Source organism: Protopterus annectens, chromosome 13.part0, assembly GCF_019279795.1.
Source record: "Protopterus annectens isolate FY-2018-M chromosome 13.part0, PAN1.0, whole genome shotgun sequence".
In the NCBI taxonomy this organism is placed as follows: Eukaryota; Metazoa; Chordata; order Ceratodontiformes; family Protopteridae; genus Protopterus; species Protopterus annectens.
Genome location: NC_056747.1, coordinates 173,787,950 through 173,932,128, shown reverse-complemented (window position 1 = coordinate 173,932,128; position 144,179 = coordinate 173,787,950).

Genomic DNA, 144,179 nt, shown 5'->3' with positions numbered 1-144,179 from the left:
TGCCCAGTATGCCCTGGCCTTTGCAAAGAGGCAACGCATAGCACATGCACTGACACAGTAGGGTCCCAGGGAATGACACCTCTCTCCGACTCGCACGTACAGTAAAAGGGATGCCAAACATTATACCACCTGTGCTCAACCATGTATAGGGAGTGTATTATGTGCATCCAACATAGGCAGCCCTCCAGCACCATCCGCAAGTCTGGCACACCCACAAGGTAAGTCAATCAACCTACCAATTGCCAAATGGAATAGAATGTGTTGTCAACTGTAGCTATGGTATGGATGTGAGCATGCAAGGGAATTGGGTAGCTGAATGTTATGGCAGCAGATAGTAGACACCCATATTGGCACCCTGACATGTGTAACATACTGGAGTCACCATAGTAGCCAGTACTACACAGGGAGACAGAAGCAACTGCAGGAAATGTGCTGTGCGAAATGCGTGTCCATATGACCCGCACATGCCAGTCAGGACAGTTCACATACCCAACAACAGTCGCAGCCAGCAGGACAGGTGGACACAAACCCAAACAGGGCCTGTGCCATGGCCCCAGAATGATGGCTAGGGTTAACCCCCCCCCCCAGGCCTACACAGACAGACCATAGCAGGGCAGGCAGTGGGATGCCAGTTCTGAAGGGTAGGATGTCAGACAGTAGTACGTAGGACAACCAAAGCCACAATCTGTAGTACACTGGTGTGCCTCTAGACAGCATGATAGTTAGCAAAACAGAATGAAATGGAGTACATGACTTACCAGTACAGACATAGCAAATGTGTACAAGTGTCACTTGTGCCCCCCCATCCTACATAGCAATGTAATGACAGTCAGGTGTGTCCCCCCATGTAGACATGTAGAAACAGTCAGGTGTGCCCCTACCCCCACTCCAGCATAGAAATGTAGTAACAGTCAGGTTTGCCCCCCCAATCCTGTGTAGAAATGTAGTAACATGCATGAGTAGGTATAATACGAGTGGAACAGAGATGCCCAAAGGTGCCAAAGGTAGCAGGATAGGTTGCAGCATGTGCACAATATGCAGGTCTGTGTGTGTTAGGATGGTGTGTGTTTCATATTGTGTGAGAGTGGTCAGTATGTATGCATGTCTAGATAAGACCTGGTGGCCATAGCCCAGTACTGCTGATGACAGGGACAAGCCCTCACAACTGCAGTGCCAAGGACAATCCCCATCAGTATACCACCTGCTAGCAGTAAGCCAATGTAAATGTATGGTGGTAATGTGTCACCATCTGAAAGACTGATATGGCATGGCTGTTGGGCTAGATATACAAGCAGTACACAGGGGAAAGTACCCAAGACGTACAGTATACATTGTACCACTGTGAAATAGAGATACCCTTGGAATTGTACATACAAGTATGCATCACAGCAACTGGTCCTGTAGTAGGGGATACCAGTGATGTCTGCCCGAACACCTGAAGATCACAAAGGAGGTAGGACTGATGTATTGGGAAACAGCTGGTGTACCTGCACATGCCAGCATACCTGGAATGCCCCATGCATATCTGTGTGTCAGATGCAAGTAGTGTCCATAGCACACATGCACCCAGCTCACGCAAACACCACCCACAGGTACCTCTCTGGCCATATCCCTGCTGTGGGGAATGGGTACAGTATGACCCCTCCTGTACATGGCAGTAGTGGAAGAATGCCGCATGCAGTGCAGGTGTCCCATGCAGGTGTGTCCCTAGCTGTAAATAGCACCCTGCCAGCATCCACACCACCTGATCAAGACTGATAGAAGGAATTTGCATGAACACCTATCACACCTACCCTGTCACCCTAGGGGAATATACTGTACAGTGGTCTGCGACTGTGTAGGCCTGACAGAATGCAACGGCCTGCCACATGTGGCCCGCAGCAAAACCTAATGTCCCACAGGCCTCTGCCAAAGGCCTGTCTCTCATACATACTGCCAATGCATGTGAAGTCATGGACATCCAAATAACAACATAACACACTCCACATAAGCCATATGCAAGGCCATGTGGACAAACCACAGTAACATGTCCACCATGTCCCACTGCATGAACTGTGGACCAACACTAACACACACCTGTGATGGGGTGATACCCTTAGGGAAAGTATCAGAGAATGTATGCCTAGTGTCTGGAAGAGGTTAGAATAACAGATAGGGGGGGGGGTGCATGGGCAGCATGGAATGTGCATGGTCTGACACCAAGCTGTGTGCCCACACTATCCCTGGCTGCAAACACATAAATGGGTGACTACAAACCTACACGTACACCACAATATAGTTAATGTCCTGACCCATGGCCGCTGCCTCTGGGCAACCTCTGCGAATCTGTACAGCTGTGAGGCATTGTCACAACAAGATAAGCACATACTGTCTTGTCAATGGGTGTACAAGTATGGGATCCCCCACCAGCACTCTACCAAGGTGCTAAACCGGATACACAGACCCAGTAGCAGGTGTCTGCAGCCCCCCCCCCTCCAGAATGGCATAACTTACCATGAATACATAGGTGTCTGCCCACAATACCGGACATAGCTGCAGTCACCCTTGTCTCCCAAGAGAGCACTGTGAGCAAGAATGTCCACCTGGCAGTACATGGAGACAGAAAACATCACTGTGTATAACAGTACACATGTCTGAATATCTCTGCTAACAGTGATACCATGCAGTTGAAGCAGCACAGACACAATCACCTACAGTACACACTATCCCCTGCACAGTTTGTCCCTATATTGCCAAATGATCGACGGATACCCAGCAGAAACACCTTGCTACCTGTAGGTGTACAACACAAAGGTCTGCACTGGTGTACAAACTCCCTAGTATTGATCCACACAGTCTATACAGAAGGGCATACTGGGCATGCTCACACACTTGGAGAAATGAAGGCAATGTCAGTCAACAACATACTGATAGGTCATACTGGGCATGCTCACACACGTAATCAAAAGAAGCCCATGTCTGCAAACAACAGTGGACCACACAAATTTGGCAGTCGCAGATGTTAGTGCAGGCACTCCTCAGTAAGCACCACTCATGCTTTGCACACACAGTGAATAGGAATACATGCATATATCCAAGGACAATACACTATAATAAGTCAAACGTACATGTACATAGATGTGTGGGAGAGAGCGACTGCGACAAGGAGCCAGCCATTATGAGGCTTGTCCCACCCAGCACACAGCCAAATGACTACAACCACATGATGCTCAGATGTCACTCACTGTAGACATTAGCAACCGGTATCTGTCAGCATTACAGACTATGTGGTGCAAGTGCTAGCTGTGCAACATGACTGTACAAGGAAGTAGTCATCTAGCAGCTGTCTACACGTACCTGTGGAGTATAACCCTGCATGCGCCTGCATGTGGTGTGTCAACCTCTAGATGAATGGTATGGCCCATGCACACACACTGCCCTCCCCATAGCCCTACTAGGACAAACCCGCTGAGGTCATCTACTTTGAAATACATCCTTGGGAAAAGTGTAGCCCAGTAATCTCCATAGTGTGTCCCGTAACTGCGTACTGCTGTAGTGTGATAAAGTAGCTAGGTAGGTGTTCTATCCCTAGACATGATGCGTGTGTGTGTGTCTGTGTGTGTCTGTGTCTGTGTGTGTGTGTGTGTGTGTGTGTGTGTGTGTGTGTGTGTGTGTGTGTGTGTGTGTGTGTGTGTGTGTGTGTGTGTGTGTGTGTGTGTGTCTGTCTGCGTAGAGAGCAATGCGTTTTATGGTAGCTGCACTGCTTAAACTCCCATACTCAACTTTGGCAAGGCTGCTGATGTCACCCACCTAGAAATACACCTCTGGGAAGGTTGTAGCCCAGTAATCTCCGTAGCGCATCCTGTAACTCCGCACTGCTGTAGAGTGATAAAGTAGCTAGGTAGGTGTTCTAAACCTAGATGTGGCAAGTGTGTGTGTGTATGTGTGTGTGTGTTAGCTGGTGTGCATGTTTGTCTGTCTCTGACTATGTAGAGAGCAATGCTTTTTAGTGTAATCACACAAATTACAATTCCTATACTTGACTTTGGCAAGGTTGCTGATGTCATCCACCTAGGAATACAGCTCTGGGAAGGTAGTAGCCCAGTAATCTCTGTAGTGCATCCTGTAACTGCATACTGCTGGAGTGTGATTTAGACCTATGGCAGGGTTCCATTCCCACCCATGGCAGTTTTGGATGTTTTGTGTGTGTCCATGTCTGTATATGGAGAAATGCATTATAGGCTAGTCACACGCAGTACAATTCACATAGCCCACTTTGGCAATCCAGCTGATGTTATTCTTTGTGAACTACAGCTTTGGGGAAGGAGTTCATAGGTTCATAGGTAGGTACTAGGCTATCGGCCCTAGGGCCCATACAAGCCTAGCCAAAAAATGTACGCCACCCAAGAAAATTGTTTTCCTGTGCCCCTGTCGAGCAGAGCCACAGAAGTCATCCCCGGGGTGAATTTCCCATTTCCCATCCAATCATGAAGACTTTCTTGAAGAGTGCTAATGAGGAGCTCTGTTTGACATAGATAGGTAGTCTGTTCCAGAGTATGGGAAGTCTCGGGGACAGGAAGCTATCCCTCCAGCATGTTCTGTTTATTGTGATGACAAGGTTAAGGTCCCTAGAGTGTGTAGCTCAGAGGGATTGGGATTTCTTTAAGTGAAGCATGTCCACCAGCTCTGGGTTTGACATAGCTTTGTATGTTAGGCAGAGATCGCCCCTGAGTAGGCGATATGCGATGGAGTAAAACTGTAGCTTTTTGAGACAGTCTGCATAGGGCATCTGTTTGAGGCCAGTAATCATCTTTGTGAGGTATTTCTGTGGTCTTCCCACTAGTTCCCTAGTAATCCCCGTGGTGCATCCTATAACAGCTCTATGCTGTAGTGTGGTATAGACCTCTGTCAGGGGTTCTATACCAACACATGTCTGTCGTGGATGTTTTGTGTGTGTCTCACTGTCTCTGTAGGGTACAATGCATTTTAGGGTAGTCACCAGCAGTACATTTCAAATGGCCTACCTTGGCAATCCTGCTGATGTCATTCATTGTGGAATACACCCTTGGGGAAGGAGTACTTCAGTAATGTGCATGGGGCTTACTATAACTGCATAGTGCTGAGGTGTAATAAACTAGTTAGGTAGGGGTTCTACTCCCAGACATGACAGGTATACATGTGTGTGTGTTCATATCTCTTATCCTGTGTAGAGGTGGTTGTGAGCATGTGATACCTGTGGCCAATGTGGGGTGGGTTTTGCATATGTCTTATATGGCGGCCCTCCTATATAGCACAATGTCCACAGTACAGGGATAACAGATGTGCAATAGCTGAGAGGCTGGGGTGCAAAGGCATACCCATACATGTGACATCAAGGCCAGGCAATCACATTTAGCAACCCCAGTATTACCCAGAGCACACTCACAACATGTCTCATACTCACACACATGCCTAGGCAACAGCCAATATGTGGGTATTACACTGCATATTGGCCACTGATAGTAACCATGGAGTGATAGCAGTGGGCTACATAGGGCATTTCCCCTGTCCATCTGTCCAATATGCACATACATGCTGACAGTGCACCTCCCCCATGTTCCTCAATGGATAACTGCGCCACCTGTGGTGCCAACATGTGCCCCACAATGGACATACCATGCCTGACAGCATGCCCTGTATGGACAGTTGCCACTGACACCAGGGAATGCTGTCAGCCTGCTATCAATGTAGGTGCAGGTAAACCTGGTGCCCATTACCTGTCCCCACCACAGGGGGCAAGACTGGCACATATGATGGTAATCTGTGTTCACAACATGGGCCAGACACCCCAGGTACAGTTCCACATGTCACTGTACATGCATGTGGGAGGTGTGCACATCCCAGACACTGTCCATGTCATGGGGTAAGGAACACATACATGGCAAGCGATGCACAGCATTGGCCACACACAATAGTCACCCAGGTGACTGGATGGGGGATACAATACCCACCTGTGTGGGCTAGAGCAGAAACTATAGCCCTGAGACACAATGAAGACCATTGTCATGTCGCCTGATGCCAAGGTATACCCATCGCCTACCCTTGTATAGCCTGCTGCCACAGTCGACCACCACACACCCATGCAGACATGCACCCATGCATGTCAGTACTAGCACCCTGTGTGTTTGTCTGTGTGTTGTATGGTGCGTATGTTCACAGCCACACTCACTATAACCCCCATGTGTATTTAGAAGCATCCTGTCAGATGTCAGACACCTCCTCATACCCTTTGCCCATACCGCCTCCGTATGACCCATGTGGTACCAGCACAGTAATCTGTTGTGGCAATCCCGCTACTGATGTGCTGCACCCCTGGCCCTGCCAAGTGTGTCGATGTGTGAGTGTCCCTGTGAGAGTGTGGCTGTGTTCATGCTGGCACCTGTTCATGCTGACAGGCACGTGTACATCACCTGCCATATAGCTACTGTATCCCTGTTGCTGATGTCATGTACCATCACAGATATGTTCTGAGGGCTCCACAACAGGTAACCCATGTGGCGCATCCAATAACTGCACCGAACTGTGAGTGCAGTACATAGTTGTCGGGGGTTTGATACCCTGTGCTGGTAGGTGTGTGACACAAACAAACAACCTCCCCTCCCTGACATGTCTTTGCCTCTGTCTGCCTATCCCACTCCCTTTCTGGTGGATGTGGAGACCTACACCAGCTTTGCTTAGGCAGCTGCATGTGTATTTTAAGTGATGCTCATGATCAGCTGATGGCCTCTGCACAAATCACAGCCCTCCCCTAGCTGATTGCATGTGGTACAGCTGTGGTAATAGTCCCATAACCAATTGCATGGAAACACACTCCGATATCTAGGTACATCATGTTGGTGTTGGCCCTTGTCATTCACTGTGAGCAGGAACTAGATCTGTTGGTTGGCAACCAGCATCTGCAATGGATTGGGAATTTACCTTCAACAACATACGCTGTGGAAACAGGGCAACACACAGGAGGGGGATGTGCCTGACCTGCCTAATTGTAGCTGTACTGCATGTGGCATACTGTTGGTCTAACAGTGTTTGTGTGGATATGTCCTTCCTACATGTCTCCATACCTGCCATGTCAGTTCCATGTTTATGTGGAATCCCCATCTGCAGGGACATCTGCAGACAGGGCAGTGTGCTGTGCCATTGGTTCCATGTGCTGCCTACGGAGTATCTATCTGTGGACTGCAGACAGTAGTGTGAGGAATGCAGTCTGTAGATGGTTAAAGCTGTGACAGTTACTGGTATCTTATCCCTCATAGGACATATGTTGCCACAAACCCTGCTACAACAGTAAATGTATGAGATTATCACAGCAACATGTAATTAGTTGCCCTGTGTATGTGCTGCCAGCCACAACTCTGCCAACCTGTGTACATATGCCATGCATGATGTGGTGCGTATGTGCTGTATGCCATAATTAGTGTCATCATATCCGCTAACATGCCAGTGAGATACCAGACCGCCCCACATATTATGTACAGTACGGGTTATATTTGATGACATAACCTGGACATTCTGTGGATGTTTGTACAGTCCTATGTGTGTATGGGCATCAGTGTTACAGACAGCAGGTAGCAATACCTTCTACAGGAGAACTGGCACACTCAGGGCAGCTACATATGTGTAGGAGGTTCAGGAACAACAGACAGAGTGTGAGTAGAGCTGTGTTATGCTTTGTATAGTACTGGTGTTACAGGGTGCGTGTGTCCATACTACTTTACCTTGGAATGCAGTCTGTCTGCATAGCTCTCAACTATGGGCCTATCCTCTTGGTGGCCAGAGGTGTGCCTAACATGTTGTCTGTCCACCCCATAGATCCTGTGTCTGATATCCCACTGGCAATGTGTGTGTGGAGTGCTATCAGTACATGACCTACATATCATGCTGTGGAGGGGTGTTTCATAGTGGGCTGTGAGTATATCACACTGCCATTGCTGCCATCAGTCCACATCTGTTGTATCCCCCACATATATGGTGGGGCTGGGGTCATATATGTGTGGGCGTCACCTACACAATACATGCGTGCTCTTATGCACTCCAGATGCCAGTGTATGTAACAGTGGTATATGGCCCTGTATTATTGAGTCTGGGGGGAGCACCATAAATAACCTTGACTGTTAAATATGTGGGGGTATCAGAGGTGAGCTGCCATAAGGTATCTGGATGTAAAGTGCTGCATACTTCACCTATATGTACTTCACACACATATATTCGGTTACTGCAAGTCTACTGCCACCCGCCAGATGGACTGTTCTGTTTGTCAATGTGCATGTGATGGTGTCAGTTATGCTTTGTTATGTCACAGTTACAACCCATGTGGTCACGTGATGTCCTTACCTCCCACTGCTGTTGTACAGAGTGTAGATGGCGGGTACTGAACTATACACCTGCATTACACACTGTTGATAGTTTGGTATTCTGTGGCCCAGTCAGTCCTCACTACTGTACAAATCTAAGGACTTGGCCTGGACAGCGACGATTGTGAATCTTTTCTGACTACTGCATTAGTGTAACTGTTTCACGGTTGCATTCCTCTGTTTATATGGATGTCATTGTCTGAATAGGTATATGACATGGCATGTAGAACTGTCATGATACACAATGAAAGGTATTCCATTTCTGCAAGCATGTGTGGAGTTTTCCCAATGACCTCTCTGTGGATATATGTTGCAGGCAACGGTCATCATTTGTATGGGTGGCCCATACAGTATCCAGTTGTTCAGGGGTTAGCTGTAGGCATAGTGCCTGTTCCATATTGTTTGCACTGACTACATATGTGTATCGTACTGTACATATATCTGCGTGTGTATGTATAGTCACATGTACATCCATATTATTTATTTATTTATTTATTGACATTTGTTAACCGGGTTTGTCTAACTGGGCTTGTAGCCCATTTTCAGTGGAGACCCGAGGAGAAAAGCTCCAGTAGTAGATTTTAAACAAGTACAATTTTAAACAATATTGATATTTTTAAACAATATATATATATATATATATATATATATATATATATATATATATATATATATATATATATATATATATATATATATATATATATATATATATATATATATATATATATATATATATATATATATATATATATATATATATATATATATATATATATATATCTTCTTCTTCTTTCGCTGCTCCTGTTAGGGTCGTCACAGCAGATCAACTGTTTCCATTTCTTCCTGTCCTCTGCATCTTGCTCTGTCACACCAACCACCTGTATGTCCTCTCTCACCACATCCATAAACCTTATCTTAAGCCTTCCTCTTTTCCTGTTACCTGGCAGCTTCATCCTTAGCATCTTTTTCCCAGTATACTCTGCATCCCTCCTCAGCACATGTCCAAACCAACATAATCTTGCCTCTCTGGCTTTGTCTCCAAACCTTCCAACCTGGGCTGACCCTCTAATATACTTATTCCTAATCCTGTCCACCCTCGTCACACCCAGTGCAAATCTTAACATCTTTAACTCTGCCACGTCCAGCTCTGACTTCTGCCTTTTTGTCAATGCCACTGTCTCCAACCCATATAACATAGCTGGTCTTACTACCCTTAGCACACCAAAGGTTCCTGGAAATTATAAACTCAAATGCTATGGAACAACTAGTCACCACTCCCACAAGAGGGGACAACATACTAGACCTGATCATTACCAACATGGGGACTCTATGCTCCACACCAGAAGCATATCCCTCATTGGTAAGATCAGACCATAAATTAATCTCACTGGATGTCCACCTCCCGACCCCAACCCCAGCCCAGAAAACCACAGTGAAAAACTTCTCAAAAGCGAACTTCTTACTTCTCAAAACTGAAGTGGAATCCTTCAAGGCTCCAGGGCCAGTGGAAACTGTGGCCCAAACTGCAGAATCCTATATAAACGCATTCTACGGACATCTCCAGGAATGCATGGATCATGCTATCCCAAACAAAATCAAGACCCAATCATCCAAAGGCAGGGGTCCAGTCTGGTGGACCCCTGCCATAAATAAACTGTACATCAGAAGGAGGACGCTACTACATGATAGAGCAAAATCCCTAATAGGGAAGGCATCTCTGATCAGTACTAGCAAAAAATTACGATCCCTCATAAAATCCTCCAAGGCCAGCTTCGAGAGAAAAATTGCACAGGACACCAAAGACAATCATAAGGCTTTTTCAGTTATGTTAGAAACCTGGGATGCAACTCCCAGACTTGTTCTGAGTTGATTCTAAACGACAAAAATACACTGAACCCACAGACATCGCCAATATCCTGGCAGACAGGTTCAGTGCAAACTTCTCCCCAAAAGAGCAAGTATCTATCCCAGCAGAGGGCTGCCTCCCAAACATCTCTGATGCTCAGGTGAAGGCTGCCCTCTCCAAAGCAAAAAACACTGCTTCCATGGGACCAGATGGCATCCCAGGTTGCGTCCTACATGAACTCCAAGAGGAACTAATCCCTCAAATAAAACAGCTATACAATCTCAGCCTCACTACAGGATATGTGCCCGCAGAATGGCATACAGCAACAGTGGTCCCACTCCACAAAGGTGGAGCCTCTACGGACCCTGGAAACTATTGCCCCATAAGCCTGACTAGCTTAGTCTGCAAGGCTATGGAAAGGATCATCATGGAGCTCATAAACAAAGACATTGGGGACCTACAGACACTAGATCCTACCCAGTTCGGCTTTGTCAAGGGCAGATCCTGCCTTTTGAACCTGGTTGACTTCTTCGAAACAGTCACCAAAGCCATAGATGAAGGGGAAGGTAGTCCACACAGCCTATCTGGACCTTGCAAAGGCATTTGACATAATAGCCCACTCGGGCATCATAGATAAGCTATCCAGCTTAAATATAAACCCCTATGTCACAAGATGGGTCGCAAACTGGCTCAAAGACAGAGCCCACAGAGTGAGAGTTGCTGGAGCTATGTCAGACTCGAAACCAGTCACAAGTGGCGTCCCACAGGGTTCTGTCCTGGGACCACTCTTGTTCGGTATATACTTTTCCGAGGTACAGGCAAACATGGGAGGACTATGGCTCACCAAGTTCGCAGACGACTGCAAACTGGGCCATAATCAACTCTCCAGCTGACACAAACATCCTTCAAAAGGTCTCACAGAGACAGATAACTGGTGCCAGCGCCATGGTCTAAAGCTAAATGCCAAAAATGTATAGTCATACCCTTTGGCAAAAACAATTTGCCCACAAATTACCACATAGGCAGAAACCCATTAAGTACAGAGAAAGTTATTAGGGACCTGGGGACCCAAGTTGATAGCAATCTCTCCTTTGAAAACCACATTGCCAAAGTGGTTAGAAAGACCTTCTACATAGCCCACCTCATCATGAAGGGTTTCACATCTAGATCAAGAGAGGTAATCGTGCCCCTTTATTCATCCCTCATCAGGCCCATCATAGAATACAATGCCCCTTTTGGGATGTACCTTACCCGACACCTGCAGCAATTAGAAATACCCCAAAAGTATCTCACCAAGAGGATCAAGGGTCTCAAACAGATGCCATATGCTGCTCGGTTAAAAAAACTCCAGCTCTACTCAGTTGCATACCGCCTACTTCGAGGCGATCTATGCCTGACATACAAAGCTATGTCAAATCCAGAATTAATGGACATGCTCCACCTCAGTAAATCTAAATCCCTTAGAGCCACACGCTCGTGGGACAGCACAGAAATAAATAGAACTTGCTGGAGGGACAGGTTCATAACCCAGAGGCTCCCTTCGCTCTGGAATAGAATTCCAGTTCATGTGAGGCAGAGCACCTCACTGAATCTCTTCAAGAAGAATCTCGATAGGTGGATGGGGGATCGTAGGTTTGTCCCAGGGATTACTCCTGTGTCACTATTAGACAGAGGCACAGTAAACTAAACCTTAAAGGGCACAGTATACTCAAATCAAGAGGTGGCGTAAGCCATACAGAATCGGGCTAGGCTTATAATTGCCTCAGGGCAGATAGCCTAGTATGAACCTACCCTCTTGTAGACCTTCCCTTTCACTCTTACTGGTACTCGTCTGTCACAAATCACTCCTGACATTCTTCTCCACCCACTCCATCCTGCCTGTACTCTCTTCTTCACCTCTCTTCCACACTCACCATTACTCTGAACTGTTGATCCCAAGTACTTAAACTCATTCACCTTTGCCACCTCTACTCCCTGCATCCTCACCATTCCTCTATCCTCCCTCTCATTCACACACATATATTCTGTCTTAGTCCTGCTGACCTTCATTCCTCTTCTCTCTAGAGCATATCTCCACCTCTCCAGGGTCTCCTCCACCTGTTCCCTACTCTCACTACGGTCTATATTACCAAAGCGAAAAACCCTATGCGCAAATACCAAAACACTGACCCCTATACCGCAAACTGCGAAAATCCCGAACGCACTAAACCTCGAAAAAAAAATATCAAACTGTCATAGTCGGCCAACCCCACCACCCGCTACATACTATCTACCCAAACAAAATAAATAAACCACATACATAGACTAACCAAACCCTACTTCTAACCTAAACTAAAGCACCAAAACCCTACCTCCAACACTACACTAAACCCCACAAACACAACTATCTATGCACTCTCCTTAACCCCTCCCTAACCCTAAGGTCCGTAACTACCGCACACTTCCCCTACACACATACACCCAAACAAAATAAATAAAACACATACATACATTTAAAAAACACCTACTTCTAACACTACACTAACTCTTACATACATTACCTATCTATGCACTTACCTTAACCCAAATCCTAACACTAAATTCCTATCTATCACACACTTAACTTACAGAGCTATACTGCAGATGCGTCAACCAAAACAAATCGACGTTTCGAACTTCGTGGTTTTGAACTTTCGCGATTTACATACTTCGGGCAATATGGGTCAATGTCTTTGTATTCGCCTAAAGGAATCGTCGCTCTCGTAATAGGAACCCTATATATATATATATATATATATATATATATATATATATATGTGTGTGTGTGTGTGTGTGTGTACACATATGTATGTATGTATCTATCTGCATATCTGTGTCTGTGTATCTGTAACCTGGGGATGTTGCCGGCTATCACAGTTTACATTACCTATGGGAGGCAGACTGTACTGCATGATATGTCAACAATACCAGCCTGACATCATACAGGTGGGATGTTGTACTCTTAACTTTCTGTGCCCATGTCATGTCAGGTCCTGGTTATGGGATCTGCAACACTTGGTAGTGTATTGTGGGGTGGATGTGTTTGGCCGTGGGGGAGGGGGATGCCTACTTGTACATTACGTATAGTGTGTGGGGCCTCTCAACCCCAGTAATGGTGCATGTGGACATATGTGTGTTTATTAATCTGCCATTGCTCTCTACAGATGTATGGCCATATGTACCGATATATATATATATCTGCTGTCATATATGTAACTTTGTCCATATATACCTACATACCTGTATATCTGCATACAAATATGTAACGTGCTCTGTATATGTAGACATATAGGTTGAAACACATATATGTGCTGATGTAGCCATCAGCATGTATATATGTCCATATATAGTAATATATATGTATATAGTGTTAGAAAGCTATATATATATATATATATATATATATATATATATATATATCTATATATATATATACATACACACATATATACACATATACATATACAGATATGTTGTAGCAGTGTAGATAGTAATATATTTACACACAGATGCATCTAGATGATGGTATACATTCTCTGTACAGTTGCATGACTGGACCGGTTAATATGTTTCAGATATTGCCCTGACTTTCTACAGCTGTAGTGGCTTACTGTTAGACCATTGTAGCTGTGTTGCGGAGGGTCCTGGTGTCATGAATTTCATGTGCTGGATATTGCTTTGCACAAGCATATCTGTTACGGCTATGGTGGGGGGAACATAGCAGTCATCACCAGGTTCCCCTCATTTGAGCCCCCACCCCTATCAACCATGCATAAGGTCAGTTATTTTGTGGTGGGGGTTCCGGTTGTTATTTCTATCTGGTGCTGCAATTCACACATCTATCCGTATATCTATATATCTAAATATATGTGGACATATGTATCCACCCACCTACATACTATTGATGTGATATGATGTGTGTGTGAGTCAGACATTTATATGTACCTGTGTATATGTCTACATTTACAAATCTATGACTGTCCATATCTCCATGCATGAGTGGCTCACAATATTGGCCTGCCCCACAGTCGTTTGGCCAATTGAGGTGGATGATGTCAGGCATGTGGTCAGTCAGGAATACCAATACATTACAGTTGCAGACATCATGTTGTTCAGATTATGTATATTACAACATATCACTGTTTAACTAGCAACGTTTTACATGTATATGAACAATATTTCACGTGTCCAGATATGTACCCCACTTTTGTCACACTGTGTCAACATTGTTTGCATTAAGAGGTTGAGTATTGTGATATTAGTACAATTCCCCTTATGCAGATTGACTGTGCTGCATGATATATCTGGGAATACATGGGATGTCTGTATATATCCGACATGGTGTAGTGTTAATTCACTATGATTGTGGTATGCAGGGTCCCGGGATCAGGCCGTGCAGTGGCTGTCAATTATGTTGCAGGGTTGAACAAGGGCGGTGATTAAGGCACTTGTAAGCAGTTGTGAGCGTGTTTGCGTGATGATATGCGTCACCAACTGCAGGTAACAGCCAGTTACACCAGGGTAGCCTTGACATTGCTTACTTTGTGTACGCAGTGCTCACCGTCATGCAAACACAGACCTCGGGTTACATATGCCTACAGATAGTTTGTGTCAGATTTGCTGAGCCTGGACATGTAAACTCGCATGCTAGTGCTGACATATGATTAAAACAGCTTATTGCTGCATAACCGAACTACTGCTGCATACATTATGATACTGACACCTCACATGTGCATTTCCTGCAGTACTCCTGTTCATATATATATATATATATATATATATATATATATATATATATATATATATATATGTATGTTATTTCATGGCCGCAGTACTCCAGTTCATATATATATGTTATTCCGTGGGTTATGCAACATACATATTACCCATAACATGGTTTTCCATCAGAGATGGCATGTCGCAGTGCCTTCCCTCCTTTCTCGCGGATATCCACAGGCCAGTCCCATTAGAATGGGTTCATCCAGCCACGGCACACCTCGGTCCATTATGTTGTACTCATCATTCTGCCCCCCCCCATTCCCCCTCCACATCAGTCATTCTTCCTACAGGTTCCAGCCTAATCTAACCTCACCACTACACATTGCCCACTATCCACTTCTTGGGACCCTTCGCGTATGTTGTCTCAACCCATGGATCTTCAGGCTTCCCACACATGTAGTCCGCATACATACGTCACCATCTGTGCTTACTTATTAGGCATGGTATGTTACCCCGAGGACTCTTTTTGGCAGACATTTGGGGTCATCCCGCCAGGGACAGTTGTGCATTTAAGAGTAGACTTCGCAGGGTGACACTGTTTCTCCCACTGGTAGTATCCTGCCAGTAGTCTGGGAGCCAGTGCTGTGCTACAATTAGCTGTGTGTATTATTAGATTTGCATGATAATCACCTTTTAGCATTGATTTCCCCCTCACCACTTGCTATATATGTGTCATGTATCCTCGACACATGTACAGACACTGTATGGGGTTCTGGGAACTTCTACACTTTATTACATTAACACTTCACATCTGGACTTACTGCTGTACTCCAGTTCACATATGTATGTTCTGTAGTTAGTTATGGCACATATGACTGCATACTGATGTCTTTTACAGATTCAGTTTGGTTATACTATGGTGAGGACATGTTTACTACTACCCCATTCTTCTGTACGTCTATCATGGCTTGGTGGATAGCTACTGGTATTATGGTGTATCTGGTCCTGGGTTTGTGACCTGCATGACTGTTTATTTTGTTTCCGGGCTGACAAAGGCCCGTTGGATACAGAGTGATTGAGGCACTCTAAAGCAGTCGTACGGCCGTATGCCCACTTACTAGTGTGTACATATGCCTACTATTGCCTATTTGTGCTTACACCTGCTTACTAGTGCCTTATTCCGTCTGACACAGATATGTCACATGTGCATTTCTTGTGGTACTCCAGTTCATATATATCAGCTATTTAGCGGGCTTTGCAACAAAAATATTGGTTATAATGTGCTTTGCCATGTAAAATAGACTGTGCTGCAATGGGACCTGAACCGGGAACACCTGTTCATTGGTTGGGTGCCCTACCCACTAAACTATTGCTGTTCTGCTTCATTTGCATATTTCTACCATATTGTACTACCCATGTTTCCTTCCCCCGAGCTCACCGTACACAGCATCCATCCAATCTCCAGTTGCTAACCCAGCCATACCACACTACATTTCCCTCCCTGCACATGTCGGTACTCTTCCGTTATACTGTCTTGACCTAAGCTTCTGCAGGGTCTTCATCCGTTTAGTCCACGTACGTTCAAGTCTTCCCTTGATCCTCCTCTGATACTGGTGGAAACATCTATGTGACCCACAAAGTTTGGTTCGACGCGCCAGGGACGGACCTGTTGTTGTGTCACGAGTAAACTTTGCTGGTCTACGCTGTTTCTCCCACAGGTAGCATCCTGCCAGGGGTTTGCACCATTTTTCATTCCTCTCTTCAGTATTATGCAACACTACTGTTCTCACAGTATGTGTCGACAGGCACTGTTTATTGATACATGTAGACTGCTCGGAATACCGTGATTGAGCAATGTGCACATGTTTGCTGGTACTAATCGACATACTTGCATACATTTCCTATACTGTTGAATTACTATGCTGGATGATATATTTGTGATAGCAGCTGAATGTGTATCTGCCATGCCTTAATGGTAACTCACTTAGACTATAGTGTGCAGGGTGGGGGGGTGGAACCTGGGAGTGCTGACTATTTTGTTATTGGGCATGATGAGAGCTGTTGGCTACAGAGTGCCTAAGGCACTGTAGAGGAAGTAGGCGGATATGCACTGGTGTGTGCGAGGCTCAGCCTTGCTGACCTCCGGTTACGGTGTCTTACACTGAGTTGGCCTCCACATTGTTTAACCAGTGTGGGCATTGCCTACCGCCACCCAAACAGGCATAACCCCGCTTGCTGCCACAGTAAACACCAGCTACACATTACAAGTAATACTGAGGAGTACACATTCACAGAGAGTAACAGACTTACCATAGCTACGTACCACATTCTTCATGCTTAGTTCACATTAACATGTCGGTATTATACATGCTTAGGTCAGGTTTACATGTCAGGTATGACTGTTGACAAAGGTCAGTTTAAGGTGAACTGAGATTCCTGTTTAACAGTTCTGGATAGGATACACACAGGTATTTGGGGTAGGTTTAGTTATTCCATACCTGGGTAGGTTACACACAGGTATTTGGGGTAGGTTTAGTTATTCCATACCTGGGTAGGTTACACTCAGGTATTTGGGGTAGGTTTAGTTATTCCGTACCTGGGTAGGTTACACACAGGTATTCGGGGCAGGTTTAGTTATTCCGTACCTGGGTAGGTTACACTCAGGTATTCGGGGTAGGTTTAGTTATTCCGTACCTGGGTAGGTTACACTCAGGTATTCGGGGTAGGTTTAGTTATTCCGTACCTGGGTAGGTTACACTCAGGTATTTGGGGTAGGTTTAGTTATTCCGTACCTGGGTAGGTTACACTCAGGTATTCGGGGTAGGTTTAGTTATTCCGTACCTGGGTAGGTTACACTCAGGTATTCGGGGTAGGTTTAGTTATTCCGTACCTGGGTAGGTTACACTCAGGTATTCGGGTAGGTTTAGTTATTCCGCACCTGGGTAGGTTACACTCAGGTATTCGGGTAGGTTTAGTTATTCCGCACCTGGGTAGGTTACACTCAGGTATTCGGGGTAGGTTTAGTTATTCCGTACCTGGGTAGGTTACACTCAGGTATTCGGGGTAGGTTTAGTTATTCCGTACCTGGGTAGGTTACACTCAGGTATTTGGGGTAGGTTTAGTTATTCAGTACCTCGGTAGGTTACACTCAGGTATTCGGGTTAGGTTAGTTATTCCGTACCTGGGTAGGTTACACTCAGGTATTCGGGTTAGTTATGCCTACCTGTGTGGTAGAGTAGAAGAGAATAGTGAAGGGGTAGGTAGGTAGGTAGAGGGGGGACATTGTAACTATATAGTATGCCATTGGAATGATAGGTGGGGGAGGAGTAGGTGTTCCTTCATGTGTTATTTACATGTGTCATGTGGGACAGCAGAGGTAATACATGTGGGTAGGGGGTTCCAGATTCTGCCAATATGTTTGGGGAAGTGGGTGTCACCTACTTGTGACTGTGAACATTAATAGTAATGAAACAGGGGTCGATAGGTAAGTGGTGTTAATGGGGCACATAGAGGGACAGATAGTAGGGGAAATGTCCAGGGATGTGCAGGAAGGCTGAAGGGAAGGTCCACAGCTGGCCATTTCTTCTACAGCAACAGCTGTGTATATACACTACATTTGGGGGTAGGTTTGGATGCTCACACCCCTGGGTGGGGGTGAGGACAACAATTATACCTTGTTATGCCAATTAGTTTAGCTTACATGCCTACAGTGGGGTGTTGTGACCATGTGTTCTTTGGTGTTATTTAGTGGGATTTGCAACAACACATCTGATTATACCGTACTTTGCCATATAAAATAGACTATCCTGCAATGGGACACGTATCGGGCGTGGCTGCTCATTAGGCAGTGGCTCTACCCAATGCACACTATTGCTTCCATCCCTGGGGTGGTCCGAACAGAGCCACTCCAGCCAGCACCTGCACACCTAGGCCCATAATTTCATACCCATAGTCCCCCCCCCCGCACTTCCTCTACAGCACTCATCCTTACTCTGGGTGCAGATCGGGTCTAAACATACCACTACACACTGCCCACTCTCTTCTATACGAGACCCATCTCGTACATTGTCTCGACGTATGGGTCATCGGGCTTTCCCACCCTTCTAGTCCGGATACATACATGCCCCGCCTTGAAACATCATTGCATGGGCGGCCTCCTATTACAAGACAATTTTTGGGTGCCCCGCAAGGGATGCTCCTGTCTTGTTCCAATATTAGATTTAGTGGGTCCACTGTGTTCCCGCCCTCTGGTTGTATCCTGCCTGTGGTTTGTTTACATTGTTTGAGTGTTTATTTACCCTCTCTGGCTGGGTGGGGTTAATGCTACATGTTACACTTTTGTTGTTTAGGCCCCTCACCCCCATTGGCACAGCCTGTGAACATATGTAATTCTTAACTGCTGTATCATATCATAGCTACACACACACATATATATATATATATATATATATATATATATATATGTGTGTATGCATGTATATATATATATATCTAACGATATGTGGATGTATGGGTGTATGGGTATATATACACATACACATACTTCTACATATTTAGCTACATATCCTGTAATGTTGACTGGTATTGCTAGATACTGTGTTTCGTGTGCATACCGGCCAACCTTGTGTGCCACGTATGCTTTGCGATACCAGCAACTAAATCCATTAGTGTACACAGAGTCACACATGAAATCTATTGTTAGTACCAGGAAAACATTCATCCCATGCAGGGCAACCCGAACATTGGGTATACAACTTTCGTTTACACCCAGAGTTACATAGGTACCCATGACTATGTTCATGGACTACAGCGTGTGCCACACCTAGGATTCTTGGGTCGGGACAGCATACGGGATGGGTCCCCGGGGGGGTGGAGGAGGGCAATGTGTGGTGATGTGGTAGCTATGGGCCGGTAACCAGGGTAGGGATGGTGACTGCGTGTGTGCAGCAGTTGGGGTGAAGCGGAACTGTGGGTAATGAATGTATGGGTCGGGGATGGCCTTGGTTGGATGGGCCTGTACTGCTTGGCCCGCCTAGTGGGTGTGGGAGAGGGGGGTGTGATGTCAACATGTGATACATAACAGAGGACTGATTTAAATCCCTATTTCAATGACACATGTACAATGAGCTTGGTAGTGTTTTGCAGAGCGGATGTGTTTGGCTGGGTGGGGGGGGTATGCCAATTCGTACGTGACATATATTGTTTGGGGCTTCTCAAGCCCATTAACGGTGCATGTGGACATGTATGTGTCTGTTAATCTACCATTGCTATCTACAGATGTCTGGCCATATATACCTCTGTGGGTATATATATTTGCTTTCATATTTCTAACTTTGTAAGTATATACCTATGGAGACATATATCTGCGTACATATATGTCACTTGCTGTGTATATGTGGACATATAGATGTTGACATATATATGTGTAGTTGTCTGCATTTGCATGTATATCTGTTCATATATTTGTATATATATGTATATATCTCTGGATATTTATATATATATATATATATATATATATATATATGTGTGTGTGACTATATCTATAGATATGTTGTATCCATTTAGATAGTAATATATTTGCACACACACACGTCCATCTAGCTGTAGGTATACATTCTCTGTTCTGTTGCATGACTGGGCTGGGGTTATGTTTCTGACAACATATGATTTATGCATATCTGGCATGGCTTAGTGGCAAATCATTTTGTGTATGGTGTGCATGGTCTTGGGTTCCGGCCTTGCAGAATCGGTTTGTTTTGTTGCTGGGCAGGACACCAGCTGTTGGATACGGTGTGCTTAAGGCACTTTAAAGTAGTTGTAAGCGGGTTTGCGTGGAGGTAAGCACTGCTAACTTCCGGTCACACTGTCTTACACCCAGTTTGCTTCTCCTTTGTTTAATCTGTGTCGGCAGTGCTTAACCCCATGCAGATGCACTTGCACACACTTACTAGTGCTTACATATGCTTACTACTGCTTATCTGTGCTTATGCCTGCTTACAGCTGCCTTATTCATTATGATGCTGACTCTTCACATGTGCATTTCCTGCAGTACTGCTGTTCATAAAAATGTATGTTATTTAGTGGGTTTTGCATTACAAATATTGCTTATACCGTGCTTTGCCATGTAAAATAGACTGTGCTGCACTGGGAATCGAACTGGGAATGCCTGCTCGTTAGGCGAACGCTCTGCCCACTACACTATTGCTGTGATGCTTCATTTGCATATATTGTCCTTGTTATCCTCTACAGCCTTTTAGGCTGCTTTCACCGTAGCTAAGCAATGGGCACACCTGCGTACCTATGCTTAGCTGTACTCGGAGCTTTAGGCACCACTACAGGGGTTTCGTCTTTTGATTTTTATGTCCTGTTGCTGTTGTACACATGAGGGACTGTTGGTGGGGATATGTGGACACCTATGAGTGGTATCGCTCATTTATTTCCACTGTCTGCTGTTCAGCATTACAGGAGCGTGTTTATTCAGAGAGCTCTGCTTTCAGACACGCCCCCTGCACTCGTACACACTCTGTGTAAGCCTGGGAGCTCGGGCGGCACGCCTTCATTACTATGCATGGCATGCTGATGTCCTGCTCCTAAGCGGCCGCTTCTGTGCAGGACTAGACTAGTCCTGCACGGAAGATTAGTAAATCTGGGAGGTTGTTTATTTTAACAGAGCCAGGACAAACTTCCTTCTTCACAACTCAAAAGAGATTGCATTCAGAGTATAAAATCACTTTTAGAATGAGGCCTTAAAAATTGTTTACTACTTTTGTTCACAAGGCACTATCATAGAGATTATGATGAAAACTTGGAGAATGAATTCTAGAAACCTTCAAATAAATATGTATGTGGTAAATTCAGAGAATTCAGCAGCCCCATCATTTAGTCAGATTTCATCCCTGGCAAACTGCAAAATATTCCCTTAGACTGCCTATTTAACATGATGCCTTTTCTGAGATCTAAGCCAACATGTTTCTTGCACACAAAAGCACTCTTAACAGGCATTTTGTATTAGCAATACAAATAATAGTCTGCATAGCAAAATGACCTTGGTCTTAGCAAACATTCATTTTAGGTGGAGTGGGTGTAGAAGTAGAGGTCTTCTGCCTTTAACATAAAAAGGTTATTCAGTGACCATGGTCGCCTGGGTTACTCCCTTCCTCTGGCTACTGCCTTGATTTAATAAACAGTGCTGTAATCAGATTTTACATAAGAACAATGTTTCGGTCAGTAGTGTATTAAGAATGGATGTGTTAAAAACTAATGAAATAACTCCTGTTCCTTGAACCTGTTTTGCCACTGCTTGGAATGCTGCAGTAATCCTGTTTATAATTAACTATCTTAAGAGAAACCTGTGTTTGGCAATTGTGGGAACACAGAACAGTTTATTTTCATTTATGGCCTTTCAGAACCTTACAGCATTGCCTAAGCTGTTGTTTTTAAATGTTCTTTCCTCCTACAACTGTTCATGTTTTGACAATTAGCAATTTATCACTGATGCCAGAATTTATTTGCCATTACAAAGGTGAATCTGATTACATAATCTGTAAATAAATAAATAAAATAATAAAATAATAATATTCATTTCAGTGGAATGATCTGTAGCTGCAAGGCTACAACATGTAAGAAAAACTGCTGAACCAATGACAAAGTTTGCTGTTCAGAGTTAGACATAGGCAATATTATCTTGCTGACCCTAAAGCCATTCAGCAGTTTTTAGTGACCTGTTTTCAGTGATGAAGGCCAGTACTGCCTTATCAAGAGCATGAGGTAATTCAAAGCCAGAAGGAGAGTAAGTGGTACTTGTGGCTACTCTAGTAACAGTGGCAGATGTACAACAGTAGTAATGCAAGCCTTACAAAACGTGCACTGCCACTACTAAGGTAGTTAACTGTGGGCTGGGGGGAGTAAAGGGATTAATAATCATGTTAACTATAGTAAAGGTAAGAATGGCTTTAGGAACAGTGACAAGTAGTGTTATAGCAGTAGGAGTACTACAGCTAATAATAATCATAGTAATACTAATAGAAATTAAAAAGAATGTCGGTCCATTTTCCTACCTCCTACTCAAATTGCAGTTCTTTAATAAGCAGGCTGTTACACTTTACTGTATACCTTAGTAGCATATTTTTGTCTGTGTCGTCATTTCTTAAATTTTGTCATGTTTTGTTTTTTGTTTCACATGCTGCTCTGGAAGGTTACAGTATCAACCAGTGTAGTAAGAGTAGCTGAAGAGAAGCCAAGAACTTAGAAGCAATAATAAATGCTGCAAAAGTAATACCAGTAGTACCCGCTCTACCCACACTGTTAATTGCTATAGATATGACAGTGTCACAGTCTGCAGTAATAGCAGAAGTAGTAACAGTACCCAACAGTACTCACAGTATCAATTATAAGATAGTGGTAGTAACAGTTGCATTAGAAGAAAATACTAATGTTTATTCTTGTATAACATAACCAAATGTACTATCCACGACACTGACAGTAATGTCGGGTATAATGGTAGTAGCAGATATAGTAATGGTTACTGCAGTAACATTAGCTGCAGCACCAGCCGTAACAGTAACAATGGTTGGTTTATGATTTCATATAAAGAAAACTGAAAAGAACAAGCACATACTTTGTTACAGGTCAGCCCACTGGCATACCTGTGCCGCTGGTAATCTGAGTTTGGGAAAATCCTTAATTGTTAGTAGTTTTGGAATGAGTGGGGGATAAGGAGGCGTCGGCCTGAGAGATAGACAAAGTGACTTTTAGGGGAAGATGAGCATGAAGTTGATTGCTGGTGTGTGGAAAGGAGGAAAGTTATTATCTGCCTTAGAGAAGGATAAGTGATTGTTAGCCTAGCAGAACAAATGGAGTGATTGCTGGCTTCAGTTCCTTTCCTAAACAGAGAGTGAAGGACATAGGATTCCATGTCCAACACCTGATATATACCACGACTTTGAACAAGGGAAAAGGTTATACTTACAAAAAGAAGGGCTTGTGAAAAAAAATGAAAAGAAAAAAGAGGGACTTCTAGGGGAAAAATAGGCGGGGCATGTTAACTCATAAGACCAATGTAAACTCCTGCAGGTGCCTGTAGGGAAGGCAGACAGTAACGCACATGGATGGTGATATTTGATTAAGCAGTCAGTTGCTTATCTTGTGAGAATCATTCCACATTCTAAAACTGTAGAAACCAACAACTACTCTTTTTTTTAGTAGGAGCACAGCATTGCTTTAAAATATACAATTATATAAAACTTGTGGTTGGTTTTCTGTGAAATGCTGTAAATTTGTAAAAGAAAATGGAAATTAGAATGTCTAGGACAAGTAATTGGTTTTCTGTAGTTAACTGTAGGCAGGAAACTGAGATAAAAACAGTAACCTTTTTTCTAGCAAAACACGTACTAGTACACATGCACACATACGCAACCAAGGTTCAGTGGGCTGATTTGTGTTACTTAAAGATCAGGTTCTAAGGGGTGAAAAACAAGTTGTCCTCAGAATTTAAATTTCATTACTCTAAACAGGACAGAGCAATAGAAAGTTGCACTGAATGCACTAGAGTGATGAAAATGTATTAATGCATTTTGCTGATTAAAAGTAGCTTTAAATCCTTTTACATTGCCTGTAATACTCCTGATCCCAGTTGTGCCTGATTTAACAAGGGACATCATTGGGGAATGTACTGATGTCATCCTGGGTGTGTGAATTTGTACTGAAAACAAGAAGACATACAGATGTGTGCAGACTTCAGGGGAATTTGATATAAAATTTAATGCAACATTTTGCTCATCTTGCTTTATTATTCATCGTTCATTCATCCCAGTCTGTTATCTGGTCTGATAAGCTTCCAGATGGCTGTGCATTTTTGTGGAGCAAATATAGATATAGTTAAGGAGAGAGAGTTTGTGCTATGAAATAAAGTAATGTGGCCTGAATATTCAGTGTAATGTATTGGAGGAGAAAGTTAAATTGCAATCTTGGGCCTCTCTGTAACTGGTCCTTAGTATGTTATTTTAATCAAAGATTGTTTATATTGTTTACCTTTATATCTGGTTTCTCATGTTCTTTTTCTTCCCACACCCAGAAAACTGTCATCATACGGTGCAGCTTTAGAGAGCTGACACAGACAGCAGCTAAAGGCGCATTCCTCATAATGGGCTCAGAAAAAAACACAATTTTTAATTGATTTCAAAATGAAAAGCAAGCAAAACCCATATTAACAGAAACTTGAGTGCTTGTTGAACCTGGGCACAACTTTCTATGGATCATACACAGGTACAGCGATCCTTTTTATTTGACCTTTAAAATACTAATTAACTCATGTAGCAAAATCAGTATTTTTTTTTTTACATTTAGGGCATGCAGTTGAGGTCTGCAGTTTGTATTTTGAGTTGCTGCCAAGGAAAGTGCCATAAATTTTTAAAGGAGAATCTCCTTAAATGTTGCTGTGTTGATGATGATATGTACCAGTGTTAGCATCAGTATAAGATGCAAAGTTAAACATCCACATGGGTAAAAAGGAAGACTTAAACATAAACTACATATATGCCCCAAACTGCAGCTTACAATCATAAAAAGGTGTTTTTTTTTTTACAGGGACAAGCGTCCCTAATACTTACACATGTAGGACTTCACTATCCACACCTCCTTACTTTATATATATATATATATATATATATATATATATATATATATATATATATCAACTCCATGGTCTCCCATCCTTATCAATGAAAGAGAAGATACCCTGTAAGTGTGAAAAACATGCTTGCCCAACTATGATCTTGCAGTAAAGCCAACATACAAAGAAAATATTCCAGGAAGTGCTGCGCAGTGAGATTCACTTGCCAAGTTTACTTTCGGGGAGTTATCATTTGGGGAAAGGAAGATCTCACCTTAGTGATGCCCATCCCAAAAACATCATTCCAGAGGCCAGATAGTGTGACCTTCTTTCTAACATACCAGCTTGCTCATACTGTTTCAGTCATCTTTGTTATGTTTTGGATATGCTTTGTTTCATGTGCTTTAAGCTTACTGCATAGTAAGTTTGTTTATTTATTTGTTTATTTATTTATTTTATGGCTTGCTTGTTAATATTATTTGCACTTCTTACATAGTGTTAAATACGGCCTCATAATTATTTTAGTCAAAAATTAGTTAGGCAGAAATAAAATGACAGTGTTTTCCTGAAAAGATGTCTGTTAAAATAATTTGCTTTATATTTTCTCTGTATAAAACCATACCATTGCTATATAGTTAGTTTCTCAATCTAAATTACTTACATTTTTCTGTAAAGAAATTTACTTAATTAATTTTAAAGCTTGTTATTGGTTGTTTATTTTAATTGATGTAAGGGTACTGCTGTGAGGTGACTATCTCTGCATATGCACTTTTTAACGAGACAGACTTTTCAGTCATACAATGCCAGCAGTTTTTACATTTTATTAGGCATATTTTCCAAGAGTGGCACAGTAACTGGTGATCTTCCCTGTGCTAGCCAGGGTCTTGCTGATGGCAATAACTTTCACAAGGCACGAAAGGCTTGTAGCACTGAAAGTATTACTAGCCACTCCTAGAAATTATTGCGTGCGTGTGTGAAGTGCACAGGGGCACAAAGAGGTACAGTCAAATTATTGTTACTGTGGATAAGCTAGCACTGTAAAAGACTGAGGTCAGACTAGAAACCATTGTTCATAACCCTTCTCTGCAGCTGTTAGTTTCAAACATTTTAGGATTGTTAGTGTATATATATTATCCCTAGGCATGTTGGCACATTTGCCATGCACCTTTAAGGCTAAATCTTGCTTATTTCTATTATGTTATATATTTTATTTTACTCGTTTCTTGCTGTTTTCCCTATTTACTGGGGGCAGTGGTGGACTGGAAGGCTTTAACCCCTGTCCTTTACATTACTGGGGACAGCAGTGCCATTTACTGTAATCTGGGCCATGACACTGTCATTTTCAAGGAGCTGGTAGACCCTCTCTTTGAGTGTTGCTAGAAATAAGCAGTGGCGGGGAACAGAGATAGCAGGATAAAAAGGAGACAGACAATCTGAGGTTCTGTGAGTGCTGGAACAGTTTATGGTTAAATAATTAACTGTGAAGTGATTGAGCACCTTTTTGCTCAGCATAAGAAATAAATGGTATACAACTAAAAGAATAAAAGTTGGGCATGTAGCAAACCCCCCAGGATGGAAGCAAAGACAGCTAAGCCTCCAGGACATACTTAGGATACACAACTGGCCTCAACAGTGTCAGAGTGCATCTGAGGGGCTCAGAGTCAAGCTGGTATACCCAGCATGGATGTAGAACACTGGGGGCTACGCCAGTGTAATGATATTACTTGGGGGGCATACTCCCAAACAAAGGAAGACCCTTCAAGATAGTGAGTTCTACATTCAAAAGAGAAATATTTTATAAACAAGAAATTAAACCTGATTATATTGTCTTCCTATTCATACTACAAGGAGTTGTATTTACAAGCGGTATTATGAACCAAAAAGTACTGTAATATGTAGCAACATATGTGGGCATAATCAGTGGAAGCATTTGTATATTTATAAATATTTGCTGAGTCATGATGTAAATAAAGCCTCTAATGTGATCCAAAATTATTCCTTATGTGTAAGCTAGTGTTGCCGGCCAGCTTTAGTTGCTACTGATGACTTGATCATCTCAATTCCAGTAAACCTGAAAGATCCCCCTGATGCTTAAACTTGTTTATATACTGAATTAGACTCTTTATGACATTTAATATCACTAAGATGCTCATTCATTCTTGCTTTAAACTGATGTTCATAATACATTTCTGTTTTAATCATAAAATAAGTAACATCTTGCCGTGATTCATGCTAAGGTTTAGGTAAGATTATTTAGCCTACAAAAGGTTTTATTAGTGGATGGACAGATATTTACTGTGTTAAGCAATGAAACTGGTTTTCATTAGGTAAACCATCTTGCCCTCATTCTATTGGAAATAAATTATTTAAACTTTTTGGAGTAACACCGATTTATTGCTAGTGTTGGAGATGCTGGCTTTGTACTTTTTTCTGTGTTTTTTGAGCAAGCCTAACTATTTTGGCAGATGGATAAAGCCTTGCAAGAAGCCAACCAGTTAGCATAAAGGTTTAAGACTATGAGCTGTTAATCAGCTGCTTTCTGTGGTTCAAGTTTTGATTCCTTTTGCCTTCAATTGCTCTACTATTTGACTAAGTTGCTTAACCTGGCAGTGGTCCCAGGATGTCTGAAAAAAAAGTCCATGTGGGTCAGTGCTGTATGCCACATTAACAAATTGTAAATTAATAAATAATGATCTTTCATTTATTTTTCATTGGTTCTTTTGCCGTCTTGTTTAGGACTTACTGCACAGAGCTGCACTGAACTCAATGCCATGGTAGTTGTAGTTCCATAGCTAATACTGCATGCAAGTAAATTCTGTTTCCTTCATACTACTGGATGTGTACCATCTACCAACTCCTTTGAAGTAATAAAGCACTTTTGGTGTGTCTAAGGTGACTTGCATTATCCTCATTTAGCTACGTTTACTAGCACAGTCCAGGTAGCAGCGCCACTGTTCTGTACGGCCTAGCGTTGAACACCTTATCCCCCCAGCTTGTCTTTACTTCCTGATAATCCATATCCCACAGCAACAGCACTGGCCATAATGAACAGACAATAGACTAACCTCACTGCTCTTTCCAACCTTACAGCACATGGAATCCTGCAAATGACCTCCTAATTATACCAAAGGACTTTGTGACAGATCATAGGATCATAGAAGGTTACTAGTCTAATGGTCCTGAGGCCTTTATAAGCCTAGCCAAGAGTTTATCCCCAAAAAAGAAACCTCAGTCAGCACCTGTCGCCCTTGTCAATGAGGGATACAGGTGGAACCCCTGGGACACATTTGTGGTTTCCCATCCACTCATCAAGGTTGTGCTTGAAGAGGGTAAGTGAGGTACTCTGATGTGTATGGGAAGTCTATTCCAGAGACTGGGCAACCTCTGGGAGACAAACCTGCCTCTCCAGCAGGTTTTGTTGATGTCACTTATTAGACTTGGGTCTTTTGAGTGGGTAATGTGCAAGGAGTTAGACTTATGGATATAGAGCATATCTAGTAGGGCAGGGTTCGAAATTGCCTTGTAGACTGCACACAGATCACCTCTGAGCAATCTGTACCATACGGAGTAGAGTGATAATGATTTGAGCCTGTCCAGATAGGACAGGTATTGGAGGCAATGGATTCTCTTTGTGAGGTATTTCTGTGGCCTTTCCAGTACTAGGCCTTTCTATCCCCCTTCAGTCTTTCTTTCTCATTCTGTATACTCCCCCTCTCTGTGCTTACTTATGAACTGCTCCCAATTAACAGCCTTCCCCTTCTCAACCAATCAATGTCTGCTGATCCCGACTCCCACTACTTCTTTCTCCCTCACAGATTCTATCCCCCCCACCATGGAGGCCTTTTTCCTTACCAAATAAACCTAGACGAACAAGATTCTGATTTTAAGTAGTACTTTCCAAATTGGTGATAGGGTGGAGTTTGAATACAAGATAGATCATGGAGTCAATACACAGAGGGAGGGAATAGAAGAAGAAATGTAAATGGTGATAGTCTTGCTAATGCAGTTTTGAAAGTGTTCTCAGGAGCTGTGCTCCCTGATGATGTTGTTTTTAAAATAATAGGAGGGTTATGCGGAGCAATCTGGTGAGGCTCAGTTCCTAGCTAATTATCTTTAAAGCTATGCATGTCAAGTTCTTAGAGCCTGGCAAAGGAATTCTTTTTTTATAGATGTTCCTAAGATATTCCCTTTGTTCTTGAGCTCTCTGTAGTGCAATAATGTCAGATGTTGTTTTTGTCCACCTGGAGTGGGACCATGTGTAATCAAAATCAGAAGAGGTTTGATTTCAGAGATGATCAAATGGGGAGGTTGAAGCTTGATGCATCTGCAGTAATGCACAGAGGTACAAGATGTTTCAGGATTATCAGTACCATCAAATCAAGTTAGCATAGTGAAGACCAGTCCACCTATGCAAAGATGGGCATTGCATATTGTGTGTATATGAACGAGTGGTTTAAATACGTAATTTTGTGCTTGGATAGGAAGACATAAGTGATTAATCAAAGTATCGTCCATCACAGTTAAGATTCCTATATGCAACACCAGGAGAAAGCTAGAATCCAAAGAGGAAAGGGATGATGATGAAATGGGGGAAATTCAAGAAATAAGGAGAGAGTGGGATTTTGGATGTAGATCCTTAAGGAGAATAAGAACAGCCATGCAGAATATTCATAATGAAGTCAGTGTTGAAGAGTGATAGGCCAATGAGTTCCCATATGACAAAGCAATGGATGGCCCTTCTATAGAATGCCTGCAGGAATTGGAAAACAGGGGATGTGCCCTTAGTTTGGAAGAAAAGGAGTTAAGAGAAGAATTGCTTGATTTAATAGACATAGACAGATATATCAAGATCAATGAGAGAAATAGACTGCAGAAAGGTTAATAAAACCCCAAAAGTCAGAAGTTTGTTAAAACAAATGAACAAAGTAATTAGGACTGTTCATAGAGATCCATGCAGTCTAACAGAAGTAAACAGAATATATTACTGTGCTGCTAAATTAATAACTGATAAAAGTTCTACCACAGGAACACATGGTAGTGAGGTAAAGGAATGGGAGAAATCAAATACCATCATGGAAATATCGAATAGAGAAAAGTATAAAGCAGTTAAGAGAAGAAGTGTCACTGTTAGAAGATATACTTGATACAAAGATATAGAAGAGGAAACAGGTCAACAAAAATACTAAGAAAAATAGATGTGACAAAAGCAGTGCTCAGTATTAGAACAGACCAGGGTCTATCATGCACTATTGCAAATAAACTAAAAATTTCAGCACAGGCAGAAAGACTTAGAAGATACAAAAATAAATATAAAGGAAAAGTGCAAAATAAGCAATTTATTGATGATCCAAAATGTTTTATAGAGAATAAGAAATAAGGTAAAAGGAATTGAAAGACCACCAAAAAAAAAAAAAGAAGAAATAGATACATTTTGGAGAAGTATCTATGAAGATCCTGTGGAACATAACAAAGATGCTAAATAGAAGAAGTTAAAGAAAGAATAAGAGGTTGAAAGGTACAGGATATGAAATTGGATGAAGTAACAGCCAGAGAGATGGAAACAAAGTAAGAAAAGCCTCTAAATGGAAAACCCCAGGCCCAGATGTAGTACCTAATTTTTGGCTGAAATTATTAACATCTTTGCACGAAGATTTAGCCATGAGTAAGAACTATTTATATGCGGACCCCAGACAGACATCAACCTGGTTAACAGGAAAAACATGCTACTTGAGTGAACCTGCAAGCTACCCTAAAAATTATAGACCAATAACTTGCCTTCCGACGACATATAAACTGTACATGGGAATTAATGCTGACAGAGTTTATAGACATTTAGAAGAAAACTCAATTATGGCAGTAGAACAAAAGGGCAATAAAATAAAGTCATATGGAGCAAATGATCATTTGTTGTTAAATAAAGCCATAGTGGAGAACTGTAAAAATGGGAAGAATCTAAGTATGGGATGGATTGACTACAAAAAAGCATTTGATAGTATCCCATACTCATGGATAAAAGAGTGCTTAAAAATGGATAAGATACACCCTACACTGATCAACTACATTACAGTGACCATGAAACAATGGCAGACCACTTTGCAATTAAGCCATGATAAAGGACAAGTTATTATCCCAGGGATAAAAATTCAAAAGGGGATATTCCAGTATGACTCTCTGTCACCGCTGCTATTCTGCCTTGCCCTTAACCAATTAAGCAGTCTACTTAACAGCTTAGGCCATGGTTATAATTTGGCTCCAATGATTTAAAACTGTATAGCTCATCAGATGAGGAACTGAAAGCACAACTGCAAGTTGTCAAAACTTTTTCTGATGATATAAGAATGTCATTTGGTCTTGATAAATGTGCAAAAGCAACCTTTAAAGCAGGAAAACTGCAAAGTCAGGAAAACATGAGTTTGGTACAAGAATGTGATATAAAAGAACTTGAGCAAGAGGGAGTGTAGAAATACTTGGGAATTGATGAATGATCAACAATAAAACACAAAAAAATGTGAATAAAACTTAATAAGGAATATTTCAGAAGACTTAAATTAATCCTGAAAACAGCACTGACATCTAGGAACAAAATTCAAGCTATAAACTAATTTGCTGTTCCTGTCCTAACTTACAGTTTTGGAGTGATTGACTGGCCCCAAAATGTGTTGGATAGATTAGATAGGAAAACAAGAAGGATGCTTCATGCTCACCAGATGATTTATAAAAATCAGTGCATACTAAGATTATATATTCCCCATTCTGAAGGAGGGTTGGGCCTCCTTGAAACTGATTATATGTATAGATCTGCAGTTGTGGGACTCCACACATATCTGCTGACCTCACAAGACCCAAACATAGTCAAAGTTTTGAAACATGAGGAGAATAAATCTAAGATGACTTCTCTGCTTAATATAGCAAAAGCATATCAGCGGCAAGCAGGAATGGAAATCAAACCAGAAGTGGATAAAAATCAGGCAGCAACTGAATGTGCCAAAAAAACAAAAGAAAGAATATAAGGTGAAGGACCAGATGAGAAGGCAAGAAATGTGGAAAAAGCACAAAATATAGTTGCAAGTATACAAAACTTCTGGAAGAACCTCATGTTGATAAGGAACAAATGCAGGAATGGTTAAGGAGAGGCGAATTCAAACCAAGAGACGAAAGGTTAATATTGGCAGCCCAAGATAGTGAGCTATGTATACGTTGGTTTACAAAGTCCATTGAACATGTGGGAGAAACAGACAAATGTAGGTTTTGTAAAACCGAATTGGAAACATTCACGCACCTTGTTGCAAGGTTGCAACAAACTAATGGCAGAAGGACTGTATATTGAGAGGTATAATAATGTGGCAAGATTGTTGCACTGGGGATTGTGGAAACATTATGGTACTGAAGTGGCTGAAAAACACTGGAAACATGAGCCACACAGCATCATAGAAAATGATGAAGTTTATATCACATGGGACCAGCCATTACCAACAGTCCAAAAGATAGATCCTAGAAAACCGGATGTAGTGGTTAAAGAAAAAAAAAGGAAAGGAAACAAGAGTAGCATTGATCATTGAAATCGCCACACCCAGTGACTACAGTGTCTTGCGTAGAGAGAGAGACAAAGTCATAAAATATCAGGATCTGCAGGCAGAAATGAGAGCAATGTGGAAGAAAGATACCCAGGCAGTTCCAATAGTAGTAGGAGCAATGGGACTTATAAAAAAGAATCTACAATCATATTTATATATGTTACCAGTCCATGTAACTCCATACGAATTGCAGGAGTCATTACTGGGCACATTGTGGGTGTTCCAAAGAGCACTTTTGGCTGACATCAACAATTGAAACAATACTAATTTCATGAACTTTAATCGCACTTTGACTTAGGAATGGGGTCCATTCCCGTCATGGTATTAGAAACCCAAAAAACTTGGAGAAATTAAAAAATATATATATTCATAAGGTTTATTATCATAAGTATTAAATGCAGTTGGCTGAAATGTGGTAATATTGACTTGGAAAACCAAAAACGGAGTGTACCGATTTGCAAAATGTTGAATCTGCATATTAATATGCAAATTCAATCTTACTTGACATTAATAGAATGCAGTCTACACTGCACCAGATGTAACTTGAGGATTTTGCAGGGGAGTAAGCCCTGCTGCGCCCTCCCATACCCCCTCAAAATATATATTCCAACTCTGAGATCACACTACAGTGTGGAAAAGGGTACATTTCTCAGTCCCCACTATACCGCAATCTCTAGTTCAATGACCAACCTCATGTTTGCGAATGCACTGAGCATTCGTAGAAATGGAACTCACTCAAGGGAAGGATCAGCAACACAGGTCGACCAAATGTCATTCAACAACCCATGGTTGTCGGAACTTCCCTTCACAATTTAAATGTAAACCTATTCATAAAGTAGAAGAAAGTATTCTAGGAAATAAGCCAACATGAGAATGAAGAAACGAGATTTTGCCAATAAGGATATCTGCAATTAGGGATATAGACAATAGGCAAGAGGGGGCTGGAAATTACTGGGAATTTACTAAAGAAAACTGGCAAAGAAGCCAAGTAATGGAAGCAATTAGCTAGAGAGGGAAAGGTAATAGAATTGGAAGAGGCCAAGAAGACATTTGGACTGCAAGCTAGAGACTGCCTTCCCTGTTCGGGATTGATATCAGAGTATAGGCAAAAACATAAGGATAGGGGAATCCTAATTGAAAGGCCTGGTCTGGTAGAGTATTGTTGAATCTAGAACAGAAGATGCTGTTAAAAAGGGATAATTAATAGGGCATATAAAATATTGCATGAAAATTATAGGGTTCGATCAGAGGAGGTTAGAAAAGATAGGGAGGAGAAATTGGATAAGCAGTTCACAAGGAAATAGGTGGATATATGTATGACTCCCAAATATGCAATAAAGTCTGGAAGATTTAGGACTTTTGCTTGGAAGTGTTTACTTAGGTATTTTTGTACCCTAAGCAGACTCCAAAAAATGTTTCCTCGTGTAGGTGCCAATTGTTGGAGATGTAATGGGGAAGAAAGAGGTAACTTGGCAGATATTTTGTGGGAGTGTAATGAGTTAGCAGCTTTTATAAAATTATCTATAGATTACTCTGTCAGAGGTATTGGGTGATCAAATGAACTAAGAAAATGATTTTTAGAGCTGGGATACAGGATCTGAATTGCCTAGGCCAGTGATTCTGAAACTGTGGTCCACAGACCCCTGGGGAGATCTGTAGGATAATTTCTAGGGGTCCACGGGTCATTGCACCCACCTGGATTTCACATCCCTGCATCCACTTCTGCAGCATCCCGATGACCAACCTTGCTGTAGTTAAAAAAATAAATAAATAAATAAAACAAATTTTCTACTACAGTCAGATATGCAAAGGTATGGCTCCAGAATAAACAGTTGTAAAAAATCAGTTGTAAAAAAATCAAAAGCAACAGCAAAATAAGTCCAAAAACTCAGAGGAACTTGATGTTAGCTCAGCTTTATTCACACAAGCGCTTTCACTAGTAGCTTCGTCAGGTGTATAAAACATGCTGATTAAGACACCTATTTATACAAATCAGTCAAATCATATGACAAAATTTAAAGTGAAAATCTTATAAAAAATACAGACAATATTACAAGTAAATAAACTTCTAAAAATCACATATATTAAAATCTAAAATTATATACTAAAAACTCACTTCTTTCTTAAAGGCCTTTTCTGAAGGATTGGTTTAATAGGAACATGGTCATTAAGACCATGTCCATAGTTGGCCCTCAACCTGACAATCCAATTAGCATCTAGTTCTTCTGTTCTATGCCTTATGTTGCCCCGTCTCACATTGTCATAAGTCCTAGCTAACACTGAAAACTTAAACACATGCTGTTCATCTGTGTCAGACACATGCTTAGCTAGTGCATTAACTAAATTCTTCTTCTTTATATTATACAGGTGCTCTCTAATTCTTTCTTTTAAAGCGCGGTCAGTTTTACCTACATTAATATTTATTACATAGGACACAAACCGCAATATATACCATATGCATTGTATTACAAGACGCACTGGTTGTAAACTGGAATAGTTCACCTGTATCTGGATGTTTAAAAACAGAATCTGTGGAGACATAGCAACAATAGTTGCAGTCTCCACATGGCTTAGTACTCCACCAGTAGTTACATGTTTCTGAAAAGTATTATAACATAACCTAGACTTAAGTGACTTTCTATTTTTAAATGAAAACTGGGGTTTTGAGCCTACCAATGTCTTTATACTATCATCTGTCATCAGAATACCCCAGTGTTTATTAATAACTTCAGTATACAAACTGACATCCCTGGTGTAATGCAGGAACATCCTGAGCTTATTATTGACAGGTCTTTTTGTTCTACTTGATTTTTCTGAAAAGTAAGGTTTAGCTATGGTTGATCTCATATGATACATTGCTATGGAATTCTTACCCACTAACTCTTGCTCATACCCCCTAGCAACCAATTCCGCTTCAGTTCTAGTTTTATAGTGTTGATAATCTTCATCCTTGGCATTAAGCCTAGATGCTCTAAAAAACTGGTTCTTGGCAACATTGCTAAAAACAAAATTTGGGTGCATACTCTGCCTGTTAAGTAGCTGATTGACATGACACTCTTTTTTATATAACTTACTACTTAAACAACCTTTATCATTCACACTAATATAGACATGTAAAAAATGTATGTCTACAGTGGAATAATTCAGTGTGAATTTTAAAAAATCAGATGAGATATTAATATATTCCACAAATCGCATTAATTGTTCTGTACCATTCCAAATCAAAAACAAATCATCTACAAATCTCTTATAAAAAGAAATGTAACAGTTGAAGGGACCATATAACAAATGTTGGTTCTCCCATACACTCATCACTGCATTCGCATAACTGTTGGAGCAAGAGCTCCCCATGGCAACACCATTCTTTTGCCAAACAAATTTTTGGTTATATACAAAGATGTTATTTTGTAACACTAAACTCAGCAAAGTTTGTATTAGATATACCTCATCATCTTTAAAATTGCCTAAATTGGACAATAAATCAATGACATATTCTATGCCTGCAGTATTAGGAATTACAGTAAAGAGAGAAACCACATCCAATGTGACAAGTAGTATGTTATCTAGTTTGGTGATATTCTTTGAAAACTCAAATAAATCATTCAAAAAATGCTCAGTGTCTCTCAATATTGTTTTAGATTTACAAACAGTAGGTCTCAAATACTTTTCCAAGTATATAGATAGGGGCTCCGTACACCAATTATTGCCTGCCACTATTGGTCTCATAGGTGGCTTATTACAATTCTTATGGACTTTCAGTAGTCCTTGTATGATAGGAATGGTAGGATTAGATGTATGAAAGTAAGTAGCCAGCTCATGACTTATCAATGAACTAGCTTCTTACCACTCAATAGATCTACAGACATTACAAATCATGGTATCAACCCGTTCAGATGTAATCATCTCATAAAAACTTCTATCAGATAACATGTCATACATTGCTTTATCATAATCTGCCTTATTCATTAAGACAATCTGGCCTCCTTTATCGGCAGGTCTAATGAATTTTCTACTACAGTTACGCAGCTCACCCTCAGTAAAAAAAAAAAAAAAGAAAAAGCAAAGAGACTTCTGTGTTTGCGGCTGAGCAGCTGCTTGCTTACCTGTGTTTTCTGCCTGTCAGGTGGAACTTAGAGGGAAATTTAAACAAACTGTTCTGTTCCCTCCATGTTTTAATTGAGTAAGACTAGAGACATTTACAGACTATAAGTTACAATGGTGGATTTAGGCTGGTCGCAGGGACACACACCTCTCCCTAGCATAGTAAAGCCAGTACTGCAGAGCTGCTCCTGAAGATCTTGTTCCAAAAATTCAGGAGCAAGAATAAAACAGTGTTCAAAGACCCTGAAGGTATTCTTTTTCTTAAGCAAGGCTTGAATAAAGCCCCGCCAAAGTGGTACAACTGTCCAGATTTTTGCCTCATATATTTGGTCTGTTTCTCATAAGATTGTGTTTTCCTGGCAAATCATTGAGGACTGAAGTCAGAAAATAATGGCAGACATTTGGGCTTTAGACTTCATATCCTAAGTTCAGAAAATTCATACTAATGCAAAACTGGTTCTGTCAACTTTCTAAGTTTGTAAGAGCAATGTTTAAAATGTGTCCCTATTTTAGGGCCTTTGTCCCCCATTATTTGTGGCTTTGCCCAGATTTCTTGCTCTAAGAGGTTGAGAGGTATGATGACAACTACAGAAATGGATGTGTCTAGTCTGTGTTTGAGCATACCTCTCAACTGTCCAGGTTTTTTGCAGAACGTCCAGTCTTTTTTATTTTTGTCTGTTCCTCATAAAAAGGATTAAAGTTGCTAAATAATGACAGACGTGAGTTTTGGATTTCATATCCTTAGAAAATGCATACTAACACAAATCATGTTATTCTAGCAATTTTCTAAGCTCATGAGAGCAATATTTATAATCTTTCCCTATTTATTTTGGCTTTGTCCAGATTTCTTGCACCAAGAGATAGAGGTGTATGTGTGTGAGAGAGAGTAAAATGCCCTAGTCAGGGTTAGGAGGTGGTTAGTATTTTGCTTAGGCTGAAAACCTATACCTTAGCTACAGGAGACAAGAGCCTGAATCCTCCCCCAACTACCAAGCTGCATTTTTCAAGGAACTGAGTTTTAGGTGCATTTTTCAAGGAATTTAGTTTTAAGTGCATTTTCAAGGCATTGTGGGCTTAAAGAGAAGAAAAGTCTACTGCTGCTAATGCTAAATCTGTTTACAATGTCAACTGTTTTGTTTAGCAAATGATATCACTACTGTGGTACAGAATTTTAAAGTAGTGTTAGTAACACAACAGGTAGCATACTTGTGTCTTGATGCAGAAGGCTATGGGTTCTGCTCTCAGAGCATGTAGATGGATTGTTGATGCTGTGTTGTATTTTAAGGAGATGGGGTGCTGCAGTCCTGAGCATGTCCTCATTTGGATGAGATGCCTAGTATCCATGAATCTGTTTTCAGTTTGCCATCCATTCCCTGGCCTATTGCAGTATTAACAGCTTACCATTTTTTTAATGTAACATAGATAATTTATTTTTCAAGGGCAACAGGCAATGAATTTGTAGATGAAACACTGAGTATATAGCTCAGCAAGCTCCTGCCTGGTGCCCTGCAGAGTTCTACAGCAGCAGAGAGACAAAAGACAGACTTTGGAGTGTTTAAGTATCATTTGTCTGCATTTTCTTGCTACCTTTAGCTAATTCCGCCTAAAACGTTGATTTTCTAGAGTTTCTGAGATTTAAAAAGCTTGTTTCAGCTATATATTGTACTTATTTTACTGCCTGCACTTTAACAAAGTTGTTTTTGTGTTTAAATTACATGTTTAACTGTTGTAGGCTACACACTCAAGTGTGATAGCCATTTCTGTGCATTTAAAGTGTTTTTTGATTGTATATGCTTTATTTTCTGAAAAAAAACAAAAAATACTTGTTTTCCCACCTTTCTAAGCTAGTTAAGTCCAGTTTTCAGGTTAGTGCTGAATTCAGGGCTGTGTTACAAGTTTCTGTGTTTGCCCATACCTTACTTGGATAGAAGGAAGTTTCTCTGTTCACTGTGAGAGAGGGAGCTTTGAGCAGCCTTTCTGTCCCTGGAGGAGTGGTTTCAGCCCAGAAATTAATAGTTTATTGGCCATTTTAGGCTAATTTCTATCTCTTTCATTTCCCTGCTATAAAACCCGCATTTGCAAGCTTTTGTGCTAGTATACAGCTCAGCAAGCTCCTGCCTGGTGCCCTGCAGAGTTCTACAGCAGCAGAGAGACAACAGAGAGACTTTGGAGTGATTAACTATCATTTTTCTGCATTTTCTTGCTGCCTTTAGCTAATTCCACCTAAAAAGCAGATTTCTCGCGTTTCTGGGATGTAAAAAGCTTGTTTCAGCTACATATTGTACTTATTTTACTGCCTGCACTTTAACAAAATAATTTTTGTGTTTAAATTATCTGTTTAACTGTTGTAGGCTACACACTCAAGTGTGATAGCCATTTCTGTGCATTTAAAGTGTTTTTTTTTTCATTGTATCTGCTTTATTTTCCGAAAAAAACAAAAAATATATACTTGTTTTCCTGCCTTTCTATGCTAGTTTAGTCCAGAATTCAGGGCTGTGTTACAAGTTTCTGTGTTTGCCCATACCTTACTTGGATAGAAGGAACTTTCTCTGTTCACTGTGAGAGAGGGAGCTTTGTGCAGCCTATCTGTCCCTGGAGGAGTGGTTTTAGCCCAGAAATTAGTAGTTAATTGGCCATTTTGGGCTAATTTATCTCTCTTTAATTTCCCTGCTATAAAACATGCATTTGCAAGGTTTTTGTGCTAGTATACAGCTCCTCAAGCTCCTGCCTGGTGCCCTGCAGAGTTCTATAGCAGCAGAGAGACAACAGAGAGACTTTGGAGTGATTAAGTATCATTTTTCTGCATTTTCTTGCTGCCTTTAGCTAATTCTGCCCAAATCGCCGATTTTCTAGTTTCTGTGATTTAAAAAGCTTGTTTCAGCTGCATATTGTAGTTATTTTACTACCTGCACTTTAACAAAGTCATTTTTGTGTTTAAATGACCTGTTTAACTGTTGTAGGCTACACACTCAAGTGTGATAGCCATTTCTGTGCATTTAGTGTTTTTTTATTGTATCTGCTTTATTTTCTGAAAAAAGAAAAATAAATACTTGGTTTCCCACCTTTCTAAGCTAGTTTAGTCCAGTTTTCAGGTTAGTGCTGAATTCAGGGCTGTGTTACAAGTTTCTGTGTTTGCCCATACCTTATTTGGATATAAAGAAGTTTCTCTGTTCACTGTGAGAGAGGGAGCTTTGAGCAACCTATCTGTCCCTGGAGGAGTGATTTCAGCCCAGAAATTAGTAGTTTTTCGGTTAATGTCTATCTCTTTCATTTCTCTGCTATAAAACCTGCATTTGCGCGGTTTTGCACGCCGGGCAGCGCTGGTTAGCTAGGGCATAACTATTCCCGGCTCCACAAAGTCTACTCTTCAGTTTTTCCCTTGGAACTAGACAAACTTTCAACTTAAGCACTCAAATCATTCACTTCTCATCCCGGCACTTGCCCAAAACTCATAGCAAGCACTAATAAACCTTAGCACTAGACCCCCCCTATACTGTAGAGTAGGATAAGGCTCTCTTTCGACCTTACCAGCCAATCTGTAAAACAGTTCACTGTACCTATCCAGGCATGTCCAAAGGGCAGTTTCAGGTGTACTCTCCAGTCCAACTGGTGAATCTGGGCATTTTGAGGCAATGTTACAATTGCCTCATGTACACAGACAACCCTCTCCTCCTTCCACCAAACACTAATACATGCGAGAGATGCAGTTATACAGCCAAACTGGAGGCTAAGCTCTCTCAACCCAAGACTGGACCAGGCAGCCAAGAGGAGAAGGGAATTACTTGCATCACACCACCAGTCTCACATAGACCTATGAAACCAGCACTGGCAAAAAACAGACATAATACACAAAAACATACTTGGAGGCTCTAAATAAAAATCTGCAAAAGCAACAGAGACCTATAAAGCAGACATCCAAGCAACCTCCACCCCCCCAACACAAACCATGAAGCACATACTTCACAAAACCAGTGTGCCACACAATCACAGCCCTTAAGGCAAAATAACATACCCAACACACTAGTAATAGGTGACTCTATAGTCAGGCACACTAATGTCCCACTCATTAGGCTGAACAAGGAGAAGGTTGCTGTTAGTTGCCTGTCGGGTGCCAGGATCCGCCACATAACCCAAGCACTCAGGTCACTCCAGAACAAGTACAAATATGACTCTGTCATTGTCCATGTTGGTGTGAATGACCTGAGCCGTACCTCCCTGGACTACATGAAAAGAGACATGGAGGAGCTCTCTGATCACGTAGCCCAGGCCGGTATAACCCTGACCCTGAGTATCATCCTGCCTTCACCAAGAATGATAGCATGGTATAGAGAAAAAATTATCAATTTCAACAATTGGCTAAGCTTCTGGTGTCATTCAAAAGAGATCCAGTGTCTGTCAGCCTGGGATGACATGCTCGACAAGCCACGCTGCTTTGCTAAGAGATGGCTTGCACCTGTCATCCTTAGGCTTTTGAATACTGGCCAAGGCTCTTGCCACCCCCATAGTGCCTTTTTTAGGCAAGGCTCAAAAGACAAAACCCACCACCGTAAATAGCACAAGCAACAAAAAACTGAGGGTAATGCTACTCAATGCCAGAAGTCTAAACCTCAAAATGCACGCACTCAAGGCACTCCTCAGTATGGAGAAAATCGATATATGTGCAGTAACAGAAACCTGGTTTAAGGCTTCAGCGAGCACCCCAGCACTACCAGGCTACAACTCATACCATACATTTCGGCCACAAAACCTGGACCGAAATACAAAAGGCGGGGGAGTATCCATATTCATCAAGGATACCCACACCTCCAGGTTAATGGCACAGGACAATGCTTGAGAGATCATCCACGTGCAACTAACAATGGGCAAAACTGCTATTCAAATTATAGCTTGCTACAGATCACCCACCATGTCCCAGGACCCCCACTCCGCATTCCTGGAACACTGGGAAACATAAAGGTCCTACCAAACACCCTGATATTGGGTGATTTCAATTACCCAAACATTAACTGGGAGAACTACTCAAGTACAAACTCTGTTGCTCAACATTTCCTAGAATTTATAAACTCAAACGCCCTGGATCAATTGGTCAACACCCCCAGCAGAGGTGACAACATATTGGACCTAGTCATCGCCAACATGGGCAACCAGTATTCCACACTGGAGGTCAACCCTTCGCTGGTTAGATCTGACCATAAACTAATCAGTCTGGATATCCACATTCCGCCACCACCCCCGGTCAAAGAAACCACTGTGAAAAACTTTTCAAAAGCAAACTTCACGTTATTTAAGACTGAGGTGGGAAGTTTCAAAGCCCCCATGCTAAAGGGTAACGCTGTCCAAGCTGCAAAATCCTTTACTAATGCACTCAAAGGGCACCTACAAGAATGCATAGATCTTGCTATCCCAAACAAAACCAAGACTCACTCCTCCAAGAAAAGGAAACCAGTCTGGTGGACCCCTGCCATAAACAAGCTATACAATAGAAGGAGGAAACTAGTACATAAAAGAGTAAAATCCCAAGAAGGGAAGACATCCATAATCAGTATCAGCAAGAAACTACATTCCCTCATAAAATCATCCGAGGCTAGCTCAAAAGAAAAATTGCCATGGACTCCAAAGATAACCACAAGACATTCTTTAGCTATGTCAAGAATCTAAGTGGCTATTCTCAGATCTGCTTGGAGTTAGTGCAGAATGGCACAAAATACACTGAACCGACTGATATAGCCAACATCCTGGCAGACAGGTTCAGTGAAAACTTCACCCCCCCACCCCCAGCAGGTCCCATAACTATACCAAAAGAATGTAGTTTCCCTGAAATCACAGACACTCAGTTTAAAACAGCACTCTCCAAAGCCAAAAACACAGCATCAATGGGACCGGACAGTGTCCCAGGCTGTGTCCTACACGAGCTCAAAGATGAACTAATCCCTCACCTAAACACACTGTTTAAACTCAGCCTCTCCACAAGCTATTTGCCCACTGAGTGGCGCACAGCAACGGTTATTCCGCTCCACAAAGGTGAAGCCACAACAGACCATGGGAACTATCACCCTATAAGCCTGACTAGCTTGGTCTGCAAAGCTATGGAGTGCATCATTATGGATCTCATTAACAGAGACATTGGAAACCTCCAAACACTGAACCCTACCCAGTTCGGCTTTGTTAAGGGCAGATCATGCCTCCTAAACCTGGTGGACTTCTTTGAGACAGTTACCAAGGCTGTAGACGAGGGAAAGGTGGTCCACACAGCCTACCTAGACCTCGCAAAGGCCTTCGACACCATTCCCCACTCAGGTATTATAGACAAGCTCACCAGCCTGAACATAAACCCCTTCGTCATGAGATGGGTTGCCAACTGGCTTACGGACAGAACCTACATGGTAAGAGTTGCAGGAACTAGGTCTAACTCTAAACTGGTTACAAGTGGCATTCCCCAGGGCTCAGTCCTAGGACCCCCTCCTGTTCGGCATATACTTCTCAGAGGTACAGGCAAGCACAGGAGGACTATGGCTGACCAAGTTTGCAGATGACTGCAAACTAGGGGCTATAATTGACTCTCCGGCTGACACAGACATTCTCCAAAAGGGTGTCACTGAGACAAATACCTGGTGTCAAAACCATGGCCTCAAGCTGAATGCCAAAAAGTAGATAGTAACCTCTCCTTTGATAATCACATTGCCAAAGTGATTAGAAAATCCTTCTATGTGGCCCACCTAATCACAAAAGGCTTTGCATCCAGATCGAAAGAGGTAATTGGGCCCCTCTACACATCACTCATCAGACCCACCATAGAGTACAATGCCCCATTTGGGATGTACCTTACAAGATATCTGCAACAACTGGAAAGAACACAGAAGTTACTCACCAAGAGGATCACTGGCCTCAAGCACATGACCTATGCAGCTTGACTAAAGAAACTCTACCTGTACTTGGTTGCATACCGCCTACTCAGAGATGATCTCTGCCTGACATACAAGGCCATGTCCAACCCAGAATTGATGAACATGCTCCACCTAAAGAAAACCATATCCCCTCTAGCCACACACTCCAGGGATCTAAACCTCACCACAACAATAAATAGGACGTGCTGAAGGGATAGATTCCTGTCCCAGAGACTTCCCATGCTCTGGAACAAGATTCCAATCTACATTAGGCAGAGCTCTTCGCTAACCCTCTTCAGGAGAAACCTTGATGAGTGGATGGGAAACAGAAAGCTTACCCCAGGGATCACTTCAAGGGATCTGCTGGACAGAGGCACAGGGAACTAATCTAAGGGAGGTGGCGAAAGCCAACACATTCCGGTTAGGCTTATAAATGCCTTCGGGCAGATAGCCTAGTACCTACCTATGAACCTAAATACAAAGTTATTTGCTTGCAGCAACCTTTTCATTAGTTACACATCTCTTTAATGTGGAATTATTCAGATGAGTTTTATGTCTGCAGAAATTGTGCATATTGACTTATATTGGTAGATTGTAATGACAGACGTTTGAGTGACTTTTTATGATTCAAGTGTTCTGAATTGGGCAGTTTTGTCATTATTGGTTCATATGTTTTGTTTCATTGCTTACTGGAAAAATGTTCCAAACTATAAATTTAAAATATGCTGTAACAAGTGGTGCTGTATTATACAACTAATATAATTTAACACAATCAGGAAGATGAAGCAAAGAGCTTTTGCATGGTCATAAAAATGTGTGCAAGGGACCTATGATTTGAAAATAGCCCAAAGGTGGGTGGTTGGTTAGTTAGATTAAACAAGTATTATCCACGGTGGTGGTGCTGTGGTAGCGTTGTCACCTCACAGTAAGATGCTGTCCAGTTCGATTCTCAGCTAGAGCATCTTCTGCATGGAGACATGCGTGAATGGGCGTACCTTTGTTGAAGGTTGTGCGTCACGGCTGGCAACTCGGCACATAAAAATCAACTGCCAATCATTAGCGGACCGGAGTTCCGCTGTGGCGACCCCAAACCGGGAAAAGCCGAAAGACACAACAACAACTAAGCTTAAACAAGTGATTTTAGGATTAGGTTCTGAGGAAGTATGTTAGCAATTTGATGTTTCTTACTTATTTTGTCCTGTTGAAATTTCCTTTTCATAATAGCCAGAAGTGTTGGTATAGCTTTTGCTACAGCCCAGGTGATTGGAGTTCAGTTATTCGCCCTGGTACCTGATTATGTGTTTTCAGCATAACTTAGCAATATTCACAGGAATATTTAAGAAAACCTATGACATTTTAATTATATTTGGAAGTGCTTTAATGCAGTACTCATTATAGAAATTAAAGTGCATGTTTAGCTCATCTGACAGTTTTAGAAGCTGGAGTCTGTTTGATTTGTAATCCTTTAAAACTAAAACTATTTTTTTAAATTCAAATGTTGCTTTATTTATATTAATTATTAATTAATATCAGTCTAAAAACACAATCCAAAATATAGCGGTCCACCAAAACATTTCCTTTATAAAAGGGTCCTCCAGCTTGCAAAGTTTTGGAATCACTTGCCTAGATATAGTAAGGCCTTGTTAAGTTTAATTCTGACAGTAACCAAAAAAGCAATTACTAGAAAATGGAAATCAAAGTCTAAACCAACTATGTCTGATGTATTGAATATTGTAACAGAGATAAAAGAAATGGAAATGGGATCCTGTGAAAAGGGAAGGAGCAAATTACATAAAAACAATATAACAATACATGTAGAATAATGTTTTGGAGGAGGAGTGAGGTTCAAGGGAAGGCAGGAATGAGCAATGTATGTAATGTTCAATTGATGATAGTTATACAAGGAGAAATAAATAAAAGAATCGGCCACAATGCCATATGGCCTTAATGTTGTTAGAACAGGAAACTTATACACAGTCCAATATACTTTTGTTATCTGCAAATATGTTTACACTGGTATGGTATTAATAACTTGTGTGAGTCCAAACAGATGGAGAGAAGTGAATGTATATGTCAGTGGATGTGTTCTAACTGGCATTAAATGTCATACACAGCTGGGGGTTGACATAATGGTTAAGGTGCTTACCTTATAGACACAAGATACAGGGTTTAATTCTCAAATGAGATACTGTAAATGGGTGGGCTTAAAATGACTTGCAGAGGCAGCTAACCTAGTACTGATCTATAAATGTACAATAGTTAGTTCTTTTTTAATATTATTATCAAACCAGGATAGTGTGTTCTACAAAGTATGGATGTGAGCATGTGGAAGTAGAAATATACTCCCCATGAAGAAGATCTTAAAATTATTGATTTTTATAGAGGGTAGAGCCAAGTCCTAATCTGGAGAAATTAGCCACACTGAGTGTAGTGAACATTCAAGTTAAGGTCTGTAGAAGCAACAGACATTTCTCTGCTCCTTTGTAGGTTTTGAAATGCTGATAATGGTGTAAGCAGAATTTCACTATACATTATATGTGATTAGAGCTAGATTTCTCTTACTCTTATCATGGAGGATTACAGATAGCTATGTGCATTTATTAGGCAGGCTAATTTGATGTGCTGTTTTTATGACCCGTGTAAGAGGTGTGGCAGGAGGTGTCTTGTCAAATGTGTCATTAAACTCACAGTCTCTAGTTGTCTACCCTTTATGTTAATTTCAGGACATATTTCCTTCCTTTTCTTCTTTCATTGGCTGTTGTCAGTAAACACATAATTATCATTTTGTGAATTCATTCCCCTCAAACTATTTAAATTTATTTGCCCTCTCACTATATTCCATAGAGCAAGAATACAGGATGCCTCCCAGTCCATCCATCTTGTTCTTTTAAAATGTGTGCTTCCCCTTAGACCAGTATTTATGAAACTTTTCTGATCATGACCCAGTTGGGCAAGACACACAACTCAGTGACCCACTAGCCCCTTCCATAACTCACATTTAAAGATAGGTCATACTTTACTACCACAGGTGAGCCTACAAATGCTGTGTCAAAGTGTAAAATTGTGGGCTTTACATTTGTTGTCAGCCATAAACTGATTCCAACTAAAAATTAAGTTGAATGAAAATATATATACTGTGAATAATACCAAGAAGTGACATAATTGTAAAATATATAATTATTTATTCATGGAATTAAGTGGCTACATATGAAAACATATATACTGCATGAATTAATGTGAAGAATGGCACTGCTTGCTTTCAGAAACCAGTAGAAATATTTAATAATGAATAATAAAATAAAATAGAGAACATGACAATACTGAATATCTAGTTACAATAAACAGCAGAGTTTCAATCACAGGATATTTAAAAATAACACAGTTGAATAGTTTCACACAGATGCAGAAAAACAATGCTTAACTAATCTCACTGTATTTCCCAACTGTCTGTTTTATTTTACATGTAATTCACCACCTTTTTTTCAAACGTTATCAGTTTTAGTAGAGACTAAGAGGGACAGAGCTAAAACTACAGTCAAAATCAGGGACATCCCAGAAAATCAGGGACAGTTGAGAGGTATGGTATGTAGAGCTGTCACTGACATCAGTGTAATGACCGTTCATGCGAAGACTGGATTTACCAATATATATATATATATATATATATATATATATATATATATATATATATATATATAAGCCTTCTAAGCAATAGTTAATAACATACGTTGACTACAACCAATCAGTCCAACAGATGACTCTGTCAAGCAGTATTATCATTCACATCTTGAGTATTTCACCCATCTGTCTCCTTTCTTTCCTTATTTCCATTCTTTCCCTCCATGGTGGTATTCCTGCTTCTAATGATGTCCCCACCTCCAAACATCATTGTGTCCTTCCCATACCAGAGCAATATTTCTGGGGTCATGTCTCATAGCAATGATTTTGATGTAAGTCTTATTTTAATAACAACTTTCTTGATTTTGTTGCACTTTTTAGAAGAGGACTCTGGGAGCTAAGAGGCGACCTGTGTAAGTTGTTTGTGTTTGAGGTCACATTTCAGTGTGAGATTGTTTGTAGCCACTTCTTCCAGGGGAGAGCAATCCTTAACTGCTGACAGCCCTTTTCTGTATCTGAAAATGAGTCCTGATGCTTATCAAATAACTCTAAAACCCTTATTTTTATTTTCAAGGCACTATTTTTTTTTTCTGGAGCAACATAGTAATACACAGAATAAAGAAAATACAGGAAAAAATACATCAGCCCCAATATTTCAACTAGGTTCCTTCAGGTGCTTATTTGCTATCTGCTCAAGCTCATCTGTTCATTGTATTATTTCTTTGTAGTCATTTGCTCAGTAAATGTTTTAGTGGTACATACAGGTTTGAATACTAATATATTTCAAATAGCCATTCCTTCTCACAGCTATAGTGACTTTGGAGTGAGAATAATAAAGTAAGTTAGTGTGACATATAGGGTAACTATGCAAGACTATATTTAAAGTGCAGCACACTGCTTCAGAATACATCTCCCAACTTACAATAAAATATAGTCTTACTTGAATGTAAATGTACTGAATAAAAATACATGCAAAACCTGCATCTCACATTGTGTTCTAGTGATGGATAGGCTACTACCGTATGTATTTTTAAAGTTAGAAAAATTCCTGTGTTATATCGAGCCAAGAAAGTTTGAGAGACAAGTGACTTTACAAAAGAAACACCCAGTACTGTCTTATTAAATAATCTGACGATAGAAGCAGGCTAATGCCGCACAAAAATAGTAAGTGATTGAGGTCACCCAAAAACAAAATTTTAATAGCCATTTGATAAATATATTTTAATTCATGTAGTATATAATAATAATATATGATAATATGCAGTGCATGGCAACCAGCAGCGACACATATCTAAGCATTTCATGGAGAACCGCTGTTAACAACCCCAGAGCTGTAACCATTCCGACAGACTGCAACTAAGTAAATCCAACAGACTGAATCCGTGGACAATAGACAAACTCCAGCAGGCACTTTGAACACCTTATCAGGAAAGCTCTCAACTTATCTACTTAAGAATCGGAGACAAAGCATGTCATTTTTTCACTGAAATATGGTCTCTCATCCATGCACTCCACAACAATCACTGATGCGTTTCTGACGGAGGAAAGAAACACTGCTTCATTCCCATTTTAATGACATTCACAAGAGAGAAAAAACAAAACACTGGACAGAAAACCATCTGCAGTTTAGTCAGCATGTTACATGAAGGATTTTAGGGAGTGTGCCCTCTGTCTACCACATTTTGATAATGTAAATACAATGATTTGCCCAAAGTAATCCACCTTAATTTTACACAATAATTCCTTTTCCCTTAGCTAGCCTCCTAAAACAGTAACACTTCCCAATTAACATATATTTTACCTTTGACATTGGAATCAGGGTTTTGTCTCATTTGTATAAAATCCACAACTTCCTACTTGGAGCGAGTGCACCAACGCCTGCCCATAGCTCGGGTAATCACATACGATTGGGGGATTAGCAGAAAGAGCTGTAAAAATGCTGAAAACCCATGGCTAAGCAGCAACAGTTCCCTTATTGTGTTAACAGAAGTGTTAACACAATAAATGGAACCATTACTGCTTAGCTGTGCTGAGGTTGGGTTTTTGCACTTAGCATGAGGAAAGGATATTTATTCAGTAAGAACATTTGCAGCCCACCAGTGGGCCACGGACCTCATTTTGAGAAAGGCTACTAAAGCTCGAGTTACCCACTTTTAAATATCTTCCTAACTGCTTAGTACACACTGAAATTCTCAGAACATTAACCCTTTATTAACTTACTTTAAAAATCTGCAGTTATTGGAGATCATATGTTCTGCTTCTCGGTGAGGGAAGGAACATGGACACCTGACTGTCTTTAATTGGGTGATTTATGTGTGTGTGTGTGTGTGTGTGTGTGTGTGTGTGTGTGTGTGTGTGTGTGTGTGTGTGTGTGTGTCTTTCCTAATTGGTCTGGTTGCCATCTTTGAGAAGGCCTCATCAAGCACAAGACTGCTAATCATCAAAGATTCTGTGGCCCACTTCTCATCCATAGATTAGTGCTACTTTTTGCTTCTGATGAGAGAAGAAGCAAAGGGACATTGATTCCCAGATGTGTGAAGCTATGATGAGACCAGCAGTATTAGTAGTTCTGCAGTAGCCTCTTGGTGAATCACCACTATTCATCATTCTTAACAAACCAGATTCTGTCTTTTCAATAATTTCAGAAGCTCATAAGTGTTTACTAGGTTAACAATCTCAAGGGCCTTGTTAAGCCTAGGCTTGCATCCCAAATCTGTGACAAATTCTGGTACCCTTAATAAGTGTAAGCATGGAGATTAAATATTTACAAGCAGGTAACTGGGAAATGAACCATTTACAAGCTGCTTGTGTCCATTAGAGACATTGGTGACAAGACAGGGATGACTTTCCTGTTTCCCATCCAGTTTTCCAAGTTACTCTTGAACTGGGTTAGGGAGGAACTCTGCTTCACGTGGTTAGGGAGCCTGTTTCAGAGAAGGGGTACGCTCTGGGATGCATACCTGTCTCTCCATTTATATCAGAAGCAAGGTTTAAATCTTTAGAAGAGGTAACTCTGGTGCTGTTTGCTTTGCAGATTTGCAGGAGGTCCATTAGAATGGGGTCTGACAATGCCTTGTATGCCAGGCGTAGATCTCCCCTCAACAGCCTTTGGAAGACAGATGACAGAAATCGGGTCTTGAGGTGGTCTGCTTAGAACATGTTACTTGCACACTCTATTCATTTAGTAAGGAGCATCTGTGGACATTCCAATTGTTGGATATGCCTTCTAACATGCATACCAAAGGGAGCATTGCACTCAATGACAGGTCTGACGAATGCTGAATACAGTGGAATAATGACTTCCTTGGATATATATGCCATACCTTTATTTATATGTTACATAATATAGTATGATTTCCTCAATACTGTAGACATGTGATAGTCAAAGGCTAGATTACTGTCTGTCTGTGTCCCCAAGTCCTTGACTATGGGTCAACTCTTATGGGGTGATGTTACCAATATTATGGTTACCAGGAGTGGATAACTTCCCAAAGGATACTATTATGCATTTATTGGCATTTAGTTTTAGTCCATGGCTTTGACACCAGTTATTTGCTTGTATCAGCCCTTCCTAGAGAACATTTGTGTTTGTGGGTGATTCTCTGACTACTCCTAATTTGCAGTCATCTGTAAATTTAGTCAACCAGAGGCCATCAGCATTGGCCTTGACTTCATAAAAGTAAATGCCAAAAAGGAGAGGCCCTCAGACTGATCCCTGAGTGACTCGTCTTGTGACTGGCCTCTTTGTAGAGCTGGACTCTCCATTTCTAACTTCTTGCATTCTATTTGTGAGTCAACTGGTGATCCAATGGGTGACATAAGGGTTTATGCCTAACCTCTTGAGTTTGCTGAGTGGGGTATTGTGTAAAATGCCTTGGCCAGATCAAGGTAGGCATTGTGAAAACATTTTGCCCTCGTCCATTACTTTGATCTCCTTCTCAAAGAAGTCCACCAGGTTGAGTAGGCATGACCTGCCCTTGATGAAACCTAATTGGGTTGGGTCCAGTGTCTGGAGGTTTCCTATGCTATTACTGATCATTTCCATGACTTTGCATATTAGACTAGTGAGACTTATGGGTCTGTAGTTTCCAGGGTCAGTAGATGGGCCCACCTTTGTGTAGAGGGATGACTGTTGCTGTTCTCCATTTGTGAAGCATGAAGCCTGTTTGGAGGCTAGATTTAAACTGCAGTTCCATCGGTCCTGATAGGTCATGTTTCATGCTATTTAGAAGACATCCAGGGATATTGTCTGGGCTCACTGATGCAGAATTCTTGGCCTTAGAGAGAGCATTGAAGATGTTTCCCCTAGTGATAGTAGGTGGAGTTATATTTGATGTTTTTTCCTGAGGGAAGGTTGGGGGGAGAGAAGGCTAAAGTTGGAGCTGAATTTGTTGGCCAATAGGTTTTCATGCATCTTCTGACTCAGTATAGGTGGCTTCATTAACAATGAACTCTGCACACAATTGTGTATTGCCTTTGAGGTTGCAGACATAGCTAAACAATGCTTTGTGGTTGCCCTTGGCCTGGGAGGCCAAATTTACCTCAGATTTGGTTTTGCTAGACTATTTGTCCTCTGAGTTGTTTGTTTAGTTTCATGAGAGTGCTTTTATCCTGCTGGGTGCTGCACCTCCTAATTTCTCCCATGATTTTCTTCCTTATACAGATTATTGATGATGTGATTCCACCAGGATGGCTTGTTTTTTGAGTTAGTTCTGTACTTCTTCCTGGTGCGTACACCTTTAAATTTTTTTTGTTTTGATTTGCTATGTCAATAGTACTTTCAATTTGCCATTTCCTAAACCAGATGTTATGGGAAGGAGAACGTTTTAGCTACTATTTGAAAGCCTAGAGGGGAGAGGTACAGAGCATCACTGGTAAAGCAGCGTGTCTGTTGACCATCTCTTTCTATGGTAACAAATATTGCACCCCCCTTAGAATGACATCAAAAACTAAGGCAATTATTAAAGTCAGTCATTTGCTGTTCATATTGTCGCATTATCCTTGGGGAAGGTGAAATCTGCTCAGTGCTAGGCTAATACCAGCCTGAGGCACATATTCTAAGAGGTCCATGATGTCTCTCTTCATATTGTCTAGGGAGGTAAATCTCAGGTCATTTACACCCACGTGGACTATTATTTATTATTTATTTATTTGCCATTTGGGGGCCGGGCTAGTCCATCTGAGCCGAAGCCCTTTTTCAGTGGAGACACAGGGAGAAAAGCACCACAGTTACACAATACATGTAGAATACAAAAACAAAACTCAGATACAGTAAATTAAAAAATAAATAAAACATTCACATAATATAAGCATATGATTAACAAACCAAGAGTAAATACATCCAAACCTCATTAATATGCAAGGACAGTTAAGAGAGTAAGTACCTAGTTACATTGGTAGCATAACGAGCGTGACATTTGATGGGACTAAATCGATACACAACTTATGAAGAGGGACAGAGGAGAGAAAGGGAGCAGGTGAGAGGGCGATGAAGAGTAAAGGGTTGTCAGTCGAGGAGGATAGTTACAGCGGCAGATCCATGTATTGTATATATAGTTTTTAACAGCAGTTTTGAAACTATCTGGGTAACTGATATTTCTGATATCCAAAGGTAGTTTATTCCAAGATTGTGCTGGGGAGTAGCTATAAAGGTTTTGTCCTTGTCTAGTTTTAGGCTTGTATATTTGAAGAAAGTTTTGTTCAGCACCTTGTAGGGACCTTGTAGGGGAGTACAGCGAGACAACTGAGGCAATGTTTGGACAGAAGGAGGGTAGATAGAATATAGAATGAATCATTTGTAGCAGAGAGAGAAGTGGATGGTGGGAAAATTCTGGCTGGTTTAACCTTTTAAGAGTAAGACAGTAGCGCAAGTGGTAGGGATGATCAGCAGCAAATCTAGGAACGTTATTGTAGGTGATTTCTAGTTTTCTTAAGAGAGTAGTTTGAAGGTTCATGTGAATTTGTGAGCCATGGAATAGGCTGGGGAGAAGGTAGGCATGGAAATGTGAGATTTTGGCTTTATTGGATAAGAATTTATTGTTCCTGGAAAGGAGTCCCAGTTTTTGGTGGGTTTTCTTTATGTTGTTGAGAATGTGTAGATCAAATTTGAGATGGTCGTCAATTATCCCTATTAGTTTAGTGTGCGATTCCACAGTGATAGGAGTGTTACTGAGGGATGAGCTAAAGAAGGAAGATTTAAGTTGATTCATAGTTTTGGGAATGAAAAGCAGGAGTTTAGTCTTTTTTGGATTTAGAATTAGTTGGTTCTCGGTGAGCCAGTTTTCAATGGATAAGAAGGATTCCTGTGTCCTAATACTTAATTCAGAGAGGGAATATGGTGATTACTGTGGAGTCATCAGCGTATTGGATGAGTGATGAGTATGGACAATAGGCTGGTAAAAATATTAAACAATAACGGGCCAAGTATTGATCCTTGAGGTACCCCCATTCTGACAGGTAGAGCAGGAGAAGTGGCAGTAAGCCATTTAACTTATTTAAATCAGCCATTGGGGTAACTAGCAAACCAGGAAATAGTGAAGGTGGATAGCTTTAGTCTAGAGAGATTATTCAGAAGGAGGGAGTGGGAGACGGTGTCAAACACCTTTGAGAGATCGAGAAATAGGCATGAGACAAGTTTGTTTTGGTCTCTTGCTTGAGATATGGTGGAAATGAGGGCAGTAGATGTGCTGTGTTTAGGGTGAAAGCCATGTTGTGTGAGGGTAAGTAGGTTTTCTTGTAAGAGAAAGTGAAGGGTTTGTGTATGCATTTTGTCTAGAATTTTTGAGAGAGAGGATAGGATTGCAATAGGCCTGAAGTTGGCAAGTTCAGAGGAGTTACCTCCCTTGTGGATGGGCAGGGTGTAGAATTATTTCCAAATTGTGGGTACTTTAGAATATGTATGGAGATGGGGAGGGTGAGAGAGTTAGCAGCTTTTTGGAGAAAGTGTGGGGGTAGATTATCAATGGAGAGGAAGCAGGGTTTAAGCTTTAGAAGTAGGATTTATTATAGTTGGTGGATATGGGTTTCAAAGATAAGGCCTGAGACGGGTTGGAGGTTGTGAGAGGTTTAGGGAGGATGTTAGCACTTGGGTTGGAGTTGGTTTGTAGAGTTAATTTGATGATAGTGTCAATGAAATAAGAATTGATATTGGTATTAGTTTCAAGGGGTGTGCCATTGGGGCATGATTGGGGGAAGAGGGGTTACCTTGATGTAGAATTTGATTGATGGCATACCAGAATGTCTTTGGGTTAGTTAAATGTGCAGTTGGAGGGCTGTTATAGAAGTTCTTCTTGTCATTATAGATGGATTTCTTGGTAAGGTTGTGAAGTTCTTTAAATTGTTGGAGGTGGGACTGGAGCTTGGTTTTAGACCAGAGCCTCCAACCATTGTCTCTTTTATGCATTAAGGAGCGAATGGAGTGTGTAAGCCAGGGGGATATGATAGATTTGATACAAAGTAAAGGAAATTCCATGCTGTCACAGCATCCGAGCAACTTTAATAAAGAACTGGTAAGTACTTTAACAGTATACAATACTGCTTCATCAGACCATAGTAAAAGTAACAAAGTAGGCAAACGTCTACCACCCCTGTTAAAATGTCAGGTTTTTGTGATATAAAAAAATCAGTCCATAATAAATAATTTCAAAACTTTTCCCACCTTTAATGTGACCTATAACCTGTACAATTCAATTGAAAAACAAATCTGATATGAAAAAAATAAAAAACGTGCAATAAGCTGGTTGCATAAGTGTGCAAACCCTTAAACTAATACTTTGTTGAAGCACTTTTTGATTTAATTACAACATTCTATCTTCTTAGGTAGGAGTCTATCAGCATGGCACATATTGACTTGGCAATATTTGCCCACTCTTCCTTGCAAAAGCTCTCCAAATCTATCAGACTGCAAGGGCATCTCTTGTGCACAGCCCTCTTCGGGTCACCCCACAGATTTTCTATTGGATTTAGGTCTGAGCTCTGGCTGGGCCATTCCAGAACTTTAATTTTCTTCTGGTGAAGCCATTCTTTTGTTGACTTGGATGTATGTTTGGGGTCATTGTTGTGTTGAAAGGTGAAATTCCTCTTCATCTTCAGCTTTCTAACAGATACCTAAAGGTTTTGGGCCAAAAGTGACTGGTATTTGGAACTGGTCATAATTCCTTCCACCTTGATTAAAGTCCCAGTTCCAGCTGAAGAAATTCAACCCCAAAGCATGATACTGCCACTACCATGCTTCACCATGGGGATGGTGTTCTTTTGGTGATGCTGTTTTGGTGCCAAATGTACCTTTTGGAATTGTGGCCAAAAAGTTCAACCTTGGTCTCATCAGACCATAACATGTTTTCGCACGTTTGTGGGAGACTTGATGTATTGTTTTGCAAATTTTAACCAGGCCTGGATGTTTTTCTGTGTAAGAAAAGGCTTTCGTCTTGCAACCCTAACCCATATTCCAGACATATGGAGAGTATGGGAGATTGTTGTCACATGTAGTACACAACCAGCATGTGCCAGAAATTCCTGAAGTTCCTTCAGTGTTGCTGTAGATCTGTTGGCAGCCTCCCTGACCAGTTTTTCATCTTGACTTTTTATCAATTTTGGTGGGAAGTCCAGTTGTTTGCAATGTCACTGTTGTCTCATATTTTCTCCACTTTTTGATAACTGTCTTCACTGTGTCCCATGGTATATCCAATGCTGTGGAAATTTTTTGTACCCTTCTCCTGACTGATACCTTTCAACAATGAGATCCATTTGATGCTTTGTAAGCTCTCTGTGAACCATGGCTTTTGCTGTAGCAGGCAACTGAGTAAATGTCAGGAAAATCCTACTAGGACAGCTGAACTTTATTTGGGGTTAATCAGAGACTCCCTAAGTGATGGCAGGTGTGTACCCAAGAAGACTGAATGCTGTAATTAAATCAAAAGGTGTTTCAACAAAGTATTAGTTTAAGGGTGTGCACACATATGCAACCAGCTTATTGTATGTTTTTTATTTTTTTCCCCTAACAGATTTGTTTGTTCTTCAATTGAATTGCACAGGTTATAGGTCACATTAAAGGTGGGAAAAGTTTTGAAATGATTTATTGTGGTCTTATTTTTTTTTATATCACAAAAACCTGGCATTTTAACAAGGGTGTGTACACTTTTTATATCCACTGTATATGTTTAAAAGCATCGCAAGTAGCCAGATATATCACTCGCTCAGTACAACAATATATCTCTTAACCTTATATCTTGACATGTCATACCTAAAATTGTACTAGCTATGTTCAAAGCCTAGGTTTTGCTGTCAAGATGTAACAAATTTGTATGTTCTTATGTATATTACATTTTGTTTACTTTATACTTTATTGATTAACAGTAAATTTTCATGCACACATTACAATACTCATGGAGCTTTTCTCCCCGGGCCTCCGCTGAAAAAGTACCTGTGTCCAGTCGGACTTTCCCGGTAAACAAATCTTAAATATATAAATAAATAAAAATAAAATAAAGATGTGTTCTTGGAATGGGACTATCCTTTATCCCTTCTTACTGTAATACATAAGGGTGGTATGGGTGGCCAGGAAGGATAAATATGCCCCCATTATATGTAAACAAACATTACAAGGTAAAAGAATGTGCATGGCAGCTTTCAGACTAACATGGTGCTTCATTTGGCAGCTTTCAGACTAACATGGTGCTCCATTTGGCAGCTTTCAGACTAACATGCTGCTTCATTTCGCTTTAGATGCTCGGGACATTCAGGGGATTTTGAAGAAAAATTGGTTCTTGTTACAACAGGATGATGAGACTGAAAACACTTTTGTGATGGACCAACATTCACATTTAGGTAAAAAAGGACATTAATCACTGCTGGCAATGCCCCGTGAACTTGAATTTGGATTTCCAGTTACCCCAAAGTGTGCCTGTTGTAGAGAGTGTCATTTTATTAACACTGACCCTGATGAGTCTTGGTTTAGGAGGTTTGATTCCATGTGTAAATATGGTAAGTTTGTCATTCTGAGCAAGTGATCTGGCTATGTGTGATGCTTGCATGACCTTTTATGTTGGTAAGACTCAGAACGTGCTAAATAAGAGGATATCCCAACATGATTACAGTATCAGACACAAGGATAGCAAGAGTGCTTTGGCTAGACACTCCAGTAGTTGTGAGAGTTTTAGGAAATTTAACTTTATAGTTCTTGAACAAATACAACTGGGGGAGTACCCTGGAGTCTGGAACAACAAACTATTACATCGGGAGATGAATGGGCACCTCAGGTTGGATGCTGTGAGTGCTGTGGGATTAAATGATAATATTTCTATTATAAGTGAGCTAAAGTTAAGAGCAGCACATACAGTAAACTCACGGTTAACCGGCACCGGTGGGGATTGGTAGACGCTGGATAACTGTAGTTTCTGGTTGCTTGAGAGTTACTATTAAAGATAAGCCTTACTAATACTCTACCCTACACTATTTGGTTTGGTTTGAGTTGTTCTTAGGTTGGGGAGAGAGGGAATTTATTCCTGTCTTCCTTTTTAAAACTCTAAAAACGTAAGGTATGTTTCTGGGGGGACAGAAAGTGCAAAAGAGAAAAATTGTACTGTATTTCTTCAATTTTTTTTTCTGATTGCTTGAGAGTTCCAGTTAACTGAGTGTTTACTGTATATAATCTATTTTTCAAAGTTAAACGGGGTTTTATTCCGATTGTTTTTATGGCCAGAGTTGTTCGATTTAAGAGCGTGTCAGCATATACGCATTTGCCTTTAATTCATTATTGACTGATGATTGGTTCTGGTGAGGGGTGTGTTTTCATCAGCTGATTTCATTTGTGTATTTTAATGTAGGGTTGAGTCCATTCATTCACAGTTCTGAAGAGGTCAAACTTAATGACGAACGTGCTTAACTGTGATGATTTTACTCATGTGGCATCTATTTTGTTTGTAACTTGGATTCTTTATTAAACACATTCCTTGAGAAGTTTCAGGCTTCCTGGGCCTTTTTATTGGATTCACATCAGATTGCCCACAACCCTAACATGTAGCTTGTGAAGATCCAAATCACCCTTAACAAATCCAACTTTTTCTTCATTTCTAGCTATACATCCCATCCATGTTACCCCAAGATCACAGAAATTATCTCAACATCACTGAGGTGTTAAATATCAAACCAAATACCTTCTTAGTAGAGGATTTCAATTACCCAAGCATTAATTGGCAAACTTACACCTCTATAAATAATTATGCTCAGAGTTTCCTATACTGCATTAACACCAATGCACTGGAGCAAATTGTAAAACTACATACTAGAGGATCTAATAACCTTGATGTGGTCCATACCAAACTAGCCCCTGCCTGCACCCCAGCCTGTATCTCCCCATCCCTGATGAGGTTGGACCACAAATCAGTCATCTTCTGTCTAAGGTCTAGCAGTAGCACTCAACCGCCAAATGAAACCATCTTTAGGGACTTCTCCAAGCCAAACCTACTTCAGCCTGTAGATGACCTGAGAAGAGCGGCTGCATTCACCTCTGACATTTACCAGCACATGAATAGTTGCATCGAAAAACCATTAGCCTTCTTCCCAAAATATAACTGTAAATTCAGGAATAAACACCTCTGTCTGATGGAGCTCCCTTATTAATAAAATGTACAACAACAGCAGGAAAAATAATGAGAAGCCGCAAGAAATCCCCATTGCCCTTCCTCAAGACTAAACTGAAATATGCCAGCAAGGAACTATTAGAAGCACTATTAGAAAATGTAAGGCAGAGTATGAACTTAAGTTTGTTACAGATACAAAGGAAAATTACAAATATTTCTTCAGTTACATCAGAAAATTAAGGAATGATGTCCAATCCTGCACTGAATTCAGCCATAATAATATCACCCATTCTGACCCCAAAGATATAGCTGATAGATTTGGTGCTAACTTTACTCCTTCTACCCACATTATTAGCCCTGCTATCTCTGAAAATTTAGTTTCTCCAGTAATCACTTTGGAACAAGTCTTAAAATCCCTGTCAAAGGCTAAAAATAATAATTCCATGGGACCAGACAACACACTAAGCTTTATTCTCAAGTATGCCCTGTCTGAGCTTCTGCTTCAACTGTTCCACCTCAGCCTATATACATGGTTTGTTCCTGATGCCTGGAGAATATCCACAGTAACTTTCCCTACACAAGGGCGTCCCCTCTGTAGAACCAGCAATTTCACCAGCCTTATATGCAGAGCCATGGAACATATTATAGCAAAACTCATTTATGCAGAAAAGGCAAGTCCTGTCTCCTGAACCTAGTAAGCTCCTTAGAACAGGTTACAGGGCTATGGACAGTGGTCATTTTGTGCACACTGCTTATCTTGACTTGACCAAGGCTTTTGACTCTATCCTCCATACCAGTGTTATTGAAAAATTAGGGTCTATATTACAACAGCAAACAATCAAAAGATCGAACGCTGTTATATCGACCCCAAAACAACGAAAACTTAAAAGAGCGAACACCTAGAACAGCGATTTTTCCCATATATTCCCAATAAATAAAATAACACAGTAAACACTATTTCCCCCCACTTAAATATACCAACTCCGAGATCGCACTACAGTACCAAAAACGGCAAAGTGACGGAAGCGGTCAAGCGACTTCTTTCCCAGGGAAAAAATTTGCTTATATGCCGCTTTATCATTTTGCGTTTTCAACATTTGAAGTTCGACCAAGACACATTCGACAGAATGCGTCTTCGGTCTTCTGATAGGAACCCAGAAATTAGACAAGCTTAATGTAAACCGCCACATTGTCCGCTGAATTGTAAATTTGCTGTCCAAAAAATCACAAGTTGTGAAAACTGCTGGTTCTCTGTCTGAATGTAAAACTGTAACCAGTGGGGTGTCACAGGGATCAGTTATGGGGCCTCTCCTGTTTGGCATTTATTTTGCAGACATCCAAGCCAATATCCCAGATATGTGGCTGACCCAGTTTGCTGACGACTGCAAGCCTAGGCACTGTTATTTATTCATCCACTGATACAAAACAGCTTCAGCAAGGGCTGGGAATATATGCATATGTGGTGTATCAAAAATGGTCTAATACTATATGAAAAAAAGTACAGCACAGTACCGTTTGGCAAAAGGGTTATTCCTACTTTGTATCATATGAGTGGCACTCCTTTCCAGACAGATACAGTCGTAAGAGACCTAGGTACTTATGTGGATAACTTTCTCTCATTGGATCATCACGTTTACACCATAGTCAGGAAATCCTTCTATATGACCCATTTTATTTCCAAGGGAATAGGTTCAAGATCCAGAGACGTCATCTTACCGCTGTACTCCTCTCTTATCAGACCTATCATTCAGTGCAGTGCTCCTCTTTGGTATGAACAAATGCAACTATTTTGTTTGACTGGAAAGGCCCCAAAGATTTCTAAGCAGGAAAATTAAAGGTCTTAAATTCTTCAGCTATAATTATAGATTAGTATGAATCTCCTTAGACTCAGTAGCCTATAGTGGTTGGCATGATGGTTAAGGTGGTTACCTATCAAGCTGAAGGTACTGGGTTTGATTCTCATCTATACAAGAAAAATTGTTTAGGCTTAAAATGGTCCATAAGGGCAGCTAGCTTATTTGGTATGTACCTCTCAAGACATCTGCAACAACTGGAAAGGCCGCAAAAATACAACACTAAAAGAATCACAGGCCTAAAGCAGATACCCTATGTTGACCATCTAAAAAACCCCACATATATTCTGTCACATAGCGTCTAATCAGAGGCAATCTCTGTTTAACATATGAGGCCATGTCAAACCCAGAGCTGTTGGACATGCTACACTTAAAGAAATCCCAATCCCTCAGAGCCACATGCTCCAGGAATCTAAACCTTGTCATCACAATAAACAAAACATGCTGGAGGGATAGGTTCCTGACCCAGAGACTCCCCAGACTCTGGAATAGACTGCCCATACATATCAAGCAGAGCGCCTCTTTGGCCCTCTTCAAAAGGAACCTTGATGTTTGGATGGGAGATAGGAAATTCACCCCGGGGATCACCTCAGTCGCCCTGCTAGACAGGGGTCCAGGTAAGTAAATACTGTGGGAGGAAATAGCCAGGGAACTGTAATGGCTAGGCCGGTATAGACCCTAGGGCCAATAGCCTAATACCAGCCTATGAACCTATAGGTTGCTGTCATGTGACCTGTGTCTTGTTTTTTGAGCCACAAAAGACCCAGCCCTATTTGACCTCCTTTTTCTTCACAAAACTAGTGACTCTACAAACAACCCCGCTAAGGAGTTAAATCCACACCAACAAATAAACAAGATTCACTGGAAAAAGGGGTTCCTAACCTGATGTATTCCTAGCCTATGGAATGCATTACCACTACAGGTCACAGGAAGAACAGCTTCACTTATGTTTACGGCTAGTCTTGATAAATGGATGAGTAGACAGTAGACACAGATTTACACTAGGGATATCATGTACAGCTCTGTTCAATTTAGGAGGTGATTACTACTACTAAGTGCTTGAAATTTGTGGCAAAGATTTAAGTTTGTTTCTTAAAGGTGTATATGGCGAGGCATCTTATGGTCCCTGTGATCACTTGCCTAGTATTTTCCTATGTTCCACTCAATATTAGGGTCTTTCCTGTATTTATGACACTTATGGAGAGCTCTGCCATGTCTCTCTGCATATCTCTCAGAGGTCTGAGTGCCAGGTTCTTTACCCCAGCATGGATCGCCACCATGTTATAATCACATTTGTCTTGTTTAAGGCCCTTGTAACATTGGCAATCCTGGTACCTGAGAGAAAACTCACTATCACCAGATTTTTCTTGTACAGCATCATGACTGCTAAATCTGAGCGTCTAACAATGGAGTCACCAATCACTAGTGCATTTCTTTTTGCGTTTGTAGATTGTTGTGGTGCAATAGATTTAGGTTATGCTGTTTTCTGGAGACTTTAACTGTGTGTTATCAATGATCAGAGCTGCGTGCTTGGTTTATACTGCCACTGAGTCTTGGACAACAATTTAACTGCCTTAACATTCATGGTGAAGTGCTAGGCATGCATTCACACTTTGCCTCTCAATGTGTCTGTAATTAAGACATTTTCTGCACTTTTATGCTCTGTTGCATTGTCCCTTGAGCAACATATTTCTGTTTAGGTCTGTGCGACATTCATATAGTAAGGTATGTATCGGAAACACCTTTTGAGTTTATTGTACACGCTTCCTCTTGTCTATACTAGTACTTGGTGTAAAATGTTTCATTCACCTGCGTGCACTAATGAAAACATGATTTTTTTTTTGCTACTATTGCCTAACTAATAAGGAACATAGCTTCTTAAAGATTTTTAATTGAAATTGATTTTAACTGAAATATCATTTCAGCGTTAGACAATTTCAGGTGCAAAGATAATTCATTCACTTGAATATATGTGTGTTTGCAATATGATGTAACAGGCTCGGAGATCATATTCAGAACAGGCAGTCCTGGTGCTGTCTAACATACGAAAACTGTGTGCTTGGGTACCTTTCTTCAATGAGGTGGTGTGATTCAAGAACAGATGAATGTTCACTTCCCATTGGAACTGCTCTGCAGCTCAAAGAAAATGCAACTAAGATTAGCAATCTGCTTACAGTTTCCCAAACCACAGAGTTCTGCAATCTTCTGTGTCAGTCAGTTAGCAGGATTTCCTCTGCCTGTACTAATATTAGGCATTAAAAGAGGCACACACTGAATCCTAATTATCTTCTACAATGACTTAAGCAATTAAGGGTGTTGTCTCTGAAAAAAGCAAAAACAAACAAACAAAAAAAAAAACAGGTTTATTTGTTCTTTTTTTTCTTCACCTCAAAACTGAGACTGCTTATCTTGTTTAAAAAAAGGAAGTGAGCTATTAAAGTGTCAGAACAACCCTCAGGTGTGTTTTTATTTGTGTATTTATCAGATACTGGTTGTCAGGGTCTGCCTAGTTCCTGCAGGGACAGGAGTCATATTTCCTACTTGTTTATACCTTATCTTTGTATTTTCTTTCTCAGGGATATACTGACAGCCAGTAGTTCACTCTGCGTCAGCTGTTAGTTATGGATCAAGTTAAAGGCTATAGCTTGAACTGATATAAAGAACGCAAATTATTTTTCTTTGCAGATTTGTTTGGATTTGATAATATCCGTATCTGCTCTGTTTGTATGCAAATGTAGTGTTATTAAATTATGATAGGCATGATGATTAATATATAACCAGTTACTTATGTGCCCCATTATCAACATCTCAAGCAAAAGTAATTATAATGCTTATGTTTTTTTTATTTTGTTTTTGTTTATTATGTATAACTTTCAGAGCAATTTATTTTACCTGTTTTAAAACTGCATTTAAACTTTTCCAACAACAGCATACACAAAACTTGATTTCACTACATTTATGCCATGGATGTTTTTGTTTTTTAATCTCTGTTGAGACACATTGGAGTCATAGCTGAAGGTACTGGAAACATAAGTACATTCAGTGGCCCATTCATGGTGCTGTAGCTAGTCGCCACACTCAGACTTAGTTATTTGGGTCTGTAGTTCAGCGCAGCAAACAATGCCATGCACTACCTGCCTTATACATGATACTATCAGATTCCATCTTTCTGTGCTATGTATCCATTATATACACGGTATAAAGTTCAAATCTTACACTCTGAGCCATGCTTTGTTTTGAAGCATTGAGTTACAGTTCCTGTTTTCTCAGGGCACGAAAGTATCTAAAGTTACTGTAACTGTGTTTCCACTACTTTGGTGAAAAATGGGTGTGAGTCACCAGTCCAGTAGCTGATATAACCATTCATAGAAACATGTTAGTCTCTATATGCACCTAGATAAGTTCACTGGTGCCCGAGCGACATTAATGTATGAGTAAAACATTAAATCACAATGTAACAACGGTACAGCCATACAGAGATGTGCTGATTGGCTGAAGAAGGTTGATAGAAAACCATGTGAGTAAAAAAATGTGGTTTAAAACCTGAGAATGGTAAAAATTCTACTTTATGCCATCTTATTCAGAATACTCAAAGGGCAAAAATTCTACTTTACAAAATTTTATACAAAGCAACCGTAATTATACACAAAACATCATATGCATAAAACATGATTTCAGATTGCCAATCCATTACAAAATTCTGTGTATATGGCAGGCAGTGGGTGACTTTTTGTCTGGTCTGATTTCACACATTATAAGTATTTAAAGTTATTATTATTATGTTCACTATGCTAACCTACTAGTTGACATTTTCATTGGATGAGGTATTGACTTGTTGATTTTAACTCATTTTACTATAGAAACTTATTGTCTGTGGTAATTTTTGTCTGTGTAACCATGCAGTCAGTATACTTAAGTGAGGATGTGTTTATTAATTTAGTAACCGATTAATTCATTACAAATTTGCTTGTGCAATGGCATTTGACAAGATGTCAGGCTTTGATGCAGTGGCCTCTGGTCTTGCAATAGTCGTCTTCTTCTTCTTTTGGCTTTTTCCTGGTTATTGGTCACCACAGCGGATCATCTGTCAGCTCATGATTGGCAGTGGAGTTTTACAGTGTCGAGTTGCCAAGCCCGGCGCCCAACCTTCCATAGAAGGCACACACACTCACACCTAGGGCCAATTTAGAGTGTCCAATCCACCTACAGCATGTCTTTGGGATGTGGGAGGAAACCGGAGCACCCGGAGGAAACCCACGCAACTGCAGGGAGGACATGTAGACTCCACACAGAAGGCACCCCAGCTGAGAATCGAACCGGAGAACCTCTTGCTGTGAGGTGACAATGCTAACCGCTGCACCACCGTGGCTGCCCTATTCATTCAAAATCCATATGCTACACACTTAGGACTTGTTTATATAACAGGCCTAGAGGGAAAGCAGAGCTGCGTTATTAAAAAGTCGCACTAACTGACACTGCAGAACAGTGCTTCTCAGCATATGTCCTTCAGCACTTTCCCTCACTGTGGACTGGGGTTATTAGGTGTACTAATACGTGTTCCTGTAGAATACATTATTTTTATATGCTACAACCAATAGAGAACATAAACAGCCTTGAAAGTATTGTAATTAAAAAAAGGGAAAAGAAGAAAGAAAGCAGGGCAGAAAGGCACATTTTGAAGTAATGATGGGGCAGGAAATATTTAGGAGAAAAGAAGGAAAAATGGAAACCTCTAAAGGAGCCAGTAGCTAATATGAAACATCATCAAATGGTGTCGGCCAAGGGAAGGAGGTAAGAAACAGAGGGCACTGAAAAAGGAAGTCAGCTAAAGGCACAGGCTGAAGATGGAGTTGTAGGGGAAAAGGGTATGAATGGAGGCTGCTGATGAATAGAAACCAGGGAGGAAAAGAGGAAATAAAAGTTTAACTTTACATGAGCCAAAAATAGCAGCAACTGATTGCCATATGTAGTGTGTCGCTCCATTTGTTTTATGGTATGAAGTCAGCTCATGGGATTCATTTGCTAGGGTCAATTTTGGCCAGGTTTTAGATTTAAATATCTATGTTTTTCATCATATGATGATGATGATATACTCTCATATTATTGCTCTAATTCTTTAACTTGTACATACTGTCACCAGCACTCCAATATTTGAATGTTTACTTTGGGAAGGCACTCTGAGTTGTTTCCCATAAAGTTGTAGCATATAGGCAACTCTGTATAGCGTTCTGGCTTGTAGTTTGTAAGACTTTGCAATTCATAGTCAAGACAGTGGGCAGGATTCACGAAGGCTTGCACGGAGTCTAAGAGTAGTGTAAGACTCCATGCAGCCTTCGCGATCCAGGAACAGCCCCAAAGTCCATGTAAGAGACCAGCTAAAACATCTCTTACACGGAGTGGGCGTGGATATGCTAATCACCTCACTTGCAGCCGAAAGGCATGCAAATGAGGTAGATTAGCGATCCACGAAGCCCAAAGCAGCCCGTGTAAGAGTCAGATAGCTGCAGAAATGTACTCAGTTGACAACTGAGTACGTTTCTGCAAAAATCACAATGGAGCCATGTCAGCTCCAAATAAAGGGTGCATATGTGTCAGGCAGCATGCCAATGGCCAAATATGTGGCCATTGGCAAGGTACCCCGATGCAAATATGAAAAATATATATTTTTTCGGCAATCACCGATGTTTAAACAGCAGCCCAGCAAAACAGGTTGCACTGTATAAAACATAAAATGAAGGTTATAAACCCATAAATGTGGGTTTTATGCAATACATGGATTTACAATACAGGGACCAGCAGACCAAAACAACATGGCCACCGTTTAGTGGTTGCTAAGGGGGGAAGCTGAGTCTAAGAGATGTAACTAAGCATTAGTAGGCAATCTGATGTAAATGAGTGTTAGGATACTGAATTCCACTGTCACATAGCAAATGAGCACATTCTGAGTAGTGTAAGAGATACATAAGGGGGAGGAATAGAGTAGGAGATAGGTGACATCACAGGGGGAAATGGTAGAAAGAAATGCAGTTCATTGGAGGTCAGTGTTACATGACAGATGTCAGACACATATCATGGAAAGAGGAGTGCCACAAGATAAGCATGGGAAAGTCAAGAAATGGAAGGTGTACACTGTTGCTTACACCAAAGTTTCTTGCTGGGCGTGCATGCGCACGTGTGCGCACCATGAGGCGCGAGTAGGGCAGTGTGCGCGTGTGTAAGGCAGACTGAGCATGTGGGAGCGTGTTGGCAGACTTCTAAGACTGTTTGCGCTGGTGTGCACGTTTTAACCCGAATAAGCAGATTCTGAACCGTGTAAGCATGTGTGCACGCGTGTAAGCCACTGTGAGCGTGTTTCTGCTGGTATGCGCGTTGCTCCCCCCTGAGGAAACAGAAAGGAAAAAGGAAGCAACAGAATTAGTAGGAAGCTAGCAGGGAATACTGCTGGAGCTAGCAGGTGAAAACAATTAGAAGCAGGCAATTACACAGGCAGAATAGTAGCTCAGCCAAGCACTTAAAACTCTGCAAACAGCAGTGCAAGATGTTTCTCTCAAGAGACACTGCAAGACAGGAGTAAGCTATTAGAAGTGAAAACTGAAAAAGCTGAACTCAGAGCAGAAATGCTAGGGGCTGCCATAGCTGTCATAAGGAGACATAGGCGACTTGCTGAGGGTGGTGACAATGCAGATGGTGCCAGACTACCCACAGTGAGGAGACGGAGAAGAGTGTACAGGCCCAGGGTCACCTACCATGGGTTACATGAGCTGGAGATAGTAGAGCGCTATAGAGTGGACAGAGACCTCCTGCAGCAAATTGTCGAGCTGTGCAGGCCACGCCTCACACACAGAACCAACAGAGGGGAACCCATCCCAGTGGAAACCAAGGTATGTGTTGGCCTAAGAATACTAGCAACAGGTACCTTCCAGAGACCAACTGGTGATATGATGGGGATATCACAGGCATCAGCCTCCAGGGTACTGCACCAGTTCCTGGATGCCATGTCAGCACATGTCGGTGATCATGTATATTTCCCCAATGCCCGTGAGGTATTGGCCAGCAATATGCATCTCTTCCAGCAAATAGCGGAATACCCTGAGGTAGTGGGTGCAATAGACTGCATGCACATACACATCAAAGCACCAGCCGGTGAGCGGGGTAGGGCCTACATTAACCGCAAGGGCTTCCCTCCATCAACTGCCAGGTCATGTGTGATGCCCAGGGCATAATAATGAATGTGTGTGCTGGCTGCCCTGGGAGCTACCATGATTCCCATATCTGGCATTTGACGCAGCTGTACCAGACATTTGCCAATGGGGACATCCCACACGGACACCTAGTGGGGGATGCAGGTTATGCACTGGAGCCTTGGCTGATGACACCCATCAGAAACGCACACACACCTGAACAGGAACGCCATAATGAGGCACACGCACAAACACGTAATGTAATAGAGCGTGTGTTTGGGCTGCTCAAGTCATGGTTCCGGTGTCTGGACACATCTGGTGGAGCCTTGCAGTACTCACCAACTACATGTACCCAAATTGTCATGGTATGTGCTATGCTACATAATATGATCTTGCGAAAACAGCTGCAGCAGGACCAGCATAGGACCAGGCCAAACAGCCCCCCACCATTGCCAAGGCCATCACAGGCAGAGTGTGACTCGGAGGAGGAACAACCTGAGCCTGCCCCAGTAGGCAGAAGGAGGCATGCCCAGTATGCCCTGGCCTTGGCAAAGAGGCAACACATAGCACATACACTGGCTCAGTAGGAACCCTGGGAATGATACCCCTCTCTGACTCACTCATATAATAACATGGATGCCTAAAATGACATAACCTGCTCTCAAACATGTACAGGGAGTGTAATATGTGCATCCGACAGAGGCAGCCCTGCAGCACCACCTGAGGCATGAATGCCATGTGTTAAGTAATGTAACACCATGTAGTATATGCACACTTGAGGACCCTGACTAACATCCTACCCTCACCAAGCATGATGCCACAATATGACGATGGGATGATCAATTGCAATAATTGGCTGAAGTATTGCAGTTAGTCAAAGGGGATCCAATGTGTGCCAGCCTGGGATGACATGCTGAGCATGACATGATGCTCCACCTGCTAGGGGTGGCATGCACCTATCAGTCCAGGCCTCATGGATACTGGCAAAGGCTGTCGTTACCCACAGCGTGCCCTGAATAGGTAAGGCTCAAAACACAAACCCACCTCCATAGGTATCACAAGGGATAAGAACCTAGATGTAATGCTACCCAATGCCAGAAGTCTAAACAGCAAGATGCATGCAGTGTAAACTCACCCAGTATGGAGAATGTTGATATCTGTCCTGTAACAGAAAACTGGGTCAAGGCTCACAACAGCACCCTAACACTACCAGGTTACACCTCATACTGTGCTGTACAGCCTCAAAACATGGAACAAGCTACAAAAGGAGGGTGACTAGCAATAATTGTCAAGGATAACCACACCCCCATGTTGGTACCACAACAAGAAGCAGCATGGACTAGCCATGGTCAAGTAACAGTGGCTAAAACTGCTTCCCAGTTTATAGCCTGCTACAGACTACTGTCCTAACACCAGGAACTGCACCTGGCCTATGTTGGAATACATGAATATATCAAGCCCCCCAAACCACATTATATTGGTTGACTGAAAATACCCAGACATAGACTGGGAGCATTATACTAGCTCCAACACTGTAGGAGAAAAGTTCCTAGAATCCATAAACCAAAATGCCCAGGAACAACGTACCACTCCCACAAGAGGGGTAAGCATACTGGATGTGATAATCAGCAACATGGGTACTGGATGGCAAGATGAGAAGTGTATCCCTCACTGGTAAGACCAGACCATAGAGTAATCACACTGGATATACACATCCTGACCACAGTCCCTGGCCAGAAAACCACAGTGAAAAACATGTGTAAAGCAAAAGTTGCACTCCTCCAAACTGATGTGGAATCCATTAAAGGCCCTGTGCAGGTGCAAAATATGGGCCACACCTCAGAACCTGTTATACAGGCATTCCATGAACACAGCCAGGAATGCTTGGATTATGCAATCACAAATAACAACAAGACACAATGCCATACACACAGGCATCTGGCATGCTGGACTCCAGCCATTACCAAACCATGCAAGAGAATGAGGAAGCTACTACATGATAGAGCAAACATAAAAAGGGAAGTAATCACTGATCAGTAGTATGGCAATAAAATATGTCCACACATACAATCCACTAAGGCCAGCTACAACAAGTTGAATCTGTGAATACTAAGGCAATGTTACACCTGCCCCAAGTACACTGACAACCCTCAACTCCCCACAAGAAATACAAATATATGTGAGAGATGCAACCATTTATCCAAACCGGAGGCTGAGCTCCCTCAACTCAGTACTGTCAAAACTAGTCAGGAGGAGAAGGTAACCACACACACCACAAACCCAGTCCCACATAGACCTATCACAACTGCAAACCAAAGACATAAACACAGAAAAACATTCCCGGAGGCCCTAATTACAAACACACCACACCAACAGAGGCCTCCAAAGCAGACCCCAAGCAACCACAACCTCCAAACATAGCACATGCAACACATAGTACACAAAGCTGGTGTGCCAAACAGTCACAGGCCAGAAGGAGAAACAACATGCCTGATACAGTTGTAATAGGTGACTCCATAGTCAGACACACTGCTGTCCCGCTCACCAGACTGAACAAGGGAAAGGGTACAGTAAGCTGCCTGTAGGCTGCTACATGCCACATAACACAAGTACGCAGGTCACCCCAAAGCAAGTAGAAATATGATGCAGTCATTGTCCATGCTGGCGTGAATGACCTGAGATGTACCTCCCTGGACTACATGAAAAGAGACATAGATGAGCTCTCTGAGTATGTACTCCAGGCCGGTATGACACTGACCGTTTGCAGCATCCTACCCTCACCAAGAATGATGCCACAGTACAAACACAGAATGATCAGCTTTAACAAGTGGCACAATTACTGCTGTCATTCCAAGAGGATCTAATGTCTGTCTGCTTGGGATGTCATGCTTGACAAGCCATGCTGCTGTTCCAGGGATGGCTTGCACCTGTTACCCCTGGGCGTCTGGATATTGGATAAGGCTTTGCCACCTCCATAGAGCCTTACATAGGCAAGGCTGAAAAGACTAACCCACCACCCTAGAAAACATAAGTGGTAAGAAACATAAGGGTAATGCTGACCAATGCCAGACGTGTAAACCGCAATATGCATGCTCCTGAGGCCCTCCCCAGTATGGAGAACATCGATGTCTGTGCAGTGACAGAAACCTGCTGCAAGCCTCCTGACAGCACACCAGCACTACCAGGTTATACCTCATATCATGCGTTATGGCCCCAAAACCTGGACCAAAACATAAAAGGAGGGGGAGTATCCATATTCAGCACAGACACCCATACGTCCAGGTAACTGACAATGCATGAAGCATCGGAGACCACCCATGTGCACCTAACCATAGATAAAACTGCTGTACAGTCTGTAGCATGCTACAGACCACACTCTCACACACAGGAACCCCACCCAGCCATCCTGAAGACACTGGACAGTATGAATGTCCCACCAAATACCAAACAAGGTACTCACAAATTACCACATAGGTGGTAAACCATTATGTATGGAAGGAGTAATCAGGGACCTAGGGACACAAGTGGACAGTAACCTGTTATGTGACACTCACATTGCCAATCTGGCTAGGAAGACTGTCTATATTGGACACCGTATCATGAAAGGATTCACATCTACGTCAACAGAGGTCATTGTGCCCCTGTACTGTTCTCTTATCAGACCCATAATCTAGTACAATGCCTCATTTGGGATGTACCTTACCTGACACCTGCAGCAGTTAGAAAGACCTCAAAGGTACCTCACCAAGAGGATAAAGGGTCTCAAATATATGTCATATGCTGCCTGGCTGTAGACACCCCAGCTGAATGCAGTCACATACTGCCTACACAGAGGCGTTGTATGCCTGTTGTACAAGGCCATGTCCAACACAGGAGTAATGGACATGCTCCACCCCAGAAAACCCAAAGCCATCGGAGCTGTGAGAGTGAGAGATGTCATCCTCAACACATAATGAAATAGGATGTGCTGGAGGGACAGATACATAACCCAGAGGCTCCCTACACCCTGGAACAGAATCCCACTCCATGTTAGGCAGAGCCCCTCACTGACACTCTTCAACAGGAATCTTGCCAAGTGGATGGATGATCATAGATGTACACTGGGGTCTTCACTGTGTCACGTCCAGACAGAGGCACAGTAAAGTAAATCATAAATGGCCATAATATTCACATAGCAAGGGGTGGCGAAAGCCACACACACTCTGGCTAGGCTTATAAATGCCCTAGGGTGGATAGCCTAGTATGAACCTATGAAGATACAAATTGTACAGGACACTAAGGATAATCACAAGGCTGTCTCAACTGATGGTAGGAACCTTGTTGGGAATTCACGGATATGCTCTGAATCACTCAAATATTACAAACAACATACCAAACACACACACATATTGCCAACATACAACCTGACAGGTGCAGTGCAACCCCCCCCAGAATGCAAAATATCTATCCCAGCAGACTGCTGGCCCCCTGACATTGCAGATGCTGAGGTAACAGCCAGCATCTACAAAGCAAAACACACAGCAGCAATGGTATGAGATGGTGTCCTGGGCTGAGTCCAACATGGACTCCAAGAAGAATGGAATGCCAAATCACACTACTGCTCAATGTCAGCCTTACCACAGGATATGTACCCAAAGAGCAGTGTACAACAACAGTGGTCCTTCCCAACAAAGGTGTTGCCTGAATGGATACTGCAAACTACCACCCCAGAATCCTGACAAGCTTGGTCTGCACAGCTATGGAAAGGATCAGCATGTACCGCAGACATAAAGATATTGGGGACCTACTGACACGGACCCTACCCAGTGTGGCTTTCTTAAGTGCAGATGATGCCCTTAAACATGTTTGACTCATTTGAAACAGTCATTAAGGTCATTGATGAGGGCAATGTGGTCCACACAGCGTAGCTGGACCTTGCAAAGGCTTCCATACAATACCCCACGTGTTCATTATAGATAGGCTCACCAGCTTAAATATAAACCCCTATGTCAGTAGAGGGGTTGCAAACCAGACCAAGGACAGAACTGACATGGTCAGACATGCTGCAGCCATGTCAGACTACAAACCAGATATAACTGGCATCCCACAAGGCTTGGTCCTGGGACCTCCCTCGTTTGGTATATATGTCCCATAGGTACAGGCCAACATGGAAGGACTGTGTCTGAACATGTTTGCAGAGGACTACAAACTGGCCACCATATCTGACCCTCCAGCTGACACAAGCATCCCACAAAAGGGCCACATAGAAACAGACAACTGGTGCCATAGCCATGTCAGCAAGCTAATTGCAGAAAAGTGTATAGTCAACCCCCTTGGATATACAGTAAGTGCCCACCAATTACCACATAGGTGTTAACCCATTACATACTTAACATGTAATGAGAGACCTGGGGACACAAGGTGATAGATATCCTGCATTGGACAAACATGTGGCTGTAGTGTTTACAGAAACATACCATATACCCACCTAATCATGAAGGTTGTCAGATCTAGATAAGGGGAGGTCATTGTGGCTCTGCAGTCATCCTTCATCAGCGTTACAATTGACTACAATAGCCCCTGTGGGATGTACCTCAGCAGACACCTCCATCAACTGTAAAGTCCCCAACAGTACCTCACCAGGAGTATCAAAGAGCTTGAACAGATGCCATGTGTTGCCTGATTAAACAAACTGCAGCTCCACACACTGCCATACTGCCCACCCAGAGGCAAGCTGTGCCTGATGTATAAAGCCATGTCCAAGCTGGAATCAATGAACATGCTGCACCTTGTACAATCTGAATGGCAGTGAGCTATGCACATGAGAGACCTGAACCCCAGCACTGACATACATAGGACAAGCTGTACTGCATGATCCATAACACAGAAGCCACCCCACTCATGAGTAAACTCCCAGTACAGGTTATCCATAGAGTCACTCATCGATTCTCCTCAAGAGGAATCTTGATGAGTGGATGGGAGATGGTAGGTTTACCCTGGGTATCACTGTTATGTCACAGGTAGACGGAGGCACAGTATACTAACCATGACATATGTCATGGCAAACTCCACTTACAATGTGTGTCTAAGGACAAACACACTCTCCGACTAGCATTAGAAATGGCCTAGGGCACATCGCTAGTGTTTGCCAATGTACACCTATGTTGTGGAATACACTACCAATGTTGGACAAGCCTGGTTTAAGTAGTTCATATCTGAACATAATGCAACATGGTCAGATGTGCACAACTGGCCCCTAACCAGGCTGTTGTGCTCACTATGGAAATGTAAAGCAGTGATAGGACTAAAGCCCAGGATACTGTCCACCACAGTGAAAGTACTGAACCAGTACACTATACGGTACTACAGTGTTAGGTCAGTATGAAAGGATGTTGACAACTGTATGCAAAGTATCCCATGCAAACCCTGCAGGCACAGTATAATCCCTGTTGTGTTCACACACAAAGCAGTTGGACAGTAACTACACAACATGACACACAACACACAACCATAAACGGAGATATTGTTGAAGTTCACACTCATCCACAAATGTGGTGGGCTGCAGAGTTCAACATATGGAAAGCTCACACTGGGCATGCTCGCACACTTTGATAAATGAGACATATGTCAGACAACATGCCATGGGAAGGCTGAACTGGGCATGCTCACACACTTAGGCCAAATCTCAGTTTAGCAGTTGGCCACACATATCTGGTATTTGTATGTGTTATTCCAGGAACCAACCACATTACAGCAATCTGCCCAGTGCACACAGTTAAATGACTACAGAGACATATGTGATATAGTGGATCCCTCCCATATGCAAACATCTTCCACAGATACACAAGTTGTTCATACAAACAGGGAATGCTATGGCAATAAAGACCTGCAAACAGTCTATCAGCAACAAATAATGTGCATCTGACAATTAAACATATGGGTGTAGAGGTCAACACTAGGCTGTTTGCCCTAGGGAATGACAGCTTAGCCAGAGTGTGCTTGGCGCCTGCCTCCCCAGTACAGTAGGCTACTGTGCCACTGTAAAGTAGGTCACATAAGGCACCGTGTGAGGCTAGTGTGCTGTGCCTCTGTCAAGCAGGGACACAGTGGAGATCCCAGGGTTTGAATTTGCTAAGCCACATCCATGTTGTTGGTGTGTGCTGGAAGAGGGTTGCTGAGGACCTCTAACAGTAAGTGGGCGTCAATAACAGACTGAGGGGAGCCTTATCTGCATTGTCTGGACAATTTCACTGTCAACACTGTGTCGTGATGATTATGAGGGATTGAAGTGTCGTGACGGTACTGTTCAGAGATGTCCTCCCTCTGTGGGCTACTGCTCTGCAATGTATTAGCTCACTCTGTCTGTTGGACAGCTCATATATGGCTGGTGTACACCTGACAGGTGTCCTGTTGTGGAGCAGTCATGGGTATATTTGGGATAGCATGATCAATGCAAACCTTCCACATGCTCATAGAATGCAATTGTCAAGGATTATGCAGAGTGGCCTGTATACTCCCCAGCATGGGTCCTTTGAAGTCTTCCACCCCAGTCTTCACAAGTGTAAAGTCTGCTTTTGATAAATACAGTTTGTTTGCAGTGACAACCTTGCCTGGGGGTGGGGATGGGATATGGATGTCCAGGGAAAGGTGGGTATGGTCAGATATCAACAATGGTGGTCTACCTCTGGTGTGGAACAGTGAGTACCCATGTTGCAGATGGTCAGGTGCAATATGTATTCCCCTTGTGGCTGTGGTGAGTGGTTCTGCCATAGCACATGGACTCACAAATTGTAGTGGCTGTAGGGTAATGTTGTAGAGGCCTGAGTAGTTCACACACAATATGCCTGTACCTGACGTTAACAACTGGAATGGTGTATGTGAACACCTGCATATCTTGGCACTGTTCCCAGGGAAGCAAAGTGTGTGTCCTGGATGTGGGAGGGGTGGTCTGGACTGGTTGTGTTGTGTGTTACAGGTCCTGTGGTCACGAAGCATGGTATAGAACATAACCTGCCAGTGCGATGTGCATATCTGACCCTGATGTAGGTGGCTGCAAATGCATATATATGCTATCCCCCACCTGACAGGTAGTACTAGATGTACATACCTCTGTAGAAATAATGATGTCAGCACCCTATAAATACTGCAGGTGCAGAACAGATGCCCAGTAATTTGGATAGTGCGCTCTGCTAATGCGTCTCCCTCAAGTGTCATAATATAGTTAGGTAGGGGTTTGAATCCTGCAAATGCTCAGTGTGTGTGTGTGTGTGGGTGAGTGGGGTTGGTGTGTGTGCAAGTCTGTGTGAGGGAAATGTCCCTTTTGGCAACTGGGAAAACACACTACAGGATGCACATTCCCCTTTCTAAACACTGATGATGTCAGCACCCTATAAGTACAGCAGGAGAAGGGAAACCTCCCAGTAATGTGAATAGCGTGCTCTGCTAATGCATCCGTCTCGAGTGTCATAACATAGTTAGGTAGGGGTTTGAATCCTGCAAATGCCCAGTGTGTGTGGAGGGGTTAGTGTGTGTGCAAGTCTGTATGAAAGAAATGTCCCTTTTGGCAACTAGGAGAACACACTACAGGATGCACATTCCCCTTTCTAAACACTGATGATGTCAGCACCCTATAAGTACAGCAGGAGAAGGGAAACCTCCCAGTAATGCGAATAGCGCGCTCTGCTAATGCGTCCGTCTCGAGTGTCATAACATAGTTAGGTAGGGGTTTGAATCCTGCAAATGCCCAGTGTGTGTGCAAGTCTGTATGAAAGAAATGTCCCTTTTGGCAACTAGGAGAACACACTACAGGATGCACATTCCCCTTTCTAAACACTGATGATGTCAGCACCCTATAAGTACAGCAGGAGAAGGGAAACCTCCCAGTAATGTGAATAGCGTGCTCTGCTAATGCGTCCGTCTCGAGTGTCATAACATAGTTAGGTAGGGGTTTGAATCCTGCAAATGCCCAGTGTGTGTGGAGGGGTTAGTGTGTGTGCAAGTCTGTATGAAAGAAATGTCCCTTTTGGCAACTAGGAGAACACACTACAGGATGCACATTCCCCTTTCTAAACACTGATGATGTCAGCACCCTATAAGTACAGCAGGAGAAGGAAAACCTCCCAGTAATGCGAATAGCATGCTCTGCTAATGCATCCATCTTGAGTGTCATAACATAGTTAGGTAGGGGTTTGAATCCTGCAAATGGCAAGTGTGTGTGCAATTACATGTGTGAGAGAACTGACCCTTTTGCCAACCAGTACAACACACCAGCTGCTGCATATTCCAATCTCTACACAGAGATGATGTCAGCACCCTACAAGTACAGCGGAAGAGGGCAAATCTCCCAGTAATGCAAATAGCATGCTCTGCTACTGTGTCTCTCACTACTGTCATAGCACAGTTAGTTATGGCTTTGAATTCCACACATGCCACATGTGTTTTTGTCACACAGAATGCCCATGTGTGTGGGTTGTTGTTCACAATAATGCATGACATCGATTAAACCAGTAATGGCAATGGACACAGATGATGTATGTGTGTGCCAAATACACATATGTACCTGTGACCTTCAATAGTTACCATGTCTGACGCCTGCCACATGTGAATACATGGTATTTGCACTGGATAACATTATGACTGTGGTCTTCTGTGTGGGTGCTGCATGTGGTATGTGTATATACAGTGTGAGATGTAGATGGTATCATCCTAGCAGCGAGGGATACACATCTGGTCTGGGGCATATAGTCTACATGTTGTTGATGAACAGGTGCTGCATGTTTTCACCTGTTGTGGGAGTGGTAACAAGTTGTTCCATAGCAATGCAGTGACTACATGCTAGGAACCTTTCAGCTAGGGTGTTGTAGCTACAGTAATTCATCAGCATTCAGTAATACGTCAGCATTCCTGGTGAGGGTATGATGCCAACCAAGGTCAGGGTCATACCAGCCTGTGCCACATGCTCAGAGAGCCCTTCCATGTTCCCTATCATGTAGTCCAGGGAGGTACATCACAGGTCAGCCATAGTGGCATGGACAATGACTGAGTCATATGTGTCCATGCCTCTGACTGACCTGTATGCTTGTGTTATGTGGTGGACCATAGTGCCCCACGGGCATATCACTGTGACCTTCACCTTGTCCAGCCTGGTGAGCGTGACCTCACTGTACCGGACAATAAAGGTACCTAACACAACTGTAGCAGGTGTGTTGTCTAGCCGTACAGGCTGTGACTGTTTGGCACACAGGATTTGTGTGCTATGTGTTATGCGTGCTGTGTTCTGGCATAACGTATGCCTGTGTGCCAGCTGCAGAGGTGTCTGCCGCTCAGGCAGGATGCTATTCTTAGGCTCCACGAATGGCCCAGTGTGTTCACGTGTTTGTATTGCTGTCAGTGTAGGTCTACATCAGACTGGTATTGTAGTCACTGTAGTATTTCATGCCACCTGACAGGTTATGCCAGTACTGGGTTCAGAGTGCTTAGTCCCCAGTTTGGCTATGTGGTTGCATCTCATACATGTGTTGTACGTCCATGTGTAGGGGAGAGGGTTGACTGTGTACATGTGGCAGCTGTGACATTGCCACATGACCCACATATTCCACAACTGTACCATAGAGGTGATTCACAAGTTACCTTTGCACATGCTACCATAGTAGTGTGATTGCCATGGTGATTACCAACACATAGGGCCAATGGGGAACAACATACTGAAGGTGAGTATGTGTGGGTGTACTGCTTCTGATTTCATAGCGCTGGCATTTATGACTGCACACATGGGCAAATGCCAGGTAAGTCATATGCAATGTGTCACAGGCAACGTACATGCGAACAGGACAGACAGTGACGTTCTGTCAAGTGAGACATTGACATACGTATAGTAAGCTATGCAGATGTCACTAGGAATCCACAGAAGCTCTGTAAATCTGCATTGCAGGTGGAATCAGTGTTCCAGGGAACCTCAAGCAAACATGCATGCAAACAAAGCTACAGTAAGCAGGGCTGGAAGTAGTCCATTGTACAACAAAGAAGGGTACCACTTCCAGTAGGTAACAGTGCAAATATGCAGGCACTATAAACATGTACCCAGGAATGCACAGCTCAGATGTCCATGGTAAAACTGAAATTATTTAAAATTTAATTTAATTTAAATTAAATTGGTACTGCACACATATCAACATGCGCAAACATCCACATTGCATAGTCATTGTGGGCAACATGCCACCATTAGTGTACATGTCCATCATTGCGTATCACTACTTGCATTACCTTCTCCCCTGTGCTACCTATGTATGTGGCTATCTGTTGACATCCTTACCACCAGTATGCAAAATGTGCAGCTGTTACACTATGGTACTTACTATGGGTGTAGATAACAATTCAGGACAGTCATACAGTTACTGCATCAGGCATGCTGGGATATACACACAATCATATCAGCACACTGTACTGTTACCAACATGATACTATTAATACACTTCTATGTAGTCACCCTGTGCATCAGCAACATGTTAACCTGTTCCTGCACTGATGTTAGAGATTGCAGGAGGTGGCACAGTTTCATCATATGCACAGGGTGTGAACTAGGTATGCCTGAGTCTGCCACTGATACCACCAATTGACATGTATGTGTATGTGTGTTGGTGAGGGACAGCAGTACAGGGTGGGGCACTGTTGATGCAGTGTGTGTGTGTATGTGGTAGCCCTAGGTGTTAACATTTCGCATGTGTGTATGCATGCACACAGTTCCACCTCATGGCTGCCATATACTGGAGTTTGTGGACAGCCACAGACTGCACCTGCCAGGTCATACAGATCAGTGTCTGTGGCCACGGACACGGTACCTGTGCCTGGCAGGGGTGCTACGGACCATATCCGGTACTAAGCCAGACTGGGTACTGTCATCAGAAGCGGGTGTTCATTGACTGGACACAGGTCCCTGTTGGGACTGTCCAGAGCCACGTGCACGTGGTCTCCTGGGGTGGTCTGATGACAGCACAGACCCAGCATTGCTGGGGCTGCTGCTGGCACTATGGGGGCATCCGCGGGCCTGTTGTCATCCGCGCCGACTGCCAGCTGCTGCTGTTGCTGGCATACGGCCACGTCGACGCCGCAACCGTCCACCATTGCCCTGGCTCATGGACATGTAGTTGTGGAACTGCTGTAATATGTCCCCACAATGTCTGTCTATGACATCGGTGAAATTACGGATAGCATCCGCAATGTCACGCATACTGTCAGTCATGGATGTGCGACATGCTCTCAGCTCCCTCAGACCCTGTCTGGTGTACCTTTCCATACGTGACTGTGCCTGCATGACAGCCCGAAACATAGCTGAGGTTGACAGACCTCTTTGGGCACGTCTGCCAGAGGCAGTACGCCCATGGATGCTCCCACGAGAACCCATGGGCAACTGTCTGTGTGGTACCATCTCAGGACCCTGCCCATGGCTGCTGTGTGGGGAAGCATGTGCCACAGATACCACATTACCCTGGTCAATGCCCACTGTATCCTGTCCATCACCTAGGGACATTGGTGACATAGGATGTACTGGCAGGATGACTGTGCGCAATGATGGGGTTGACAGCTGTGTACTGTCAATTGGCTGACCAATGATGGACCCTGACACACCTTCCTGTGCCATTACACAGATATCATCATTATCAGTACCTGTGGCACCAGATTCAGGTTCCCTGCTGCAGGACACCAGAGCAGCACCAGAACCTGTGGGAGGAAGACAGGAAACACAGTTTACAATGTCTACACAATGTTACCAGTGATGCACACATGCACATGTGGACACATGCACACATGCACACATGCGCACGTGGACACATGCACACGTGGACACATGCGCACATGCACATGTGGACGCATGCACACGTGCACACATGGACACATGCACACGTGCACACATGCACACGTGCACATGCACACATGCACACGTGGACACATGCACACATGCACACCCCGCAGTATACACACAGAGCACTACTGAGTTACACTATTATTACTAGCACTATCAAGACTATTATAGGTATTGTTAATACACACTCACCAGCATGGATGGGCTGCCTTGCTGTAACACCAGAGGGACCTGCAGAAATGAGGGGATTAATGTCAGTGGGCACAACTGTGCCATTGATACTGCGTATGATACAGTTCAGTAGTACAACAGTTGCCTTTCACATGTCAGCTGCTGATATTGGCAATATCACACCTGCACAATTACATACTATGTTGACAGCTACATACCAAGGACACACCTTACACATGCATAAACTAACAGTGTACAGAACAGTCAAGTGTACATATGGCATATTACCTGCACGCTCCATGTCGTGTTGCTGTGTGGCTCCAGCCTCCATCATAATGCAGGTGTGTTGCTGTTGATGTTCCTGGGCTGGAGCCACAACACTTAGGAGTAGCCCCTCCAGTCTGGTGAGGGGGGGATGTGTGGCCACCCCACCTCCTGTGGCGACCTGTTGCCTGTGGATATCCGACACGCTGACGGACATTTCTGATTAAATCACTGCAGTGATGTCGTACCTGCTCATATGTCCTATTATGCATGCCAATGTCATTTACCCTACGGACAAGGTCTTGCCACAGTGCAGCCCTCTCCTGCTGATTCTGGCTGGTGCGGGAAAACAGTATGTCATAATCCCGCACCAGGCTCTGGTGTATCTCTTCATCTTCTGCAGCAGAGTAGGCAGGATTTCGCTGACGCGCCATGTCCCTGAAAGAGAACACAAACAGGATATCAGCAAACTATGACAGCAAAATATGGCACACATACTATACATGATACTCAACTGTAGTGATATACTACTACTCCCATATGTAGCACGTGTGTGTCTCTTGGTGGATACACATGTACATGGCCAGATATCAGTGCTCAGCCGACACCTGTGCAACAATACCTGCCACATTCCATACAACATAGTACCAAGCCCCATCAGTCAGCACACTGAGACAGGTCCAATGCACCACCTCACTCTGGGGGTTCGTAATAAGGTACTGTATGTGGAACGTCATCCACTAGTGTGATCTGGACACAAACTAATCGGCCTGGATATACATATCCCACCACCACCACCAGCACAGTAGACTACTTTGAAATATATGTGAATAGACGGATTTTCACTTGTTAGGACTGAGATGGTATCCATGCAGCCCACTGGGCCAGTGGAAGCCACAACCCACAATGCTGACCCCTTTGCAAATGCTTCCCACGGACATCCCCAAGAATGCATGGAACATGCACACACAATTCTAACCCAGACCCTATGCACAAAGGTTAAGCATCCTGTCTGGTGGACCCCAGCCATAGACAAATTGTATAATGATAGAAGGAGGCTACTGCAAGACAGAGCAGAATCACATAAAGGGAAGGCATCTGTGGTCAGCACTAGTAAAAAGCTAAGTTCTCTCATAACAACATCCAAGGCCAACTCTGAGAGAAAAATGGCCAAGGACACTAAAGATAACCACAAGGCCTTCTTCAGTTTTGTTAGAAACATGGACCAAAAGCCTCAGATATGCTCAGAGTTAGTACACAACTACATAAAATTCACTGAACCCACAGATATTGGCAACATTCTGGCAGACAGGTTCAGTGCAAATATCCCCCCTCCCTCTCCCCCAAAAGAAGAAATACTTATCACAGCTGAATGTAACCTCCCTGTCATCTCAGATGTCCAGGTGAGAGCCACCCTCAGCAAAGCAGAACACACAGCATCAATGGGACCTGATGGTATCCCCGGATGTGTGCTACGTGAACTCCAAGAGGAGCTACAACCGCATATAAAAATGATATTTAACCTTAGCCTTACTACGGGATATGTACCTGAACACTGGCGTACAGCAACAGTGGTCCCACTCCACAAAGGAGGCACCTCTACAGACCCTGGGAACTACCGCCCCATAAGCTTAACCAGCCTGGTCTGCAAAGCTATGGAAAGATTCATTATGGAACTCATATACAGCGACATTGGGGACCTACAGACACTTGATCCCACCCAGTTTGGCTTTGTGAAGGGCTGATCCTGCCTTTTGAACCTGGTTGACTTTCAAAACAGTCACTACAGCCATTGATGAGGGCAAAGCAGTCCATACAGCCTACCTGGACTTGCCTAAGGCCTTCAACACAATACCCCACTCAGGCATCATAGACAAGCTCATCAGCTTAAATGTTAATACATATGTCACATGATGGGTTGCAAACTGGTTAAACAACAGAATCCATAAAGTCAAAATTGCGGGAGCCATGTCAGACTCAAAGCCAGTCACAAGTGGTATCCCACAGGGCTCTGTCCTAGGACCCCTCTTGTTTGGCATTTACTTCTCAGATGTGAAAGCAAACATGGGCGGGTTGTGGATGACAAAGTTCCCAGATGACTGCAAACTAGGCGCCATAGTCGATACACCAGCTGACACACACATCCTACAGACAGGCCTCACTGAAACGGACAACTGGTGCCAGAATCATGGCCTAACACTGAATGGCATGAAATGTATAGTCATCCCCTTTGGGTAAAACAACATACACACAACTTATCACATAGACATACATATAGATACAGACCAATAACACATATGGAGGGTTCACAGTATGTAGACTATTAAATTGTTACTTTACATTACCTGTGTTTGTCACAGCTGATTGCGTTACCATTTGTATAGGTTCCTGCTGCTGCTAGCCCAGCTTGATACTGTCACTGATGACAGCTTCAACTTAGTTTTTCTTAAGTGTAGTTTTGTTTGTGTTTTTATTTTCCTTTTTTCTTTCTTTCTGTCTCTCTCTGCCTCCAGACGGTGCAATGAAAGTATTGCATGCGTGGACTGGGAGTACAGGATGCTTTTGTAGGTATCTGCATATGTCCATGTGATGGCCTCTGCACCAATTGTTAGCCAGCATTTGCTGATTGCATGCAGCCAGTTGTGTACTGATTGCAGTTCTCACTGTGATTTCAGGACAGTGCTATAAAAAGGTATGTGAGATAGGCATTGCCCTTTCAGATTGTAAGGGCGGGGACCATGCTGGTATGCTGTGGACACTGTTCTGTGAGTGTAAAGGTTAGTATCTCTCTCATATTTCAGGCTGTGTTGTAGATTAACATTTCTCCATTCATCTCTCCTGTTTCCTGTACTAAGTGTGTATGTAAACTGACACCTACAACTACTACTACTACTGTTAATATGGGTGTGTGTGCTTTCCTGTGGGACTTGTGGTGTAACTGGTATATAGCAGTGGCTCATGCAATTTGTTGCTATGGCTTCAATATTTGTCCTTTACATTCACTCCTTGCATGCCTGCTAGGTGTCTTGACTGTAGTGTGTTGCTGTGGCTTTCCTATTTTCCATGTACATTCACACCTTGGAATGCTTGCTATATCTGATAGGGTGTTACTGCATGCAGTGTGGTCTGGCCATGGTGTGGGCCTTGACATCTATTAGGGTATTTGATTATGCTGCTGAGCAGGCCCCAGAGACTCTCAGGTGCATCTGTTATCTGCCTCATGGAATGGTACATATCAGTGGGGTACACCCATTAAATTGTCTGGTATTCTGCAGTTGTGACTGTGGGATAGCATGAGCATATGTATTACTACACTATTTCTGCCGTGCAAGTGGTGCATACTTTCAGGACTTCATAGTTACCATTGCATGTGTTGTAACACCTTTCTGCCTACTGTTTGTACATTTCACATGGAGTCTGTGGGGCATCCCTGTAACTCAGTCACTGTTGCTATGTCTAGGCTCTTAACTATTAAAATATGGCGGTGTCAGACCTCTCATGTGTACAAATATTTGCAGGTTGTCCACATTTCTGCCTCATATTTTGGTCAATATCTCATGCACAGCTCTTTCTGGCAAATCACTCTGGGCTCAAGTCAGAATATAGTGACAAACATTTAAGTTTCAGACTTCATACCCTTCCAAACATCCAACAAAATGCAGAACCTGTTACTCTCTGAACTGTCTAAGTTTGTTGTAACATTATTTGTAATGTGTCCCTGGTTTTGGCCCTTTGCTCCACATATTTTATTACTTGGTCCGGATGTGTTCCTGTAACAGGTTGTGGGGTATGGGCAGTGATTATCCTGCTGTGAGTATGTGTGTGGCTTGCAAGGTGCTACAGTGACATTATTACCTACTAGCTACCAACTAGCATGGCTGTTTCTGTTCACACACTACTATTATAGAAATCCACTAGATTTGACAGTAAATATACATGACATGCTTTGTGTACTACACATCCTATATTCCCTTTACATTCATTCCTACTATTACATGATATATTTATTGTAGCACAATGTTCTTATATAACAGTCATGGCTTAGTGGTAAGTCATGCAGACTACTGTTTCCATGGTCCTGGGTTCGGGACTGACAGTGGGATTTTATTTTGCTTTTGAACAGACTACAGGACCTGTCATTCAGAGTGACTAAGGCACTTTTAAGCAGTTGTAACCGGGTTAGCGCTGGTTTGCGCGGAGCTACCGCATGCGCACTGGTGTTCAGCTCCGCGCACACCCGCTTACAACCGCTTAAAAGTGCTTACTCGTGCGCACACCCGCGCTATTTTCTTTGAAAGAAATGAAAATGGGGAGACAGGAAAGTGGTGAAAAAGGGGTACCAAAGAGGGTAAGACAGTAGGGAAACAAGCTTGGGTTTTGCAGGAGGGATGTAGGTAAGGCCCATAGCTGCCCATTTCTTCATCAGCAACAGCTGTGCATATGTTTGTAATTTGGTGTGACATTTGAAACCTTCCACCCCTGAGAGAGGTGTAAGGACAACAATAATACTTGTTGTACAGCCAATTGTAATTGACAGTTTCCATGTCCAGCAGACATGTGTGCGAAATGGGCAGCTATGTATGGGGCGTAATTTTTTTGTGGGTACAGAGTGCTTTTTTTTTTTTTTCAGGTGAGAGTGGTATGTCAGGTAAAGGAAGTCGGTATAGCTGGGGAGGTAGGTTGGGTAGGTCAACAGACAAGACAAACAAGACACATACAGGGGCGGTGTATGACACATGTGGGGGGGTTACACAATTGACGGGGACGGATGTTTGGATATCCAGAGCCCATGAGCCCACAGATGGCAACAGTGGAACTGATATCCCCACCCATGGGCAGTTGCCACTGTGCCTTCACTGCCCAGGACGGGGCTGTGCTGGGGCTGTGTAGGCTGGGCAACAGGCATGCCCGTTAGTTGTGCCACCTGTGCCTCAAGCTGGCATAGGGGCCCAAGAACAGCTTCCTGGATCTCCCTACGCACCACAGTCCAGACGCTATGGAGGGTGAGTGGTGGTTCTCCTCTGGCCACACTTGCAGAGGGGGGACGAGCCCCATCCCCTGCAGCGCTTCCACCCACAGGTGGCACAGGGCCACCGGAGGAGGGTCCGGACTGGGCACTACTGCCAGGTGCACTCGCCAGCTGAGGTGGGAGAGGTGGGTCTGCTGGAACCCGCCTTCCCTGTCGTCCTATGTTTTGCATTATGTCATGACAGTTTGGGTTAGTAACATACAATACCATTCGCAATTAGTTGTAACAGCATGCATTAGTATTCCCATTAACCAAACACCCAGATATTCACACCATTGAACAGCGAGCATAACACATGCAATGCATAATTTGAACAGCAATACACAGTCCAACAACATGCAGGGTTGATTGATGGCAACAGGCCATCAGGTTTGGATGTATGAACAGGGCAGATGCATCAACGTACATGCAAATATGTATGACCCAACAGGACAAATGTCCAGGGGTGTTAATTGTGATTGCACATACCAATTTCACGTGGAATGGATTATATGTGGTTATAGGGTAGGGTGAAGAAAATATAATTAACACCTTCAAATACCAATACATATGCTGTACATTTCTAATAGCTGCAGATATATACACACTACAGTTCTACCTACAGTTTCCTATGTGATAACTACTTCAAGTTGGTGATAGGAATGTTACTGCTACATCAATATACATTTTCATTTTTATTCATACACATTCATATCTGGCTCTGTTCAGCTACATCATCCTGCTACATTTGCTTTATATAGCTATAGACAACTGTGGATGTTTGGTATTTCAGACAATCATACTATCTGCATATTGCAGACTGAGAGCAACATATCCAGATTTTGGGATACACATTCCAGCTGCAGGAACATTTTGAACACATTTCGCAGTTTGGTTCTGCTTGTCACATTCATTTCATTCTGTACTGACTGCAGTATACTTTATTCAGGAGTTATTACTACTTTATTGGTGGATTCATAACTCTTTCTCACACTCTCTCACTTGTTTTATTTTTACAATTCAGGATGGTACTTACTTCTAGGCTTTATTGACATGTTTTACCTGTAGTTATTACAATCCTTTCCAACAGTCTCACTTCTGTCATGTTTCAGTATTTCAACAGGGATATATTTCACACATGTGTTTTGCTCATCTTCTGCAGCTGTACTTTTCAGCCTGCTGCAGGTTGTGTACTATTATATTACAGGTGGGGCATCTTTATTTCAGACTTTATTTCAGACATTTTCATTTTTCTGTTTGGATTACAGACTGCAACACACTTTTGTAATCAAGCAATACTTGCAAACACTCTTACACTGTTACTTGCACATTTTATTACTTAGTGAGTACACTGCACTCTTTTGCTAACTGTCATACTTTTATATTTATTTACAGTTACAGGGAGAGGATTACTGACCTGCCTGGTGGCGCAACCGCACCAGCCTATCGCCATAGGCTCTGCGGTTCACAGAACGGACACCTGCAGCTGTAATATAAATAAAGTAATATTGGAATACACATCTCCATAATATCAGCTAGGTTAATTTCTTACATACATAATTAGATGTAACTTACTCAGTAGTGGGGCGTTGGGCATTTGCCCGGCCTCCTGGATCAAAAGGTTCAGTTGGTCCTGCTTGCGTCTCTTCAGGTCCGCATGGTGGTGACGGACCTGCTCACCAGTCCTTGGAATCCCTGTGGCACTGGTGAGATCATGAGCCAACCGGTCCCACGCCTCAGCCCTATATGCTCCCCACAGGACCTGGCCCTGCATGAGTTGGGCCTCATGATTGTGGACAAGGAGCCAAACCATATATCTGGACTCCTCAATGCCCCACCTCTGTGCTCGGAAGCAACTACCCTCACCTACTCCTGACATTCTGGCTGCAAATTAGTTCTACAATCGGTTATGCTGTGTATTCCTGCCTATGGGGCTTATATATGCCATTTTTCCCGCACTTATCTGTGATTGGCCATTTTGGAATTGTATCAGCTTCACAAAACCTGCTTTGTCATGCTCCTCTTTCTATTCATTCCTATATATTTGCTATTACTGCATTTCTAAGTACAGCTGTCATGGCTTATTGGTTCAGTACCTTGACTATGGTGCATGGTATCCTGGGTTCGAACCTGGCCACTGCTTTTTATATTTTATGACTGTCTAGACAGGCTAGGAGGTGTGTCTGTGTAAAGGCAGTTTTGTTACAGCTTGCTCAACGTTGCCCGTCTGTTAGCTTGTTGGCATGGTGCGCAGCTCCGCGCAAACGGGTTACGCTGGTTTACACCTCATTTGGCTGTCAGCACGCATATTACGCTCAGCTCAGCTAGGGGCACACAGTTTCAGCATGTTAAACCACGGCTCACCTACGGGCACTCATTTTGCACCTGTTGAACCACTGCTCACCTACAGGCACTCATTTTGCACCTGTTAAACCACTGCTCACCTTCGGGCACTCATTTTACACCTTTTAAACCACTGCTCACCTACGGGCAGATGCACTCAACTTGTTAAACTGTAGCTCAACTATAGGCACATCTGGCATTTTTTATTATTTTGTTATCTCACATTTCTTCAAAATAAATGGCCTATTGTATTACATTTTACATAAAATATAATTTTATATGTGTACATATATGTCAGGGACTTGTTTCATGCTTATTTCACTAAAAATAAAAATTGATGTTGTGGGGGCTCGAACCATGACTGCCTGCTCTTCAGCCAACGTCTCTACTGCTACGCTATTGCTTTTTGGCTTACTTTGCATAGTTAGTTCTTATATGCTTTTCCACTTACTGCTAACTGTGGCTGAGCTACGGGCACGCCCGCACAAACGAGCGCACTCACGGGCAAACATCTTTACAATTTAAACAAAATATAACATGTTCATTTATATAATTTTATGTTCATAGTCTGTGGGGGCATGTGTTGTGTTGTGTTTATTCACATTTCCATGTACTCTGTCGTGGGGGTTTACTTTAGGCACTTTTACTCTTCTGGGGGCATGTCCACTTGCAGGGCTCGGCCTACAGACACGCCCCCTACTGTCTTCCACGGACCGTGTAAGCCTTAGGTGTGATTCAGCATGCCCTCATGCATATGCATGACATGCTGACGTCACACCGTTTAACTGCAGCCTCCGTGTAAGCCTTGTAACTCTTACACGGAGGCTTTGTGAATCCTGCCCAGTATTTGAGATGGCATTTTGATTTGGCAACTACACATGTAATTGTGGTGGTGCTGTGGTAGCATTGTCGCCTCACAGTAAGACGTTGTCCGGTTTGATTCTCAGCAAGAGCGTCTTCTGTGTAGAGACATGTGTGAATGGGCGTACCTTCATTGAAGGTTGTGTGTCAGGGCTGGCAACTCGGCACATAAAAATCTACTGCCAATCATTAGCGGACCGGAGTTCCCCTGTGGCGACCCCTAACTGAGAAAAGCCGAAAGACACAACAACAGCATGTAATTGTGGTACAAACAAGAATCTCTTCTGTTATCATGCCCAAGCTTTCCAGTGAAATCTTGCGGACACTGCTTGTACAGGAATTATATAAAACAACTGAAGTAGATACCACAACTGTCAGATATTCTGGTCTCATCTTTACGAAGGTACTTTGCATTAAAGTCTTATAATCTGATTATATCTCTTAAATTTTTATTTAGAGTTTATTACTGTGTGCATTTAGTTACTGCTTTTGGCTAGCATGATTATTGATTGTGTTTAATTAAGGCAGAAGGTAATGCTATTTATATATAAAGTGAACAACAGGGGACCAAGTACAGAGAGCTCTGTGGAGCTCCTTTGGACATAGAGTGTAGTTCAGATACAGTGCTTCCTCTCTGTATCCTGTTGTACCGGTATGTTTTACACCAACATAAGGCAGTCTAATCAAGGCCAGTATGTTCCGTTCCCTGACCAGCAATGCATGAGCGACATTATTATACGCCTTCTTTAAATCAAACACATGATATGAGTAAGCTGCTGTTGATCTGTGCTCCCATAAATATTGTTGGTGATTAGTGCAGTAGCCATTGTGTGTCCAAGCCTAAGCAGTGATGTTGCTCACAAAGTAATCAGTGTGTTTATATACATTAGTTATTTTTGTGAAAACAGAATGTTATCACATTTTTGATACTGATGGAAGACTGGATACTGTCTTTATGAATGAAAAACATATGAGGCAGCAGTTTTGAGTATGGGAAAGAATTATGAGTATATCCCACAAATTAAGAAACTTACCAGCTATTGGTGAAATGTTTATGATGTGAGCAAGTATGCCAAACAGAAAGAAGTCATATGCCTTTAATAATGTCTGGATGTAGATTGTCTACTCCAGGCTTGTCAAAGTTTAGCATTTATTTTGAGATATTTGTTCAGTCACCTTAGGGTAACAGGTTGAAAGTCATACCCTGTCTGACACTTTATCAAAAGATGCATACTACTGCCATAATTGTGACTTCTTAGCACAAGAAATCTGGACAAAGCCTAAAATAACAAGAGGATAAAAGCCCAAAAATAGGTACATATTATAAATACTGCTCTTATAAACTTAAAAAGTTGCTAGAATAACAGGATTTGTGTTAGCACGCATTTTCTGATGGATATGAAGTCTGGAACTCAAATGTATGCCATCATTTAATGACTTCAGTCTTTAGTAATTTGCCAGAAAACCACAAATTTTATGAGGAACAGACTAAAACTGTGAGGCAAATATCTGGACCTTCTGCAAAAATCTGGGCAGGTGAGAGATATGACTGCTGCAAATAATCCAAAGTCCTCAGGTCTTATGCTTCATGACATTAGTGTTGCCAGGTCTGTACTATGTTTAGGACTGTGCTAGTGTTTGTTCTGCCACTTGGATATAACTGCTAGACAGAAATCTCTGATGTTATGCACTAATGTCACTTGTCTATTTCTTGGCTTTTTATTTTCATACACTTATTCTTTAGATTTCAATTAAGAGATCTGTCAGTAAGCATACCAGCTGCATTGATCTGAGATCACACGTCGACAGGTTTTCTTATGCCCTGCGTAACTGATGGGGGTTTCTGGCATGTAAAAAAATCTTTTGGTATGTAGCACGACATTCTTCTAGTGAAGGAAACATTAAACTAAAGATGTATTGAAGTCATGTGTTGCATTCAGTCTGGAAAAGTACTTATGCCCATCATCATAGCCAGTGCAGTAAAAAAATGGTGCTGATAGTTTTTTTAGCAAATGTTTATAAATAAAGCAAAAGTGCCATTGATTGAAGTAATTGCGCCATCTTTATTAAACTTTAGGTTGTACTAATGGATGGGTAAGCCTGTCAGGATTGCTTCTTAAAATCTATTTTTTAGCTGAGTGCTTCCCCTGTGTTGGGGATGAAGTGACTACCAGAGAGTATTGCTTTAGCAAATCTTTCAGAATTAAAGTCTACAGTTATCAGAAGTAGTTAGCATACTGTCCAGAATATTTGTGGCAACGTGGTTTGAGGTGATTTTGTGTGTGTGTGTGTGTGTGATCTTGGGGTGACCACAGTGATCGACCAGTCATTCATGATGAAGGGTGTTAATGGATCCTGCCATAAGTAAGCTCTGTATTTTACAGGTCAGTAGGAGTACCATTCCTTATCCTGTCCTTTCACCTGACCTCTGACCTGGAAAAGCACACGTTTTCCTGGAAGGATAGGGATATTGTATTGAATAGCTTTAGTTATGATTCAAACAGATACAGTCCATCTCCTATACTAAGAACATCAGACCTCCAAGAAAGAGAACTCGTTTCATATACTGATAGTGTATACGGATGTGAGACAGAGAACTTGTTTCATATACTGGTACTATATATGGATGTCAGACAGAGAACTTGATTCATATACTGATAGCATGCATGGATGTGTGAAAGAGAGCTCATTTTATACACTGATATCATGTATGGATGTGATTTTTAATCCACTTTTAATTTTTTATTGCCGTATGTGGAGTACAGTATTTAGCTCTGTCTCTCCATCTCTAGCAAATCCAAAGAAAATGACAGAATGTTTAGTATGTGGGCACTGAGATGATGAATCTCAGTACATTTAGCCCTTTTCAGAAGAACAGCAGTCATGTAATGATGCATTTTCTATCAAACTTATATTAAAATATAGGAAACCTCTTTTGCCAGGTTGTCCAGAGGAGACTATTCAAATTAATAGGTGTAACAATAGGAGATGAGTAGAACTGCACCCATGTATTCAAAATCCATAATTACAGGAAGGATGATGAGACTGTGGTAGGATGCAATGTCATAAGCATATCCTATTTAACTAGTAAAAATCCTGACCAAGTGAGTGGATAGTGGTATCTTTGTATGTGCTGCCAACGTCAGAGGCAATGAGCAACTCATTTAGGAAAACCCTGAGCCTTAGGTAGCAACTTGATTACAATTTAATGTTAAGCAAGGTCAAAGTCATTAGGATAGCCAAGGGAAGAGCAGATATAATATTTAAAAGTGATTAAAGAAGGGCTGATGTGGTAGCCTCCAGGTATACACCTCTTAGAATTTACTGGAGGTGAAAGCAGGGAAGAAGGGGGCTGCGGAGTGTATCAGCGACTGGATAATGTGTGAAGGAACAGAAAAAGATGAAAGGAGTAGAGAGAAGGGTGAGTGAGCGAGAAGAGGCCTGAAAGGACAGTTGGCTGAGAATTTAGAGAGAAAGCCAAGGGGTGGTAGTTAGGTACAAGTACAGTCAGGTAAATATATCCACATGGCAGGATAAGATAGTTAAAGCTAGGATAAAAAAGTGTCAGCAAAGTAAATATAACATTTCAGTGCACTGAACTGACTTGGGGAATTCCAGTTTAGAGATTAGACAAGGATATGACATACATAAATAGTTGTTATGAGTTGCTTTTCCCACTAAGTTCAAGCAGGAATTAAGAGAAAAAGGATTTTGGACATTGTACTGAGTAGAGTAGATGTGGTGACCCAGAGAAACAGTTTGTTTGTTTGTTTTTCGGCTTTTCCTGGTAAGGGGTCGCCACAGCGGAACTCCGGTCCGCTAATGATTGGCAGTAGATTTTTACGAAATGCTGAGGTGCCAGCTCGATGCCCAACCTTCAACGAAGGTACGCCCATTTATGCACGCATGTCTTTCGAATGCTACCAAACCGCGGGGAGCACATGCAGACTCCACACAGAAGGCACTCCCAAGCCCAGCCGAGAATCGAACGGGAGAACCTCTTGCTGTGAGGTAACAACACTACCGCCATACCACCGTGGCATGACCCAGAGAAACAGTAACCATGCGTAGTCCACAATGAGAAGAAAAAAGAAAGAAAAGAAAGGCAAACAGGACAGAGAATCTCTATTATGGGAAATAACAAGGCAGGTGATTGGAAGCTAGAAATTAAGAGATGGTGAATGAACACAGGAAGTAACAAAAAGGACATATAGGCAGTAAGAGAAGAAGGATTAGCAAAAAAGACCAAATGATCAAAGAAGTTTAAACAACTGAAGGGTACTGCAAGAGAACCAATAAAGAACAAGGAAATGGCTTACAAGATGTGAAGAAGAAGAGGTGAAAGTAAAACAGAATTATCAGGAAGGCAGGAAAAAGCAGCAAGGGAAGTCAGGTTCTTGGCTAAGTATATAAACGTGGACAAAAAGAACTTCTTTAGAAAGATCTGGAAAATGAGGACAAATGAGCTATCAAAAGATGGTAAAGGGTATAATGATGTAAACGAGCAGGAAGTCATTTTTATTGCATTCTTTGCATCTTTTTTATTCAATGTAGAATAAAGGTAAGGCACCAGCATGGGGAAGAAGGGCTACATGCTCGTAGAAGGAGATGTGGTAGAACAGGTACTTAAAGAGGTACGACGTAAGGGGGAGATGAAAAGAAAAGTCCTGGGATACTGTAAGCCAGATAGTCAAAACTTCATACAAGAGAACAACAGGAAGATAAGGGGGGAGATGAAAAGAAAAGTCCTGGGATACTGTAAGCCAGATAGTCCAAACTTCATACAAGAGAAAAACAGGAAGACAAGGGGGGGAGATGAAAAAACTGTCCTGGGATACTGTAAGCCAGATAGTCCAAACTTCATACAAGAGAAAAACAGGAAGACAAGGGGGGAGATGAAAAGAAAAGTCCTGGGATACTGTAAGCCAGATAGACCAAACTTCATACAAGAGAAAAACAGGAAGACAAGGGGGGAGATGAAAAAACTGTCCTGGGATACTGTAAGCCAGATAGTCCAAACTTCATACAAGAGAAAAAACAGGAAGACAAGCAGAGGGTGAAAAGTTCCCAAAAGTTAACCATGTTCAGGTATTAAATAACTGTTATGTTGCAGCCAAAAAATGTCAAATAAACTTTGTACAGTTTTTTTACTTGCTGATTGAAGAGGTAGATGAGAGAAAACTGAAGGACATCATCTACTTAAATTTCAGATGTACATTTGTTTCTGCCCTACACAGTATGCTACTGGCAAACTAAAAGGATTAGAAAGTACAGAAAGAAAGGTGAAATAAGTGGGAATATGACTAAATTGGGGAGTGGCAGAATGTACTGACTAGGGGTTCTGTTAGAGAGTAGTGGAGATTCACAGGAGTTTGTTATTTACTGTATTTATATCAGGTATGGCACTTGACATCAAAGCCAGTGTTAGATGTTTTGTGGACAACACAAGACTAGGAGTGGTAATAGTAGTTGGTAAGGATAGCCACGGATTTCAAAATATGAGAAAGAATGGAGCAGAAGTGGGAGCTGAAACTTAAAGGGAACTACAACGCATTTCAACTTAGGCAGCAATTATCAAGGAACAGTCAGAAAGAGTGGGTTGAAATGAATGGAAGAAAATAGGGCAATGAATCAAGCCTAGGATGAACCACCAGAAGCAGACTGCAAAAGCCAGCAAAATGCAAGGCTGCATCTCATCCTTAGGGACATAAACCATCAGGATAAGGCGGTAATAATCGTGATCTGCGTATCTTTGGTAAGGATGAAACTGGAAAGTTGTATCCGATACTAGAGAGCAGGAGACTGAAAGAGTACTGCAGGAAAGTATTCAGAGAAAGGCCACAAAAGGTAAAAAGGACCAAGAGGGAAACAGTCCTGCGAGGAGAGATTGGATGAGCTCAGATATGAAGGGAAGTGAAGACATGATGTGGATAGAAATTCATGCATGGATTGCACAGAGGGACCTAGCTGAAGAGAAGAAATAAAAGCAGGGCAAGCTGGGTATCATCTTAAAACAGAAGGGTTCAGTGATGGTGCAGTAAAGAGTGATTGCTGCCCCTGACTGCTCCTGAAACCAATAGACATATACCTGATAAAAAACAGTCCTTAATTCAGCACCATGGCATAGGGTAATAAAGCCCTGACTACAGCCCAGGCAACCCGGGTTCGATTAGTCACTTGACAGTGGAAGCACTGGCAGGAAAAGATGACTTGGTGGGCACTGACAGGGAAAGATGGGTTGGGGGAGTGTGTGCTGGAGGCTAAGAACACTAAAGCTGGCATTGGTCACAGAGGAGGTGGGATGATATGCCAGCGTGTCCCCATTGCATGTCTATCCCCTGATGTTCAACATTGTCATTGAACTATTGAAATCTAAGGAAAAGGGTTTTGAGTAGTAACCTTTTTTTTCATTCTTGGCAGAAATGGGCAAAAGGCTGAAGACCTAAACTTTTTTTTTTTTTGAGAATGACTCTTTTTGTTAAAAAAAGATGAAAAGCACAGTTTTTAGTACTAATCCATGAACGTCTGCAAAAGAAGTAGAACTTTAGATTGTTGTATGAAGCTAATTAATATTTTGTAGACTTAAAATATGCTTACTAAAGTATAAAGCTATGACAGAAGGGGAAGCTGGATCCTTCAGCTGAAAAGGAAGGTGTAGCCTGATACATTAAGGGACAATTGGTAAAAATGGTTCTCCAGGTGCAAGGTCACCACAACAGACAGTAGGATGTGAGATGTTTCCTTTTTTAAACACAGAATGTTGCAAAAAAGTGTATTTTGCAGACAGAAAATTAGCTCAAAGGAAATTAATTATGGTGTCTTTCTGAATCCTGGCTAAAGCAAGACAACAAAAAGTTAATTTGTTTTATTTATTAATTTTATTTTTATATAATTGCAAAGACAGATGATTTTGATGTAAAGTAGTGTACTATAAATATGTGTGTGTGTGTGTGTGTGTATATATATATTTTTATTTTGTGCTTCTGAACTTTCGCTGTTCTCAGGATTCGACTTTCTGGGCTCGAAATAATTAAATTCGATATTTCAATATTTCAATCTTCTGAAGTGAATCCGTATATATATATATATATATATATATATATATAAATCTGTAATTCACACGATGTAAACAATATAATGTCAGCCAACGTGAACTCTGAGATGTTTCTATATCATGGCTTGCTTAGCATTTTTATGTTTACCGTGGATATCTGCATGAAAGACCATAATTATTTAAGGATTACAAAATATAAAGCATTTTAATAAAGTTCACTATAGATCATTTCAGGCTGCAGAAATGTTCAACATACGTATATGTATAGGTTTACTGTCAAAATGAGAAACATCTCTTACTTGAAACTGGAATGGACGAATGTGTCTTTTCCATTTTCCATAATGTTGTTATACAAATGATTGAATGCACAGTCGCGAATGGTAGTGTACATTTACTAATATGCATAGGATGTTCTGATAACAGATTGCACTACAGTGGGGATCGGGATATTTATCATTTTCCTCACTGTAGTGAAATCTCGTATTTGGAATATATAATTTGCAGGTGGTGTGGGGGATGGGGGGGCTTTCCCTTCTTCAAAACTGTAAACACTAGTGCTGTAAACATACAATTCATATGGCAGCTTCAGCACAAATGCCTGAGGGTCTGATGTCACCTCCTGACATTCCAAATTTGGTCAAATACAGATGTCATGGTGAAGACTTTCGACATTCCCGTTAACACGACATTGACAAGTTTGGAATGTCAGTTCAGTGAAGTAAGTAGATTTATTTTTGGTTTTCAACATTTTGGCAAATTAAGCTTCCTGTCCAGGTGAGCACAGTAATGTCTAGAAATTTTAGCTGACAGTATTTATTCCATTTTACAAGACCTTAACACATAGGCACCCCTTATGAAAATAACATATTTTAATAGGTTATTTAATACTGTATTTTGCAAGCCTGAATAAAACTGTTTTATGCAGGATAATTGGCAAGCATGTACAATACCACAGCTATTGCAGAGCGAAGGGGCAAAGACACTCTGCCCCAGGAGCAAACTGTTAAGGAGTGGAGTTGGCATCTCAGATGATGGTTTTCATTTAAGCATTCACAGCTGATATTGTGGCTGCTTAAATGAAAGCTATTCTTTGTGTGTGTGTGTGTGTGTGTGTGTGTGTGTGTGTGTGTGTGTGTGTGTGTGTGTGTGTAGCTGTAAAAATGACCTAGTATAAGTTTTTGCTACAGATACAGGGAATTATTTTTTTGTCTTCAACCTCACAGGGTTTTTTTTGGTTTTCAACTTCTGGTTGGGTGAAGTGCCACTGTGGGGGCTCCCACGGTGAACTAGATGCAGATCTGATCATGTATATTCCATGACGGAAAGTAGTATAGCACAATTCAAATATACAACCCATTGCTAACCATTTTTTTATATTATTACCTTAGCGTGCCGACAACTTCTATCCAGGAATTATTTCTTTCTTCATTCTTAAAAGGATCCCTATAACTAGTGGCATGGTAACCTATCATTCATTATGACAATTAACAGAATTACTCTACTAACTGAGAATGCCATATTCCTAGAATATTGCCTACTGTTGATACAAGCTGTGTTGTTTTTTTCCTTGGGTAGACTCAGTCTTACACAAGCAGTGCATGTTACCTTATTTCACACAATACTTCATAGCATCCTCTGTGAGGAGGCATGTGTGAATGGGCGTACCTTCGTTGAAGGTTGTGTGTCAGGGCTGGCAACTCGGCACGTAAAAATCTACTGCCAATCATTAGCGGACCGGAGTTCCACTGTGGCGACCCCTAACCGGGAAAAGCCGAAAGACACAACAACAACAACTTCATTACCCTTTAGCTATCATCTCAGCAAATTTGTTAAGCTAACACTTTCTTTATATTGTTTATTATGCCAGACTCTGAAGCATAACAGTTGACATGCTTTAGGAATATATAACTGCTGCTTTTTAGTAAATACTTTTTTTCAGTGTTTGTCATTACTTGCTTCTTTAGTAACAGCAGTTTGTTGACAAACAGATAAGGATCAGCACAACAAGTCCTGAGTAAAACCACAGTCATGGCATGAGATGGTAAGAAAGGGCTGGGACAACTATTTTTGTTTACCTTTTAAGATATCTTCAGTGGGACAGAGAGGCAGTATGGGATATAGTATTTTTGAAGATTTTAGCCAACAAATAGCATGTCAGCACATCAGGGGATGATGTCTCAGTGTGACCCACAACATTTAGTCTTTATATTTGATGAGGGCATTCTGCTGTAAGTGACCATGAGAATTCTTAAAGGACATACACCCCTCAGTGGACGACAGACACTCTGTATAATATAGAATATGTTCTGTACCTATTTGCTCGAAATATTTACAATGTGACCACAAACAAAACTTAGCAGAGACTGTCAAGAATGCACTTCTGCCTCACCTCTCTCATTTCTCTTTGGAGTTTAACCTCCATTTCCCTGGTGAATAGAAATAAAGGGTTCTAATTCCTATGAATGATAATTGCACATAAAAGGATCACATGCTCATGGTTACCCTTGGGGTGGGGAGAGAGATAGATTTTCATGATTACATGTTATAAGGGTTGATGTTCATGTCTTGCAGACCTGGGGATATCATTAACACATGATGTTTTGTATAGCCTTTTGAAGTTAATTCACCTGCTCTTGTAAGTCAATCCACAGCCTTTAATCATTCTCATTTAAAACATACAAGCTAAAATGTACTTTTTTAATTGTGATACATTCAACAGACAACTATAGCCAGAAAGAAACGTATATCACATACATATTCAGTGGGAAAACAGTGTAAATGTGTTACATGATAAGACTTTAGACTTTCTTTTTCAGTTTTATTTTACAAAATAAATGTTTTAATGCCCACAACCCAAAGGAATATAAACTTTTTGTGTGCTCTGCTCAGGGCCTGAAGCGCTCTAGTCAACTGTGTTACCCGTGTTTTATGGGTAACGTTGAATCTTTCATTCTTTACTCCTTTTTGTTACATAAACCACAAAATAAGCACTGTGACAACCTATACCGATGTTGTTATAGTGTTCTTTCCTCCCTTCAAATGTAGTTGCTTCTGCTGGAAGATTTGTCAGCTGAACCCCTCCTGTTATGAATGTCTCTGCAGCGCAAGCTGTTTCCCAAGCTTCCCGCAGAATGCTGCTGCATGTGAACAGTGTGACCCAGTCCTACATCCTTAACATATGAGATCATACAGCTGATGTGCTATTACATTTCTCTAGAAGGCCAGAGCAGCTTCTGCCTGGCAGTTAGCAGGGTATGTCTGATAAACTCCTACAAGAAAGCAGTGGAACCCAAACCTTCAAAGCAAATGTTAGCTGAAAAGAATTTGGGAAAGTATCAGAGTCATCTACTGTGGAATAAGGCCTGTATGTTAGTCCAGACATATTTAAAAAAATAACTTAAGTGTAACACATTTTGCTTGTTCTACTAATACTGTCTTACCTTCAAAATAAATAAAAATGAAAACAAAATAGCATCGTTTTTCCTAATCAGGCATGTGGGGACGTGCAGTAGATTGCAGGGTGAATTGCTTTCAGCTGGGATGACTGCTGTAAGAGGTATTTTTTGTTGCATCACTCTTCTGATCATTTATAGATGCAAACTGTATCCTCAGCCTAGAAAAATATCAACAGTGGTCGACTCTTCCAAATTGGTGTGACACCTTAAAAAGTTACTCTGCCTACCTGGAAGTCAGACAGAATGTGTAGCATAAGTAAAGGAATTGCATATAAGGTTAGGCAGATGCAGACAATGATAGAATTGGTCATTGTTTTATAGTACAGCTCATATTTTTCTTTTAAGAGGCATTTACTTAGTTTTAGTTTCCTTAATGATATTCAGTCACAAGGCTATTGATTGTCTCACTTAAACTTCCCTAGGCATCTTAAAAATGTGATATTGTATAACCGCTTCGCCTGAATACCGAAACTATGCAAACTGATACCACTGCAGTCTTAAGTATTAAACAAACCCAATCAAGGAAGTAAAACCAAATATTTTAATAAAAACATTGTTCAAACTGTTTAATAAATAATGTTACAAACAAAGATACTAAAGACCATATATTGGGCCAGTGTTTATGGTACAAGAGAAATGCCAACATCTATCACACATAGACTTCATAGTGCCAAAAGGCCCATAAACTTTGAGATAATGATTTTATTAAAAACATGTTGGTGTTTTCCAGCTGAAAATGTGTGCAAACAATAATAAAAAATGTCAGCTAGGCAGCTATGTCCATTTGTAGCTCTAGCCTACACATTTCCATTAAAATCAAAGTAAGTAATAAATGCTGTACATCTAGATACATTCAAAGAACAGTAACATCAATAAAAGACATTAAAGGAAGGCATTTGTGCTAATAAATTGTATAACTGGGTTTCAGCATCTGTCAGAAAGCAATGTGTAGCATACAGCACTAAAAGTCATGCCTGATGTTTTCTTTCTCCCTGCTTTGTTTCCAATTGTGGCCCCTTTTCTCACTAGTGTTGGAATACAGCTGGTATCCTTAAATAGCATCTCTAGCACTTTCATGAGAACTGTTTGTGTGAGAAGAGGAAGTGATTTCCGAGTGGTTGACATTTATGTTTAAACATCATTTATGGCTGATAGCAGCCTCCATTGTTTACAGAGGTTTTACGAAGGATAAAGATAACTGTAATGCATGCAGAATCAGAAGCAATGTCTTTATCATTGAGTAGCTTGCATACGAAAAACTACACTGTCCATAGCATTAAAAATATTCTTCACAGTGACATGAACTTCCACCTGAGAGAGCAATGGTCTGAGTTTGAGACTGAATGTTTGTTAAAAGATCTGGTTAATAAGGGAAGAAGTTAGTGTTATAAAAACAGCTGCATCTGCAGGAAAAGGGGCAAATAATGAGTGGCATATTATTTATTGGCTACCACTTAGAGGCAGTTAAGGATCAGCTTATGAATGCAGGAGATTCACATATCAGATTGGCTGCCTCCTCGACAAGGATAAGCATCAGTTTATGGATGCAAATAAAATGTTATGGTGCGTTTTACATTTATTGCTATCTCCTTTTGATCTTTTCTGTTATTCTTTGGGAGAATTATTTCCCAGGTCCCCCATGTAAAAAGCCCTTGACCAATAATGATAAACGCATCTAGCAAAATAATATGATGTCTGGTGATTGGGACAGTTGTGAATGTAGTTGTACCATGACATCACAGCACATTCCATTCTCAGGTTATGGGGACAGTTTTGAATGTAGTTGTACCATGATATGCAAAACCACTAACTATATATTCACTAGAAACACAAAAAAAAAAAATTTCTCCTGAGGTCCTCAACACTTTACTGTGTAACTGTGACTGGACCCCCCCTAAAAGCCCTCCCACTTGACCAGGCTGTAGCATATTTCAACAAAACATTTCTACAACACCTAGACACTGTCGCTCCATTGCGCAAAATCAAGGTTAGAACCTCTACAAACCCCTGGCTCAGTAAAGAAACCAAACAAATCCTCAAGTCCAGAGACACTGCCTGGCTTTACTATCAAAAAAAAAATGAAACACAAAGCCTAAGTACCAAGAACTGCGCAACCGTGCAAAAAATGCGTTAGGCTGGACAAAAAATCCTACTACACAACATTACAAACTAAATACCAACACAACCCACAAAAATTTTGGAAAAATGTAAACCAGCTACTAAAATCCACCCAAAAGGCTACCCCCAAACCAACCACCCCTGACACTAAAGTTCCCATTGAAACACAATTCAACTCCCACTTTGTGAACTCAATTCTATCCTTAGTATCACAGGACAGTTCCTTCCTCACTATCCCCCCCAACACAAATAACACTAATACAAGCTTTACCCTCAAAACAGTTTCCACCACTTCAGTCAAAAGCATGTTCTCCAAACTAAAAACCTCATCAACAGCAGCCGACCTACTCCCCAGCTATTTCTTGAAACTCACAGCAGATGCTATTGCTATCCCAGTCTCCACTCTCATAAACAGATAAATTGTTGAAAACTATGTGCCCAAACTCTGGAAAATATCCTATGTTACACCCATACATAAAGGTGGGACCTCCACTGAACTTAATAACTACAGACCCATTGCTTTACTCTCCCCCCTGGCCAAAATCCTAGAAAAAGGCATCCATACCCAGATGCTAAACTATCTCCTAGGCAACAACATCCTGTCACCTACTCAGCATTGTTTCAGACCTGCCCATAGTACCACTGCAGCCCTCCTCTGCTTCACAGACACAGTAAACCATCTCAAAAATGAAGGCCTACAAGTGTCAACTCTTTTTTTGGATATGTCCAAAGCATTTGACACAGTCTCACACCAAATCCTGCTAAACAAACTAAACCAATATCATCTATCAAATTCCACTCTTACCTGGTTCCAAAACTACTTAACTGACAGGTACCAAGCTGTGAAATGAGAAAATTCTCTCTCTCCTCAGCTGCCCATAACTATAGGAGTCCCACAGGGTTCTTTCTATCTTAGGACCACTACTATTCAGTCTTCACAAATGACCTCCATACCTCCACACAGCATGCATCTATAATTCAGTATGCAGATGACACTACCTTAATCTGTGCTGCACAAAACATTCCCACCCTCCTGCAGACAACTCAGCCAGCATTCTCTGACGTTGAAAACTACCTTACCAAAGCCCAACGTATCCTCAATCCAAAGAAAACTCAGCTTATGAGTATAACCAGTTCTAACAAAAACACTAACAGTCAATTCACTATCTACTCCACAAATGCTACTCCAATTGCTCCAGTGGCACAGGCTAAGCTATTGGGAATAACCATAGACTCCCACCTAAAATTTGATAATCATCTCAACTTAACTATTAAAAAAGTACATGCCAAACTGGGATTCACTCTACCATATCAAACCATTTCCTACCAACAACACAAGATCAGCCATTGCTGGCTCCCAACTTCTATCCACCCTACTCTCTGTATCTCCCATTCTGACTAATCTCAACAAAACTGAACTAAGCAAAATGGAAGCCTGCTATAACAGAATTGCCCACTTTGCTGCAAATTGCTCATATAGAACTCATCACTGTACTGCTTTGAGACAGCTCCACTGGCTTGAACTGCCCAACCTCCTAACCTACAATCAGCTCTGCCTCTGTCATTCTATCTATTACCTCCCCAATAAGTGTCCTGCCCTCAAAAACCTAGTACAACATCACTCAGCCAAAAGGCCTCTTAGATCATCAAGCAAACTACTACTAGAAGTCACCAACAGCTACAATAGCTTTGGAGATGCACTATATAGTAGTTCAGTGGCTAAAAAATGGAACTCTGTCCCTACTAGCATTCAAAACACATCATCCAAAGCCTCCTTTAAAGACCTCATCAGGCAACATCTCAAGCAAAGTTGGCAGTGCCATGATTGCTCCCCAGGCTAGTGAAAGCGGATAACATATACATACAAAATCTAGAGCACTTGATAATAGTTTTCAATCTTACTCACAAACACTGGCTAATCTCCAATGTATGTACTGTACCTGTGTACTGTGTATGTATTCTACCTATGTTACAAATATCAGCTGTACACCACAAATCTATTAATTACCTTTATTTTTAAAATTAATATTTTTTTGTTTGTTCTCTCCACTGTAACTGTTTATGTGCCGCATACCACTGTAAAACATGTCTCTTGTAATTTGTGTGTATACTGATCATGTCTAAATAACTAAATGTGTCTGTAATTTTTCTTTGTGGTACCATCATGCACCCACTTCAAAACTTTACTAAAAGCGCACCTAAAAACATGCTGGCTATGCCCTTGCAACTCCCACTCTAATATCACCCACCCCATCCAACCACTACCTTTCTTTCCACTCCACTAACTACCTTGATTATAGCAAGCTCAGATGCTCATAAGCCTAATACTTATACAGCAGGAACTTCTTATTTTAACATTTGTTAATGTCTGTTATGTACTTCACAGATAAAGATTCTAGTTGTCTACTGATGTACTATGTTCTTCATCTGTAAATATGTTGTAAGTAATTGCTATGTAAATTGTTAATCGCTATGTAATCCAATGTAACTGCTGTCTGTTTATTTTAACTGTGGAGCTTTTCTCCCCGGGCCTCTGCTGAAAATGGACCTACATCCAGTCGGGCACTCCCGGTCAACAAATATAAATAAAATAAAATAAAAATAAATAAATTTTCTCCCCGGGCCTCTGCTGAAAAAGGGCCTTTTCGGCTCAGTCAGACACCCCCGGTTAACAAATGTAAAATAAAATACAATAAAATGAATAATAATAAATTACATCACAGCACATTCTATTCTCAGGTTGTGGGGGGAGTCAGTTGAAATGGTCTGTGAGCTGCTGCTGGCTATGGGATCTGGGAGTATGCAGATGTCTGACTTAGGTGTAACCTCAGAGCCATATATAATATGTAAATGAGTTAAAACCGTTTATTCAAGGAAGATGGAAAAAGGGAGAACCACAGAAACAACAAGGCAGGAGGCACTGTGGTAGGTATCTGTGGTACTAGAAGTCACAGGGCCATGTTAGTCCAGCAGACGTGGGCAACCATGGAAGACACAAAAAACTTGGAAACCATCTACTCAGAATAGAGTGGAACTGAATTTGAAAAGCTGTAGTTGTCACAAAGGTTTAAGTCAGTAACTGTAGTCCCTGTGGTGCAGAGTTTGACTCTCTTAGTCTTCATTTCCTGCTGTGTGACCTTGAGCAAGTCTCTTAGTCAGACATAGCTCCCAGATCGCCCCTGAAAAGGAACTGTTTGTCCTGTGGGCCTACCTGGTTAAGAAATGTATTATTATTATTATTATTATTATTATTATTATTATTGTTGTTGCTGTTAAGCAAAAACAGGATATGTACTTGTTTCCATTTGTGGATTTCACAGTGTCCACTGGGTACGAGAAATTGTTTTCTGTCATTTAAGCATCAGACTGAATGTTACAGATTATGAGATAACCAGTAGAAACAGGAAGTGTCACAAAATAATATTCCCATCCTCGAGCTTATTCTATCCTGGCTATCCCAAAACATAAACTATGAAACAGTCATCCTCGGAGATGTCAATATTGACTGGTTAAAACTTTCATCAGACTCTCTTCAACTCTGCATTAACTTACATTGGTTACTCCAAATTATTACATTCCCCCACACGCATGCACAAAATCTCATCTACTAATTCTATACTAGATTGGATCCTTACAAACACCCCCACACGTCTACCACAACCCCTGCACCCAACCCAACAGCCTAAGTGATCATCTTCCCACCTACAGCCAAAGATACTCTCCCCAGTAACCCAAATCTTACTCCTATCACGAATGTCGCAAACTCACTAACTTTAATGCCAACTCATTTAACTCCACTTTGGCCAGCATAAACTGGTCCTTCTTCCAGCAACTCGCCCTCAATGATGCTGTTCTTGCATTTAATACATTTTTCTAGACATTCTCAACTCAATAGCCTCTACTTGGAAAATCAAAACTAAAACCAACTATGCCGCCTAGCTCTCCAAAGAAACCCAAGCTCTTATGCACAAAAGAGATAGTGCTTGGAAATCCTGGGCTAAAACCAAAACTCCTGCCCTCCACCAAAACTATAAAGAGCTACATAACCTCACCAAGAAACTAGTCTATAAGGATAAAAAAAATCCTTCTACAAGTCACCCCAATGTGACAGAATATCTAACCCACAAAAATTCTGGGCCACCCTAAACAAGATCCTACACCCCGGCAACCCACCCAACCCCTCCCCATTCCCCACTAGCAACTGTTAATATCCTCAATAATTACTTCATTGATAGCATGCAAAAACTAACACAAACAAATCTTAACTCTGACTCTTCTCCGACCACCCCTACTCCAGCAAACACCACCTTATTCTCCCTTAGACCCATCCCCACAACCTGTATTAAATCACTCCTGCTGAAGCTCAAACCTTGTTCTCCCTCTGCAGGTCACCTACCACCTGTCTTTCTCAAACTTGCTGCAGAATCCATTTCCTACCCTGTATCCCTGTTCATAAATAGATCCATTCAAGAAGCCACTGTCCCTGACATTTGGAAAGCCTTTTACACCATCCCACTGCACAAAGGTGGTAATTCTACTGACCCATCAAACTACAGACCCATAGCCATACTTTTCCCTCTATCAAAAATACTTGAAAAGTGCATCCATACTCAACTATTCAATTTTCTCCTTCAAGAAAACCTACTGACTCACACCCAGCATGGTTTCAGACCAAACCACAGTACTTCTACTGCACTGTTGGCTTTTATCCACACAGTTGCTGAGGCCAGAGACAACAACAAACTTGTATCCTCTCTTTTCCTCGACCTCTCCAAAGTATTTGACACTGTTTCCCACTCCCTCCTCCTCTCTAAACTCAATGATCTTAATCTCTCCTCTACTTCTCTCAACTGGTTTACCAGCTATCTTTCTAACAGGCAGCAATCTGTCAGATGGCTCACTTCCTGCTCCTGTTTTCTACCCATAAATGATGGTGTCCCCCCAAGGATCCATCTTAGGCCTCCTTCTATTTAATATATTCATAAATGACCTTCACACTTCCTGTAAAAAGTCCACCCTCATTCAGTATGCCAACGATTCTACACTTATTTCCATCTCTGACAACTTATCTAACCTCCACACACACACACCAAAAACTCCCTCCTGTCCATTGAAACATGGCTCACCAAAAATCTCATCTTAAATAAAAAAAAAACTAAACTCTTACTATTCTTTCCTCGACTTCTCTCTTACCAAAAATCCTCCTTTGTTATCACTTCCCTAGACAAGACCACCATCCTAGCCAAACCCCACACAAAGCTAGGTACAACTATTGATGATGAACTTAAATGTAATCTCCATATTCAACAAAATATTAAAAAAACACCAAAAACTAAGTCTACTTTACTGAAATAAAAAAATTCTTAGCTCAGAAGCTAGACTTTCCTTAGCTCAATCTCTCCTCCTTCCCTCCCTTCTTTATGCAGCCCCTATTCTTACTTCCATTTAATCCACACATCTTTCCAAACTCTAACAAACGTACCATAAAGTGGCCAGATTTGCAACTAACTCTCCACACAACTCACATCACTGCCTAACACTCAACTCTCTTAAATGGCTAGAATTCCCCCAACTACTTCAAATTTCCAATTTTCAAATCATATACTCTGTATTTTACAAACCTACTTCCTGCCTGTCTCTCTCCTCCCTGGTATACTATTATACCCCAAACAATACTCTATGTACATCACATCAACAACTCCTTGACATTTATAAACCCAACAAATATTTTGAAAAACTACTTTACAAATTCAGCATAGCCCAAGCATGGAACAAACTCCCCTCACTTATAAGAACCATCTCCCACCGTAAGCACTTCAAAAAAGAGCTTAGACTACATTTACTTAGCATAAAGTCTTGCTCTTGTTATGACCCTACCTAACCCAATACTCCCTCACCCCCCAAGTCAGGAATAAACTCCACATAGTTAGGTGATTACAAATGACATATAGTATGTCATACCTAGCTCCATGCTAACTTTTGTTTTTTAAGGTATGTTTCATTCTCTATATTACCGAGAAAGAAAAAAAAACTGCCGACATTACAACTACTATCATTCTTTGCTTTGTATTCTTATCTTGTTCACATTTTGTGCTGTACATACTAATTATCTGTAATTGCATTACTACTGCTTTTTGAATTGTGTTGCGATTAAATATTAACTATATTAAAATTTGTTCTTGTGTCTGTAAAATCTCTGGAGCTTTTCACCTCGGGTCTCCACTGAAAATGGGCCTCTGGCTCAGTTGGACTAACCTGGTTAACCAATGTCAAATATATAAATAAAAAATAAATAAATAAAATAGCTGGTATTTTTCAAACTGCTATGCTATGGCAAACAGAACATTAGAAACTTACAAAGGGAAGTCAGTTGTGTTAGTATTAAGACAATTTTTTAAGCTGTTTCAAAACTGGTTACTTCCCATGGTGCTGAGAGTATTTCTAGAGCTGATAAACCCAGTTCAGAACAGTTCTTGCAAGCATCGATTTTCCCAGTCCTCTAGCCTTTGTTCCATCATCTCCACTAATGTACCACCCCAATGCCTTTTTGCACAGACCCCATTTCAGGGTAATTTCCCACATAATTCCAACTCTTTGCTGTTACCCCTTCCTTTCTGTTGATTGTCACTAAATAGAATACTGGGTAAGCATACCTTTCAACTGTCCAGATTTTCACTTCATATTTTAGATTTGTTCCTTGTGACGACTGGGGAGAGATGGGTGAAGGCTGCCAGCCTAGTCGAATAGAATTTGATATATAATTCTATCAACTGTATAAATAAATGTAAAATACAGGCTTGTGTTTTTAAATGTAAGAAAACACTGTGAAATGTGGAACTGCAAAATGTGTGACAACATTGCACTCTACTGGCCCAGTGAAGCATGTTGTATCCTTTCATGTTAGAATTCGGCCCGAGGGCAGCTGGATGAAGATTTCATGCCCATTGTTTTAAGGCTAAAGTTTATGACTAGAATTTAGATGTGGAAGGTGCTTTTATTGCTTTAGTTTCTTTTAGCATATACATGTGAAATGTCTTCTATTGCAAGTTTCTGTGCAGGTGTTAGATTGCTAAATAATGCAGTTTGTGGCCTGAGAACTCAGACCAGGTGTTAAGATGATGCAATATGAATACTGGGAAAACCTAAGTGTCAAAAATTATGTAATTTTGGGAGGGCCTTAGAGACATGTTTGTTAGTAATGTTTAAATACTATTTCTCACAAGAGACGAGGCATTTTGATCTGGACATCTAATTTACCAGCACTGCCAATGCTCTTTATGCATGTAAGTAGGATTGTAGTAATGTGTCTTCTCTAAGATTAGCTAAAGATTAGAAAGTTAGATTAAGTATTTTACTGTGTAATCAAATCTTTCCTACGATATTATTTTAAGTTTCTGTGTGATCTGTGAACTCTTAGATATCTCTGTGGTGTAGTAGTTTTGTCTTGTGTATTAAATTATTTATTATTAAATATTTTTAAAACCTTCTACCTGTGGCTGCTTTGTGTAGAGATAAGCTCTAGAGTACATTGCATATTTATATAGAGTTTATTGTAATAGGCCACGCTGATAAGCCTTAGACTGTATAGTCACATTACCATTGGATATTAATATTGCACAGTAATAATTGGACACCCTTTTAAGGGCCTTTTAGTAGCTTATATTATTAACTGGGTGGTGGCATTAATTACTACCATAGAGTCTGGGTAAAGGGGCACAGCTGGAGAATCTGTGTCAGCCTTTTCCAGGAGTGTCTGTGAAGTTGTATAAATAATTATCTCAAAGTGTGTGTGTGTGTGTGTGTGTTGTGTCAGCTACTTGGGCAGGGACACGAAGCACTGGTTGGACAGAGAGGGTACTTGAGGTCTTAGCTTGCCCAGTTAGGCTGGGAGCTGGACCCTATAGCTGTGCCATTGGGGAGTCTTATTGGGGACCTGGTGAGCAAGGGAGCAACCAGCCCTAGACTGACTGTGATCTCTGTGTGTGCACTTAAGGGAAATTGTACTTTACTGTGTGTATTAGTTATCCTTTCCTCTTCTAGGAGACGACCTCCCTAGTGTTAGTGGTGAGGATGGGGGCTCCTTGATTGCTGGGCCAGGGCATGGTCGTCACAAGTGTTTGGCAGTGGTTGGGTCTACTTCACATACTAATTGGCTTGTAGTGGTGTGGGAAGAGCAAATTCCTGTAGCTTATGTACAGTGATCTCTAAAAGTGTTTTGTACTCTAAAACAGCCATGCAGTGTATACCAAGAGTTCAGATCACAATTGTTTATTTCTTTTGTTAGCTTAGTGTTAGTCAGGGTGAGCAGGCAGCATGTCAGCAGAAGTGTATGGAAAGCTGACAAGGAGCCAGCTGGCAGAGATGTGCCAAGCTAGGGGGCTGGTACATGGAAACCTGACTAAGGCAGACCTGATTGCAGCCTTGGTTACAGCTGCATCAGAGAACAGCAGCCTGGAGGACAATCAGACTGACAGTGGAGATACAGTATTCTCAGAGAATGGACAGCTCAACCTTTCTGCAGTGGACTTAAATCCAGCTGGAGCTAAAGAGACTTGAGCTGGAGACCAGGCGTATGGAACTGGAAGCAGCTGAGAGAATGAGGAGCCTAGACACTGAAGAACAGGAACAACAGAGAAAGCATGAGAGGGAAATGCTGACTCTTCTCCAGAGTCATGATGGTAATGGGGAAGGGAGTAACCGGACCCCAGAAGCACAAAAGATCAGTACATTTCTTCCACAGTTTAAAGAGGGGGATAATTTTGATAGCTTCATTCATATGTTTGAGTGGGTATGTAAACAGTATGAAGTTGACCAAAGGCTCTAGGTACGGTTCCTGAGCCCCTTACTCCATGGTAAAGCTGTAACTTTCTTAGCAAAAATGCATGACACTGACTGTTTTGATTATACTGCTGTAAAAAGACATTTGTTAAAATGTTTTAAGCTAACATCTGAAATATATAGGAAAAAGTTTTGCGAGCATAGACGCAATGCAGATGAAAATGTATGTGATTATGTTGTTGAACTAAGCACTTATTTTCATAGCTGGGTGAGTAGATGTCAGGTCACCACTTTTGAAGGGCTGGCAGACCTTTTGGTAAGGGAATAAGCCCTTAGCACTTTGCTTGAGGACATGAGGATCTGGTTAGCTGATAGTCAGTGTGCTACTTCAGAGGAGTTGGGGAAGAAGGGAGACCTATACCTAGCAAGCAGGGCAGCCCTGCACAGGAAAGGGACCCCCCCCCAGTACTGCTCATGGGACTAAAGGAACCCATGGTGGGCAGCACAGACTTCCCCAAAAGAATCCGCCAGTAGCAGGGGAAACCACTAGTCCAGGTACATGTCCAGGAGCTAGGGTTAAATGTTTTGAATGCAACCAGTGGGGCCATGTGGCATACAGGTGTCCACGGAGGCAAGGTGAGGAACCAAAGGTGAGGGAGCCAGTAAGTGGGAAAGACAAAATGCCAATAGTGGGTTGTCTGGAGGCAACAGGGGTATGGAACTACCATCCTGCAGATGTCCTGAGAGGGAAGGATTTGAATGAGGCAGTACCATGTACTTATGCAGTTAAATGCAGTGAGGCTAGGAGACAAGCATGTGGGACTGGTAGCCTGGGGGAGACCCAGACAGACTGCATACTTGCAGCCAGGACTGCTGAGGTGGTTACTTCAGGAAGTGAGCTACGCTGTAGCAGTGAGACTGAATGTGAGCCACAGCTGCTTGTGGGTACTGATGTTCCCTTGGACAGGGTAACTGCAAAGGTAGAGGTGAGTAGCAGTACCCAGGCTGACAGTGAGGCACCGCTGTCAGAGGATGCCAGACTTCCTGTGGAAGGGGAGCTGGGAAGGGTTACAAGGAGAGACTTGAGACAGACTCAGCTCTCAGACCCTACATTGCAAGGTCTGGGGCAGGTAGCTAGGGAGGCACCTGATTCTCAAGGGAAGGGGGAATCTGTATACTGGAACAAAGGGTTACTGTACAGAGAGTGGACTCCTGAGGGAGGGCTAGAAGGTGAGAGAGTATAGTAGTTGGTAGTGCCTAGAGCTTACTGTCTGGCACTTCTAGCCATAGCCCATGATATTCCCTTTGCAGGTCATATGGGCATAAAACGTACAAAGAGACATATTATGCAAAATGTCTATTGGCCTGGAATTTCCAGAGATGTAACAGGGTGCTGCAGGACCTGTGAGCAGTGTCAAAAGGTAGGCAAGACATGAGACACAGTGAGAGCTCCTTTGATGCCTTTGCCTGTGATTGAGGAGCCATTTCAGAGGGTAGCTATGGATATTGTGGGTCCTCTGAGTACCCCAAGTTCCATAGGGAAAAAGTATATCCTAGTGATTGTAGATTATGCTACACGATACCCTGAGGCAGTGGCTTTGTCCTCCATTGAGGCAGAGAAGGTGGCAAATGCTTTGCTAGAGATTTTCAGCAGGGTAGGTTTCCCAAAGGAAATACTGTCTGACAGAGGTGCCACTTTTATGTCAGACCTGCTGGCTTGTCTGTGGAAGTCCTGTGGGGTGAAGCACATGAAGACCACCCCCTACCATTCCCAGACTAATGGTCTTGTTGAGAGGTTAAATTCTACAATCAAGCCCATGCTATGGGCATTTGCAAATCAGTTTAAGAGGGAGTGGAACAAATATTTGCCCCATCTGTTGTTTGCTTACAGAGAGGTTTCCCAGGAATCCACAGGTTTTTCACCCTTTGAGTTGCTGGAGGGGTCCTCTAGATTTAATTTGAGATGAGTGGGAAGGTGAGTGTGAGTCTCACAAGGAGTCTGTTGTAGCATATGTCCTGAACCTCTGAACCTCAGGAAAAGGCTCAGGGAACTCATGGGCTTGGCCCAGGAGAACCTGGCAGAAGCCCAACAACAGAAAAAGGTGTTGTATGACAGGAATGCTCAAGCTAGAGAGTATGCTGTAGGGCAGCAGGTGATGGTTCTCATTCCTATCAGACACAACAAACTGCAAACAGCTTGGGAGGGACCCTCAAGGTGGTAAGAAAGGTAAGTGGGGTTAACTACATTGTAGAAGTGCTAGGCAGGTGGCAGGGGCACAAAATGTACCATGTTAACATGGTGAAACCTTACCATGATAGAGAGGCCCTTGTGCTGAGCATTTGCAGTGGATTGCAGGAGGGGTCTAAGAGAGATCTTGGGAGTGATCTCCTCAGTGAGGCTAGGGCTGACACCTTGGTGGATGGGGTAGCAATGTCCCAGCAGCTATCTCCTACCCAGGTTCGAGAAATCACAGCAGTGTTGCAGGAATTTGGGGATGTGTTCACTGGGAAACCAGGGAGCACCCACCTGGTGCAGTACCAGGTGGATGCAGGACCCCAAAGGCCTATTAGGCAGGCCCCTTATAGGGTGCCTGAGAGAGTCATTCAGACTCTGAGGGAAGAGATACAGGTGACATTGGAACTAGGGGTAATTCAAGAGTCCAACAGTCCCTGGGCCTCACTAGTGGTTTTGGTGCCAAAGAAGGATGGCAGCACCAGGTTCTGTGTGGATTACAGGAAATTAAATAGTCACACAGAGTCAGATGCTTACCCCATGCCTAGGACAGATGAGGCCCTAGAGCAGCTGGGTGGGGCTAAGTATCTTACAACCATTGTTCTTACCAAGGGTTACTGGCAGGTGCCCTTGACTCCCAGTGCTAGAGAGAAGTCAGCCTTTGTGACTCCTTTTGGCTTGTATGAGTTCACAAAGATGCCCTTTGGGATGAAGAATGCCCCAGCGACTTTCCAATGGCTGGTAGATCATATTTTAGCAGGAGCAGGAGGGTTTGCCCTTGCTTACATGGATTATATTGCTATCTACAGCCATTCCTGGCAAGAGCACCTTCAGCATGTCAGGAAGGTGCTGGGCAGACTACAGCGGGCAGGGTTGACCATTAAGCCGAGCAAATGTCAGGTGGGAATGGCAGAGGTCTCCTACCCTAGGACATAGAGTGGGGAGTGGTAAGATAAGGCCAGAACCTGCCAAAGTGGAAGCTATTCAGCCATGGCCTGCAGCTGTTACCAAAAAGCAGGTGAGGGCATTCTTGGGGAGAGCAGGGTATTATACAAAGTTAATTCCTAGTTATAGTATTATAGCTGCTCCCCTCACAGACCTGATAAGGAAGAACATGCCAGATAAGGTAGTGTGGACTCCAACATGTGAGCAGGCATTTCGAAAGCTTAAGGAAGCTTTGGGAGGACCCCCTGTGTTAGCCAGTCCAGACTACAGCAAAGACTTTGTTGTGCAGGTGGATGCGTCAAACTATAGGGTGGGGGCTGTACTTAGCCAGATTTCTTCAGAGGACGAAGGGCACCCAGTGGTTTATCTCAGTTGTAGTCTCCAACCCAGGGAGGAATGCTATGCAGCGGTAGAAAAGGAATGTCTAGCCATAGTGTAGGCACTACAGAAACTTCAGCCTTATCTGTATGGAAGAAAATTCACTGTGATGACAGATCACAACCCTCTAACATGGTTAAACAGAGCCAGTCAGCAAAATGCCAAGTTGCTAAGATGGAGCCTGGGGTTGCAAGCATATGATGTGTCAGTGCAGCACCGCAGTGGGAGTAGCAATGCCAAAGCAGATGGGCTCTCAAGACAGGGAATGGGGTGAGGTACACCCAGATAGACCTGATACTCTCAAGCGACGTTTCTCAAGGGGCACTTGAAAAACTTGCTTGAGTTCCCCGGGGGGAGGGCAAGAGATGTGACGACTGGGGAGAGATGGGCGAAGGCTGCCAGCCTAGTCAAATAGAATTTGATATATAATTATATCAACTGTATAAATAAATGTAAAATACAGGCTTATGTTTTTAAATGTAAGAAAACACTGTGAAATGTGGAACTGCAAAATATGTGACAACATTGCACTCTACTGGCCCAGTGAAGCATGTTGTATCCTTTCATGTTGGAATTCAGCCCGAGGGCGGCTGGATGAAGATTTCATGCCCACTGTTCTAAAGCTAAAGTTTATGACTAGAATTTAGATGTGGAAGGTGCTTTTATTGCTTTAGTTTCTGTTAGCATATACATGTGAAATGTCTTCTATTGTTGTAAGTTTCTGTGCAGGTGTTAGATTGCTAAATAATGCAGTTTGTGGCCTTTGAACTCAGACCAAGTGTTAAGATGATGCAATATGAATACTGGGAAAACCTAAGTATCAAAAATGATGTAATTTGGAAGGGCCTTAGAGACATGTTTGTTAGTAATGTTTAAATACTATTTCTCACAAGAGACGAGGCATTTTGATCTGGGCATCTAATCTACCAGCACTGCCTATGCTCTTTATGTATGCAAGCAGGATTGTAGCAATGTGTCTTCTCTATGATTAGCTAAAGATTAGAAAGTTAGATTAAGTATTTTTCTGTGTAATCAGATCTTTCCTATGATATTATTTTAAGTGTCTGTGTGATCTGTGAACTCTTAGATATCTCTGTGGTGTAGTAGTTTTGATTTGTGTTTTAATTATTTATTATTAAATATTTTTAAAACATTCTACCTGTGGCTGCTTTGTGTAGAGATAAGCTCTAGAGTACATTGGATATTTATATAGAGTTTATTGTAATAGGCCACTCTGATAAGCCTTAGACTGTATATTCACATTACCATTGGATGTTAATATTGCACCGTAATAACTGGACACTCTTTTAAGGGCCTTTTAGTAGCTTATATTATTAACTGGATGGTGGCAGTAATTACTACCGTATAGTCTGGGTAAAGGGGCACAGATGGAGAATCTGTGTCAGCCTTTCCCAGGAGTGTCTGTGAAGTTGTATAAATACTTATCTCAAAGTGTGTGTGTGTTGTGTCAGCTACTTGGGCAGGGACACGAAGCACTGGTTGGACAGAGAGGGTACTTGAGGTTTTAGCTTGCCCAGTTAGGCTGAGACCTGGACCCTATAGCTGTGCCAGTGGGGAGTCTTATTGGGGACCTGGTGAGCAAGGGAGCAACCAGCCCCAGATTGACTGTGATCTCTGTGTGCACTTAAGGGAAATTGTACTTTACTGTGTGTATTAGTTATCCTTTCCTCTTCTAGGGGACAACCTCCCTAGTGTTAGTGGTGAAGACTGAGGCTCCTTGATTGCCGGGCCAAGGCACAGTCATCACATTCCTCATAAAATTTGTGATTTTCTGGATTTTTGTGACAAATGATTGTGGAGTGAATTCACTAAATATTGACAGGTATTTGAGTTGGAGACTTCATATCCTTCAGAAAATGTATGGCAACACAAGATATTTTGTTCTAATAGCCTCCCTATTTTATTTTTAGGCTTTGACCTCCCATTATTTTTGGCTTTGTCCAGATTTTTTGTGTTAAGATGTTGAGAGTTTCTGCAATCACATTTTTTGTTGTGTCTTTCAGCTTTTCCTGGTTAGGGGTCGCCACAGCGGAACTCCGGTCCGCTAATGATTGGCAGTAGATTTTTACGTGCCGAGTTGCCAGCCCTGACGCACAACCTTCAACGAAGGTATGCCCATTCATGCATTTCTCCACACAGAAGACACTCCAGCTAAGAATCGAACAGGGCAACGTTTTACTGTGAGGCGATAACGCTACCGCAGCACCACCACCGCAGTTCAGTTTTTGCAATCACATTTACATAATGAATAAAGAAGTTGTATAATTTTATTATTGCTCATTGTAACAACTGTTGCCAGCCTGATTGACAAAAATTGTTCTCACTGCTTTTTCTGGTGTTCCTTCTTTGTATTGTTATTCCACAAAACCATCTCCAAGAAATAACCAGTACCAAATAAAAGACACTGACCTAAATAACACATATGATATCCTTAATCAGAGTGGTGTTCTCTGCAGTATACCTTGTGTCCCCTGTCTCTACTGAAGGGATATGTTCAGTCCTGAAATGCACATGCAATGCATTCCATGAACAGCATTAAAACTGAGGTTTTTAATTAAATGTCTCTGTCTGTTTTTAATAAAAACCTAATAAAAGCTCCATTTTAAACACCTTTATTGAATTATCAGTTAAGACGTAGGCAAACATACATTTATATAAAAGAAAGCAAACTGTATTAACACACTCCAGTTACAAACACTATATATCACATGTATTCTTTTCTATAATTATTATCAAGCCAATGTTCCATAAATTGCACAATTCTAGACTTCCTGTAAACCTCACTCTTCATCCAAAACATTATTCTGCATGTATTGTTCCCACAATTTCCATTTTGTCTGTGTAATTTCCTCCTACCCTTTTCTAAAGTTCCCACTTCTAGTTCTTTTATGTCTTAAACAATATTCAGTACTTTAAATATAGTTGATTTAGACTTTGATTTCCATTTTCTAGTAATTGTTTTTTTGGGACATAAACCTAAGAAGGCCTTATGTCTAGACAATTCGGACCCTGTATCCCAGCTCAAAAAATCATTTCCTTAGTTACACCCATTGCTCACCCAATATTTCTAACAGAGTACTCTGTAGGGCATTTTTTAAAGTCTGCCAGCTCATTACACTCCCCAAAATGTGTTATCTACCTGAGGAAAGATTCTTGAAGTCTGCTTGGGGAAGAAAAATGCCTATGCAAACCCTTGCAAGGAAGAATCCTAAATCAGCTAGATTTTGTTGCATATTTGGGGACCATACATATATTCCCATTGTTTATTTATGAATTGCTTACCCAGTCTCTCTCTTCCCAATCTTTTCTAACCTCTTCTGATTGATTCCTGTAGTTATCATGCTATATTTTATAAGCCCTACTAATTATCCCTTTTTAACAGCAGCTTCTGCTCTAGATTTAACTAAAACTTGTACAAGAGAATGTCATTCAGTTAGGATTCCCTTATCCCTCTGATATCAATCTGTGATAGGGAATGTACTCTCAGACCTGCATTCCAAATGTCTTCTTGGCCTCTTCCCACTCTGTTACCTTTCCTTCTCTAGTTATTTTCTCCTGATACCTTGGTTCTTTTGCTAGTTTTCTCCAGTAAATTCCAGCCCCTTCTTGCGTTTTCTCTGTTCCCCTAACTGTAGTCATACCTATCAGGAAAATCTCCTTTCTCCATTCTCAAGTTGGCTTAGTTCTTAGAATACTTTCTACTACTTTATGAATAAAATATTTTACATGCCTGTTCCCCTGCCAGATAAAATCCTTCATCTCTTTATTAATTACTGTCCACAACTTCTCCTCTGGTTGATAAAAATATACCCAACCTGTATATAAAACTAAATGACTAAAATTGCCACTGCTTGTATCTTGCTATCCATATGCATAAAGAAAAGATTCCAGTTTCTCAGTTTTTGTATTATCATTTGTTTAGTTTCTCTTCACATATCCTTTGTTGCCACAACAGAGTATTTTAAATCCATACTCTTAAATACTTCATTTTATCATGTCCCCATAAATACGGGTATTGCTAAACCAATTCATGAGTGAGTACATAGTTTATAGCTATAGCCTTTGTTTCATCTTCATTAATTTTGTATCCCGAAAAGACTTGAAACCGTCTCAAAACGTTCCACAATACTGGGTTATCCCTTTCTGGTTTTATTAAGTACAGAGTAATATTATCTGTAAATAATGCCGACTTTTCTTGATTACCATACCAATTGTTTCCAAGTCTCCTAATTTCTTTGCCAATAGCTGTAAATATAAACAAAGGGGAAAGAGGACAGCCCTACCTGGTTCCTCTGATCAGGCACAGCTTGTCAGAGAGGAACCCCTCCCACTTTAATTTCTGCCTTCAATACCTCATATATCCTCCTAATTAACCTTATTGTAGTATCAGGGAATGCAAACACTTCCATCGCCCTATTTATAAAATCCCAGCTTACTCTGTCAAATGCTTTTTTTGCATCAAGACTCACCAACAACAGTGGTATTTTCTTACATTCTGCTTCCCTCTGGACCATCATTGTTCTATTAATGTTGTCAAATGTTTGTGCTCCCTGCACAAAACCATACTGATCCATATCTATCTGTTTTGGCAATACATTTGATATTCTTTTAGCTATTATAGACGGGTCTATATTAGATCAGCAAACGCTTGAAAAAGTCAACACTGATTGATCAAACTTATGTAAGTGAAAGCTTACAATCTCGAACTGTCAGAACAGTGATTTTTTCCTAGGGAAAAAAATCGCTGATCCAAAACACACACTCAACACAAGCACACCAAACAAACAGCAATCCACACACATACACCTAAACTCTGACACCTAACCCTACACTAAACTATACACACACACCACTAACTACCCACTTACCTTAACCCAAACCCTAACCCTAAGGTCCGTCACTATCGCACACTCACCTCACCCGCTCCCTAACCCTAACTCACCTAACCCGCCCTAACCCTCACGTCCACACAATTGCACACATACCTAACCCGCGCCCTAACACTAACTCACCTAACCCGCCATAACACTCACATCCACACAATCGCACACTTACCTGAACCCAACCCGTAACTTTCCACCACAGCACTGAAAGTACCGAAGCAACAGAAACGGACAACCACATTCTTTCCTTAGGGAAAAAATTGGGTTTCTGTTGCTTCGATATTGTAAGCTTTCGCTTACATAAGTTCGATCAATCAGCGTTCACTTTTTTAAGCATTCGCTGATCTGATATAGACCCATTATAGACATAAGTACATTATAATCATGGTTTAAAAATGAAATGGGCCTATGTGAAGCTGGGTTTGATGGGTCTTTACTGTCTTTAGGTATTATTACAGCCACCACAGCTTTCTTCCAGTATGTTGGTTCTTCCATCCTTTTAAAATTATGTGAAACAAAATCTTCCAGATCCTTTATCTCGTTCTTCCCTTATAGATTCCAAACTTCCACATGAATACTATCTATTCCTAGACACTTTCCTGCAGATTGATTATACATCACTGTTTTTATCTTGTCTGCCTGTCTTAACTGTTAATTGCTGAGCCTTATCTACCTCTACTCTTGGCATACCTAAGTCTTTCATAAGTATTTCCATTTGTGCTTTTTCTTCATTTCCACATTTCTCTGCTTTATGCAAATTTTCAAAATATCTGTACTAACGCTACATGATCTCTGGTCATTTTTCTTCTTATAGGCTCCCTAAGTTTGGCAACAAACCTATTTAGTTTCTCTTGCCTAAGTCATTATGCTAAAAGCTTTTGTACTCTGGAGTTGTCATTAAAAACAGGTGCTTAACAGCAATTTTTCCAAACTCATGCATATTATCCAGATACTCCTTTGTTTTCTTTTTAGCCCTCTGCAGTTGCTTCTTGTATTGTTCTGTGAAATTCCCCTTACTTTAACCTTTGTCAGCCCCTCCAAATAATTTACTTCTTTTTTTAATAATTCTGCTATATCCGGAGTATTGCAAATGTGTACCATCATTATTCTGAGACTTCTTTTTCCAAGTAACTATCTGAGCATCGTGCTGAGAATGTTTATTTCATTGTACTAGAACTCTGTTACCTGTTGATGTCTGTCTGACTCATCATATTTCTGCATGTTAAAGGTTCCATCTAGACTGTTCATTGTCTGAGAAGGTAATTATACTTAGAGCTGTTTGAAACTTTCTGATTCCTACTGTATGACTGATTCTTGAGGTTCTTAGCTTGCATCTTGTAGAGATGTCAGCAATTTAGTCTATAAACTTAAGAGCCTAAACCTTTGGCATTCATGCTAGACCTTAGAATATTTTTCATGTATATATCCTCTGGGATCAGAATTTAACAAATTTGATTGGTGTCTTGGGAAGTGCCCCCATTTGGTGCCCATCTCCAGTTCGAATTTGATAACCAAAAAAAAAAGTCCTCTCGAAGGTGAAAACCAGAAAAAAATATACAGTCTTTTTCAGATTTGGGGAACAAAAGGGAGGAAAAAACTATTAGAAAGACCATAAAGAAAGTCTATGAATGTGCATACTGGCTCTTTGCTATATGTACACCATTGGTAATCTGTAACACTATAACAGAAACTATAAGAGGTATCTCTACCTTGCTTCAGTTCACTGACTGTGGGGAAAAAAAAACAGAAATCTATCTGCAGGCTAAGCCAACAGCTGTTACATATCTAAATAACGGTTTACTATCTAAATAACAGCTCTTTGCTAAACTATAGCAAAGGGTTATACTAGCTTTTTCCTTGCCGTTCGTGACACACAGACACTGCCTGTCATTACAGCAACCTCAGTGAATGTGGATACTGCAAGCAGGAACCAATTTATACCTCTTCTGTACTGCTGTTCATGACCCCTAGCAGCTTGTGCTCCCTTCACCCCACCCTTGCTATGACTTTGTTTGGGAACTAAAAATAATAGCTTACACATATTAGATAATGATTTTCTTGGTAGTGAAACTAACCTACTCCAGCTTTATTGCATGGAAGACCCTTTATGTTACATGAAATCACTTTCTCTCTCTTGCATTCTGTTTGTGTTAAGCATTGCAGACCTCACATTTCTGTGTTAGTTTCTTTATCTGTTCAGACATTTTCAGCTAACGTAGGGTATTTCTGACTCCTTCCTTACACTTAAGAACTCAAAGTACAGTCTATGTACCTTTTCTAGTACCAGTACACAAGCCTGAATTGCAGTTCAAGCAATCATGAGCAAATGGAGTTTGAGCAAGTCGGTGGAATTTGTGAAAAATCTTCTGAGAGTTCATTTATAAAAACTGTATGCACTATATAAAGATCAGTTCAAGACACCATCTATTGAATTACTGCTTTAAAAAGAAAAATGAAAAAATAAATGAATGAATACAATATACAGGAGTCTGGTTTGTGTAATGCATGAAATATCTTTTTTTCCGTAGGATTAGGAAACTTAGTTTCATGACTTGTGGCTTTACCACTACTAGTGTCCCAAATATTCAATATTCAATGATTCTTTCTTTTTTTACTTTAAGATTTATTGTATCAGTAATGGGAAACAGTATGTTTGATAGCATCTAAAAATGAAGACAGGGTGTGCACATGCATGAGGTGCTGTGAAGGAGCATTCAGAATGGTGAGTTAAATTCCGGAATCGACGCTGCAGTCGTTATGGCCATTGGAATCATAGAATGTTTAAGGCTACTGAGCCTCGTGACGATTACATCTCACCAGTTCCCTCCCTCTCAAGGAGGAATAGGCCAGTCAAGTCCTGGGTGAATTTATGAATACCCATCAAACATGAATTTTGTTTGTAAAGATTTTCATGTTATGTTTTGTTCACGTATGTAGCCAGAGGTGTCGCTGGCTTGATCAGTGCCCTGTGTTAACACCACATGCAAGCTCCTCATGTGTTTCCTCACAGCACGTGTTAATCTCATGCTGCTGGAGTTGGCGATTTTTATTGGTGGTTACAGAGGCTGAATTATATTATCGTCCATGTTGCAGTTCAACTGCAATATAATTTCAAGAATTATCCTCTTTATCCATGGTGGTGCGACCATGAAGATAGTATATTTAACATAAAAACAATGTATTTGTTTTGTTTAAGTGATTGCAAATGTAAACCATTTGTTTAGATTTGCAGTCACTTTAATTCAGTGTTTTTTGTTTAGATGTTTCTGATTGCCAATTAACTTTTTCATTATATATGCCATTGATGAAAGTTTATTGGTGATGTAAATAGCCAGCATTAGGCATAGGCCAACTAGGCAGCCACCTACGGCACCTCTCTAGCAGGGATGGATTTCCAGTATTTATTTATGTTTTTTTTTTTTTGAGTAAAGAAATGGTTTCTTTAATATGTGTTGAATGAATACAGGAAAAGCTGAAGATTAAGACAAACCGTGAGAAAAATGAAAAAAAAAAGTCATCTGAATGGTGTAGATAAACCAGTGTGAGGGCACCGGGTAGTGTGTCAGGGGCACTGTAGAGACCTTTTGCCTAGGGCACCAGTTGACCAAAGGCCAGCCCTGTATGCATATACATATATATATATAAAACAAGAAGAGGCATGATAACTTATCAAATATGTGGGGCTGATGAAGGGTTCAGTACAGTGCAGACTATGGAATCAAAATTTGAGTTGTGAAATTTCTATGAGCTGTAGTTTGCACATTATTGATGTATATTTTATCATCCATGGCTTTACTGACATTTCATGAAGGGCGGCGGCATCATTGGCATTAACCCACTTTGTCCCATTTTATACACAGATCAGGTCAATAATGACCATCACCAAAGCCAGTGTTATATCTGGTTATATTATAGAACATGCATGAATGACTACAGCATGACATCTGTGTAGTCAGCTTCATTGCTTTGCATATTATGGCTGGAAGTGGCTCAAAACATGAAGCTGTGTCCACAACACATTTGCTTTGCTGGACAAAGGTAGTCAATGACTGTAGCTGTGCAGCCACAGGGAATTCCACTATACTCATTAATGGGAGTAATAGGAGAATTATTTAGTTTAATGGTGGGATGACCTGCTAGTCTGATCACATATATTCCCATTGCCAGAAAGCTGTTTTTTGTGATGGGATAGCTACCAAACAGAATTCATAAAACTAATATTATTTTTGTTTACTACACTCTCTCTCTCTATATATATATATATATATATATATATATATATTATATATATATATGAGTCTACATTATATTGTCGAAATGTCACTTACCCAAAAATCACATCCATGAGACAGTGTAATGAAAACCTGAATCATCGGCATTTTACCACTTTGGAAGCTAACCACTTGTTGTTGTTGTGTCTTTCGGCTTTTTCCGGTTAGGGGTCGCCACAGCGGAACTCCGGTCCGCTAATGATTGGCAGTAGATTTTTATGTGCTGAGTTGCCGGCCCTGAGGCACAACCTTCAACGAAGGTACACCCATTCACGCATGTCTCCACACAGAAGACACTCTAGCTGAGAATCGAACAGGATAACGTCTTACTGTGAGGCGACAATGTTACCGCAGCACCACCACCGCCACCACCACAAAAAAAAAGACAAATAAACAAAAAAAAAACAAACAGAAGCAAATCAAACCTACCTGAGTGGGGGCTGAAACCCACCACACCACCCCTAATTAAATGGACTAACTCCGAGATCGGACTGTAATGGGGAAAAGGGCAAAGTTCGCCATGCTGGCCAAGTGATTAGTTTCCCGGAATAAAACTCCAGTGATTCAGGTTTTCATTACAATAACGTTTTTGACAAAGTCATTAAGTGGATGTGATTTTCAGTTAAGTGACATTTCGATAATATAAAGTATATATATATATATATATATATATATATATATATATATATATATGTGGGTCTACTTTGTTTGATAGAAAACGCATTTCATCGAAGCCTCATTTCAGTGAAAATGAATTCCCTGAGTGCAATTCACTGAAAGCTCACTTCACTGAAAACACGTTTGACTGAAACTCGTTTCATCTAAACAGGTATATGCCTTGTCCCCCACTGTAGTGCGATCCTAAAGTTAGTATATAAGGTTAGGGGGGTGTGGGGGGCATATATATATACACATACATACATACACTAACTCCAGGATCGCACTACAGTGGGGAGCAGGGCATATACCTGTTTAGACGAAATGAGTTTCAGTGAAATGAGTTTTCAGTGAATTGTGCTCAAGCAATTTATTTTCAGTGAAATAAGGCTCCAATTAAATGAGTTTCAGTGAAATGTGTTTTCAGTGAAGTGAGCTTTCAGTGAATTGTGCTCAGGCAATTCATTTTCAGTGAAATGCATTTTCATTGAAATGAGCTTTCAGTGAATTGTCCTCAGGCAATTAATTTACAGTGAAACGAGGCTTCGGCGAAATGAGTTTCAGTGAAATGTGTTTTCTATCAAACAAAGTACTCATATATATATATATATATATATATATATATATATATATATATATATATATACACACACACACACACATATATGTATGCACACACACTTGTGCAAGTGTTACTATTTATATTTAATTTTTTAACAGATAAATAAATATCACAGAAGCTTTGTGTTGCACAGCAGGTGGACATGTAATTGTATACTGTAGGAAGTGTTCACTTTGGGGCTTTTTGTTCTCTGACATGTGACACTGTGACTCAGTAATCCTTTGTCACCCACACCATTTTGCTACCTCTGCATTCACACAAGATATTCCTTACACACACGGATATTCTAAGAATACTAGAATCTTCTTCATTAAATCCAATCATCTGTGTAATGCTGGGAAACGTAGTGATGTCAGTGAAAGATTACACGTCTTGTCTTGTATTTGAGTAACAGAAAGGCATTTCTGTTGTACCTTTGTTGAAATTCACATACCTGACATATCAATATGAAAATTAAGACAGAAAGCAATCTACATGCACATTAAATGCTAGCATCTTACTTTGCATTATTCAGTTTAATGTTTTCACTTCATCGGTGCAAGAAGTGTACTGGGGCACTACACCAGGGAAATGTTGCAGGTATGTAGGTATTATGGAATCAATGTGCAATGTCAGAAGCAAAATACATTTTAAGGTTACATTTCCCACACACTGTTGATGTTGAATAGAAACCATTTATTTTTATTTATAGCTCTGTGTTCTGTATTAGAAAATTCCTGGTCTTTCTGAGTTGGGAGGCACTCCAGGGAATTTAGAGTATAGTTGTTTATTGGCCAGGGGGCATGGGAGTTAGTTTTCAGTTTTTGTTTTTTTGTCTGCTTTAAATTAGGCACGTTTTTGCAAAGATGTTCACTGCTCATTAGCAGTTAGCAGTACCCTGCATAGTAGCAAACCTATGAAGCTAGTAATTAGGACTTAAACCTGTAACACAGAAAGGCTTTGGGTAGAGCTATGCTTAGGGCAGCCTGTAAGAGAGTCACACACCAATAAGATCATAGCACTGTCTAACATTTAGCCTTCATCCTAGACACCACTCAGGTGAACCCTGTAAAACCAAGATCCTAAATCATAATAGCCCAACCCTAATGCAAAGCCTGACAACATGGATTTGCAATTTCCTAACGTCTTTGTGGTCAGCTTAGTACCTTTGGGCATCTTGAGACAATGTAGCATTTCTCTCATATAGCCAGACAGCCTTTTAATCCTTAAAGAAACCAACACAATATGCGAGAGATGTACAAACATAACTTCCTTGGAGGCAAAAATCTTGCTTACAAACAAGGTGGAGTCTTGAGCCACGGTACCATGCCTGCACTGAAGTCACTGACCACAGGTACCAATATGGTTCTGTCATAGTCCATGTGGGTGTAAAGGACCGAGGGTACATCTCACTGGACTGCAAGATAAAGAGACATTATGGATCTCTCTGAATCTGTGTCACAGACAGGTACGAACCTTACAGCAAGCAGCATTCTACCTTCACAAAGGATGATGCCACATTCTGAGCAGAAAATTATTAATTTCAATAATTGGCTTTGTTTCTGATGCCACTTGAAGGGATACAAATATCTATTAGCGTGGGAGGGCATGTTTAATGGACTATTTTGTCTGTCTCCCTGGGCTTCTGGATATTGTCTTACCTTTATCCATCCCCTTAGGGCCTTTTTTAGGCAATGTCAGAATAAGAAAACTACTAGCATAACAAACAAAGAAAAACCCTCAAAGAAACCTTAAGATGTTACTGCTCAATCCAGGTGCCTAAACAAGAAACTCCACACCCTACAAGATCTCCTCACTCTGGAGAATGTAGACATCTGTGCTGTTACTGAGACTTGGTTTAAAACCACAGAAAGTATTCCGGCAGTGGAAGTCTATAGTGCCTTCCACACATTCAGACTAAAAGCAGCACAGACCGTGGCTAAGGTGGATCTACATTAGCAGTAAATGCAACTCTAGGTTAGATAAACAGGATGATCTCCTTAAACAAGGTTCCTTACCACGTCCTGGCCAGCTATAGGTCATCTTCTATGACCCACAAAGCTCACAACTCTTATTTAGACTTACTAGAAACACTCACCATCCAGCCAAATACCCTATTCATAGTATACTTTAACTACCCCTCTATAGACTGGGAAATGTACACTGTCTCTTTCTCACAGGCAGAGTGCTTCCTGGACGTTTTCAACACAAACACCCCAGAACAGACAGTGCAGGAGCTCTCTGCTTCCACTAAACAAGAAACTAAGAGGTCTAATAAAGTCCCAACAAGGCCAATTACTAGATCAGGATAGCCTCCCAGGCTAAGGACAATCACAGGGCCTTTTTCAGCTATGTCAGGGACCTTGAAGGTTTTACTCAGCAGTGCGAAGAACTGGCTGTAAATGGCACAACCCTCACTGACCAAGGTGATATAGCAAATCTACTGGCTGATAAATTTAGCTCTAACTTCACCCCTCCCCAACTATCAAAAAGCAAAAAGTCCTGGAGGTGCATGCTAAAGCCAAAAAACACTGCTATAATGGGCCAGACAATATCCCTGGTTATCTATTTTATTAATTTCTCCAAGACGTTTGGGTTTCTAATACCATGATGGGAATGGACCCCATTCTTAAGTCAAAGTATGATTAAAGTTCATGAAATTAGTATTGTTCCAGTCTTTGATGTTAGCCAGAAATGTTCTTTGTAGAACCCACAGTGTGTCCAGTAATGACGCCTTCTGCAATTCCTACAGAGTTGCGTGTATCAGTAATGTATCTAAGTACGACTGTAAATTCTTTTTCATAAGACACGTTGCTGCTACTGCTACTGGAACTGACTGGCTAGCCTTCTTCCACATTGCCATTGTTTCTGCCTCCAAATCCTGGTATTTTATAACTTTGTATTGCTCTGTAAGTCAGACACTGTAGTCACTGGTATAGCAATTTTGGTAATCAATGCTACTTTTGTCTTCTTTTTATGGACTACTGTATCTGGTTTTCTCGCATCTGTTTTTTGAACTATTGGTAATGGATGATCCCATGTGATATAAACTTCATCATTTTCTATAATGCTTTGTGGTTCATATGTCCAGTGTTTGTCAACTACTTCAATATTATAATGTTTACACCATCCCCAATGCAATAGGCTTACTACATTATTATGCTTTTCAGTATACAGTCCTTCTGCTATTAGTATATCACAACAGAAAACAAGATGTGTGACTGTTTCCAATTCTATTTTACAAAACCTACATTTGTCTGTTTCTTCCACATGTTCAGTAGACTTTGTAAACAACATGTATATAGTCAACTATCTTGGCCCACCAATATTAACCTTTCATCTTTTGGTTTAAATTTACCTCTCCTTAATCATTCCTGCATTCAATCCTGATCAACATGAGGTTGTTCCAAGAGTTTTCTATACTTGCAGCTATATATATATATATATATATATATGCATTTTGCACATTTCTTGCCTTCTCATCTGATCCTTCTCCTTATATTGTTTCGTTTGTTTTTTGGCACGTTCGGTTGCTGCCTGATTTTTATCTACTTCTGGTTTGATTTCCATACCAGCTTGATGCAATATGCTTCTGCTAAACTAAGCAGGGAACTCATCTTAGTCTTATTCTCCTTATGTTTCAAAACTTTCACTACATTTGAGCCTTGTGAGGTCAGCAGACATGTATGCAGTCTCACAATTGCAGATTTATACATGTAATCAATTTTGATGAGGCCCATACCTCCTTCAGAATGGGGACTATTGGCATGCACTGATTTTTATAAATCATTTGATGAGCATGAAGCATCCTTCTTGTTTTCCTGTCTAACCTATCCTACACATTTCGGAGCCAGTCAGTCAGTCACTCGAGAACTGTAAGTTAGTAAAGGAAGAGCAGATTGGTTTATAGCTTGGACTTTGTTCCTAGATGTCAATGCTGTTTTCAGTATTCATTTAAGTCTTTAAAATATTCTTACTAAGTTTCATTCTCATTTGTTCATGTTTTATTGTTGCTCCTTCATCAATTCCCAAATATTGATATATTTCTCCATGCTCAAATTATTTTATATCACATTCCTGTCCCAAACTGATGTTTTCATGGTGCTGCAACTTTCCTGCTTTAAAGGTTGCTTTTGCAGATTTATCAAGACCAATGACATTCTTATATCATCTGAAAAAGTTTGACCACTTGCAATTGTGCTTTCAGTTCCTCATCTGATGAACTATGCAGTTTTAAATCATCTACAAAAAGAAGATGAGAAGGCTTTACACTTTGTCTTCTAGGAGCCAAATTATAGCCATGACCTAATCTGTTAAGTAGACAACTTAATGGATTAAGGGCAAGACAAAAGAGCAGCGGTGACAGAGAGCCATATTGGAATATCCCCTTTGAATTTTTATCCCTGGAATAATAATCTGTCCTTTATCATGGCTTAACTACAAAGTGGTTTGCCACTGTTTCATAGTCTCTTTAATGTAATGGTAGGTAGGTAGGTAATGTAGGGTGTAACTTATACATTTTAAGCAATCTTTTAAAAATGAATGCAGGATACTGTAAAACACTTTTCTGTAGTCTGCCCATACCATACTTAGATTCTTCCCCTTTTCAAAGTCCTCCATTATGACTTTAATTAACATCAAATTATCCTTTGTCCCATATGACTTTCTTTTATTACACTTTTGTTCTGTTGCCATGATTGAGTTTTCTTCCAAATGACTATAAGTTACGTCTGCATCAGTTCCAGTGTATAGTTTATATGTAGTTGGAAGGCAAGTTATTGGTCTATAATTTTTAGAATAGTTTGCTCTTAAGTAGGAGTATTGTATTTCATGTTGTTAACCAGGCTGGAATAAATTGTTCTTACTCTTGGCCTAATCTTCATGTAAAGATGGTAATACTTTTAGCCAGAAGTTAGGTACTGCATCCGGGCCTGGGGTTTTCCATTTAGGAGCTTTTCTTAACTTTGTTTCAGTCTCTCTGGCCGTTACTTCATCCCATTTCATATCCTGTACATTTGAACCTCTTATTCTTTCTTTTACTACTTCTATCCATTTAGCATCTTTGTTATGTTCTACAGGATCTTCACAGATGTTTCTCCAAGATGCATCTATTTCTTCTTTTTTTGGTGGTGTTTCAATATCTTTTGCCTTGTTTCCCAATTCTCTATAAAACTTTTTTTAGGTCATCAATAAATTGCTTATTTTGTGCTTTTCCTTTATATTTATCTGCATATCTTTTAAGTTTTTCTGCCTGTGCTGATATTTTTCATTTATTATTTGTGATAGTGGATGATAGATCCTGATCTGTTCTGATACTGTGCATTGCTTTTATCATGTCTGAGTATTTTTGTTGATCTATTCCCTCTTCTATACTCTTCTAACAATGACACTTCTTGTCTTAATTGCTTTATAGTTTTAATTATTTATTACTTCCATGGTGGCATTTGATTTCTCCCCTTCCTTGTGCTAAGACTTTCTGTTATTAATTTAGCTGCACAGTAATGTATCCTATTTACTTCTGTTATATCGCATGAATTTCTATAGACCGCCCTAGTTACTGTGTTCATTTGTATCATCAAACTTTTAACTTTTGGGGTTTTATTGACCTTCTGTAGTCTATTTCTTTCATTGATCTTAATATGTCTGTCCATTTCTATTAAATAAAGCAACTCTTCTCTTAGATTCTTTTCTTCTAAACTGATGGCACATTCTTTGTTCTACATTTCCTGTGGGCATTCTTCGGAAAGTTCCAGATCATCTTCCTGTGCCACATTCTCTTCATTTTTATCCTGTGTCATAGGTTCATAGGTTCATACTAGGCTATCTGCCCTAGGGCATTTATAAGCCTAGCCAGAATGTGTTTGGCTTTCGCCACCCATTTTAAATTTATTTTGCTATGCCCTTTTTCGAGGTTAGTATACTGTGCCTCTGTCTAACAGTGACACAGAAGTGATACCCGGGGTAAACCTACGATCTCCCATCCGCTCATCAAGATTCCTCTTGAAGAGAGTCAATGAGGGACTCTGCCTAACCTGGACTGGGATTTTATTCCAGAGTGAAGGGAGCCTCTGGGTTATGAATCTGTCCCTCCAGCATGTCCTATTTATTTCAGTGCTGAGGTTCAAGTCTCTCAAGTGCGTGGCTCGATGGGATTTGGATTTTCTGAGGTGCAGCATGTCCATTAATTCCGGGTTGGACATGGCTTTATACGTCAGGCACAGATCGCCTCTGAACATATGCCACTGAGAAGAGCTGGAGTTTCTTTAACCGGGCAGCATATGGCATCTGTTTGAGCCCTTTGATCCTCTTGGTGAGGTACTTTTGGGGTCTTTCCAGTTGCTGCAGGTGTCTGGTAAGGTACATCCCAAAAGGGGCATTGTACTCAATTATGGGCCTGATGAGGGATGAGTAAAGAGGCACGATGACCTCCCCTGATCTAGATGTGAATCCCTTCATGATTAGGTGGGCTATATAAAATGTTTTTCTAACCACTTTGGCCACATGGTTGTCAAATGAGAGATTGCTATCAACTTGGGTCCCCAGGTCCCTAATTACTTCTTCTGTACTTAATGGATTACCACCTATGTGGTAATTTGTGGGCACTTTGTTTTTGCCAAAGGGATGACTATACACTTTTTGGCATTTAGCTTGAGGCCATGGCTCTGGCACCAGTTGTCTGTTTCTATGAGGCCCTTTTGGAGGATGCTTGTGTTGGCTGGAGAGTCGATTATGGCCCAGTTTGCAGTCATCTGCGAACTTGGTCAGCCACAGTCCTTCCATGTTGGCCTGTACCTCCGAGAAATATATACCGAACAAGAGAGGTCCCAGGACTGAGCCTTGTGGGACACCACTTGTAACTGGTTTGGAGTCTGACATGGCTCCAGCAATTCTAACCATGTGGGTTCTGTCCTTGAGCCAGTTTGCAATCCATCTAGTGACATAGGGGTTTATATTTAAGCTGGTGAGCTTATCTATAATGCCGAGTGGGGTATTGTATCGTAGGCTTTGCGAGGTCCAGGTAGGCTGTGTGGACCACCTTCCCTCGTCAATGGCCTTGGTGACTGTTTCAAAGAAATCAACCAGGTTTAAGAGGCAGGATCTGCCCTTAACAAAGCCGAACTGGGTAGGATCCAGTGTTTGTAGGTCCCCAATATCTTTATTTATGAGGTCCATGATGATCCTTTCCATAGCTTTGCAGACCAAGCTAGTCAGGCTTATGGGCGATAGTTTCCAGGATCCGTTGAGGCACCACCTTTATGGAGAGGGACCACTGTTGCTGTACGCCACTCTTTGGGCACATATCCTGTAGTAAGGCTGAGATTGAACAGTAGTTTTATGTTTGGGTTTAGCTCTTCTTGGAGTTCATGTAGGGCGCAGCCGGGACACCATCTGGTCCCATTGATGCTGTGTTTTTGCTTTGGAGGGCGGCTCTTACCTGAGCATCTGAGATGTCAGAAAGCAGCACTCTGCTGGGATAGATATTTGCCCTTTTGGTGGGGAGGGGGGGGGAGAAGTTTGCGCTGAACCTGTCAGCTAGGATGTTGGCAATGTCTGTGGGTTCGGTGTATTTTTTGTCATTTTGGACTAATTCTGAGCATATCTGGGAATTACCATCCAGGTTCCTAACATAACTAAAGAAAGCCTTGTGATTATCCTTAGTGTCCTGTGCAATTTTTCTCTCGAAGCTGGCCTTAGACAATTTTATGTGGGCCTGTAGTTTTTTGCTAATACTGATCAGTGATGCCTTCCCTTTTTGGGATTTTGCTCTATCATTTAGTAGCTTCCTCCTTCTATTGTATAGTTTGTTTATGGCTGGGGTCCACCAGACAGGACGTCTGCCTTTGGAGGATTGGGTCTTGGTTTTATTTGGGATCGCATGATCCATGCATTCCTGAAGGTGTTCATAGAATGCGTTTATAAAGGATTCTGCGGTCTGGGCCATATTTTCCACAGGCCCGGGGGCTTTGAAGGATTCCACCTCAGTTTTGAGGAGTGTGAAATGTGCTTTAGAGAAGTTTTTCACTGTGGTTTTCTGGGCAGGGGGTGGGGTCGGGATGTGAATATCCAGTGAGATTAGTTTATGGTCTGATCTTACCAGTGAGGGATACACTTCTGGTCTGGAGCATAGAGTCCCCATGTTGGTGATGATCAGGTCCAGTATGTTTTCCCCTCTTGTGGGAGTGGTAACACGTTGTTCCATAGCATTTGAGTTTATAAATTCTAGGAACCTTTGGGCTAGGGTGTTGCTCTTTCATATGGGAACTGACTGGCCTATCACTTCACAATATTGACTGCATTAGAGTTGCTGTACTTTCCTATTCCTCTGATTGCTCTGCAACTCCAACTGAATGTTTGTACTGGTTTCATATGGAAGGCTCCAAAGTATCTTCATATGGCAACTGATCAGATGTTTTTGTACCACTGGTTTCTCCTTAATTTGGGCATCCATTACTCTGTCCTGCTGAGTTGTTTTCTGAGATAGATTTTATACACTAAATTCTTCATTTCACAGGTGTGATGCCCGTGCCTGGCCCAGCAGTCAAGGAGCCTCAATCCTCACCAGAGAGGACATCTCATATATGAGGAAAGGATAACAAATACACACAGTAAAGTGCAATGTCCCTTAAGAGCACATAGAGATCACAGTCAGTCCGGGGCTGGTCGCTCCCTTGCTCCCCAGGTCCTCAGTAAGAATCCCCACTGGCACAGCTATAGGATCCAAATCTCAGCCTAACTGGACAAGCTAAAATATCCAGCACCCTCTCTGTCCAACCAGTGCTTCTTGTCCCTGCCCAAGTAGCTGACACACACACACTTTGAGATAAGAGTTTATACAACCACACAGACACTTTGGGGGAAGGCTAGCACAGGTTCTCCAGCTGTGCCCCTTTTACCCAGACTATATGGTAGTACCGGCTGCCAAAGGCCCTTAAAAGGGTGTCTAATTATTACTGTGCAATATTATTATCCAATTGGTAATTGTGACTAATCAGTCAAGGCTTATTAGAGTGGTTTTGTACAGTAAACTCTATAAATATGCAATGTACTCTAGAGCTTAACTTATCTCTACATAAACCAGCCACAGTTAAAAGGTTTTAAAATATTTAATAATAAATAATTAAAACCACAAGAAATACTTTCTACTACATAGTCAGTGCTAGTCAAGAGTTCAGAGGTCACACAGAAATACTTAAAATAAATCAGTAGTACAGTTCTGACATCACAGAAAAACACTTAGTCTAAACTTTCTAAGTTCTAGCTCTCTAAAAGAAAACACAAGTCTATGATAACTTATTACATATGACAGCAGGCAGTGCTGTGAGTTGGATGTTCACAACAAAAATGCTTAATACCTTCTGATTCTCTCTGTTTAAATTGCTATTGCAGTTCTGATAAACATTCCATCATCTTTTTACACTTTCCTGGTGTTGGCAGGCTACACATTAACTACATTTACATTCTTAACATCTCCCTTTTGTTATCTTGCAGCTGGTCAGGAACAGAGCAATAAAAATACATTTGCATGTTTAAATCTAGCAATTTAACTCTTGATTAAAACAATAGAAATAATTTCTTCATCTAGACGTTTTTGGCACCCCTGTCCACTTCAAAAGGTCACCACAGGCTTTACTTCAGTCAGTAGAGTGCACTGTTGTCACATTTATTTCCAGTTCCACATGTAACAGTATTTCTTTACATTTAAGACAACAAGCCTGTAGTTTACATTCATATTTACAAATGATAGAATTATCCGCACAATTCTATCTGGCTAGGCTGGCAGCCTTCACCCTTCTGTACCAGTCTTCACATTTCTCCCGTCTGGAGAACTCAAGCTAGTTTTTCAAGTGACCCTTGAGAAATGCCACTTGAGAGGGCAGGTCTATCTGAGTATACCTACCGCATTCCCTATCTTGAGAGCCCATCTGCATTGGCATTGCTAACCCCACTGCGGTGCTGCACTGAAATATCATATGCTTGCAACCCTAGGCTCCATCTTAGCAACTTGGCATTTTGCTGGCTGGCTCTGTTTAACCATGTTAGGGGGGTTGTGATCTGTCATAACAGTGAATTTCCTTCCATACAGACAATGCTGAAGTTTTTACAGTGCCCACACTATGGCTAGACATTCCTTTTCTACAGCTGCAGAGCATTCCTCCCTGGGTTAGAGCCTATGACTGAGCTAAACCACTGGGTGCTCTTCTCCCTCTGAAGAAATCTGGCTAAGTACAGCCCCCACCCCATGGTTTGAAGCATCCACCTGCACAACAAATTCTTTGCTGTAATCTAGAGTAGCTAACACAGGGGGGTCCTCCCAAAGCTTCTTTAAGTTTCTGGAATGCCTGCTCACGTGCTGGGGTCCACACTACCTTATCTGGCCTGTTCTTCCTTGTCAGGTCTGTGAGGGGAGCAGCTATGGTACTATAATTGGAGATGAACTTTCTGTAGTGCCTGCTGTCCCTAAAAATGCCCTCACCTGCTTTTTAGTAACAGGTGCAGGCCATGCCTGAATGGCTTCCACTTTGGCAGGTTCTGGCCTTATCTTACCACTCCCCACTTTATGTCCTAGGTAGGAGACCTCCTCCATACCCACCTGACATTTGATTGGCTTAATGGTCAACCCTGCCCTCTGTAGTCTGCCCAGCACCTCCCTGACATGCTGAAGGTGCTCTGATCAGGAATGGCTGTAGATGGCAATATCATCTAGGTAAGCAAGGGCAAACCCTCCTGCTAGGATATGATCTACCAGCCTCTGGAAAGTTGCTGGGGCATTCTTCATCCCAAAGGGCATCTTTGTGAACTCATACAAGCCAAAAGGAGTCACAAAGGCTGACTTATAGGTTCATAGGTTGGTACTAGGCTATCAGCCCTAGGGCCTATACAAGCCTAGCCATAACAATTCCCTGGCTATTTCCTCCCACACTATTTACTTCCCTGGACCCCTGTCTAGCAGGGTGACTGACGTGATCCCCAGGGTGAATTTCCTTTCTCCCATCCCATCGTCAAGGTTCCTTTTGAAGAGGGCCAAAGAGGCACTCTGCTTGACATGTATGGGCAATCTATTCCAGAGTCTATGGAGTCTCTAGGTCAGGAACTTCTCTCTAGCACTAGGAGTCAAGAGCACCTGCCAGTAACCCCTTGATAAGATCAATGGTTGTAAGATACTTAGCCCCACCCAGCTGCTCTAGGGCCTCATCTGTCCTAGGCATGGGGTAAGCATCTGACTCTGTGTGACTATTTAATTTCCTGTAGTCCACACAGAACCTGGTGCAATTCTTCTTTGGCACCAGCACCACTGGGGAGGCCCAGGGACTTTTAGACTCTTGAATAACCCCTAATTCCAATATCTCCTGTACCTCCTCCCTCAGGGACTGACTGACTCTCTCAGGCACCCTATAAGAGGCCTGCCTAATAGGCCTTTGGGGTCCTGTACCCACCTGGTGCTGCATCAGGTGGGTGCACCATGGTTTCCCAGTGAACATGTAACCAAATTCCTGCAACACTGCTCGGTGTTCCCGAACCTGGGTAGGAGATAGTTGCTGGGACATTGCTACACCTTCCACTGAGGTGTCAGCCCGAGCATCACTGAGGAGATCACTCCCCAGATCTCCCTCAGACTCCTCCTGCAATCCACTGCAAATGCTCAGCACAAGGGCCTCCATATCATGGTAAGGTTTCATCATGTTAACATGGTACAATTTGTGCCCCTGCAATCTGCCTAGCAGTTCCACCATGTAGCTAACATCCCTTACCTTTCTTACCACCTTGTAGGGTCCCTCCCAAGCTGCTTGCAGATTGTTGTGTCTGACAGGAATGAGAACCATTACCTGCTGCCCCACAGTATACTCTCTAGTTCAAGAATTCCTGTCATACCACACTTTTTTCTGTTGTTGGGCTTCTGCCAGGTTCTACTGGGCCAAGTCCATGAGTTCTCTGAGCCTTGTCCTGAGGTTTAAGACGTATGCCACAACAGACTCCTGGTGAGACTCACACTCACCTTCTCACTCATCTCGAATTACATCTAGAGGTCCCCTCACCATATGCCCATGCAGCAACTTAAAGATTGAAAAACCTGTGGATTCCTGGGGAACCTCTTTGTAAACAAACAACAGATGGGGCAAATATTTGTCCCACTCCCTCTTAAACTGATCTGCAAATGCCCGTAGCATGGACTTGATTGTAGAGTTTAACATCTCAACAAGACCATTAGTCTGGGGATGGTAGGGGGTGATCTTCATGATCTTTACCCCACAGGACTTCCACAGACAAGCCAGCAGGTCTGATGTGAAATTGGCACCTCTGTCAGTCAGTATTTCTTTTGGGAACCTACCCTGCTGAAAATCTCTAACAAAGCATTTGCCACCTTCTCTGCCTCAGTGGAGGACAAAGCCACTGCCTCAGGGTATCGTTTAGCATAATCCACTACCACTAGGATATACTTTTTCCTTGTGGAACTTGGGGTACAAGAGGACCCACAATATCCATAGCTACCCTCTGAAATGGCACCTCAATCACAGGCAAAGGCATTAAAGGAGCTCTCATTGTCTCCTGCCTTGCCTACCTTTTGGCACTGCTCACAGGTCCTGCAGTACCCTGTTACATCTCTGGAAATTCCAGGCCAATAGAAGTTCTGCATAATATGCCTCTTTGTACGTTTTATGCCCATATGATCTGCAAAGGGAATGTCATGGGCTATGGCTAGAAGCCAGATGTTCATGACAAAAATGCTTAATGCCTTCTGATTCTTTCTTTTTAAATTGCTATTGCAGTTCTGATAAACATTACATCATCTTTTACACTTTCCTGATGTTCACTGACTACACAATAACTACATTTACATTCTTAACATCTCCCTTTTGTTATCTTGCAGCTGGTCAGGAACAGAGCAATAAAATACATTTGCATGTTTAAATCTAGCAATGTAACTCTTGGTTAAAACAATAGAAAGAATTTCTTCATCTAGACTTTTCGGCATCACTGTCCACTTGAAAGGGTCATGACAGGCTTTACTTTGATCAGTAGAGTGCACTTTTGTCACATTTATTTCCAGTTCCACATGTAACAGTATTTCTTTACATTTAAGACAACAAGCCTGTAGTTTACATTCATATTTACAAATGATAGAATTATCTGCACAATTCTATCTGGTATGCTGGCAGCCTTCACCCTTCTCTACCAGTCTTCACAACAGGTAATCCATTGCCTCGGTTTCTATGCCTTCAACTTCTCCATTACTAATCATATTTTCTACAGTTTTTCTTTGTTTTCTTATTTCTTGTATTGTAAAACTTCCCAGGTCCAGATGCCTTTGCCCGTGTTTCTCTTTGAATATCTTTGGGGCTACTTTTTTTGTATTGATTAATTTGGCTTTCTCCTTTGCCTAAATATTGCATCATATCAGATACCTCTTTCTTATCCATGTCCATATTTCTTTTTTGTACCTTTCAAAAATCTCTAGATTTTGTTCTTTATATTTTTGCACTTCTTCAGATGATTCTTTTTCCAAATGGATCAAGGTTTCTTGCTGTATATAATGTTTTTATTTATTTATTTATTTGATATTTGTTGACTGGGAAAGTCTGACTGGGCTAGTGCCCTTTTTCAGCGGAGGCCTGATGAAAAAAGCTCTACAGGAGAAACAAAACTGCATAGCTAGAATTCATAAGATCCACAAAGCAACAAACATGCATAATTACAATTCATATATTTCATAGAAAAAATATATACAAAGTGTGTCAGGGTAAGTATCTAATACAATTGAGTATTAAGAAAAGGGAAATTACTCACAGGCATGGTGAAAAAAATACAATGAGATTAAATTGACTAAAGCTCACAAGCATATGGAATAGGAGTATAAATTGGATTTAGTAGCTCACAGTCAAGTAAGTTATTATATACAATAATTATGAGAAGTTGGAGGTAGTTATGTTTTGACAAGGCAAGTAGGATAGAGACAGCATAGTGCTGTATCTAGGTTTAGAAGTTTAGAGAAATTGTAGTAAGAATTCGTAGCTAAGTAAATATTGATAGCATTACTGAGAGTAATAAGGAGGGTAGAGTAGACACTAGTAAAGCAATAGCGGAGGGCAGATAGGCTGGTTTTTCATAAATTGGTTATATTAATGAACACAAATTTTTATTGGAAGATTCTGGCAGTTTTTCTTGTGGAAGTATTTTTTTCTCTAATTTCTGTCTTAATCTTTTTGTATACTTTCTGTCTGCAAATTCTGGGCTTCTTACATAATAGTAAAAATGCATAATTTCTTTCTTATCCTCAATAGTCCACTGTATCATCATATGGCTCTTTTTTTTGGCCTATCAGTTTTTGTGATTTATGTGGACTGCTTCTTCCTTCTGCAACAGGGGAGCCATCCAAATAGCTTGAAAGATGACGTAGCAGGCCCAGTTGAGGCACTCTTCAAGTACTGCCTGAAAACAGGTTATGTGCCAGGTGAATGGAGGACTGCAGCGGTCATTTCTCTTCATAAGGGTGGACCATTAACTGGCCCTGGGAACTACAGACCAATCAGTCTGACAAGTCTAATATGCAAAACTATGGAACAAGTTATGGAATGATCAACATGGACTTTGACAACCTACAGACTCTGGTTCCACTTGGTTTGGCTTTATTAAGGGAAGGTCTTGCCTGCTTGACAGGTAAACTTCTTTGAGAGGGTCACTGTGGCTATGAATGAGGGGAAGATGGTGCATGCCACCTACACTGACCTGGCCAAGGCGTTCATTACAAGACCTCTGCCAGGTAGTGTTGACAAACTCTCAGAACTTGACATAAATCCCTACATGACTATCTGGATTTCTGTCTGGCTCAATGATAGTACCCAGTAAGTCAGGCTCAGTGAGACAACCTCCACCAAGAGACTGATCACCAGTAGAATACCTCAAGGCTCCATGTTGAGCCGCTCCTATTTGGCATTTACTACTTGGAAATCTAGGCTTATTTCAAAGGCCTCTGGTGTACCAGGTTTGAAGATGACTGTACGTTGGGAGCGATCATAGATTCCCCCCACTACACCAACATTTTACAACAGGGTCTAACCAGATAAATGACTGGTGCAAAAGCCATGGATTAAAACTCAGTGCAAAGAAATGCATTATAGTGCCCTTTGGGAAATCATCCACCCAAGCTAATTATTTCATTGATAAATCACCCCTATGAGTTGACCTGATAGGGAACTGAGAAGATATGTAGAAAGCAATCTCGCATTCAACAGAACAAGTAGCCTAGATTGTAAGAAAATCATTCTATGTTACCCAACTCATAAGCAAGGTTATGTCATCCATGTCCAAGGAAGTAATAGTGCCAGTCTACTCAGCCCTTATCAGACCTGTCACCTAACCAGGCACATGCAACAGCTGGAACTCATTCAAAGGCTCCTTACCAGGAGAATCCAGTGCATGTATACCCTGGCCTACACAGATCACCTTAAAGTCATTTCATTGTATTCAGTCTCCTACTGAGAGGCAGTCTATGCCTAGCAGATAAGGCATCCTCAGATCCATATCTGATGGATCTCTTGCACATCCACAAAAGAAATAGCACCAAAATTACTAGATCCAAAAACTTGCCTGTGATATAAATAGAATCTACTGGAGGGATCGATATGTATCTCAAAAGATCTCCAAGCTGTGGAATAAGCTCCCCATCTATGTGAAGCACAGTTCATCTACGACTCTATTAAAAACGAACTCTGATCGTTGGATGGGAAATCACAAATTCACCCCTGGTCTGGCCCCCCAAGCCTCTGATGCACAGAGGGGAACAGTAAGTAAATTAATCCCCAACTAACATACTTCCCCACATAACCCTTAGCTACCTGTTTACTGACATACCCCACATATACGAAGGAACTCTGGGAATAAACTGAGTTATGTTGTACAGCAGCTTGTAAAGACCCTGGTGGATATCAGCCTAGTATAAATCAATGAACTCCATGTGAAGTAGGAGCAAGAGTTTTCTAACGTTATGGTAAAGAGCTTTAATACTTTATTGTGTCTTTCCTAATAATGCATTGCAGATAAATTAGCCATAAATGACTATTGTAGTGTTCTGGTTAAGGTGATATAATATGTATATTATTATATAGCCACTATATTTGAATTAGCATATGAGTGTTTTTGGAAGGTGTTAAAATATTGAGCTGCTTTGTTTGGTGGCATCATTTCTAATATACACATTCCTAAGTGTTTTACAGGTTCTCACTCCTGCAGTTGTTGGTGTTATTGCATTGATACAGCTATGAAAAATGTGTTTGTTTCTTAGATGTCATATAAATGTGATGTTGGTCATAGTATATACTGCTGGCTCAAACTGAAGCTCTGGCATTCTCCTGTAGTCCATGTCCTGGAATTATAGAGTGAAAGCCCCTTCCTTTCTGTACACAAACTACCAGTATAACTGTCATATTCCATGTAAGTGTAAATGACCTGAGATGGACCTCCCTGGACAATATGAAGACAACATGTTGAAGTCTCAGATTGTGTGTCCCAGACTGGTATGGGCATAAAACTGAGCAGCACTCTACCCTCTCCATGTGTGAAGAAACAATATACTCAGAAGATGATTGACTTTAATAAGTGGCTTAGTTTTGGGTGTCCCTCCAAGGGGATACAGAATTTGTCAGCATGATAGGATATTGTCAACAGACCACACTGCTTGCCAGGGATAATTTGTACCTGTCCCCTCTAGACTTTTGAATAATGGAATATTAACTGAAACATTGCTCCTCCCCCCACTGCCAAACTGACAAAACTTCTGACATAGCAAAATCAACCCTAGAAAATTAAAGGTGTTACTGCTCAATGCCAGGAGCCTAAACAAAAAACTCCACTGCCTCCAAGCTCTACTTACTTTGGAGAATGCAGATGTCCGTGTAGTTAGTACTTTGGAGAATGCAGATGTTTGTGTAGTTAGTACTTTGGAGAATGCAGATATTTGTGTAGCTACAATTTTGAAGAATGCAGATGTTTGTGTAGTTAGTACTTTGGAGAATGCAGATGTTTGTGTAGTTAGTACTTTGGAGAATGCAGATATTTGTGTAGCTACTACTTTGAAGAATGCAGATGTTTGTGTAGTTAGTACTTTGGAGAATGCAGATGTTTGTGTAGTTAGTACTTTGGAGAATGCAGATGTTTGTGTAGTTAGTACTTTGGAGAATGCAGATATTTGTGTAGGTACTACTTTGAAGAATGCAGATGTTTGTGCAGTTACTGAAACATGGTTTAAAGCTGCAGAGGGCAGACCATTAGTGCACAGTTGCAATGTCTTCTACAAATTTAGACCATCTACTGCACTGGAAGCTGCAAAGGGTGAAGGAGTCCCGATTTACATCACAATCATACATCAAGCCCAAATCACCACAGTCGAAGTCCCATACCATTTTCTTACTATTTATAGGTCCCCCTCTATCACCCTGGAAACCCATTACACATACTTTAACTTATTGGAATAACTCGCCATTCAACCCAGTAACATATTGATGGGTGAATTTAAATATCCCACTATAAACTGGGAATCATACACGACCCCAAATGTGCAGACACAAAGCTTCCTGGACTTTGTCAATACAAACACTCTGGGCCAGATAGTTCATATGCCCACTAGTGGTAAGAACATACTGGATTTGGTCTTCACTAATATGAGAGAACAGGGTCTATATTAGAAGAATGAAAATACCGTGAACGCTCAAATGAGCGAAAATGCCAGGAATTGAAAGTGAGATTGCAGGGTCGTGTTACAGTGAGGAGTGGGATATTTGCCCTTTCCTCACTGTAGTGCGATCTCGGAGTTAGAATATATAGTTAGCAGAGATGTGGGGGGCCCTCACACAATAGCAACTTCAATCACCGGCATTTTCACTCATGTGAGCATTCGCGGTTTAGGGTTTTCGTTCTTCTAATATAGACCTGAGAGAAAACACTATTCCCCCAGTGTAATGTCTTCACTGGTGAGGTTGAACTGTACAGCTGTCTCATTTAAAATAAATACAAAAGCCAGGACCCCTGCTAACCGTGGAACCTTTAGGAACTATTCTAAAGCAAACTTCTTACTATTAAGTGATAACCAGGCAAAATTCCAATCCCCCTCCCAAACCCTGAGAATTCTGCTGTCTATGCAGAATTGTTCAGAAAGGCAGTGTACAGGCATATCAACAGATGGCTAGACAGCTATGCCCATTAGGAATAAGCACAAAACAAAGAAAAAAGCAAATCACCCTGATGGAATCTCAATATAAACAAGCAACTGAAAGAACAAATCAAGTCTACTAAGGTCAAATTAGAGGTAAAATTAGCCTCCCCCAGTGAAGGATAATTGCAAGGTTTTCTTTAGCAGTGTCCTCAACTTCGAAGGCAGCACATAATGTGCAGAACTAATTATAAATGGAGCTGTCTATACTGAGCCAAAAGATATAGCAAATCAATTGGCTGACTAATTCAGCTCCAGTTTTACTTCTCTCGCTCTGTCTCTCCCCATCCGCACCTCTGGGAATACCACTGAATGTACCCCCCCATCTATCACTAAAGAGAATGCATTTTATGTACTCACCAAGTCCAAAAACACTGCATCAGTGGATAATATCCAAGGATGCTTCCTAAATAGTATAAAGCATGATCTATCAGGACCACCAGAATCACTATTTAACCACAGCATCCAGATAGGCTTCACGCCACATGAATGTACAAGGGTAGGCCATCTGTGGACCCCAGAAACTACAGACCCATAGCCTGACTAGTTTCATATGCTAATCAATGGAACAACTTATCATGAAAATGATTAACAATGGTATGATATAAGAAATGTTCGAATACTGGATCCAACCCAGTTTGGTTTTGCCAAGAGCAGATCATACCTGCTTAACCTGGTGGACTTCTTCAAGAAGGTCTCCAAGGCAGTGGATGAGGGCAAAATGGTGCATACTACCTACCT